Source organism: Macaca mulatta, chromosome 10 (assembly GCF_049350105.2).
Source record: "Macaca mulatta isolate MMU2019108-1 chromosome 10, T2T-MMU8v2.0, whole genome shotgun sequence".
Lineage (NCBI taxonomy): Eukaryota > Metazoa > Chordata > Mammalia > Primates > Cercopithecidae > Macaca > Macaca mulatta.
This window is the reverse complement of record NC_133415.1, coordinates 21,218,394-21,327,500: the sequence shown is the minus strand read 5'-3', so window position 1 is coordinate 21,327,500 and position 109,107 is coordinate 21,218,394. Positions and strand designations below refer to the sequence as shown.

The window sequence follows — 109,107 nt, the reverse complement described above, 5'->3', positions numbered from 1 at the left end:
GAGGCACGAGGATATCTTGAGTCCAGGAGTTCAAGACCAGCCTGGGCAACATAGCAAAACCCGGTCTCTAAAAAATAAAACATAAATAAAATAAATAAATAATAAAGTCACATAACGCAAGAGATAGGCAGGATGTGGAGAAACCAGAACCTCTGTCCACTGCTGGTGGGAATGTGGAATGGCACAGCCACTGTGTAACAGCCTGTGAGTTCCTCAAGCAATTAGACAGAGTTGCCACACGACCCAGCAACCTCACTCCTCCATATGCACCTGAGAAAGGAAAACGCAGGCACGCACAAAGACAGGAACACGAATGTTCACAGCAGCATTATTCATAACAGGCAAAGTGTGGAAACAACCCCCATGGAAAAACAAAATGTAGACTATCCATACAGTGGAATGCTATTCAGCCGTAACACGGAATGAAGTCCCACCCATGCTACAACATGCGTGAACTTTGCAAACACTATGCAGGTGAAAGAAGCCAGTCCCCACAGGCCACATGCTGTAATTCCATATAGACATTCTGTGTGTGGAATATCTAGGATAGGAAAATTCGTAGAAACAGAAACATCAGTGGTTGCTTGTGGTTGGGGGTGAGCTTGGGGGGTGATAGCCAAAGGGTATAGGTTCTTTCTTCTTTTCCTTCCTTCCTTCCTTCCTTCCTTTCTTTCTTTCTTTCTTTCTTTCTTTCTTTCTTTCTTTCTTTTTTTTTTTTTTTTTTTTTTTAGACGGAGTCTCGCTCTGTCGCCCAGGCTGGAGTGCAGTGGCCTGATCTCAGCTCACTGCAAGCTCCGCCTCCCGGGTTCACGCCATTCTCCTGCCTCAGCCTTCCGAGTAGCTGGGACTACAGGCTCCCGCCACCTCGCCCGGCTAGTTTTTTTTTTGTAGTTTTAGTAGAGACGGGGTTTCACCGTGTTCACCAGGATGGTCTCCATCTCCTGACCTCGTGATCCACCCGTCTCGGCCTCCCAAAGTGCTGGGATTACAGGCTTGAGCCACCGCGCCCGGCCTCTTTCTTTCTTTCTTCTCTCTTTCTTTCTTCCTTCCTTCCTCTCTTTCTTTCTTTCCCTCTCTTTCTTTCTTCCTTTCTTTCGTTCTTTCTTTCTTTTTCTTTCTTTCTTTCCTTCCTTCCTTCTTTCTTTTCTTTATCTCTCTCCTTCCTCCCTCCCTTCCTCCCTCCCTTCCTTCCTTCCTCTGCTTCTCTCTCTCTGTTTCTCTCTCTCTGTTTCTCTCTCTCTCTCTCTCTCTCTCTCTCTCTCTTCCTTCCAGGGCCTTATTTTGTCACCCAGGCTGAGTGCAGTGATGCAATCATAGCTCACTGCAGCCTCCAACTCCTAGCCTCAAGACATCCTCCCACCTCAGCCTCCTGAGTAGCTGGAGTCACAGGAACCCACCACCATGCCAGGCTAGTTTTTTTTTTTTTCCTTTTTGTAGAGATGGGGGTCTTGCTATGTTGCCCCGGCTGGTCTTGAACTCCTGGGCTAAAACAATCCTCTTTCTTAGCCTCCCAAAGTGTTGGGAGTACAGGCGTGAGCCACTGCACCTGGCCCAAACTCTCTTTTTGCAGTGGTAAGAATGTTCTAAAATTGATTGTGGTTGCACATATCAGTGAATGCACTAAAAACCACTGAATTCTGCACTTTTAAATGAGTGAATTTTACAATGTGTGAATTCTCTCTCAATAAAGCTGTTGAAAAAAGAAAAGGGTGAAGGTGCAGGCTTTGAGAAACTCACAGGTCGGGGAGGACAGAGAAGTAAACGATTCCTGTCATAATACAGCAGGCACAGGCAGGGTGCGGGGAGACGGCCTGGTGAGCGGGGCTGGCTGAGGACAGGTGTCTGAGTTCAGGAGTGAAAATAAGTTTTCCTCAAAAGGCCATGTTAGTACATTGCTATGGGAAGAGAGGGGGACACCTCTCAGCCTAGGGAGCTTGGGTGAAAGGAGAGGCAATCCCGGAAGGCTTCCTGGAGCAGGTGCCATTGGGCTGAGTCCTGAAAAATGAGTCAGGCAAGAAAGCAAGAGGCAGAAGAAGATGTCACAGGTGAAAAGGGTGGAAGCCTACTCAGGGAATGGGATGATGTCTTGAGGTTAGGAGTTGGAGGCTGCAGTAAGCTATGATTGTACCACTGCACTTAGCCTGGGTGACAGAATAAGGCCCTGGAAGGAAGAAAGAGAGAGAGAGACAGAGAGAGAGAGAGAGAGAGAGAGAGAGACAGAGAGAGAGAGAGAGAGAGAGAGAGACAGAGAGAGAGAGAGAGACAGAGACAGAGGGAGGGAGGGAAGGAAGGAAGGAAGGAAGGAAGGAAGGAAGGAAGGAAGGAAGGAAGGAAGGAAGGAAGGAAGGTAGGTGGAGGTGGAGGAGTGACAGGGAGGAGAATCCTGCCTGGTGTGGTGGGAAGGACAGTCCCCCCACATCTACCTCTACTCCCTGTGTTTCTTCAAGCAAGCCCTTGCCCCTCTGTGGGTCTGGGCTCTAACAAAAGCCCTTCCATCTCTGAGGCTAAGAGTCTCTGGGGCTCAGGTTGGAGTGAGGAGGGCAAATGGAGGGCGGACGGGGAACCAGGAGGAGGGGACGTCGTCGGGTGTCAGGGCCTGGAGACAGAGGGACAGAGGCCTCTATGGCCTTGGTGGTCATAGAGCTGGACCTGCTGTCCAGGGGCCACGCCCCCGCTGCCCCCAGGCCTCCCCAGGAAACACAAGTGCCTGGGGAAGAATCGAAACAGAAACACAGGTGTCTCTCCTTGGGCAGATTCCAAGAAAAAAAAGAAAGTGGCCTCTAGAGAAGAGAACTTGTGAGCTTTGAAGGGAGGAAGGAAACCCAAGCCGCGAGAGGAAGCGAGAGAGGAGGGTAGGTGTGAGAGAGAAGCAGGTGCCCTGGGCGTGGGCCACACCGGCCATGGCCCACGGCCATGCCACCCGTCAGGCTTGTGGAACCCAACCGCAGGCAGCTTCGAAGGGGCACAAGAAGTGTGTGTGGAGGAGGAGCAGGCCCTGGTGACGGTCCCCAATGGTGCCACCAGCCTCCTGTCTCCTTGGCCCTGATACTTTCTTGGCCTCCTCGAGTTGCCGTGGCCCTGGCACTAATGGGTCCTGAATTTGGAGTCACAGGGTCTCCTTTTGGCTTTTTGGAGGGTTCAGCCTTTTGGCCCCACCATGTGTGATTTGCAGTCTCTGAGGCTCAGTTAGCTCGTCTGTAAAATGGGGACTGCCAGTGCTGCTCTACCTCTGCTGTCAGGGAGCACAGGGTGTGCACTGGAGGAAGACAAAGCAACGTGCATGAAAACACCTGGCCACGCAGACCTAAGGGATGGCGGTATCGTGGGCATGATGATATTAACCTCTTGTATGGTGAGGATAGCAACCTCTTTGTGCAGTGTTTTCACCTTTCTGAAGCACCTTCTCATTACTTACCTCCTCTGAGCCTCACAGCACTGAGTGCAAAAGGCCGAGTGGGTGTCCTTACACCCATTTGACGGGAGATAAAACTGAGGCTTGGAGAAGCAGCATCACGGAGCAGGCAGGAGAACCATGGGGACGTTGGGCTCCTGGGGCCCGGGCATCACCATCCACCTCTTTGCTTTCCTCTGGCCCTGTTGGCTCCCAAGCTGGGGTAATTGGGGTCCTTGTGCTTTTCACACAGGTGGAGACCAGTCCGACACCCCAAGCCAAACTTCCTGGGTCACATGGAGGGTGTTCAGGCTGGAGCAGGAAAGATTCACAAACACACCATCAAATATTTGAAAGCCTTTTAGGTGGAAGCTGAATTAGGCTGGTTCTGGGTGGCCCCAAGGGTAGAACAAGGACAAATGCCCTAGGAGGTTATAGGAACACAGAGAAGGGATGCAGTTCATTATGGAAAGGAGCATTCTGAATACACTGAGCCAGTTACAGATAGAATGCATTGCCTACGGGGTGATGAGCTCCCCATCACTGGGGGCATTCAAGTGTAGGCCTGACAACCAGGTGGTAGAAGAGGTAGTACAGGGCGGAGCAGATTCTATGAGGGAGGTTACCCTAGCACCGGGCTCCTCAACCTCAGCACGATCCACACTCTTGGAGATGGGGGCTGCTCTTGGCATTGTAGGATATTCAGCCGCATCCCTGCTGTCTACAGCCAGATGCCAGCAGCATCCCCAACTGTGACAGCCAAAAATGTTTCCAGACATTGTCAAGCGTGCCCTGGGGCAGAATCGCCCCCAGTTAAGAAGTTTTGGCTTAGACGACCTTTAAGACCCCCTGAGATCCTAGGATTCTGTCATTCTACATAAGGAACCACAAGAGTCACTCATTTTTTGAGCCCGTGTGGCCTGTATGCTGCTAAGAGTCTTGGATGCATCATGCCCTTTAATGTAGTAACTGCCTGGGTTGGCACCTCTTCTTACGTAACCCTCTCCCACTCCTTGGCCGGGTTTACTCCAACTCCTTACATTCCGGATGGTGTCCCTCCCACCTGCTGCAGGCCCTCCCTGCATCCTTCTCCCATCCATCCCATTCACACCCCCTCTTTTATTATATTCCAGCACCCCTGTGCTCCCCTAAACAGCACCGTGTCTAGGGTCTCCATGTCTGCCTTCCCACTGGACACTGGGCTCCTGGAGGGCCCCTTGTCTCTTGTTCAACTCTGGATCCCCACACAGTAGGGATTCAACACGCATGTACTAAGGGACCAAGGCAGACACAGTGGCTCAGGGGCATCAGTGAACCGGCCCTGGTCAGCCGGGGCTGCCTGACTCTGCAGCCCTCGCGTCCCCTGAATGCACCCCTGGGAAGCAGCCCACTGTCCGCTCCTCCGTGCACGGGTCTCTAACCCAGAGGCCCACAGTGTCCACCGGAAGGACGAGGGGCAGGACGTGTGGGCAGGAGCCTCCCGTGTAGGAGGAAATGACCTGGATAATGAGGGTGACCACAGCCTCGTTCATCAAACCCCAGATACCCGAGCTGGTCTCTGTCTTCAAAGCCAGAAGGAGGACGCTTTAGGGGAAACAAGGGAAGTCCCACGGGGAAATGGTCAGGCAGAGGGCGTTCCTGTTAACTGAATATTCTGATTAAGTGGGAGCCATAGCATGGGCTGGCAGGAAGCCCACTGCCCTTTGTGGGGCTGTCTTTGTGGGGTTTCTTTAGTAGACTGAGGAAGATTTGAACTATGTTGGCGGTTTCCAAGCTTTTTGGGTGTTTTTATTTTGGTTTTAGCAGAAGAAGTCCTTGCTTCTTAAAGGAAAATCTTATGTAATATCACACATGTAAAACCCCATCCCAAGGCCGGGCGCGGTGGCTCACGCCTGTAATCCCAGCACTTTGGGAGGCCAAGGCAGGCAGATCACTTGAGTCCAAGAGTTTGAGACCAGCCATGGGCAGCATGGTGAGACCCCATCTCTACAAAAAAAGTAATACAAAAATTAGCGGGGGTGCAGTGGTGCATGGCTGTAGTCCCAGCTACTCCGGAGGCTGAGGTGGGAGGAGTGTTTGAGCCCAGGAGGCGGAGTTTGCAGTGAGCTGAGATTGTGGCACTGCACTCCAGCCTGGGTGAGAGAGCAATTCTCTGTCCCAAAGAACAACCAAAAAACCTCACCTCAAAGTGGCCCTGAGTCACCTCCCAGCCCCACAGAGCTCCTCAGAGCCCGGTTAGAAACTCCCAAGGTTTCTCTGAGGTCCTCCTGGCTGCTGTGATCTGTGATTCTGGAACTGACCGTACCTAATGGTGAGGAGCATCCCAGCTTTACAGGATGTCCTCAGGGCCCTGCAAGGCTGGGGGTGAGAGCTGTGACTCGGGCTATCCTCGAACATGCTGAGATGGAAAATTCTGGTCATCCGAGTATTCTGTTTATTTCTGTGGGTCCGCTGGTAAACAGGAATTTACAGTACCCAGAAAAGATAAACTTATGGAACTCATTACCCCAGAAAGGGTTACAGACCAGGGACATGAGCACACCCGGTCAGACCCTGCGGTGTTTGGATGACAGAGCCCTGAATGGAGACACCCCAGGTCTGGTCCCAGACTGACAGCAGTGGCCACAGCCTCAGGAAAGCCACTGTCGCAAGGCCAGAGCTCTGAAAAGACTCACAAGCATTTTCTCATCGTTTTGAGGTTTACCATGCATTCCTTTCCTTTTTTTACTGATTGAGGAACTGAGGCTCAGAGAGGTGGAGTCACTTGCAAGTGGCTGAAGCCGGAGTTCTCAGCTTCACTATCAGGGGCTCCCATGTCATCCACTGAGTAGCCAGGGCAAAGCTGGGCTTGCCCTTTTAACCTGGAAACTGGGGCTTTTCTATGGGAGCCCACCTTCCTGTGAACACACGTGGGTTGAGTGATTGCCCTCGAGTCAGGATTGAATTAGACTCTGATAATAGAAAGATGGGCCAGGCATGGTGGCTCAAGACTATAACCCCCAGCCCTTGGAAGGCCAAGGTGAGAGGATCGCTTGAGACTAGGAGTTTGAGACCAGCCCGGGCAACGGAGTGAGACCCTGTCTGTAAAATAATTCGCCAGGCATGTGGCACATGCTTGTAGTCCCAACTGCTGGGGAGGCTGAGATGGGAGGATTGCTTGAGCCCAGGAGTTTGAGATTACAATGAGCTATGATCATTGTACCACTGCACTCCAGCCTGGTCGACAGAGCGAGACTCTATCTCAAAAAACAGAAAGACAAATGAATAAAGACATAGCCCTTAGGACCAAGGGCCAAGAATTAACTCTACCAGGCAGCTGGAGAGGGGGCAAATGGAGATTTGCTGAGAAGGAAGTGTCTGGGCTGATCTGGAGGCTGAGTAGTCAAGTAACAGATGGAGGCAGCAGGGAACAGCATTTCCTCATAGGGAACAGCCTGAACTAAGGGGAAGGGGCATGAGGAAACATCCCAAAGGATTCCTCCAGCTAACTGCCAAGAGTACTGGTGGGTCATTACAGAATGATGAAGAAGGAAGGGCTGGTATCCCAGGATCAATATCCCAGAGAAGGAATAAGGGTTTGCCTTCTAGAGTTCGATTTCTAGGTTTCGGGAGACTTGAGGCTGGCCACGGGAAACGTTTCTGATATTTGTGAGAATCTCTGAATCAGTTCTTGTTGGAGCTGGCAGAGCCCTTTAGGGGTTGTATTAGTTTCCTGTGGTTGCCATAATAAATTACCACAAACTGGGTGGCTTGAAATAACAGACATTTATTCACTCACAGTTCTGGAGGCCAGAAGTCTGAAATCAAGGTGCCAGCAGGGCCGCACCCATCTCGAGGCTGCAGGGAAGAATCCTTGCCCGCTTCTTCTAGGTGGTTTCTGGAGGGTGGCTCCAGGTGCCCTGGAGCTTATTATGGCTGCCTCACTCCAGCCTCTGCCTCTGTCCTCACCTGGCCTTTTCCCCTGCGTGCCTCAAGCCTCTCTCTCCCTTTCTCTTGTAAGGACACTTGTCATTGTCTTATAAGGACACTTTTGTGGGTTGAGGACCCACATAGATATTCCAGAATGATCTCATCAAGAGATCCTTAACTTAGTTACATCTACAAAGACCCTTTTCCCAAATAAGGTCACATTCACGGGTTCCAGGAGGTAGACGTATCTTGGAGGCTGGGGAGGGGGTACCGTTGAACCTACATGGGGATCAGCCATTCAACAACCTTATTTTGCAGTTGAGGATGCTGAGGCTCAGGTGGACAAAGGCTCTTGCCCAAAGCTAGCCAGTCAGTGAGCAACACAGGGATCCTCAGGAGCCCCAAGATTCTTGTGCCAACACCACCATTGCCATCAGAGCACAATATGTGCATTGTTTCATGCAGGCCAGACATTGATCTGTGCCGAACCTCTCTCAACTCACAGTAAGCCTGTTCCTCAGAGGAGGAAGACAGGCACAGAGAGCTCTAGGAACTTGCCCAAGGTCACACAGTCAATCTGTGGGTCTATGGTATCCCCCTGGGAACCCCATGTGTCCAGAACAGCCTTGACACATAGGAGTCAGTATATGTTTGTGGGCACTAGCATGGCTCTGAGGCCTCGGGGGGAAGAACGGAAGTCTGTGGTCCTGCTGGAGAGGTGGATACTCACAAGATCACTTCACAGGCTGTCGGGGAGAGGCCAGCCTGGGAGTGCCTGGGGCCTTTTCCCAAGAAAGAGACCTGAGTTGAGTCACATCTAAGGAAGAATAAAACCAGTGAGGGAGAATGCCTGGGATGGGAAGGACTTCCCAGGAAAGCTGGAATGAACGCAGCATCTCCCAGGGACACAATCGGTTCATTTTTGCTGGAGCAGAAAGCAGGAAGCCAGGGGAAAATGAGGCTGAGGTTCAAACTTGGTCCTGAGGGTACTAGGGAGCCATGGTTGGTTTAAGCAGGAGTTACGTCAGCCACTTTGTGTTTTAGAAAGATTGCTCTGGCCCCACCCTTGACTTGTGTCCTGGGCCAGGCCTGGGGAGGCCAGGGGTGAGTAAGGCCTCTGCAGGGACCCCTCTGAGGGTGCCATGGGCCACGTACCCAGAGTTTAGCTCCAACCCCTTGCTTGGCAGGTGTGGGATGAAGCTGCAATTTGGGGCAGGAGGAACAGTGCCTGGTCAACTTCCCTTCTGTTCCAGAACCCCAAGTCACAGGGGAGACGTGGGGGGATGGAAGAGAAAGGTCTGCAGTCACAATCTAGCCAGCGCCTGCCTTGGTGTGGGCTAGGCAGGTGGCAGCCTGTGAGAAAGCTGCTGAAGATGTTAAAGGAGGCCGGGCGCAGTGGCTTATGCCTGTAATCCCAGCACTTTTAGAGGCCAAGGCGAGTGGATCACTTGAGGCCAGGAGTTCGAGACCAGCCTGGCCAACATGGTGAAATGCTGTCTCTGCTTAAAAAAAAATACAAAAAAATGGCCTGGCATGATGGTGCACGCCTGTAGTCCCAGCTACTCATGAGGCTGAGGCAAGAGAATCACTTGAATCTGGGAGGTGGAGGCTACAGTGAGCCAAGATAGCACCACTGCCCTCCAGTCTGGGAGACAGAGTGAGATTCTGTCTCATTTAAAAAAAAAAAAGAAAAAAAGAAAAGAAAAGAAAAAAGATGTTAAAGGAGGTGGTTGGGTCAGCATTTCCCATTGTCCATGGAAAGTGGTCCTGAAAGGGCCGCTGGGAAACAGTCCACAGACATGCTGCATACTCTGTCCCCACCTGACTGCCCTTAAGGCTCTGATAAGTCCTGCAACAAACACTTCTTCTCATTTTGTTTAACCCATTTCCCAAACTTTTTTGATGCAAAGTCAGGATTTTTCTTTGAATGCTGGTGTACTGCCTTGTGAATGGAGAGCAACACAACTCACTTTGGGCAATGCTAGTACAGACCAGGAGTGAGGAGGCTTGGGTAGGGATGTATGATCTTTGCGAGAGCACCCACCACTTCTCTGGGCCTCCATTTTCTCCTTGCTGCCTCCTATCCAGTAGTTATCTTATGTATTACAGTAACCACATAGCCTCTCTGTAGAAGGGATCTTGTGTTTCCACCCTAGGGTTCAGTACCTGGCACAGAGCCAGATACTGAATGAATACATGAATGAAAGTCTAAAATAAGAACTGCCCAGCCTGGGCAACATAGTGAGACCCCCATCTCTACAAATTAAAAAAAAAAATAGCTGTGTGGTAACCACCTGTGATCTCAGCTACTGGGGAGGCTAAGGCAGGAGGATTGCTTGAGCCTGGAAGATCAAGATTGCAGTGAGTTGTGACTGGGTGTGGTGGCTCACACCTGTAATCTCAGCCTTTTTGCGGGGGCGAGGTGGGCAAATCACTTGAGGTCAAGAGTTTGAGACCAGCCTGGCCAACATGATGAAACCTCGTCTCTACTAAAAATATAACATTAGCTGGGTGTGGTGACACATGCCTGTAATCCCAGCTACTTGGGAGGCTGAGGCAAGAGAACTGCTTGAACCTGGGAGGTGGAGGTTGCAGTGAGTCAAAATCGAGCCACTGCACTCCAGCCTGGGTGACAGGAGCGAGAATCCATCTCAAAAAAAAAAAAAAAAAAGAGAGAGAGAGAGACTGCAGTGAGCTGTGATGGCGCCACTGTACTCCAGCCTGGGCATCAGAGTGAAATCCTGCTCAAAAAAAACAAAACGAAACAAAACAAAACAAAAAAAACAGAACTGCCTCTCCAGTAGAGCTATTATGGAATTAAGTCAATGAATGCCAATGAGATGAGATGAGTTTTATGTTAGTAAACGCCAAAGCCCTATTCACCTGTAAGGGATGATTTTTTAAGTATGTGCTGTATTTCAAGGTGCCTTACTCCCCATGTTCCCCGGTGCCTAAAATTCCACCATTAGTCACTCGTTTGCCATAGGGCACTGAAGGCCCCAATTAAAATGTAAATGTGTGACCTAGTGGTGTTTCCATGGAGCCACTGGCACCCCTGACAGGGCCTCATGCCATCATTGTTGGCAATTTGTTCACCAGATTAGTCCAGCAGAAAATTGCTGTCGATGAAGAGACTCATCTACAGAGAACCAGAGAACTCCTATGCAGAAGAGAGAATGTGGAGCAGGAAATGATGCTGCCCGGCAGTCGGGGGGTTTTGGGGGGCATGCATTGACCGCTGTCACCCCACCACCCTCCACCACACAGGCCTGGGCCGTCACTTACCTCAAAGGGCACCCGGGTCAGGGGCTTGGAGGGGCCCGCCAAGGCCGTTCCCTAAGGCTGGGAGCGAGCCTCTGGCCCATTTTGCCAAGGGCAACTGGCCGTCCAGGGGGTCCGAGCTACACCCTGCAGGAAGTCCACACAGCACAGCCCTCCAGCTGGGGTCAGGTCCGCCTGGCCAGCTGTGGGTTCGGGACAGGATGCCCCTTCTGGGAACACAGGAAGGAAGGGAGGGCGCTGCTGACCATGGTCAGGGCTGGTCCTTTCCTCCCTGCCCCTTTCCTCACTCCTTACCTCCCATGGTCCCACCCTCTTCCCCACCAGGTGGCAGCCCCTCCGAGGACCAGACGGTGACATGGGAGGCACCTCTCCAAAGGGTCTTACTCTAAAGTGTTTGGGAGAAACGCAGTCTCTTGGCCAGAGCCAACCTGTTCCTGCCATAAGCAGCCCTGGAAGCCCCGAGGAGGCAGCAGCAGATGGGGAAACTGAGGCTCCTCCATCAAGTCTCTGCTCAAATGTCACTTTCCCGCCCACCCATCTAAATCAGCCCCTCCCCAGGCTCTGTGATAGCGTCCTCTTCCAGGGCATTCTGTCACCCGCTGATACCACCCTGTGTACATAAGGACTGAGACCTGCATCCAGCTGTCATCTAGAACATAGTAGGCGGTTCGTACATATTTGTGGAACAGGCCGGATGTGGTGGCCTGTAATCCCAGCACTTTGGGAGGCCGAGGTGAGCGGATCACGAGGTCAAGAAATCGAGACCATCCCAGCCAACATGGTGAAACCCTGTCTTTACTAAAAATACAAAAATTAGCTGGGTGTGGTGGCCGGCACCTGTAGTCCCAGCTACTTGGGAGTGAGAGGCAGGAGAATCACTTGAACCCAGGAGGCAGAGGTTGCAGTGAGCCAAGATCATGCCACTGCACTCCAAGCCTGGTGACAGAATGAGACTCCGTCTCAGAAAAAGAAAAAGAAAAATATATATATATATATAAATAAATATAATTTGTCGAACAAAAAAAGGAAGAAAGAAGTGGGGAAAAGGCTGGGTGTGGTGGCTTACACCTGTAACCCCAGCACTTTGGGAGGCCAAGGTGGGCAGATCACTGGAGGCCAGGAGTTTGAGACCAGCCTGGCCAACATGGTGAAACCCCATGTCTGCTAAAATACTAAAAATACAATAATAATAATAATAATAATCAGGCATGGTGGCAGGCACCTGTAATCCCAGCTACTTAGGAGGCTGAGGCACGAGAATCGCTTGAACCCAGGAGGCAGAGGTTGCCGAGAGCCAAGATCGCACGGCTGCACTTGGGCGAGAGAGCAAGATACCATCTCAAAAAGAAAAAAAAAAAAAAAGAACTGCGGAAAAGACTGTCGGAGTTGTTTGAAAGTCAGCAAAGGATTAGCTCAAGAACCCAGGCCCTGGAGGATTGCTTGAGCCCAGGAGGTCTAGGCTACAGTAAGCTGTGATGGTGCCACTGCACTTCAGCCTGGGCAACAGAGCAAGACCCAATCTCAAAAAAAAAGGAAAAAAAAGAAAGAACACAGACCCCTGGACCCCCAGGCCAAGTCACTTGCAGGCTGTGTTCCTAAGGTGACTCAGAGTGCCCACCTTCCTCTGCACACCTCTCCTCTACCCACAACCCAAAAGAGGGGACACTTACTCCATGAGACCCAGACACACACCCCACCACGCTCAGGCAATTATTTCCAGACATAGACCAGGGCTCAGCAACCTTTGTCTGTAAAGGCTCAGGTACTAACTATTTTAGCCTTCATGGACCATCAAGGTCTCTGTCATGACTACTTGATTCTATTATAATACACACAAAAAAATAACTGAGACAATATGTAAATGAATGGGCGTGGCTGTGTTCCAATAAAGCTTTGTTTACAAAAACAGGCAGCTGGATGGATTTAGCAAATCAAAATTCAGGACATCGAGTTAAATTTGAACTTTAGTGTCCTGTATTTTATCTGCAACCCGAGCCTGGTGGGTAGCGATGTGCAAATCCCTGGGCATAACTGGATTGGTGTGAACCTCGCAGTAATAGGAAAGAAAGCTGCCATTATGGAATGCTCTATAGTACAGGAACACTGGGCTGGGCGCCTTCCTTGTATTAGCCCATCTGTCTTCCCAGCAGCCCTGCGAGATGAGACACAGGGTCTGCACTTTGCATGTGAGGAAATGGGAACTCAGAGAAGAAAAGTCAGGAGTCCTGGTTCCCATAGCCGGTCAGGGACAGAACCAGGACCCACACCCAGGGCAGTCTGGCTCTAAAGCCTGCATCCTCTTACACCAGCCTCACTTCATGAAAACCAAGTCTCAGAGAGGTGAAGGGATATGTCCAGAGAGCACAGCAAGCAGGAGGCTGCCTGAGACCAGGAGGAAAGTCCTCCTAGCTTCCTACCCACTGAGCTATCCAGGGGCTGCCTAAAGCTTCTGTGTATGAACTTGCAGTTGTCATTGGCCTCTTGGGCTGTCACATGAGTGTGCATAAGTGTGTTTGCAAGCATATATGCATACAAACAGGGATCGGAGGCCAAGGAGCCCCACAGTCCGTTTCAAGGGAACTGGCTCTTGTTCTTGTCTTCTTCTTCTTTTTTTTTTTGAGACAGTCTCGCTGTGTCACCAAGCTGGAGTGCAGTGATGTGATCTCAGCTCACTGCAACCCCCGCCTCCCGGGTTCAAGCAATTCTCCTGTCTCAGCCTCCTGAGTAGCTGGGATTACAGGCGCGTGTCACCACACCCAGCTAATTTTTATATTTTTAGTAGAGATGGGATTTCATCATGTTGGCCAGGATGGTCTCTATCTCTTGGCCTTGTGATCAGCCCGCCTTGGCTCCCAAAGTGCTGGGATTACAGGTGTGAGCCACTATGCCCGGCTGTCTTCTTTATCACCATAATCGGAGAGCAGCTGAGATGCTGAGAGGTGGTAGGTTAATTGATGGATTCCTTTGACCAGAGCTTCTCAGCCTCCGCACAGCTGACATTTTGGGCAAAATGATTCTTGGCGGTGGAGGGGGCTGTCCTGTGCATTGAGGCATGTTTAGCCGCACCCCTGGCCTCCACTCTCTAGATGCCAGCAGCACCTCACCGGTTATGCAAGACAACCAAAACTGTCTCGGAGCATCGCAAAATGTCTGCTGGAAGCAAGATTGCCTCTGACCGAGAACTGGTGATTTTGACTCCCTGAGGTTTGAACATCCTTAAGGGCTCACCAGGGAACCTGCACTCATCCTCTGCTCTGGAGGCCATGAACCTCCCCAGGCCTTTAGCAAAGACATTCTGGGCACCCAAAATGGTACCAGGCATTATCGGGAAACCCTAAAAAGCAGAAGGAAGGGTTAGTCTCAGCCAAGCAGTGATAAAAATCTCTAGCACAGGATGAACACCAGCTGCTGCAGCCTGCTGTTCCGTAGACAGCAAACGATGCTCGAAGTCGGAGGTCCCCAAACCTGCCTGTGCACCGGGTCACCCCAGGAGCTTGTTCTTTTCATGGACCCAAGTGGACTGTGGAGGGTGGTCCTGGAATCTGTCTTTTCCATGTTTCTTTCTTCCCCCGCTCAGCTGTGTTTCCCCCCAGCAGGTGCTTGGGGCCAATTCCTGAAGACCCCTTGGAGGGAACCAAGCGGGGGCCCCAGAGTTGCCAGCAGGGGAGGTGGTTTGGAGAAAGGACTTGGGGTGCATGAATCCTGCCACGTGGGTGGCTGACTTCCTTGCGTCAGGCTGGTCTGGTGGAGACAATGACCTCACCTGCTTGGAAGAGCCCTTGGCGGCTGCTTGGATCTGGGGTCGGGGAGGGGTCCCGAGGGCCAGACAGAGAGGAGCTTGGGGGCTGAATACACCTCCCCCCTGCCTGGCTGAAGCCCAACATGGCTGCCTGTGGTCTGGCCCGGGAGCAAGGGACAGACCTCCCCCATGGCTGGCACCCGCTCAGCGGCCTCTTCCCAACCACGGTGGGGAAAGGGAGAGGGGCTGACGTGGGGCTGACCTCACGCCTGGCTCCCCCTCCTTCAGCGCCTCCCTTGGGGGTTCCCTGCTGCTGGGAAGCTGGACCTCCTGTGGGGGAAATGGGGGAGGGGAGGCAAGCAGAGAATGTGGCAGGCTGAACTGAGTGGGGGACTCTGGGGGCTGGGGTGGGGGAGACAGAAAGACCCCCACACATCTCTGTACTTTCTCTACAGCCTCCAAGAGATCTAGGATTCCCCTTACTCCATGCTGAAGGGCTTAGGAGAGTTTTAGAGATGATCAAGAATGGGCAGCCCTGGGGGCAGCGTAGGAGGAGGCAGACTGGTCACTGACATTCATTCACTGCCCAGTCTGCTTACCCAGCCTGGCGGGCATCATCACATCTGCTTCTTACAATGGCTATCATGTGACAGATGAGGAAACTGAGGCACAGAGAATTTCAGAAACTTGCCTAAGCTCCCACAGCTGGAAAAGATAAAGCCAGGATTCAAATCCAAGTGTGTCAGAGCCCTGGCCCTGTGCTGGGTACTGCACACCAGCTCTCGTCTGACGAAATGAACAATGTCCTGAGAATCACAGTGAAATGCAGATTCCAAACCAGCAGTGTGAAGTTGGGCCAAGATTCCATATTTTGGCAGGCATGGTGGCTCGTGCCTGTTACCCAGCACTTTGGGAAGTCAAGTTGGGAGGATCACTTGAGGCCAGGAATTTGAGAGCAGCCTGGGCAACATAGTGAGACCCCATCTCTACAAAAAATAAGTTAGCCAGGCTCAGTGGTGTGCACCTATAGTCCTAGGTACTAGGAAGGCTGAGGTGGGAAGATCACCTGAGCTCAGGAGTTCAAGGCTGCAGTGAGCTATAATTGTGTCACTGTACTCCAGCCTGGATGACAGAGCAAGGCCCAGTCTCTAAAATAACAGAAAACAAAAAATGTGCTGCATCTCTAAGCTCCCAGAGGTATAGACACAACTGTCCTGTGCTCCATTCATTTTACCTAGTGTAGCCTGGCACGGGCATTTAATAAATGGAAGCTGTTATTGCTATTACCTACATAAAGTATATATCATGTGTTCTGTGCATAGTAGGGGCCAATAAACAGTAGGTCCTTGTGAAACATGATCCTATAAAGGAAGAGTCTGGTGAATTCTAGAGCCCAGTAGAAACCTGCAATTAGCCGGGTAAAGTGGCTCACGCCTGTAATCCCAGCACTTTCGGAGGCCGGGGCAGGCGGATCACTTGAGGTCAAGAGTTTGAGACCAGCCTAGCCAACATGGCAAAACCCCCTCTTTACTAAAAATACAAAATTAGCCAGGGGTCATGGTGCATGCCTGTAGTCCCAGCTACTTGGGAGGCTGAGGGAGGAGAATCACTTGAACCCAGGAGGTAGAGGTTGCAGTGAGCCGAGATCACGCCATTGCACTCCAGCCTGGGCGACACAGTGAGACCCTGTCTCCAAAAAAAAAGAAAAGAAAAGAAAAACCTACAATTGGAGTTCAGATGGACTCAGGACAGTCAAACCTGAAAGAGGCAAAGAGCACTTGATGGATGAGGTGACATTTGAACAGGCCCTTGAAGGATCAGAATTTTCTACATAGCAAAGGAGAAAGGGCAGTCTAAACAAAGGTTCTGTGGCATTTAACAGACCTCCAAGCCACCACTATGGCCTAAGGGAAGTGGTGGTGAGGGAGGTGAGCCCAGAGGTTCCGTTGGACGGAACAAGCTACATGCTTTGTAAAATGGAAATGTCAGGCCCCTTGTTGAAAAACCATTAAGAATTCCTGCATGAGGGCCCTGGGCAGCTGCCCAGGCTGTGCACACGTGAAGTTAGCCTTGAAGCTGGGAACTAGGTCCACAAGGAGTTGGCCTTACCCAGTCAGCAGCTTGAGCAGGCATTTTAAAGGCTTTTGAAGTGAGGAGATGGTTCGGTCACACTGGAGGCAGGGGGATGGGTCTGAAGGCTGTTGCAGCAGCGCAGGCCAAGTCCAGGACACAGAGGAGGGAATAGCCCGAGCCACATGGAGGCTGATTTGGACACATTTGGTGCAGGTGGCATATAGGTCTTGGAAAGATATGGGTGCGTTTGTGTCCCAAGGCTGCCTAACACATTACCACAAACTGAGTGGCTTAAAACAATAGACGTTTATTCTCTCACTGTTCTGGAGGCCAGAAGTCAGAAATCAAAGGGTCAGTAGGGCCGTGCTCCCTCCAAGGCTCTGAGGGAGGAGCCTTCCCTGTCTCTTCCAGCTTTCGGTGGCCCTAAGCGTTCCTTGACTTGCTGCCGATCACTCCGATCTCAGCCTCTGTCTTCACATGACCTCCTCTTCTCTCCTTTCTGTGTCTCTTATGACACTTGTCTTGCATTTAGGGCTCACCCAGAAATCCAGGATGATCTCACTTCAAGATCCTTAACTGAATTACATCTGCAAAGATTCTTTTTCCAAATAAGGTCACATTCTGGGGATTAGGACTCAGCTATATCTTTTCTGGGGGGCTTATTCAACCCCCTACAGTGGGAGGTGCAGGTGAGGCTCCTGTCTGAGACAGGGCAGGGAAAGCAGGGAGGGGAGGAGGCTGAGAGTTCTGGACCCACAGGCCTCCGGTGCCTGGGCCTTGCCTATGGCACGCTTCTCATCTATCTGCAAAGAACGGTCCTTCAGGGAAATGGGAGTGTGCCAGCTGGCTCGCTGGGAGGTGGGGCCTGAGTGAGTGGGCCAGGAAAGAGCCCGCTGACAGGTAGGGCCCATCCCGGCTTTGATTCATTGACTGTCTGAGCAGGAGCTGGACCGATCCGCTAGGAATTACAAAAATGCTTCGCACATATTTTCCTCTCGCTGGTGGTTTTCTGCTCGGGTTAACCCCTGCTGGGCCCCTGATCCCATTGCTTGTCTGTGTCTGCGGCTATGGCTCTCTCTCTGCATCTCACCCACCCCCTAGCTCCAGACACTCTCTCTTCACATCCCCTCCCCTCTCCCCCAGTCATTGACTCTTGGCTGGAGTGGGCAGGGCTTGACCACGTCCTCATAATTGAAATTTTTGGCTTCCAAAGCAGGGTGGTGCTTCCCCAAGTCAAAGGGACAGATTCAAGCTGAGGCCTCTGCTAGGGCAGGAGGAAGCTTGAGAAATGTCCTGGATGCCAAAGCCAATGACCAGGAAAAGACTTTTGCCTGGGTCCCAGAGGACCCAAGTGGCCTTGTAATGAAGCAGACTTAAGGCAACTGATCCCCAATTTCCTGCCCCAGTCATGTTGCCTTCCTTCCTGCCCCTGCCTCATGGCATTCGCAGACTCTTCCCAGAGGGAGGAAGTCCTTCATCAATAAAAAGTGCTTTAAACTACTGGAGTCAAGGCAGAAGCTTCTGAGGCATACTCAGTCCCTGTTCCACCTTCAAAAGTCCACCCTTTGTCAGGCTAAAGCCCCAGTTTGTGCCTGTATCCTCCTGGCCCTTGTAGGACCCCTTTCATTGGACTGTGTCTTAGTCCATTTCAGTTGCTGTAACAGAATATCACAGACTGGATAATTTAAAGAAAAGAAGTTTATTTCACTCATGGTTCTGGAGTCTGGGAAGTGCAAAAACATGGCACCAGCATCTGGTGAGGAACTTTTTGCTGTGTCATGACGTGGCAGAAGACATCACATGGTGAGAGCTGGTGTGTACATTAGGTCAGGCCTTTCTTCCTCTTCTTCTAGCCACCAGTCCCCATGATGAGGGCCCCCCACTGACGATCTTACCTAATCCCAATTACCTCCCAAAGGATCCACCACCAATCAACACATGGATTTGGGGATTAGGTTTCCAACACATTAAATTTGCTGGACACATTCAAATCATAGCAAGCTTCATTGGATGTCGGGCACCAGCTTTGGCAAAGATGGCTGCAGAAACAGCCCTCCAAAAATCCACATGCCTGTGCAGAAGGCTGTGGCTGGAGGAGAGGGCATCACATCACCCCTGTCCCCCCAGGAGTCTCTAGGGAGAAATTCCCTTTCGAAACCAGTCCCAGGACAGGCTCTGCTTTCCCTGAGACTCCTCTTTTTTGATTATGAGAATCACATAACAAGATCACATTTCCATTTTTCTTTCGGCTGCCAGGAATCTCAGAGCCAACTTTGAAGCTCAGCCATGGCAATTATGTGGCCCCTTGTGATCTGGAACATTTATTTTCTTTCTTTCTGTGGTCTTAGTTTTCTCACTCTGTTTATATCCTTGCTCATCCTGATTCTCTATTTTATCAGCATTTTCATTAGGTACCTTCTGCTATAAGCTGCTTTACATGCTGTTTGGAATAAAGAGGACTGTAAATAGGGAAATAAATACATCGTGGTTCCATTATGATGTTAATATTTATTGTTGAAAATGTGATTGTTTAGCAAAATAAATGAATTCCCATCCTGCATTGTCTTTGACTTTCGAATAGAGGTTACCCGGGAGACTCTCTTTCTTCTGCTAGTAACCCTTGAGCTCCTGTAGATCTAATGCCTGGTGCACAGAGGGCCTTGCCAGTCTTGACCAGGTGAGTGGATGGTATTGACCATAAAGATGAGAAAACATCAACAGCATCTCTCACAAGCTGAGTGATGTCAGGGAACCCTCTGCCTCCCTGGGCCTCAGTTTCCTTATGTGAAATAGAGGGAGTCACCTAGCCACAGCCTCACTGAGTGGTTGGGAGGATCTCGTGATGGGTGAGAAGATGCTTTGTGAACTGTAAGATGTAGGGCCTCGTAGAGCCCATGGGCTTATGTATCCTGTGGGTAGCTGTTGGCAGTTGTGCTCTTGGGATTGGAGGAAGGGTGGTGCCATGTCCTGTTGAACTCCTGAGAGCCGGCTGGGCAAGAGGGCTGCCCCGCTGGCTCTACCACATGCCTGGGGTCAAGGGGCCTCTCTCTCAAAGCATCCTCTGGGCTCAAGTTACCATGAGGGGATCAGACAGCTACTAGGACATTTGTCTGCCAGGCTCGGCCCCTCCCCATCCACCTGGCCCCGACCTTGAACTCAGGGCTGTCAGAATCCTCCTTCCCACATTCACTGGGAGAGAGTGGCCCCTTCCCCTGCAACGAGGGCACCAGGTGTCTGAGACGCATTCTGCTTGGACCATCTCCACCCTTGAAGGAGCAGAATTCACGAGGCATTTCTATTTCCCTACTTGTAGTTCCTTCGGACAACCTTGCGAAGTAGATAAGATGGCATTCGTCACTGATGATTCTTGCAATTTTCAAGATAAGACAGCTGAGCTCACTAAAAGGGTCACAGGACTGCATCGGGGAGCACCAGGCCCAGGATCCCAGCTGGCCTCAGGGGCAGGGCCTTCCCAGCAAAGCAAACACCTCCCTTCTCCCACTTTTTCCCACAAAGTGATTGTTTTTGCCTCTCTTTTGGAGGGTGACCCAATAACCAATTAACAGTCCTTTGTTCTATTTGGCCAGGGCAGGGCCCTCTCCCAGGCTGAGAGAGGCAGGGAGTACCCCCAGGCCCTGGCCCCCGCAGCCAGCCACCCAGGGCATTGCTGTCATTCTCCACCTTTCTGTGCTTTGCCATTGGTTTTGTTTTCCTCTAGTTTCCTAGTAAAGGTTGCTTTTGAAAATCTTCAACCTTGTCTCCCTGAGCAGACGGGAGGGGTGTTTCCACCCCTGGGCGGCGGGGGAGGACGTTGCGGGGTGTGGCCCAGGGCCTGAGCCAGCCTCCCGGAGACTGGGCGGGAGACTTCAGGGGAAGACTCAGAAACAGCTGTGGGCCTGCTGGCCTCTCCCTCCCAAGCTGCTGCCTTCCCGGCCCTTGGCCATTTGCACTTGGCGTGGGGGACTCCTGAGGAATGAGAGATGAAAGCACAGGGTGGCCTTTCTCCGACTTTAATGTGCACACGAGTCTCCTGGGATCTTGTTGATGTGCACATTCTGATTCTGCAGGTCTGGGGTTGAGGCCAAGATTCCGCACTGCTAATCAGCTTCCAGGTGAGGTGAAGGTTGCGCCATGTTGTTGAATGCAGTCCCTTCACAGCACAGAGAGCAGAGGGGACCATAGCCCGAGCCCCCTGCTGCCTCCCAGAGCGAGGCTCTCCCCAGCGTGGCCTCACCACCCTCTATGTGCCTCATCCATCACATACATCCTCATTTGTCCCTCCCAGCCTGTGAGCTTTTAGAAGGTATTGCAACCCGGCACAGGAGCTGGCACTTATAAATATTCAAGCAAGTCGGTGACTCTCAGAAACATCGCCCAGACCCCCGAAATAAATCTCGGCTCGGGGGGAGCCCCAGACCCAAACCCCAGAGCAAAGAGCAGGGAGACATTTGGGGCCGCTCCAGAGTCTCAGTGTCTGTGGCTTCCCAGTTCTGACCTTGAATTCCCCCGGGGAAGGGATTGCAGAGGCCTGGGAAGAAGGTTGCAGTGGAAGGGGATTCGGTTCCCAAATGGGCAGCGGGAAGAGGGACAGAATCAGGGCGGGCAGAGTCCTCCTTGGTTCTGGCCCCAGTGTCCCGTGTGATTCTGAGTAGGACCACCTGTCTCCTCCCGCTCTGGGGCCATTCGAGTTGTCCTGTTATGTCCCTCTGAATGGTCAACGGGGTCATTCCTGGGCAACAGAGACTTTGGCAGCTGGTATCTTCCAGGTCCTTGAAGTCTCATGTAGGGGAAAAATCATGCGATCTGGAGGTGAAGGAGTGGCCCTAACTGGCCCTAAACACTTCGGGTGCCCCTGGGCACGTGGTTCATGGCTCTGAGCCTCGATTTCCTCCTCTGGTATGTGGGGACGGCAACTCCTGGGGATCCCATGAGATTAAGCGAGGAGTTGGGGGGAACGAGCTGAGATATCACACGGCACCCCCTTTACTTCTTCTTCTTCTTCTTTTTTTTTTTTTTTTTTTGAGACAGGGTCTTCCTCTGTCACCCAGGCTGCAGTGCGGTGGCGCAATCATGGCTCATTGCAGCCTCAACCTCCTGGGATCAAGGGATCCTCCCACCTCAGCACCCCGAGTAGCTGGGACCACAGACGCACACCACAGCATCTGGCTAATGTTTGTATATTTTGTAGACAGGGTTTCACCATGTTGGCCAGGCTGATCTCGAACTCCTGGGCTCAAACGATCCACCTGCCTCAGACCCCCAAAGTACTGGGATTACAGGAGTGACCCATTGCGGCCGGCACCCCCTTTACCTCGGAACAATCCATCTCTTTCCTTGGGGGCCCCCCATGATCTAGACACCACCCACCTTGTTCTGCCTTGGCCAAAATACCACCTAACTGCCCCCACCCATGCCGGGTGCCCCTCCCCCACCCTCGTCTGCCCTTCGCTGAGTCCCACTTGGCTGGTGCCCAGGACAGTGATAGTCCCAACCCTTCCAGCCCATCTCCCCACATCAGTACACTCCGGAGAGCTAACCAAGAGTAGATTCTTTATTCATTTATCTTTTTTTCTTAAAAAAAAAAGTATTCATTTGGTATAAAAAATAAATATTTTAAATATGACATTGAATAAATAAAAATAATCTGTCAGTATGAAACATCCCCACAGGGTACATTCATCAAGAGGAATTTGTCACCCAAGGCCAAGTGCTTTACAGTGGAAAGGAAGGAGGGAAACCTCTAAGGCCGCACGGTGGGCCCACGGAGCTAGCACGTGGGCGAGACTGAAGGCTGGATGCCGGGATTGGGGTGAGGAACTAGAGATGATTCTAAGGCAGGAACATCTGTACCATCTGCAGGGAAACGCTACCTCCCCGGGTGCCAGAGCTCCAACCCCACACACTATGTCTACTCTGGAGAGCCGTCAAGGCAGAGCTGGACTGGCTGGGTCAGGGTGGAAGTGCCGCAAGTCAGGGACAAGGAGGACGATGGGGACGATGGGGAGGAGAGACAAGTAAACTAGCAGTGCTTTTTAAAAAAATGTTTAAATAATAAATAAGGACCCAGAGCTGGAGACGTCTCTCTTGGTAAACTACAAAATGACTGTCCCTCTCTCTTCCTCTGGCCAGGCCCAGGTGTGATCCGCACCAGCAGATAAAAAGGGAAGAGGAACTCAGCTCCTGGTCCGGCAGAGCTGTTTCACGCAAAGGCTCCGTGATTCAGTGATGCTGTGCAGAGTGGACGCCGAGCTGCCAGATGGGATCTGGAGGGAGCACTGAGGATGGGTACCATGGGTCCGAGTCCAGGCTGGGCAGGAGAGTGACTCAGAGCCAGGGCCACCAGGGCCGCCAGGTGGTCTCGGCACAGAGCACCCAAGTCCACAGGGAGATGAGGTGATGGGTGAGTCAGCGGGGCGCACTGGGTGGAATCAGCAACTCTGGTTTCCAGGCAAATTTGTCTTTCTTGAAGTCCATCTTGGGGGAGTGCAGCCTGCCCCAAGCTAAGCCAGATGGAGCAGGAAGGGGAAGGCGGCCCCTGCATCCTAGACAAGGGTGAGTGTGGCCAAAATCTCAACAGCCACATCCTCATCTTGCCGTTGGGACGGACAGATGGACAACTCCCGGCCGCACCCTCCACCCCAACCCCAGGCCTCAGGACCTGCCTGCACGCTGCCCATGCGCCATCCAGGTAAAGTGCTTAGAGAGCGACAGGGAAAGGTGCAAAGTGAGTGAAAAGTACCATAATTAGTACCATCATCTTGTCAGAGGAACTTGGAGGCCGGCAGCGCACTCAGGGTTTGAGAAGAAGCCAGAACACTGCTCTGAGCAGCTGCCCCGGTTCGGCTGCCTCCCTCCCTCCCCTGCTCTCAGACTGGAGGGCGTTTCTCCACTCGCCTGGCCCCAGCACAAAGAAAGAGATCGGGTTCCCTGCCTGGGAGCCCAGACATGGGTGGGAGTGGGATGGGGGTGGGGCAGGAGGGCCCACAGCTTCCTGGTCTGAGTCCCAGGCGTCTGCAGCCTCCCTCTCCTCCTCTTGGGAGCAGTGGGCAGCTGATCCCCCCAGTCTCCCCCACCTTCCTGGGGTCTGGCCCAGCCAGGCCCCCCCACCCTCTATGGGTGTCCGGGCCACCGGAGGAGCTTCCCTGCTGCGTGGGAGCACGCTGGGTGCTGGGGCAGGATTGTTCCAGGGCACTATTTCAGAGGCAACATGGGGACACAGAAACAGGGACAGGGTGGGCCACAAGGACTGTCTTGCCCACTGCTCCAGGGGGCACAATTTCAACCAGGAGCAGTGCTCCTCGCAACACAACGCTGGGGCGCCCGAGAACAGTGTGAACCAGCCCCCTGGAACCAAGACAGAAAGGCACCCGGCCTCTCCACAAACTGGCCCCAGCCCCTGCAGCCTGGACCCTGAGACCCCAAAGCAAGTCACAGTAGGGGATGGGGGTGGAGCCAGGCCCCGCACTCCCACTCAGGCCTCCCCATTCTCTCAGATCCGACCCTTCTCTGAGCTTCACCTATAAGGCTTATTCCACTTGTAACATTGTCGACTTTCAGACCAGGCCCTGCTAAGCCCTGGCCCTGGCGCTTGTGTCGGGAACCATCATCATATTTTGCTGAGTAGGGACCAGGGAAAGGGGAATTAACTTTGCCACTGAAAGCACCAATAAGTTAATATAAATAGGATATCATAATAAATAGAAATCATTCCGGGTCAGACGCACAGCACGCTTGAAGCTCAGGGTTCCCTGAGACCCTGACCTCAAGTTCTGCTATCCCTTTGCCCTGGGGACCAGAGAAGGCCTCCGGTCCCCCTCAAGTACCTCTGTGTGACCTCACAAGGCCTCCCAGGGCCTCAGATGTGAGCTGCTACTCTGAGCTACCCTAGCCCCTCCTTACAGACTCTTACCCAGAGGAAGACCCTGGGTCCTTCAGAACCTCTGCACCTGACTTAGCAACCTGCCCCTGCCCTACCCACCTCCACAAACCCCTGTTGCAGGTTCAGCCACCAGACCCTGGCCATCCCAGGCTGTAAGGAAGATCACGAGGAAGAGAAGGAAGAACCCACCAAAGCTTTCGGGGCCTCTCCTCCTCCCAGCGTCTTACTTCCCAGGCCTGAAGGTGGCTTCTTTGCCTCCCCAAGAGCCTGAATGCCAAGTGACCTCCTTCTGGAAACTTCTGCCTGACTGTTCCTATGCCCAAGTTCTCTGATCATCCTCAAAAGAAGACAGCCTCCCATCCCAGAGGCCCCTCTCTATCTTCCACTCATCAAACTTCTAGGGGACAAGGAGTCCTTTGGGACCCCAGCCCCTCTGGCCCACCTGAGTCCCAACCTAAGGGGCAGCAAAGGCACAGATGGTGATCATTTACCAGGGGCTGGTCCACTCCCCGGGGCCCTGCTGTCTCGCTGTGGTCAGGGCTGTTGTAGATGACTGTGTAGTTTGCCCACTGCACAAAGTGAGCAAGAAGCCAAAGGGACAAGTGGAGGCAGAAGTCCAGCCCACGCTCCCCAGTCCACAATCTCCCAGAGGAAGGGGCACCTTCTTCTAGCTCCCTCCCTATGGAAGTTTCCACTCTGCTCAGCTTCATCACAGCCCAGCCCAGAGGGGAGTGGACTGGCCAGGCACCCTCGGGGTCTGCCAGCAGCCCCCATTTGGGTTTAGCCATGCCCTGGGCCCCAGCCACTCTAGGACAGGCCCCCACATCTGGACCTCACTCTTGAGATCCTTTGGTTCACAGCACGCTTCAAGACCTCTTGCTAGAAGGCCTGGGCCAACACGGCGATGGTCTCCTTATACTTCCCCAGGAGTTGACAGCCCAGCTTCTTCTTCTGGAAAACGTCCTTACCCGAGGTGTCAGGGCCATAGGTCACGTCCACATGGCCCACGTGGTACTTGCTGCACAGGCGGCACAGCACGTTGCTAAGGAGGCCTCGCAGGATGTCAGCAGTGGCGTTGAGCTTGCTATGGAGGCTGAGGGCACTGGGGTTGAGGATCTTCTGGTCCCGGGTGATGTTGCCCAGGGAGGTGCCGAGGTACACGACTATGCGGTACAGCTCCACCAGTTTGGCCTTCTCCGTGCCGTTGGCGTGGAAGGGCGGGAAGTCCGTCACGTTGGGGCCGCACAGCTTGTCCAGGTTGTTGGGGAACGGCTCCCCCTGGGCTGTGTACTGAGGGGCAGAGGGCAGGTGACGTGGGAGTCAGGGGTCTGTGTCCCAGCCCTGCCGCCAACCCTTTGGGCAAGCTCTTGAGTCTCAGTTTCCCCATCTAGCGCATGAGAACCCAACTCCTTGCCCTGTAAGCATCTAGAATAGTCATGAGAGCCAAAAGTAATTGTAGTGTGAGTGTCCTTGCTAAAGATCAAAGCCTAAGCCATGCACGCAGTCATCATCATCATCATCACCACCCTAAGGGGACAGAAGGGAAAACTCGGTGTCTAGCCCCAGCTGGGGCACCACACACAAGTACTTCCATCTCTGCACTCACGATGTTCCAGGGTGCCCCTCCACGCCCAGCACCCACAGCCCACTGCCTCTCAACCACATCTCCCTGGTGCCTCACACGCATTTCCCCTCCATCCCTCCCTCCCTGCAGCAGGACAATCACAAGACAAGAAGTGCCAGGCCCCCACCTTTGCACCCAGCTCTCCCCTTGCTCACTGGGCACCCTGAGGAAGCTTCTCTGGGAAGCGTGGGCAGGAAGTGGCAGGAGTCTGCGGGTGGTTTAATCAAGCCATTCTCTCCTTCCAGCCCCAAAAGGTCCCCTCAACCCAGATCAGGACACTCCCTAATGATATTTACAAGCCCCCTCCCTGCCATCTCCTGTCAGTATCTCAGGGGTAACTTACATAGAGAATAAAGAGGGCATTGGCACTGCCATTGAGCTGTGCCAGTTGGCTCCTGATCTGGTTCATGAGGTTGTTGTGACATGGGTGGCGTATGGCACAGGTGGCGTTGACAGGGGTGATGGGGAGGGGGCTCCCTGCCCCATGTTTCCAGTGCAGAACCAGCAGCAGGGGCACAACTCCTGGGGACAGGCAGGAAGAAGCCATGAGTAGAAAGGCAGGGAAGGGTGGCCTGGGGTCATGGCACACCGGATGGGGGTCTGGCAAGGGTCGCATGGGAGAGGACCCCTGGTTCCTCCTCACCACCTGCAGCTATCTTCCTGGGGCCTAGTCTTCACTCTGTCACTGCGTGTGTTTCTCTGCTGCCCTCTCTCTACCTTAACTCTCCCTGGTCCCTGGGATGACGGAAAGACGAGGGCAAGATGCAAGCCATTTCCACCAGAAGGGTGCAGGGTCCAGGAGGGACTCCCAGCCGTCCCACCCTTTCCCTCAGGAAGGCAAAGGCCCTGAGGCCCCCTGGCCCTCTGGCAGGAAGGCACCAGGCCCCAGGCCCAGCAGGTGCCAGAAAGGAGATCCCTGCTTCCCACCTCCCAGGATGGCCCAGGTTCCTCAGCAGCGCTTCCCACTCACTGGTCCATTGCAGCCCAAATCTCCCAAGCCAGGCACCCATGGGGACCACGGGGCATGGGGGAGTGGGGAGGAGTCCTCGGCTGATCCTCGTCTCCCTCCCAAACCTGCCACTTGATTCTGGCTCCCTGGCCAATTGCCCCCCATTCTGCCCCCGTCCCCATCATCTTCTATCTCTTCCTTCCCTAGTGTCCCCCATCTCACTCAAGTTCACCCCATTTCTGCCTGGCTGTCCCCACTCTCCATCCCCAAATCATCATTCAAAACTCTTTGTTCCCCCAGCTCTGGACAGCCCCTGACTCCATGCCTTCTCCCGATTCATCTGCTGTCCCTTGTCCCAGGGGTTCCCCTCCCCCCTAACACACACACCGGCTCAGGGAGGGAAAGGAAATGGTGCACCAGGAGAGAGAAAAGGCAAAAGGTCATAGGCAGTCGGGTGGGCGGGGAGGAAGGAAAGTGAAAGGTGACAGGAGAGCTGGGAGCTGTCCCGACACGTCCTGGCTTGCCCCTCCCCCAGGGGGGCCTGTTCTCCCCACTCCCCCAAGCCCCCTTAGACGCCTTTCCAGGGCTCCGCAGAAGGGCATCTGAAGGTGGTGGGGGCCGGGGTCAGCGGGTGAGTGAAGCTGGAGACCTCCCCCGGATCCCCCATGCTGGGACAGCGGGGACGAGGGCAGCCTCAAGTTCACTTCTCCTGGGTCCCCTGTTCGTCCCAGCATCCCCAGGCAGTGCTGAGGCCCCGGGGTGGCTGCGGGAGGGGGGCCACACCCCTATATCTCACCTAGCGCAGACCACACGCTTCCAGACACCAGCAGATGGAGGCGGCACCTGCTCCCGTCCCAGGCCGGAGTTTGCAAGCTGCTCGCCGCCCGCGCCCCTCCCTGGGAGCAGCCCGGGACCGCGGTTGGAAAGGAGAAAGCGGAAAGAAAGAAAGAAAAGAAAAAGAGAGAGGGAGAGTGAATCTGCGAAAAAGCGCAGAGGGAAGAGCAGCCAGCGAGAGTGTTGGGAGCGAGGAGGAGGAGGAGGAGAAGGCGAGGGGGAGGAAGAGGAGGAGGAAGGCTCGGCGCCCCCTCCCTCGCCGCCAACCTGCCGCGGGGCGTGCGGTGCTTGGGACCATGTGCCCGCGCTCGCTCCGGGCCGCCACCCCGCGCCTCCGGTGGCTGCGCGGGCGCCCCAAGCGTCCGTGTGTCTGCGGCGGGTGGGCGTCCGGTTCGCACTACCAAGCGCCCCAAGTTGCCGCCGCGCCCCGCAGCGGGGACGCGAAGCCGGCGCGGGGCGGGTGTATTTACCTGCCGCCAAGACCTTCATTATGGGCTGCACTTCAGAGGGCCTTGGAGGAAACCTCAGATGCCGGCAGTTTTCAGAGGTTCATGCTCAAATGGGGAATTTGCCTGATTTATATACTGGAGCCTGTGTTGTAAGACAGAAACAGCTATATTTAGCCGGGATCCCCAGTCCAGGAAGTTGTTTGAGGTGCATCATAGGAAATTATGAATGGAAGAAAGTGAGAGTGAAGGGGGGGGGGACAAGTGAGGGGGGAGGGTGGGGAGAACAGACTTTTTCCCTCTTCTAAGAATTTGATTGATAAAATTATAATGAAGCCTTCGACAAAACGCCCTGCGGTTTTCCTGCCTGGCTTGTCCCAGGAGTTGTCTGAAGATGGGCATCGCCAGGAGGGGGCCCCTGGCCGAGTCAGCAGGGGTCCCAGCAGTGGGCGCCCCAGACGGTCCTGACTCACCTGCGTTTGGGGACGTAGCGAGTCTGGACTAGCAGATGGAGACTGGCCTCTGTGCCCCCTGGTTGGGGGGCTTTAGGGGGGCAGTGGGAGGAGGAGGGCTGGGGCTTGGCTGAGAAGGAGGCTCCAGGAGGAGGGGCCGGAGCCGGCGTGGACTTTAGACGGTCATAAAGTGGAACTGAACATGGGCGCTAGAAGCCACCCCAGAGGTAGCCTCCTCCAATCTGCCCATTGCCACTGGGCTCCAAGGGGCTCCGAGGGGAACGCGTTGCCCAGGGCCCCAGAGGGTCAGGCCTCCAGACACCACCAGTGCACTCGCCCTGCTGACCACTGTACCTGTGAGGCTGGGGAAGGGGCTAGGAAGACATGGGGGTAGGGGTGGCTGTGACTCAGTTCTGTCGGGACACTCTGGGAAGGTGCTTCTGGGAAGGTGGTCCAGCATTTCCATTCTGAAGCGGGACCGAGAGAGGCTTGGCAAAATCGTACCCCAGTTTCCTCCTCAGGGTGCTGACTGATGGCTGGGGAAACAGAAGTGGCTGGTCCCTTCCAGACCTGCCTTGGAAGCCCCTTGGAGCTCAGCCTCAGAGAATGATGGAGGTCCCCAAAAAGTGCTTCTAGAGGCTCTTCTGAGGCCGGGCGATTCGTGAATGAGGAAGGGCAGGAAGGAGTAGTGGGGAGCAGGGCAAAATGAGCACAGGGACACCTCCAAGAAAGGCAACAGAAAAGTGAAAATAAATACACCCTATGAGACGCGGGAGCGCTGGCCAGACAGCATGCCATACATCTGGGGCCATGCCATCTCTAAAGCTGCCAGGGGACCCCCCAGTACCAGGAGAGGATTTAGTCCCCTGGGGCCCCTTCCCAGCCCTTCCGCCTGACCCTGACCTGAGATCAAGGTGTGCAAGTTGGTTTTCCAAGGCCAGGGAGCTCCTGCAGCCTTGCCCGGGTCCCCACCGCCCCCTCGCCCATCCTCCATGCCCCCAGCTCCTGCCTCTTGCCACATCCCGGACCTGCCCAGCCACGCGTTCCTCCTTCATCGTGCCAGGACGAGCCCTGGTGCCTGCTGCCATTCCCCACCACACACACACCCTGCTTTATCTAGGCTCTTGCCCCCCCATTCTCTCCCAGCAGGGCCTCAGATGTGAGGTGATAAAACTGCCTATCCCAGCTGGCACTTCCCGAACTGGCTCTCCTTCCTCCTTCCTGCCTCCCACCCCACACCTTGTCTCTTCTTTAAGGGACCATGGAGGGCCCCACTTGGCACTTACTGCTCCTATACACTTGCTCTGGGGTCAGCGTACACTACTAGGAGACCCACCTGCCCTGGCCTGGCTCAGGCAATCCCACATCCCAGGACACCCCAACTCAACCCTTCTTCTTACCCCTCCCCCAGCATCTCTTGCACAAGGACCTGACCACTCAGAGCACGTGAACTCTGGACCAGTCCCCAGTCCCATCTCACATCACCTAGACCCCTGTCACCTAACTCAGCCTGGCTTTCCTGACCTGGACCCCAAATCCACGTGACCAGGGGCTCACTGTGGCCTCCACCTATCAAACGCCCGTTGCCAGGCCTGAGTCTCTCGTTAGGCTCAAGAGTTCTCTTGCAGCCACCCCTACATCCACCACCATGCTGCCCAGTGTCTCCTCTGCATCCTTCCAAGCGGACCCCCAGGTCTTGCATGCCTTCTGGCAAGCCAGACCCCACATCAGCCCTATAATCCACCCCTGATCGCTGTTTAATCTCAGCCCCACCCCACAGGAAACAGGAAGTGAGGACAGGGTCTAGAAGACACTGACACTAGGGCCACTTAACCCCAGCCCTGACTGAGGCCCCTCCAGTGCCTCAGTTTCCCCTCCTCTCACGGTACCTGACTTGGTTTGTGCTCCCCAAGTGCTCTGGGCCCCTCGGTGCCCCAGGCCCAGCCTCCCCCTCCTGTCCATGTCCAGGCACCACCTGCTCTGGGCCTCTGGAGGGAAGGCCGGGCAGGGTCTCAGAGCCGCAAGTCCGTGTGCCGCCTGCAACGTGGCTGCGGCCCCCAGGAATCAGCCGCCCAGGCTACGCTCCAGGCCCACTTTGGTCTCTGGGAGTTTGTTTTCTTCCCTCCCTCTCTATGCTGTGTGTGTGTTCCCCGCCCCCAGCCAGCTCCCTCATGGAAGGCACCCTCCCTTCTTGGCTGCCGGCTCCCAGGGTCACGACCCCAGGCCCCACCCTGGAGTGGCAGCCCCAGCCTGGCCCCTTCCAGCTGTGACTTCATCCACAGCCTGTCCTGCTCCTGCAGATGGGGCTTGCTGGGGATATGACCGGTCTCAGGGTGAGCGGGACAGTCCCAGCCACATGGGATCCCCTGACATTGAGCAGGAGTTACCAGGCCAGAACCCAGGAGTGCTGTCTCCAGGTGGCTGTGCCATCCAACTCATCACGGCTCTCCAGGAAGTGAGTGCACCCTCTAGCACGTTCAGCTACCCAGCTGCTTGTTTTCTGCTGATTTTTACCTGCCATCCACAACTCTCTCCTGGAATGTCACAGCTGCTTATTTTTCAGATGGGGAAACCGAGGCTCAGAGAGGTGAAGATACTATGTGTGGCTCACACAAAGAATTAATAACAGAGCCGGGTCTGGAACCCGGGCTTCTGTCTTGCAGGCCACAGCAATCCCTGCAGCACCTCTTGCTCCCAGAGAGTGAAGGGCATGGCAGGTGTGCTCGGGCCACCTTCCTCCAGGAAGCCTCCCCTGCCTCCCACAGCCCCGACCAGCTCACACCAGCCTTGTCCTACCCACTCTTGTTTCAAGTGGGGGCGAGTCTTATTCCTCAACCCTTGAGAGCTCAATGGGGTCTGAGACTCCCTTGTACTCCTGACAGCACCTGGCTCAGGGTTATACCTTGACATGAATAGAGGTTAAGTATTTTTTGAGAAAGCATTTTACAGTTTCCAAAAACCGTCAGTGCCAAGTCTCTTGTGGAAAGGAGACAAAGAGGTCTGAGGGTTTGAAGAATGGACTCTGGCCTCATTCAGAACCAGGTTGGAGGTTTGGCTCTGCCAGTTATGAGCTGAGTGACTTTGGGGAAGGGACTGCCACCTCCTGGCCTCAGTTTCTTCAGCTATAAAATGGGAATAATGGTACCGCCATTGTGGGTTTGCTCTGAGGGCTCAGGGCTCAGCATGGTTCTGGGCACCCAGCAAGCTGCCTCTCTGCATATCACCACCCACTGTGCTGACCTCCCTGTGAAGCAAGGGGTCTTGTCCCCATTTGACAGATGGGGAATCTTGGGTCCATGCCAGGGTGCTGAGTGGGGAAGGCTGGGCAGGAGCAAGACCTCTCAAGCCTCTGCTGATGGTAAATCGAGGCAAGATACCCACGTAGCCTCCAGCTTCCAGGGTGTCCCAGAAAGATCAGACAGGTTGTGGAAGGGGGCTGGCAGGGCAGTGTGCTCAGTCCCCCAGAGCCCCCCTCCTGGCCCCTCACCACCCCCACCCCAAGCCTGATCTGAGGACAGCAGCTGACCTGGCCTTACCGCCCCCAGAAGCTGATTCACCCCCAGGCCCCAACTGAGAAGGAAGGAGACAAACTCAGCTCTGAGGGGCTTGAATCACCAGCCGCCCCCTGCAAAGTCCCAGGGTCGGGGGGGGTGCGGGGGTGGGGATCAGCCCCCTGCCTGTCTGTCTCTTTCCTGGACCCCGGGGCTCTCAGGAGAGAGGGCAGCATGGCAGTGGCATGGGCAGGGGTGGGACGGGAGGTCCCCTCACAGTCAGGCATTCTGTGTGGGCAGCCAGCAGCGGTTACTCACCAGGTAAGCAGCTCTCCGGGCACTGGGGAATTCCCCAAGACCGGTGACCCAGAAACAGCGCTCCGGGCACCCCCGGCTGCCCAGTCTGTCCTCCCTCCTTCCTTCCCCAACTCCTCTGGCCCTGGTACCTGGAAAATGAACAGAGTCCTCAGGTGGGCCTAGGAAGGAAGCCGGGGTCCAGAGGGTGGGTCCCAGGCCCAGGGCTGGTGAGGGGTGGCCAGAGGAGATGGGGAAACTCAGGAATGCCTGGCACAGCCCAGCCAATTGGGCATCCTGGCCAAAAAGGCAAGAGCACCACACTCTTCAATGCTTGAGGAGTGACAGTGTAATGCCACCAGCGGACCGTGCCTCTACTGTTCTCACCCCAGTGGTGTGGGTTCAAATCCCTCCTGCCCCAACCACCAGCTATGTGGCCCGGGGCAACGCGCTTCCTCTCTCACAGCCTCAGTTTTCCCTCTGCAAATGAGAATGCTGTTGTAACAGCCTTGTGGGGCCATCACCGGGATGTTTCCTGGGAAATGTGGACAAACACCTAACGTGTGGCAGCCATTCTAATAAGATCTGGCTATGGCCGAAGAAGGAGCTCAAACCCCAGACCGAGTCAGGGGCTTGGGTTAGGGCTGGGTCCCGTGGTCAGCGCAGTGGGGTCTGAGAGTCAGAGCAGGAGGTGGCTACTGGGTCCTCTCAGTTAATGGAGTCTGGTGTGGGTTTTAGGAGAGTGAGTAGCATCTCAGGGCCTCGGTGGGGGAAATAAGCAGTACTCCCCCCATCTCTGGGCCCTGGAGAGCCCAGCTGTCTTCTGGGGGCTCTTGAGGTCCAGATGCTGGGCCTATCGCCTGCCCCTTCTCACCCTTACTGGATCCAGTCTCTGGCAGCGACCAGCAGTATCCCCTCAGGGCCAACGAGAAGCCAGAAGCCACCCTGGCCTTCTGCCAACTGCTCCCATCATCACCCTGACATTTCCCGACCTACTGTGTCAGGAATCAACCCCCTGGAGATGAATCAGAGTGACTGCATTTTTTTTTCTTCATTTCTGATAGAAATTGCAAGGGAAGCAGCAGCCCCTGATCATTGGCAGGGCCAGCCAGAGGCCTGGCTGTGGCGTTGCGTGGGGCCGGTCCCCCCCAGGGCTCTGTAGAATGGGTTGCTGTCTACCTCAGCCATCAGCATTTCGTGAGCATGGCCTTTGAGACTCTGCAAGCACTTTTACCTCCCCCAGGCTCTCCCTGAATCTCGAACTAGCCTGAGACCATTGCAGGCAGATGTAGAGAGAGCTGTGTTTTCACACTGCGGGCCTCTGCCTCTTCGTGGGCCATGGATTCAATTAGAGGGTTGCCACCAACACTTTCAAAAAGGAAATGGAATAGCGAAATCACCTGGCATCGCCCAGAGCCAGGGCGAGGATCGCTCCATGAAACTTTTTTTCCGGTTGCCTGTGTGTGTCAGTATCTGCATCCTCATCTGGTTGCAAGGTGCAATGTATTTCTTACTGTGGGTGGCAGTCAAAAACATTTGCAAGCCGCTGGTATCGATGTTGAAAGCCAGGCCCAGAGGGGCTGAGGAGTGACTTGCCCAAGGTCACTCAGCAGTGTCTCACGGGGCTCCTGACTTCCCTTCCAGCTCTGGAATGGGCCAGAGGTGCCGCAGGGTAGGACGGGGCAGGGCTGAGCAGGTGCTCAACGGGGGGGACCTGGTGGCACCCTGTGCCGTGACAAAGGCCTCCCAGAGCCCAGCCGCTCACTGTCCACTCCCTTCCGCAGCCTCAGACCCCTGGGCTCTCTGCCCTGCCCCATCCCACCTGGGTGGAGCCCAGGACAGTCACAGGCCTTTCTTTCCTACTCCACCAGGGAGCCTTTCATCCTCACCGCAGGGTGCGGGAAGAGGAAGTGGCCACAGCCACCTTCCCAGGGCAGCCCGAGGCCAAGAGCCCCAGCCTGCAGTAGAGGGCGCACACTTGGGCTCCCTGTGGCCCTGGGACGTGGCTGAGTGTGTTTGTCTGTCTGTCCGAGTCTGAGTGGGCATTTGCCTGAGCATGCGTGTGTAGTGAGTGCCTCTGTGTCTGTGCATGCCTGTGTCTGGTACCGTGTGTGCGTGTGTGGTGTGTGCAAGTGTGTTCACGTGTGTAGATCTGCTTGTACCTTTTGCTTTGTGTGACTGAGAGCTAGATGGTGCACATCTCTGGCTGCTATTGTGAGTTCTCCGTGTGGTTGTGTGAGTGTGTCTGTGTGTGTGTTTGTGTGCACACGTGCCCATGGGCATGAAGCCAGTGCGACTGTGTGTCTGGCCTCGTGTCTGCCTGAGTTTGTGTGGGACTGTGGACCTGGGCACGAGGGCTAGGTGAGCAAGGAGGTCTAACCCTGGGCGTGCACGCGTGCATTTCTGAGCCTCCAGGCCTGCGTGTGCCCCGGCGTGTGTCTCCAACAATCGCTGCTCCTCGCCCTCCAACCCCCGCCCCTGGGAACCATGTGGCAGCCTCACGTCACAGGGGCCACCAGCAGCTGGCTTCCTCCCTACCCCGCCCCAGCCCCTCCTCCCCACACCGCCCTGGCCACCCTGACTCTTGGCACAGGGACAAAGCTGATGTCAGAGGAGAGCTGACAGCTTTCTTCTCCCGCTGGATTTTCCAAAAGAGAGACCACAGCGGCCCCTATTAAATAATTGCGGGGCTGGGGGGTAAAGGAGGGACGTGTCACTCAATGATTTCCTGGACTCGGAGGCCATAAACAGAACAGGAAGTGGCCCAAGGACCTATTCAGCCTGAAACTGGCCGTGCAGAGGTGTGGCCCTGGCCTTCTCTCCTTCCCCTCCCCCCGCCAAGCACACTGGGGCCACCCTGACCTGTCCCAGCGCCCAGGGGAGCCTGAGGGATTGTTCTGAGGATGGTGGGTGGGAGGGTGATGGGAGCCTCCGGTCTGGGGACGGTGATGACATGGAAAGAATAAAGTGGTCCCATCCCACTGGGTGGGGAGGATGGAGGGGCGAGACCTGGCTGAGGTTGGACTATCCTCTTCCCTGGGAAGAGAAGGAAGAGTGAGCTTCCTGGGGTGAGGGGAGGGATGGGGCCAGGTTGGGGAGCCGCTGGTGGGACCTGGGATTGGAGGGGCCAGACCTGCCTCTGTATCTTGCAACTGGGGCGTGATACCTGTCCCCCACCTCCTGCACCTTTGGGTCCCCCTAGACCTCCAGGACCCTCCCAGCCCGGAGTAGTGCCCTTCCTGGGGCACAGGCCCCCGAGGCTTTCATAAGCCTCTCTCCCACCCCCTCCCCACAAAACCAAGCATTACCAAGTGCTCACCAGAAGCCCCTATGGGCTCAAGTCCTGACCCCCATTCTCTGAGGGAGGCATTTTAATCCTCATTTGACAGACTTGGAAACTGAGGCTCACAGAGTGGAATGATTTGTGCCAGGTCACACAGTGTGTAACGGAGCCAGGTCTCCACCCCAGCCCCCTACCCCCAGCCTCCCTAAAACAGGACCCTGGAGGCGCAGGTGTGGTCTGAGCAGCCAGGCCCAGGGGGGTCCCCGCAGAGTCACTCCCTGGAGAGCCCCTCCTTCTGCCTGGACCAGGCCTCCCGGTGGCTGATAAGCCACAGGACTGCATGACACAATCCCGCTCTGATCTTCTGCCCAGCCGAGCCTCCGCCCCCACCCCACCCCTGGACCCTGTTTCCATCTCCTCCCTTTCTGGGTGGGACCAACGCCTGGGCCTGGTGTCATTCATGGTGGGCTGTCCAAAGAGCCAGATTCTCTGTGAACCTCTCGGCTGTCAAGGTCTCTCCTAAGTCCACCCTAGCCAGAGGGCTGGCAGCAGGGGACCCTTGCGGAGGGAGGACAGTGGCCTGTGCCTCCCCACCCTCAGGGGGCCCACGTGCCAGGTGGGGGTGGAGGACTTAGGGCCTGTCTTGGCCCCTACTGGCTTCAGCGTCCCCACTTGGTAAAGGAAAAGCTTGGAGAAGAGATGAGGCTGCGCTGTGGAGGGGAGGAGGCTAAGTGGGCTCTGGAATCAGCCAGACCCCAGGTCCAGGCCCACCTCGGCCACTTACAAACTGTGCAATCTTGGGCAGGTGGCCTGATTGCTCAGGCCTCAGTTCCAACGTCTACCAAATGGGGGAACAGTGTTGTCAACCTGTGAGGTCAGCGATATCCTCCACAAAGGCTGGCCAGCACGGAAGACATACCTTGGTTATTGATATTGCTATTATTTGAGACAGGGACTCATTCTGTTGCCCAGGCTGGAGTGCAGTAGTGCCACCATAGCTCACTGCAGCCTCAATCACACCTGCTCAAGCAATCCTCCTGCCTCGGCCTCCCAAAGTGCTGGGATTACAGGTGTGAGCCACTGCACCAGGCTGTGTTGTTGATATTATCTTAGCTATGGGGCCCAGAGAGGGGAAGTCACTTCTCCAAGGCCACACAGCAAATTAATGGCACATTCCCAATAGTATGTGGACTGGTGACCTCCCAGGGAGCTGGGAACCCTGGGTTTCAGTCCTGATTTGCTTGTGAGAATTCCAGAAGGAAGCTTCTCAGAGTCTCAGTGTCCCTTTCTAGATAAGTCCATGAGTCCCAAAGTGTCTAGAAAAGCTTCTCTGGGGCCGGGCGTGGTGGCTCATGCCTGTAATCCCAACACTTTGGGAAGCCGAGGTGGGCAGATCACCTGAGGTCAGGAGCTCAAGACCAGCCTGACCAACATGGAGAAACCCCGTCTCTACTAAAAATACAAAATTAGCTGGGCGTGGTGGCGCATGCCTGTAATGTCAGCTACTTGGGAGGCTGAGGCACGAGAATCACTTGAACCCAGGAGGCGGAGGTTGCAGTGAGCCGAGATCACACCATTGCACTCCAGCCTGGGCAACAAGAGCGAAACTCCGTCTCAAAAAAACAAAAAACAAAAAAACATGGGGGAACAAAAAGAAAGAAAGAAAAGAGAAAAACAAAAGGTTCTTTAAAGAGTAGCTTGTGGGGAGCAGTGGTGGGGGATATAGAGAGAGACCCAGGTCCCCAGGAAAGTTGGGCCCAGGGCTGGGGGAAGTCCAGGTCCAGGGCTCCCAGACCAGCATTTGACACCCAACCGCCTACCCGGCTCCAAACCACGGGCTGCAGCGCCCCCCACTGCCCAGCGGGCAGCAGGCCCCACGGCCACGGCCTCGCCAGCCCCAGGCCAGCCTGCAGCCGGGGCCTCCCCCAGAGCCAGGTGGGGTGGCATTTGGGGATTTGAGGGGGTGGGTGGAGATGCCTGAGGCTCAGAATGGAGGGTGGGCAGATACAGGCCAAGGCTGGAGAGGGAGGCACCGCTGAGGGGGTCGTGGAGGAGCCTATGCCGTGTCCAGCACCTCCTGGGGAAGCCCTGAGGACCGGCCACAAGGGGGTGCCAGGACCACGTGCCTCTGCCTGGCGGAGACTCTGGGAGGAGGAAGAGGAGGAGGGGGAGGAGAAATTCTCTCTCCTGGCCCTGCTGCCCCTTCCCATTCCCCTCAGACTTCCAGGACGTCCCCTCTCCCCAGCTCCCATTTACAGGTCCTCACGACAGTTCTTCCAAGTGGGAATTACAGTCGCCATTTTAGAGAGGAGACAATTAAGATCCACAGACGTAAAATAAACCAGGGACTCATGGGACAGAGCCCAGGCCCCCACCCGGCCCCAGCGTGCCAGGGAACCCCAGCATCCAGACCCAGGACTGGCCCACCCAGGAGATAGTTTCCCTATCCCCTCAGAAGCCTCTCCCCAGGCCTCGGGAACTGCTGACGGCAAAATTGGGGTCGAGCCCCTTCCCCTCTCATGTCAGGCTCCGTGCAAGGATTTTACCTATATTTTTCCTTTCTCACCACTGTGATCTCATAATTAGATCCATTTTACACAGTGAGTGAGGCACACAGCAGTCAAGTCCTGCACTGGCCCAAGGCCAAAGGCACGGGGGCCTTGAACTTGTCTGACCACATATGCTGGAGCCTGCTATACAGGAACCACCTCTCCATCAGAAGGAAACTGAGGTCTTCATGGGCTCGGCCCCCTGCACTGCTCTGGGGAAAAGAGAACTTGAGGGTCCCTTGGGAATCCAGCACTCAAAACCCCCAGATGACTGACCCCTCCAGGGTCCCAAACAGCCAGGATTCAAATCCAGGCCTCCTTCCAGCCACCGTGTCCAGAGCTCTCTCCTCTGCCCTTTAACACTTTGATGCTCTTTAAACCCTCACATGTCCACATGACACTTTCGCATCTGTTCTCTCCTGCTTAGCCTCGACATCCTCAGAGAGGTGTTCAGGGCGTATCTCACCATGCCCATTGCATAGAAGGGGAAACTGAGGCCTGGAGCATGTGTGAGCCACCAGATGCCCCCTGACCCACAAGGGAGTGAGCGATGTTTGCTTTGGTGGAGGATAAATTTGGAGGCTGGCCTCTACCCCCGGCCCTGCCCCAGGGAGAAGCCTACCGTGGTCTGTGCCTGCACACGCCGCTCTGGATCTGGAAGGTTTGCCAGGTCTTCAGTGGGACACCATCGTCTTCCGGGCCAGGCCCCCTCTGCTTCCCTCTCCTGCTAGATCTTCTCTGGAGTCGGCTCCTCACCCCGCCCCCAACTTGACTTCCCGTCCAGAGCTGGGTGGCCCTGACACTACCCCCACTTCCACACCCGCCCCCAGCTGAATGGCGGGGGGCAGCAGGTGCAGAGGGCCCCGGGTTCCCACCCAGTCTGTGCCTGACACAGGTGGGGGCAGGGTCTTGGAGTGGCCAAGGGGAGAAGCAGGGCTGGGATGTGGGAGGGGGCTTCCTGGTGCCCAATGCCCCTGCCCGGTGCTGCGTGGCGAGGCCGTTGGGGCCTGAGTCACAGCTGACGGGGCCGCGCCCAGCCTGCCTGAGTGACCCAGGCCGGCATAAGGCGATGACTGGGCAGCCCTCCGCATGACCGCAGGGGTCGGCCTTAGGTGTTTTGACTCAGACCTGCCACAGGCCGTGTGCAGCACAGCCAGCCTCCCCTTGTCCCTGTCCCCAGAAGAGTCACAGGGCTGCAGTTCCCCCAACGAGACACTGGGCCCCCTCCCAGGACACCACTCCCTGCCCTAGCACCTACCTCCGAACCTGGGGTGCCACCTGGCCCATCTATCCACCCTTGCCACAAGCTCCAGGGCCCCGCCTGCCCAACCCCCTCCCTCAGAGACCTTCGCCCCTCCCTGAGCCCAGCCCTCCTGAGACGTAGGGAGCTGTAGGGAGCCGTAGGGAGCCGGGCCAGCCTTGGGAGGGCCTCCCCACTCCAAAGGAGCATGGACTGTGACCCTTCCTCGGCACTGAAAAAGGGCTTTTGTGGGGATCCCATGTCCCAGCCCCTGGGTGGAGGGTGGGAGGCAGGCAGGGCAGGTGACAGGACAGGGACAAAGAGAAAAGAGCCGAGAAGAAAGAAAACCACTAAGGAGGGAAAGGGGAAATAAGAGAGAGCCTCAGCCACACTGGCTCAGGGACGGCCCTGCCATCAATGTCGTGTCTGTGCTGTCTCCCAGGGAATCTTTGTCACAGCTGGGAGGTAGGCCAAGTTGGCCCCATTGTACAGAGGGGAAACTGAGGCTCAGCCCGGGCAGGGTACCCAGCTAGGGGGCTGAGGTCTAACTCGTTTTGCATAACTCTAAAGTATTTTAAACTCATCCCTGGGAAGAAAAAAAATCACATGAAGTCCTGCAGCAAAGAGTCTAAGGCCACAGAGGCCCAAGGAAGGCCCGGGTTCGCATCCTGGCTCTGCTGTTTCTATGCTGAGAGTTCATTCTGTAGATTAACAAAATGTGCCAGGACCCCTCCCCGCCTTTTCCTGTAGTTTTGCTGTCCTAGGGAACTTTTAACTCATGTGTGTGACATGCAGCATTGACTGAGAGTCCCAGACCTCCGCTCTGAAAAACTTAAAAAAGAAAAAGAGAACCCAGCTTCGAGTGGATTCAGCGGCTGGACTGCACCAGGATCTCTTTATGTTCCTTAGCCTGGTGCCAGCGGACAGCTGCTCGTGACCCCTTTGTCCCTAATGTGAGTCAGTGCAGGGAGCACACACTTCATGGAGGACCCCGTCCCTCTAGGGAAAATGTGCCTAGCAGAGCGTTAGCTCTTGCGCACTGTGGCAACAAAGCAGTAGTTGACACCAGTAGACTGCTGCCTCTCATGGTGGATGGTCGTGGGGACCATCACACAGCAGTCCGTGCTGTGGAGTCGGCAGGGTGATTCGACAAGGCCCCGTTCTGCCTCTGTCTGATGGAAACTCCACAGTGGCACTCTGCAAGCCACCCACAGCACCGGGGCAGCCCCACAAGCCCCTCTGGGTGGGGGAATCACAGAGGTGGGGGCATCTGAGCTTGGCCTCAAGGGCAGGAAGATGTAAGAAATGGGGAGGGGGACCAGGAACAGAGGCTGATGCCTGTAATTCCAGCACTTTGGGAGACTGAGGTGGGAGGGTTGCTTGAGGCCAGGAGTTCGAGACCTGCCTGGGCAAAATAGCAAGATCCCATCTCTACAAAAAAACAAAACTTTAGCCAGGCATAGTGGTGCATGCCTGTAGTCCCAGCTACCTGGGAGGCTTAGGTGGGAGGATTGTTTGAGCCCGGGGGGTTGAGGCTGCAGTGAGCCACGATCGTGCCACTGCCCTCCAGCCTGGGCGAAGAGCGAAACCCTGTTTCTCCCAAGGAAAAAAAGAAGAGCTGAGGGGGAATAGGGAGCTCAGGCTGCATGCAGGGGTGGGAGCAGCTAAATGGACGGGGAGAGGAGTCGCCTGCAAGAGATGGGTATGGGAGAGACCACAGGACCGAGTGATGGAGGGGAGAGGAGGGGCCAAGGAAGACAAAGGCAATGGGCTGGGATTCTGGAACTTTAGTAGGGGAAAAGGAGAAGCAGAAAGCAAGTGTAGGGTTTGGGGGCAGAACGGTGATTTTGGCTTCAAGGCACTACTAAGCCAGGAGACAGACTATCCTGGTAGCTGAGTCTGTAGGATCTGGCCTTGGGAGGGATCAGACTGCAGGTGGTAGTTTGGGGTTACCTGCAACTATGACTCCTTGGGAGATGTTATGGGGTGACAAGTCCTCATAGATAGTGTACTTGAGACCCCTTCCCAGAATCAAGCTCCCCCATCTGTTTCCTGTGGGGTGGGTGTGCTCTAGTTCAAAGTCAGCCCCAGACACCTCTCCTGGGCGGTGAGAGGTGGGGGACGACCAGGGGTGGGGGCAGCCATGCTGGGCTTCCCAGCTCTTCCCCCACAGGCCAACCTCTGCCTTCCTGGAGGGCAACCCCAGCACCGGCCGCAGCGCCTGCTCCCCTTCCGCTCCAGGAACCCGAGTGTGCCTGGGTTTTGGTGTCTGCCACCTCCCACCCACATCTTCCCAGCAGCTGAGGTCGAGGAAACCCCCTTCCCCCAGCTGGAGCAGGGAGACACAAGTGAGGGCAGCCCCTCTGCTGTTGGCGGGGCCTGGAGCCAGGGCAGGCCAGGTGTGGGAGTGACACCTGTCTAGGACGGGCTCCCTGGTGTGCGCCTCAGTGCCTCCGCTTCCCCCCAGCAACACACTTGCCTCTGTCTTCTCCTTGGGGCTGGGAGGCGGAGCCCCACCTGCCCTGCTCTTCCTTGAGCACCTACTGTGTGCCAGGCACCATGCGGATGCAGGGACAGCGTCAAGCAAAGCAGACTCAGTCTCCGTCCTCCATGCTAATAGGAGACACAGTTGGGAATGTGAACACCAGAGTGCATGCTGCCGGAAGGGAGGGCGCAACCAGGTTCCCAGACCCAGACTCTGGACAGGCGAGAAAGAATTGCTAAGGATGCATCCTCCAGCTGAGATCTTACAAGGAAGGAGCTAACTTGACAAACAGGATGGGGAACAGCATTCCAGGCAGAGGGAACAGCGTAGGAAGAAACCCTGTGGTAGGAAGGAGCCCCAGGCACTTTGGGAGCCAAAAGATGGCCATTACGGTAGGACCCCTGAGGGCGAGGGGGAGCCCAGTGGGGGCTGTGGGAGGCCATTGCTAGGTACTTGGTAAATAGGCTGCAATATGTCAGGCAGCTGCCCAGGAAGACTGTTGGTTGGGGGTTAGGGGCCTCGAGTTCTAGCCTCAGCCCTGCACTACTTTGTTCTGTGACCTTAAGCAAGATGCTTCCCCTCTCTGGGCCTTTGGGTAAATCCTGATGCCCTCACTCGTGATACTCTGATCCCTGAATGCTCAGAGCCTTTGCCCTAGCTCTTCCCACCTCCCCATCTGCACGTCACTCAGACCACAGTGTGGACGTCACCTCTCCAGATGCCACTCTGGCCACTCGCAGCGCCTGGCTCTCCCGCTGCTGTTACATCACCCTGCTTTATTTTTGCTGAGCTCATCCTGCAATCTCAGATGCTCCTGTTGGTCCTTGTGCCTGTCTATTGTCTGTCTGCCCCTTGCCCTGGAGTTCTGTGCCTTCAGGAACTCACGAAATTGTCAGCCAAGTTATAGAGGAGGAGGGGTACCAGGAAGATGCTCCCACCCAGGAGTCCTACGGCCCTGAATTCAAACTGTGCCCATTCCCGGTTAATTTGGTCTAAGGATGTGGGCTGGCCACTCAGACTCTCTGAGCCTCAGTCTTCTCATCTGCAAAATGTATCATGTCTATTGCAGGGAGCTCTGCACTGGCTCTCCTCCACCCTAATGTCAAGTCCTCCTGTTCCCATCCCATCCCCAGCTCTTTTTGCCATTTCAGGAAGTAGGGGTAGCCATGGACCGATCCAAGTCAAGCTCACCTGCCTCTGGGAGCCCTTGCCTCAGCATGTTTTCGGTCTATACATGCTCGCCTGGGCATTTGGGAGGAGCCAGATGGAAACCCTAACCCCTTGGGCTCTTCGGGAAGCAGTTTTAAGCACAAACCAGGTCACTGGCCCTGTCTGAGGCAGGATCTGTTATTCTTTTGTTCATTCCACAGATGAGGAAACAAAGGCTCAGAGATGTTAAAGAATTTTCCCAAGGTCACCCAGATAGATGGAAAGGGGCTGAGACATGATTTCAAGCCCAGCCAAGTCTCTTCGTTCCTTTGCACACAGCCATTCCTCATGTCTGCTGCATGCTCACTCCACATCAGGCAGGATGCTGGTGGCAGGGGTGTAGCTGTGAACTCACTCTTTGATTCATTCCACAAATGCCTAGGGCACCTTTCATGTTCCAGGCACCGGATGTGCCCTTGTTCCCCCAGGGTGATCCAGGAACATACACACATATGAGAGGACACACTGGCACACACCTAAGCTTGCACATGCACAGACACGCATGCAGAGACACACCCAGATATCCATGTCTGCACGCACTCATAAATACAGATACAGACATGAACCTCCATTAGGACACTGACATCCAGGCTTCAAAATTAGGTAAGAGAAATATACATGCAACACACATTGGTATGTAACACACATCAGCATGCAACGTCCATCAGCATGCAGACCTCAACCACACACCCATGGGGGCCCGGAAGCAGCCCACACACTCAAGCCTTTCTTCCTCCCCTCTTGCTACCACATCTTGACACCCCTCATCCCCAATATGTCAAGGGAGCCCCATTCGGCCATAACCAATGCCTTGTCTGAGTTTGACACCCCACCCCACCCCACCACAGTCACAGCCCCCGGCGGCTGGGGCATGTGATTTCCCTTCCTGGGCAGAGCAAAGACCTCCAGCCCATCCCCAGAGCATGGATGCTTTTGGCCTTGCCCACCTAGGGTTCCTCCCCTCTCTAAAAGGCCACCCCAAATCCTCTCCCCAAAGACAACCGAGAGACACAGAGGCTTTAGAAACCAGGCAAGTTTTAAATATATGTTTGCACAATATTAACATTAAATATACATCATAAATAAGCCTTATAAATATAAAACTGATAAAAATTGATAAAAATCGATAAATTAGTCATGTTCCTCCAAGGAATTGGCCTCGCAGCTTCTGAGACCCCCTCTAGGAGGGCAATGGCTCCTGTGTGAGAAAATTCCAGGACTCACCACCAGGGGGAGCAGCCAGCAGCAAGGGCCCAAGACTGGGGCTTCCCGGCGCTGGGAGGTGGGTCTCCTTTTACGGAGACCTCCGTGTACACCACCCAGCACCATTTGCACCACATGTCCTCAATTGCAGATTTTAATATCCACCCTATGTCAGGGAATCCAAGCAACTGACAGGCAGTGGGGGCCTTGTACAGCCTCTAACTCCCTAGCTTCACAAAGAGAAAACAGGTCCAGAGAGGTAAAGTGACCTGCCCCAGGCCACATGGCGACTTCGGGGCTGGGCTGGGACCTGAGCTCTATTCCCTGGACCCCCAGATCAGGGCTCCTGGGACACCCTGCCGCTGTTACAGCTGCCTAAAGTGAGGTCACCCAGACATCCAGGTGTCTGGCTTGGGACGTGATGAGGCATAGGAGGCCAGCTCAGGCTGTGACCTCCCCTTCAGAACCACGGAAAGGAGGAAGTCTGGGGGCAACGGCCCTGCAAGTCATAAGAGGGAAGGACTGGCAGGCCTCGGGGAGCAAGGCAGGGGGGCAGTCAGCCTGGCCATGAGTCAGCCTGTGTCATCAGACCCCTGAATCAATGGAAAGTCGGCCCCGCGTGGCCTGCCCGGCCACCCCACTGGGCCTGGGGAACTTGGGGCTAGGTGGGGTTCAACAGCCGGACTCTGTCCCCCAGCCTGGAGGAGGTAGCAGGGTCTGCCCAGCTCCTACCTCTTAAAGTGCACTTCTCAGTGGCGAGTAGTAGAGGGGAACAGGTTTGGGGACCCGGGAGGTGTCATCCTGAGATGGTTCCTCTCATCCACAGAGCACCTGCCGCATCCTTCACCAGCAAGGGGTGCTCCTGAGGCTACCGGGGCAGCTGTCCCCTGGGCATGAGTCTATTGCCTTTCCTGGAGGGTCTCGTCCTGCGCACCCCCTTCCGCAGGGCCTGGTGGGGGCTGTGTCTCCGGCTCCGGTTCGGGCTCTCCCCCCACTTGCTGAAGACCCGCCCCACTGAGTGCATGAAGCGATGGTAGCCACGCAGGAAACTGCAGCCCTCCAGCTTGCGCTGAAAAACATCTGAGGTAGGGGTGGGGGTGGGCGGCTGAGGGGTCCCCCGGCCGGCCTTCGTGGGCTCAGTCATGTCTGAGTTGTCCAGCAGCTGGGCCATGCAGTAGACGTTGTTCCTGAGCCCGAGGACATTCGGCCTCGCCATCTGCAGCTTCTCTAAGTCCTCTATGTTCAGCCCAGACCTCTCCAAGTCCTGGGCCTTGGGGAGATGCTGCTCTAAGTCGGCCAGTCTGTGCAGGACGCGGCCCAGTGTGGCATTGAGCGTCTGTAGGAAGCCCCGCCTGCCCAGCCCCCTCAGGGTCTCCTCGCTGGGGAAGGCCCCAGGGCTCTCTCTGCAGTGCTCTCTCAGTTTAGGAATATCCAGGCCTTGGATACGTATCTGGGGGGAACAGGAGGATCACAGGGTAAATGCTGAGGACCTGGACCACACTCACAGACAAGTCAGCCTTGGAATGCTAGACCTCATGCACCCCTATCCAATCTCCCACTGGACGGATCCGGAAACTAAGACCTGAGAGGGAAGAGGACCCCAAGATCACTACAGGCAAGGTCGGAGGGATGTTGGGGACCTGGCTGGTGGGATGCCTGTGGAGAATGGGGAGCTTCAAGAGGGCTGGACTCTGTCTTGCTCACTGCTACATCCCAGTGCCTAGACCAGAGCCTGGCAGGTGTGCAGGAAACACACTGAGTAAGCAGATGAGGGCGGTGGTGGTGTCTGGAGTCCCGCCCCGGGACCACAGAGCTAGGGAAGCTGGAGGGCCAGCCTTAGCTCCTCAGGGTTAAGGCTGGAATAACACAGAGACTCAGTTCTCCTACCTGGCCATATGGAGTGAGGCTGGGCCTGTCCTCCCTGCTTCTCACTCCCTTCCTTACCCCACAGTTCTCTGAGACTCAGATGCCACAAGGGCCCAGGTGCTTACATAGGGGTCCAGGAGCCTGCTGGTGTCCTGCATGAGATCTGTCTGCTTCTGGAGCTGGCCAAGGAGCATGCGGTACTCTTTCGAGCAGCTGCCCATAGCCGCCATGCTTGCCATGCTTGGAAACAGGAGTGCAAGGATCAGACCTAAGGCAGAGAAGAGGGGTGTCACCCAACTTGGCAAGGAAAGCCACAGATGGGAGCCTCGGGGAGGGGGTTGAAGAGGGCCTTGAAAGGTGCCTCCTTCATCCCGGACTTTGTGTAGTTGAGGCCGGGGGCTGGGCACTGTGTGGCATGGTGTGTGCACAGGTGTGCCCACCAAGGCCACCATCATCTCCCCAGTAAGTCGCTGCCCAGGGCCTGACACAGCAAGCAGTGGGAGGGACTGAGACAGTGGCTGCGATTTACCAAGTAGGTCTTTGAGCAAAGGCTGCAGCGCCCGACTGGATCCAATCCTGCCTACTGCACCGTTCTAACCTCGGGAGCTGACTCTCTGCAAGGTGGGACTGGCTCCCTGCAAGACCATTGGGCTAAGGACCGGCCACCAGCCTAGGACCCTGCCTTGTCAGCTGCTCTGGCCATCCAGGTAGATGGGCCTGAGAGGGCTTCAGGGCAGGCAGCCCGGGAGTGGCTTGTGCCCTCAGCTCTGTCTAGAACCAGGAGAGGCCGCCTTTTCAACCAGAGGCACAGCCTGGAACAGATGTGGGAGACCTTCCAGTCCATGTTCCCACTTTCCTGACAGGTAAACCAAGTCTCAGGAGAAGGTCCTGCACAGGTCATAAAGGCCAGGGCTCTCCCCTGACCTCTCATGCCTCCCTCCTCTCTCCATAAGTGGTTCCTTCTGTCAGACCCACCAGGGATGCTGTGAGCCTGTCAGAGGTGTTGGGGGTGGATACAGTTACCGCTCTCCACCACCCCCAACAGGGCACCAGCAGCCACGTGGTCGGAAGGGGCCTGTGGCGCAATGGCCCGGAAGGCAGTGACACCATCGTTCCCGTCCTAAGAACCATCCGGCCCTTTGGGGAAGACTGGCTGCTGGGGAGGGCCGAGGGGCCGGGCACCCAGGCGTAGCGACCCCAGGGCACTTTCGCCGCCTCCCCAGGTATCTGCTGCTGGGCTCTGGCAGGGGCCTGTGCGTGTGGCAGCGCACGTGGGACTAGGGTGTCTGTGTGGCTGTGCATCTGGGTCTGTGTGCAGCATGAGGGAGATCTGCTCCCTTCACCGTGGGGACTGTGGTCTGCATGTGGGGGTTCCTGGGCTGGTGAGATGCAGGGCTGTAGATGACGTCATATGGCTCTGTGTGCATGTGGCCATGTGGGTGTGGCTGTGCGTGCTGTGTGATTGTGTGGGCTCTGGGGCCCCCAGGGCCGGCTGACTTTCTATTCATCCGGGGCAAGCTGGAGGCCCCAAAATCCCTCCACACCTCACACCACTTCCCTGCCCAGCTTCTGAGCCTCCCTCTCCTGCCCAGCCTCTTCACCCATCCTCTTCTCTCACTCCCTGGTTCCCAGAGTTGCCTCTACATCTCGACATCACCTCCCCCTGGAAGCCTTCCAGGGATGCCCCTTCCCTACCTGTGGAGATGCCAGGTTCTCAGTGGACCGCTCTCTCTGCCTGACCTTCTGGCTTTCTCCCCTTCTCAGCATCCTTCTGCCTGGCGCCCGGCCTCCCCAGGTCCCAGAGGGCAGAGGGTGCCTCTGCTCCCCACCGGCGCCTGTGGACAGACCCAGCAGGCGGGTTCTGGCGGGGAGGAAGGAAGTACTTACTGAGCAGCGTCCTCCGTGTGAGCGGTACCCCCATGCTGGGTGCCCGTGCTCCGGCCCGTGCCCGCTGGGGGTGACACCTCTCGGCTGGGAGCCCTGCAGGCTGGCAGCCACTTTATGCCCGCTGGGGCGATTGGCCAACACCTCATGAGGTGGGTGGGGATGGGGAGGGGGGAGGGCAGGCCTTCTGGGAACATGACCCCAAAAACCAAAATTTCCACAGGCGGCCAATGGGCGCTGGGCGCGGTGTATGCCCGCTCCTCCTCCTGTTTTCTTCGAATTCGTTCTTCGAGGTCAGCCCTACGCCCAAGGATGATGTAAACCGCAGCCTCAGCCTTCCTGGGGTGAACAGGGAGGAAGAGGGTCCATGCCATCTTCGGGGAACTGGGCCAGGGATGGGCAGGAGGGACTTCAAGTTGGGCCCCTGGAGGCCCCAGGCCAGTCTCGGCCCAGGAGCCATTGGCCTCGCAGGACATGGTGGTTGGGGGCTGAGGGGGGCGAGACGTCTTCCTTCTTGAGTGCCCTTCCTGCCCTCTCGCCGGGGCTGTTGAGACATCTGCGAGCGGAAACCACCGGGCTCTGGGCACAGAGCCAGACGCAGGCTGGCAGCCCCGAGATTGTGGTTCAGGCCCCAGGACCAGCATCCCCCAGCCCAGCTCCTGACCGTCTCCTTTGCCCCGTTGTGCACCCTCTGCCAGGCCCACTCCCCAAAGCCAGGCCCTGTCTCTGTAGACAGGCTCCACGGGGGAGAACTGGACACTTGGAGCAAGAGAAACAGGAGGCCAGCATTCAAGCCTGCTGAGGTGCTGCATGACCTGAGGCAAGTCACGTAACCTCTCTGGGCCTCAGAGACCCCCAACTATAAAATGAGGAGAAAAGTCTTTCCCAGCCCCCCTCACATGGTTGCTGCCATCATGGACATAAAAGGAAAAGACCTTTGAAGGAAAAAGCAAAGATGAAGGTCTGATTCCAAGTATTAGCTGTCAAGGGGGCGGGATGGGGGAAGGAGAAGATGGGGAAGCTGTGAGCTCAGAGGGGAAGCCGGGAGGGGGAGTTACCGCCTTGACGGTTGGGGACCAGGTTTCACTTTCTCTGAAAGATAGTGATCTTAGGCTGGTCCTCTGCGAAAGGGCCCTGGGAACAGCGCCTCTCTAGTCAAGTTGCGACTTTACTGTGGGGTAAACTGAGGCCCAGGTGAAGGCAGACAAGGAGGCCAAGAGGCCGGCCCAGGCCTATAGACCCTGCCTGGTGGTTTCAGTACATCTCCCAGGCCCAGAGGAGGGTCCTTGGCCTGCACCCTAAGGAACCCCGGGTGGGAGGAGGCCCTCAGGAGTCTGGGGAGTCATGGTGGGACCCCTGGAGGCTGCCAGGGAGGCCTGAGCTGCTCCAGCTGGAGGGAGCATGGGGTCTGGGGCACCTGAGCAAGGAGAGCCGGGGCAGCCAGAAAGGAGGAGGTTGGATGCACCCCTGTCCATGCCTGCTCCCGATGCCCAGTGTGACCGCCAAGGCTGTTGCCATCCATTCTCCCCATCACTCATTCATTCATTCGACAAGCCTTTATTTGGTTCCAGGCTGCACCAGCCACTCCCAGGTCTGAGGATGACGTAGTAGAGGCAAAAATAGGCGACCCCACTCCCAGGAGGCTGCTCTTCAGCCCCTACCCACTCCTGGGAACCCAGGCTGGGACTCACCACACCAGGCCTCATAACTCCCCCTCGCCACCCCCAGGGGCCAGTTCTGGATTCTCATCCTGAGAATGTCGCTTCCGCTAAAGTCCTCATCTCCATGCCCACCCCCACAATGCCGTTTCCTGGGGCCACGCCAAGAGGGGATCCTTCTGCATTTCACATCTCTGATCTCATCTTTTTTTCTCTTTTTTAAATGCAGGATCTTGCTCTGTCACCCAGGCTGGAGTGCAGTGGCGCTGTCGTAGCTCACTGTGGCCTCCAGTTCCTAAGCTGAAGCAAGGCTCCCTGCCTCGGTCTCCTGAGTAGCTGAGACCACAGGCATGCGTCACTGTGCCCAGCTAATTTTTTTATTTTTTTGTAGAGACGGGGTCTCGCTATGTTGCCCAGACTGATATAAACTCCTGGGTTTAAATGATCCTCCTGCCTTGGTCTCCCAAAGTGCTGGGATTACAAGTATGAGCCACAGCACCCAGCCACCAATCTCATCCTGCAACAGCCACGGGAGAGAGAGCTGCTGGGCAGAAACGCCTCAGCTCACTTCAGTGAGGAGCCCGAAGCTCTGAGAAGTTTAGGGACTGGCTCAAGGAAGGAGCGCCAGATCTGAGCAGAGGGCTCCAGGGCATTCTCAGCTACGGCTGAACGACCGCTATGCTTGGCGAGAAACAGCCACATGCCTTTATCTTATTCTATCCCCACTTTGGTCCTGGGAAGCCGTGCTGTCTCCTCATGGCACAGACAGAGGAGGTTGCTTTGTCTGAGGTCACCTACAAACTGTTAAGAGGAGAGGGGCATTTGACCAGGCATGGTGGCTCATGCCTGTAATCCCAGCACTTTGGGAGGCCAAGGCAGGTGGATCATTTGAGCCCAGGACTTCGAGACTGTGTCTTTACAGAAAATTTAAAAATAAATTATCGGCACATCGTGGTGCATACCTGAAGTCCCAGCTACTAGGGAGGTGGAGGCAGGAGGATCACTTGAGCTCCGAAGGTTGAGGCTGCAGTGAGCCATGATCATGCCACAGCACTCCAGCCTGGATGACAGAGCAAGGCCCTGTCAAAAAAAAAAAAAAAAAAAACCCCACCCAGAAAAGAAGGCGTTCAAATGAGGGCCCCACTCTTTGCACATAGCTTATGAGGGTGTCAGCCACAGGGCCAAGGGCCCAGGGTCACTGAAGGTAAGGAGAGCGTGTAGATTATATTGCGAGGGCTCCCATAACAAAGTACCACAGACTGGGGGCTTAAATAACAGAGATTTATTTTCTCACAGTTCTAGAGGCTGAAGTCTGAAATCAAGCGCTCGTTCCCAAGGCCTCTCTCCTTGACTTGTCCATGACTGCCTCTCCCTGTATCTATCTCCCCTTCGTCTTCCTTCTGCTTGTCCATGGCCTAATCACCTCTTTTTTTTTTTTTTTTTTGAGACAGAGTCTACGTCTGTCACCTAGGCTGGAGTGCAGTGGCGCAATCTCAGCTCACTATAACCTCTGCCTCCTGGGTTCAAGCGATTCTCCTGCCTCAGCCTCCTGAGTGGCTAGGATTATAGGAATGTGCCACCATGCCCGGCTAATTTTTGTATTTTTAGTAGAGACAGGGTTTCGCTATGTTGTCCAGGCTGATGTCGAACTCCTAACCTCAGGTGATCCACCTGCCTCGGCCTTCCAAAGTGCTGGGATTACAGAAGTGAGCCACCGCCCTTGGCCTTGCTTCTTCTTATGAGGACACCATTCAGATTGGATTAGGGCCCACTCAGTGACTTCATTTTAGCTTAATTATTCCTTTTTTCTTTTTTCCAAGACAAAGTCTTGCTCTGTTGCCCAGGCTTAAGCGTACAGTGGTGCTTTCATAGCTCACTGCAGCCTTGAACTCCTGGCCTTAAGCAATCCTCCTGCCTTAGCCTCCAGAATAACTGGGATTACAGGTATGTGCCACCACACCTGGCCAATTTTACCTTAATTACTTTTTTTTTTTTTTTTTTTTGAGATGGAGTTTCACTCTGTCACCCAAGCTGGAGTGCAGTGGCGTCAGCTCGGCTCACTGCAACCTCTGCCTCCCGGGTTCAAGCAATTCTCCTGCTTTAGCCTCCCAAGTAGCTGGGACTACAGGTGCCCACCACCATGCCTAGCTAATTTTTGTATTTTTTGGGAGAGACGGGGTTTCACCATGTAGGCCAGGCTGGTCTCGAACTCCTGGCCTCAAGTGATCTGTCCGCCGCGGCCTCCCAAAGTGCTGGGATTACAGGCGTGAGCTACCGCACCCGGCCCTTGATTACTTCTTTAAAGGCTCAACTTCCAAATACAGTCACGTTCTGACACACTATGGTTAGGACTTCAACACATGAGTTCGGGGGGACTTCAACACATGAGTTCGGGGGAGACAGCATTCGGTCCATGCAGCCTGCAAGAGGAGGGCATGACTGGAGGGCACAGAGGCTGGGGCCACCATCAGAGCATCCAGAGTGCAGTGATACACAGGAGGACAGGGAGTGACCTGGAGGTGAGGAGGCCTGGCTGCTGACCATCCCAGCCAAGCGTGAGGAAAGATGCGTCAGCGTTTCTGGTGAGGTCAGCAATCAATGACGTCCCTCTCACCAGCAGGAAAAGCTTGCAACATGGCCCGGCCAGTATAAATAGGCTCCCCGACCACAGGACCCGGGCTGTCCCCTCTTCCCGGGCCACGTCAGCCAGGCCCGCGTGATTTGGAGAGGAAGAGAGGACCAGCTTGGTTCCTCAGAACTGCTGCTTCCTCGCTTTCCGGCTCACCCTCCGGCTATGGGGGCCCTACCCCTTTAAATGCAAGGACAGAACCTGAGATGGCCTGGCAGGGCCAGGTCAAAACTGGAGGCTGGGGAGAGGTGCTCCAGTGGGGAGAGAAGGTGGCCCCCAATCTGCTGAGAGGGAGGTGGAGACCAACCCAAGTTCCATCTCAATCAGCCTGTGAGCCCAGTGTCGCTGGACCAGTCATATCCCCCTTCTGAGCCTCGGTTTCCTCTTTTTAAACAGCAATGACAGAACTGAACAACAATGAAAAAGACAAGCAATCCAATTTAAAAATGGGCAAAGGATTTTAATAGACATTTCTCAAAAAATAAAAATAAAAAGATATACAAATGGCCAACAAGCACGTGAAAAGATGCTCAACACCAGGGAAATGCAAATCAAAACCATGATGAGAAGCCATTTCACATCCACTAGGGTGGCTATAATCAAAGGTAGATGATCACAAGTCTATCAAGGAGATGGAGAAATGAGAACCCTGGGGCATTGCTGGTGGGACTCTACAATGAATGGTGCCGCCAAATTGGAAAACAGTTTGGCAGTTCCGCAAATGGTTAAACACAGAGGCCGGGTGCAGTGGCTCACGCCTGTGATTCCAGCACTTTGGGAGACTGAGGCGGGCAGATCACTCGAGGCCAGGAGTTTGAGACCAGCCTGGCCAACATGGTGAAATCCTGTCTCTACTACAAGTACAAAAAATTATGCAGGCACGGTAGCGGTCGCCTGCAGTCCCAGCTACTCGGGAGGCTGAAGCAGGAGAATTGCTTGAACCTGGGAGGCAGAGGTTGCAGTGAGCCAAGATTGGCTGCCACTGCACTCCAGTCTGGGTGACAGAGCGAGACGCTGTCTCAAAAAAAAAAAAAAATAGAGATATCATATAATCAGCAATTCCACTCCTAAATATGCACCCGAGAACTGAAAACAGGCCAGGCGCGGTGGCTCACACCTGTAATCCCAGCACTTTGGGAGGCCAAGATTGGAGGATCACTTGAGCCCAGGAGTTCAGGACCAGTTTGGGCAACAAAGTGAGACCCCATCTCTACGAAACATTTAAAAATTAGCTGAGCATGGTGGCATGTGCCTGTGTGGTCCCAGGTCTCAGGAGGCTGAGACCGAAAGATCACTTGAGCCTGGGAAGGTCAAGGCTGCAGTGAGCCATGTTCATACCACTGCACTCCAGCCTGAGTGACAGAGTGAGACTCTGTCTCAGGACAAAAAAAAAAAAAAGAGAGAGAGACTGAGCACGGTGGTTCACGCCTTTAATCCCAGCACTTTGGGAGGCCGAGGCAGGTGGATCACCTGAGGTCAGGAATTCAAGACCAGCCTGACCAACATGGTGAAACTCCATCTCTACTAAAGATACAAAAATTAGCTGGGCGTGGTGGCGCACACCTATAATCCCAGCTACTCAGGAGGCTGAGGCAGGAGAATTGATTGAATCTGGGAGGTGGAGGTTGCAGTGAGCCAAGATTGTGCCATTGCACTCTGGGCTGGGCAACAAGAGCGAAATGCTGAAAGAGAAAAGAGAGAGAGAGAGAGAGAGAGAAGCAGAGAGGGCAAGAAGAAGAGAGGGAGGGAGGGAGGAGGGAGGGAGGGAGGGAGGGAGGGAGGATGGAAGGAAGGAAGGAAGGAAAGAAGGAAGGAAGGAAGGAAGGAAGGAAGGAAGGAAGGAAGGAAGGAAGGAAGGAAGGAAGGAAGGAAGGAAACAAACGTACATCCACACAAAAACTTGCAAATGTTCACAGGAGCAATTATTCGGCATAGCCAAACAGCGGAAACAACCCAAATGTCTGTCAATAGAAAATGGTTAAACAAAATGCGTTCTATCCATACAAAGGAATATTAAGTCACAAAAAGGAAGGAGGCATTGCCACGTGCCACAACATGCATGAACCTTGAAACCATTATGCTGCTTGAAACAAGCCAGACACAAAAGGCCACATGTTGTATGATTCTGCTATGGGAAATGTCGGGAATAGGCACATGGAGAGACACGGAGAATACACCAGTGGCTGCCAGGGGCTGGGGCATCCAGGGCTGGGGAGAGACTGCTAATGGGCACGAGGTTTCTTTGGAGGTCATGAAGATATTCTGGAATTACATAGTGGCGATGGTTGCACAACCATGTGAATATACCCAAAACCCCCAAATCATACACTTTAAAATGATACATTTGATGGTAGGTGAGTTGCATCTGGATGTTTTAAAATGCAGTAGCAAATGCACCTTGTAGGACAGTCAGCAAAATGCAGTGAGGTGAGCACGTGAGCGCCTGGCACATTGGAGCAGGTGCTGGGTCACACTTACCCACCAGCCGCCGGGGCAGACGAAGGCGGGCATTTGCTTATGTCACACGGTGGCTTTGAGGGTGATTGGGAAAGGCGGTGTTACATAAACCCTAGGGTGAACAAGGAGCCACCAAGCACCCTCCCCAGAAGGTCATCGAGGTTACATTGGGATCGGGGGGGATCCCTTGGCTTGCAACATCCACGGAGTTCTTCTGGGACCTGGAGCGTCCACTCACAGGTGTAGGAGAAGGAACCCTGTTCTGTGCAGTAACCTCCAAATGTCTGCCTCACGGCAACTGAATCCATAGGTCCTCAGACAAGGCCCCACCACTGTCCACTCTGTGACCGGCCTGGTGCTCTCTTTGAGCCCGGGATCCTGTCCTGAGATGAGGGGACATGTGAGATGACCATAGAGTGCCCACAACCCTATAGAGCCAGGCAGAGCCCCTTAGCGGCTCTAAGCACTGAAATACTATGCTAACCAAAAACAACCCTCAGCATCAAACAAGGATAAGGAAGTCTAGTCTCACTTTTCTCTTGATGACAACATACCATGCCTATTTTGAAACGTCAGAGTCTGGCCAAAAATGTTTGGGTGAATGGGGTCATCATTATCGGGAACACTTCTGGAGCAACCTCTGTGTACTGGTCCCGGTCCTAAGCACTGAATCCTTGCAACCACTTTAGGAGACAAGTATCATTATTTTGTCCTGCAGATGGTGAAGCTGAGGCCTAGGAGGCAGACACCTGGGAGGGAGCAAAGGCACACTGGAACCCCGGCACCCCTCCTAGAGCCACAGGATCGACCCGCATGCCCAATGGGTTGTCCAGAACTGATGTTGCCAAGTGGCTTGAGGACAGCAAAAACAACAGCTTGGGAAAGGAGCCAGGAGAGGGAGGAGATTCCCTGTCACAGTGGGAGGCCAGCCTGGGCGCAGGACGGCACAGGCCTAGTTTAGAGAATGGCAGGTGTGGCTGGAAGTCTGACAGGGAGGGAGGAAGATGAGGAGTGAGGGGTGATGGCATCCCACTGGGCTTTGTTGCTCTTGTGGCCCCTAGGGAGGGGCTCATACAACACAGTCGGGTCCATTCCCTCTGCTTAAACAGTCCCTGTCTTCCCATTCCCATTCTGATAAGGCCAAAGTCATTACCACGGCCACCAGGTCCTGCCCACCTCTCAGCCTCACTAGTACCTTTCATTTGCCTGCCTCTTTCTCTGGCCTTCCTCAGTCCTTCCGGGAGCAGCTGTCACCTCAGGGCCTTTGCACATGCCGTTCCACTTCCTGAGCACCCTACCTGTGACCTGCCACCTAGACATCAACATCCAGTCCACACTGCACCTTTTCAGGGAATACCTCCCTGACCTTCCTCACCCCAGGCTGGTCCCCACCCACCTCCTGGGACCCTCCCAGAGTACCACGTATCCCTCCACACCATGCTCTTCAGAGGTGTACATTTTGACAACTATGAGGTTGTCTCTCCAGCCAGACTGGAAACTCTCAGGGGGTGTATACTGTGGTTGTGGCCCCTACCCCCATTGCTTCTCCAGAGCACAGCAAAGCCCCCAGAATGTAATAGGCTCTCCATACATTCTTTTTTTTTTTTTTTTTTTTTTTTGAGATGGGGTTTCACTCTTTTTGCCCAGGCTGGAGTGTAATGGCGTGATCTTGGCTCACCACAACCTCCACCTCCCAGGTTCAAGTGATTCTCCTGCCTCAGCCTCCCGAGTAGCTGGGATTACAGGCATGTGCCATTACCCTGGCTAATTTTGTATTTTTAGTAGAGACAGGGTTTCTCCATGTTGGTCAGGCTGGTCTTGAACTCCCAACCTCAAGTGATCCACCCGCCTCGGCCTCACAAAGTGCTGGGATTACAGGCGTGAGCCACCGTGGTCAGCAGTTCTCCATACATTCTTGGTGAACCGATGAATGTATAGCTATATAGCTGCAGCCATCTTTAGAAGCCTTGGGAAAGGTGAGCTGTGGCTCCCAGGCTGCCAGGACCCAGAGGTGTCCCTGTCCCACATCTGGTGAACCCAGAGCCAGGCCTCTGGAAGTGCAGGGCCATCTCGCTGTGGGCAGGAACAAGCCTCTCAGACCCTTTTCCATTCTCCCGGTTCCCTCTCCCAAAGAAATCAGAGCTCTATCAATCACAGTCCATCAGAGCATGTGATTCTGTTTCTGGGAAACTTCAATTTCAAAGATGCTGAGTTTCTCTTTTGTGATCATTTTGTTTAAAGGGAAATCAAAATCTGCTCTTTCACTCACTGCAGAGTTCAGCACTTTCCTGGAAAATTGACTAAAAAAGAAAAAGTCACTGGTACTGCTTTTAAAGAGTTCGCTTCAGAATTAATTCCACACGAGTGGCACCTGATGGTCTGAGAGACAGAGATTGGTCTTCGTGGAAAGGGGCAGTCCTACCTTTTGCAAAAACAGACAGATCACAGTGAGTTCTCAGTCTGTCATTTGACCTATATTTGAGTACCCACTGTGTGTGTTGGGCACAGGGTAGGAGTGGAGGATAAAGTAGAGAGAAGGAAAAGGCTTCTGATCAAATGAATCTGCACCGAATGTCTTTTTATAGCCAGGTTTTGAAGGGTGAGTAAACGCACACGCTCGCACATGTGCATACAAGGGCCAACACCCGGCACATGGAAGGGTCTGGAAGACCCATCGATGGACCACCCATTTCTCACTCCAGGCCACGGAAGGGAGCACCTGACTCACCCTCGCTTTTGTGGTGTAGCAATGCACCTGTGTCCTGAACAGGACCAATCAGAATCCTTCCCTGGGATGACGTCAGACTCAGGAAGCATACGTCTGTCACATGGCTGGGATATCACTAATCTGCCGCTATGGAAAACCACCTTCCCCAGCCTCCCAGGCGGAGGTGGGGGGTCCTGCAGAGCGGACAAGAATGTGGCCGGCGCAGCCAGGGAGGCCGGGGGGTCTCCCTGAGCCCTGATCCCTGTTGAAGCCAGGGACATACACGTGGTGTGTCCCAGCCACATGGGACAAGACACAGGTCCCCTCTTTGCTAGCTGCGCTGGTTTTCTGGCACTTGGAGCTGGGAGTCCTTCGTCCCACACAAGCATGAAGATAGAGGCAGGAGGCACGGAGGATAGGGAGGAAGGAAGTTGGTCGGACTCAGAACCTTCTCTTGGTGCCAGCTGCACGGGCACAGCAAGTATCGCAAAACCTCAGAGTCTTTGCCCAAGAAGGAGACAACTGCAGAAGATGGTGGGAAGAGGCCAGGGTCCCAGTAGGGCTGTCTACAAATGACAGCCCTGATCCCAAGGGGAAGTCTGGGACACAGAGCGGGGGCTCCCAGGGAGGCTGACCACCGCCTGGGGGAAGTGCCCTGGGACAGGCGCTGTGGAAGGTGGCTTTCCTCCCCGTCCTGTTCTCGGAGAGACACTAAGGAAACTCTGGGTGTTTATTCTGATACAGAAAAGAGAAACAAATCAGGTAGTTCTGAGGGAGAGAGAAGGCCATCAGCGCTTGCTCCATCCAAAGGCCTGCTGGTGGCCATTCAATGGGTGATAGAGGGTGACTGGCCAGGGCCAGGACACTCTGTCCACAGAACAAGCATATACAGAAGGAAGGCAGAATAATGTGTCGTTAAACACAAGTGCTGGGCGCCTCCACAGTCAAGGAGGCAGAGCCTAGTAACCGAGAGGCGAAAACAACCCAAATGTCCTTTAACAGATAATACAGCTGGGCACAGTGGCTCATGCCTGTTATCCCAGCACTTTGGGAGGCCAAGGCAGGTGGATCACTTGAGGTCAGGAGTTCAAAATCAGCCTGGCCAACATGGTTGGCCATCTGTAGAGAAACCCCATCTCTACTAAAAGTACAAAAATTAGCTGGGCGTGGTGGCAGGCGCCTGTAATCCCAGCTACTCAGGAGGCTAAGACAAGAGAATCTCTTGAACCCGGAGGTGGAGGTTGCAATGAGCCGAGATTGCGCCACTACACTCAAGCCTGGGCAACAAGAGTGAAACCCCGTCTCAAAAAAAAAGAGAAAAGAAACAAAATGTGGTCTACCCAAACCATGGACTATTATTCAGTCATAAAAAAGAGTGGAGCACTAGCACACCCTGCAACGTGGATGAACCCCAAAGACATACATACACACGTATACAAGCATACATATGCAGAACCAAAGAATCTAGATGCAAAAAGTCACCTATTACACAATTCCATTGCAAGAAATATCTACCATAGGCAAATCCATAGAGACAGAATGCAGACTGGTGGTCACTAGGGGCTGGGGGAGAGAGGAATGGGGAGTGGCTATTAATGAATATGGGGTTTCTTTTTGGATTCATGAAAATGTTTCAGAAATAGACAGTTGTACAACATTATGAATGTACTAAAGGTCTCCGAATTCATTTTTTTGTTTTTGTTTTTGTTTTGTTTTGTTTTGTTTTTTGAGACAAGGTCTGGCTCCTTTGCCCAGGGTGCAGTGCCATGGCATGATCTCAGCTCACTGCAACCTCCACCTCCTGGGCTCAAGTCACCTCAAGCCACCCTCTGCAGCTGGGACTACAGGCACATGCCAACACGCCCAGCTAGCTTTTAGTAGAGATGGGGTTTTGCCATGTTGCCCAGGCTGGTCTCAAACTCCTGAGCGCAAGTGATCCACCCACCTCAGCTTTCCAAAGTGCTGGGATTACAGGCTTGGCATCCAGGCCAATTAGTCATTTTTAAAATGGCTGGTTTTATATATTATGTGAAGCTCACTGCAATTAAAAAAAAAATTTTTTTTAAGGCAGAGTTGAAAAACACAACCACCCCAGGAAAGCCAAGGGGGCTGGAAGACAGTGAGTCAGACGGCAAGGGGGCAGGAGAAAGTCCAAGGGCCTCCCCTGGCTCTTCCTGTTTTATTGCCTATTGTGCACTTATCTGAGAGCTCTTATTCATAGACACAGAAAAGCCTCACTTAAGTTGCAAAGGCCGAGGCATGCTGGCTTAGGACATGGCCTGATGGCAGCTGGGAGGGCGGCTTTCCTCTTTGGGAGAGAACAAGCATGGGGAGGCGCCAACCGGAAAGCTGGTACAGGCTGGGAGGTCTCAAAGGCAGGTCTCGTGAGCAGGAGGCTGTGATCAGGGAGGGAGAGGACACACTAGGGTTGAGACTGAGGCAGAGAAGCTGCGGAGAGTCTAAGGCAGCAACAGAGGAGACGACACCCATGGCTGAATCCGGTCCCTGGAAAGCATGGGGTGCCGACTGGGGAGGAGCACTGGGCTGGAGAGCCGGGAGGGTGCGGGGGCTCTGTGTCGGGGTAGGCTGACTGAGCAGAGTCCAGGCTGAGCAGCTCTGGACACAGTGGGCAGAAAGGAGGGGCAGGCATGCTTCTGGCTACAGACAGAAGGAGACAGAGAGGGAGAGGAGGGAGCGGATAGGAGGGAAACTGGAGAGGCCAAGGCTGAGGGATCCAGGGCAGGAAGGTGGAAGGTAGAGGGTACTGGTGACTGCAGGGGAGCTGGGCCTTCTGAGAGCTGGGCACTGGAGCTAGCACTGGGGGAGGTGGCAGTGCAGCAGCAAATGTCCCCTGATCAGGGAGAGGCAGGGAGGCCTGAGGGCATGTGGGTTCAGGGTAGAGAAGCAGACAAGAGGGTACATACGGGCACATGTGTGAACACAAAAACGTGAAAGATGGCCAGGCGCTGTGGCTCATACCTGTAATCCTAGCACTTTGGGAGGCCGAGTGTGGATCACCTGAGGTCAGGAGTTCGAGACCAGCCTGACTAACATGGTGACTAACTTGACTAAAAATACAAAAATTAGCCAGGCATGGTGGCACGTGCCTGTAATCCCAGCTACTCGGGAGGCTGAGGCAGGAGAAGCGCTTGAGCCTGGGAGACAGAGGTTGCAGTGAGCTGAGATCGTGCTACTGCACTCCAGCCTGGGTGACAGAGTGAGACCCTGTCTCAAAAAACAAAACAAAAAAAAATGGAAGATGCCTCCATGTGCACATACTCTCACAAACATACAAAACCAGCCCTGACACATAGAAAAACAGGCTTGCAGACACACAGACCCCCCCACCAACACTCACATGTGTACACACATGCACAGATGCACAGACACATACAGCCGTATATATGCAGGCAGGCACACATGCAGAAAGGGAGCCAGTGTTCTTATGTAAGCAGATACATGTACAGCCACAGCCAGCCAGACCTCCAGTAGAGGTCTGAGTACACACCCACACCAGGACACACCGTCACTTCTACATGTGTGTAAACTGTCTCACATACATGCGCACCTTCCTGCCAAAACAGACTCATCTGTAGACACGTATACACAGAGGTCTGCACTCACTGCGAAGGCAATGCGGTCCACACACACCCAAGCGGCATGCACCCATGCAGTACACACACCCATGCAGCTTGCAGACACCCCTGCAGCACAGTCACCCAGGCAGCACACACACCCATGAAGCACACCCATCCACATGGCACCATGACCAACCCCCGGGAAGGCAGCTCTGAGTACCCCATAAGAGGCAGCCTGGCTCTGGAACCCCAGTACCAGGGCTTGCCTGAGAAAGTGAGATGCAAACCACGGCCATTGCCCAACATACCCACCCTGCCAGCCCTGGGTCAGGAAGGAGCCAGGGCCAGGCCTCGCGTGCCCGCCCACACATCTGTTGCCACCAGCAGCAGACAACTGGCCACCGACGCAGACAGCTGGGATTGCAAGGGATCTTGCAAAATCTCCTGTCCCTCAGGGTTCAGCTAAAGTGTCTCTTTGCCCAAGGAAACTCCCCAGGATCCTGTGGGGACTCCTAACCTTCTTTTGGAATTCTGGTTCCGCATTGCCCAGCTGTGTGACATTGGGCAAGGCACTTCACCTCTCTGTGCTTCATGTCCACCTGGGTAAAACAGGAATAACAAGAGCATGTGTTGAATATACAGTCATGCACCGCATAACATTTTTGTCAATGATGAACCACATATATGATGGTGGTCCTATAAGATTATAATAGAGTTCAAAGGTTCCTGTCGTCTAGTGATGTCTGGATGATCCGACCTTGTATAGACCTAGGCTAGTGTGTTAGTGTGTGCGTGCTGTTCATAGTTTTGGTGGGTTTTTGTTTTTATTTTTTGAGACAGGGTCTTGCTCTGTTGCCCAGGCTAGAGTGCAGTGGAACACACACAGTTCACTGCAGTCTTGACCTCCTGAGCTCAAGCAATCCTCTCACTCCAGCCTCCTGAGTAGCTGGGAGCATAGGTGTGTACCAGTATCCCAGCTAATTTTTAGTTTTTGTAGAGACGGGGTCTTGCCATGTTACCCACACTGGTCTCAAATTCCTGGGCTCAGGTAGTCCTGCTTTGGCCTCCCAAAGTGCTAGGATTATAGACATGACTCACTGTGCCCAGCTTGGTCTTAGTTTTTCAACAAAAATGTTTAAAAAGTTTTAAAAATTTTAATTTTAAAATAGAAAAAAGCTTATGCAGTAAGGATATAAAGAAATATTTTTGTATAGCTGTACAATGTGTTTTAAGCTGAGTGTTAATACAAGAGTTAAAAATTAAAAAAAATAAAAGTTTACAAAGTAAAACGTTACAGTAAGTGAAAGTTCATTTGTCATTGAAGAAAGAAAAATATTTTTAATAAATTTAGTGTAGCCTACGTATACAGTGTTTATCAAGTCTACAGTAATGTATGGTAATGTCCTAAGCCTTCACATTCACTCACCACTCACTCACTGACTCACTCCGAGCAACTTCTAGTCTTGCAAGCTTTATTCATGGTAAGTGTCCTATACCGGTATTTTTTATTTTGTTTTGTTTTGTTTCTGAGATGGAGTCTCCCTCTGTCCCCCAGGCGGGAATGCAGTGGGGTGATCTCAGCTCACTGCAACCTACGCCTTCCGGGTTCAAGCAATTGTCCTGCCTCAGCCTCCTGAGTAGCTAGGATTACAGGCGTGCACCACCAGGCCTGGCTAATTTTTGTATTTTTAGTAGAGATGGGGTTTCACCATGTTGGCCAGGCTGGTCACAAACTCCTGAACTCGTGATCTGCCCACCTCAGCCTCCCAAAGTGTTGGGATTACAGGCGTGAGCCACCACGCCCGGTGGGTGTACTGTTTTTATAATTAATTAATTTATTGAGAGACAGAGTCTTGCTCTGTCGCCCAGGCTGGAGTGCAGTGGCATGATCATAACTCACTGCAGCCTTCAACTCCTGGACTCAAGTGATCCTCCCTCCTCAGCCTCTTGAGTAGCTGCGTAGCTAGGACTACAGGCACATACCACCATGCCCAGCCTTTTTTTTTTTTTTTTTTTAGACAGAGTCTCTCATTCTGTCACTCAGGCTGGATTGCAGTGGTGTGATCTCGGCTCACTGCAACCTCCGCCTCCCAGATTCAAGTGATTCTCCTGCCTCAGTCTCCCTGGTAGCTGGGACTACAGGCACGTGCCACCACACCCAGCTACTTTTTTTTGGTAGGGAAGGGGTTTCACCATGTTGGCCAGGATGGTCTCAATCTCTTGACCTCGTGATCCACCCGCCTCAGCCTCCCAAACTGCTGGGATTACAGATGTGAGCCACATGCCCAGCTATTTTTAAATTATTATTATTATTGTATAGATGGGCTTTTGCCATGCTGTCCAGACTGGTCTCCACCTGGGTAAAACTCCTAGGCTCAAATGATTCTCCTGCCTCAACCTCCCAAAGTGCTGGGGTTACACGGTGAGCCACCACACCTGGTTATGCTTTTTTTATACCGCATTTTTACTGTGCCTTGTCTATGTTTAGGTACACAAGCACTTGCCATTGCATTACAACTGCCTACAGTATTCACTACAGAAACATGCTGTACAGGTTTGTAGCCCAGGTGTGTAGTAGGCTATCCCAGCTAGGTTTGTGTGAGTACACTCTATAATGTTCACACAACAACCAAATCACCCAATGATGCATTTCTCAGAACATATCGCCTCTCCTTAAGCAACATGTAGACTGTATGGATGTGAATTAACCAAGCACAACACCTGCCCTCCCGTACAGGCAAATGAGGGAAGCGGCTTCCCTGTGCTTGCTCAGTAAGCCAGCCACAGATGGCTCAGCGTCCCCTGCTACTCCTTTCTCCCCTTTCTCCTGCCTCCTGCTCAGGCCCTTCCCACTGGGCAGAATCCTGGGTCCCAGAGGAAGATGAAGAGCACATACAGTTTCATCTCACCTCTACAGAGGACCAAAGAGCCAGCTGTGGAACCATTTGGCAAGCACGGGACCCAGTGGCCCCGCCTGCCTGGGAGGGAGATGAGGACTTTAAATCCTGAATCTCTGCTCCAGTATTTCAGAGGAGGGGAATTTAGGAGTTCACTTCCTCTGTCTTGGCATGAAGATGAGAAAGGGTGGAAGTAAGCCGCTGACTCTGCCTGGCTGAGGTTTTCTCATCTCCCGTCCCCACCCACCCAGGCCCACATCCTCCCTGCAGATGCTGGGCACTAGGCTGGTAGTTGGAGGGCTAAGAGCCCCTTCCCTCTCCCTGAGGGACTGTGGGCAGGCCCCTCCCTGGGACCTGCTACCATCTTTATGAACACAGGCACTTCGGCTCCCCAGCCTGTGCTGATGTGGACAGGTGACCAAGAGCTCCCAGGGTGCAGGATGTGGGCTGCGTGCCAGAGAGTGCCGCCAACCTCTGTTATGAATGACCCACATGGAGCCCAACCCCAGACCCAGGCTGACCAGACCAGCTTTCTGTGCCCCAGGACTCTCTGGGGGCCTGGATGGGACGAGGTAGCTCTGTGCGTCTCCACCTTAACCTGACAGAGCTCAAGGTCAGTCTGTCTGACCTGACACACAGCATCAGCTGCGTGTAAGATTCAGGGTCACATTCCTGGAAGGCGCCCCCCACCTTCTCACCTGTGTGTCCCTGGGACACCTCCCAAGCTCTGTGCCCATGAGCCCAGCTTGCTCTCATGATCTCCCCAGCACTCCTAGGAAGATGGCCCTATCTGTAGCCTGCTGGAGGCGAAGAGCCGGCCCAGTGACCCCTAAGGACCCTATTATCTAGGAGCTAAAAATCCTCCACACAGACACACGGGTATGTGGCAGAGACACACGGGCACACTGACCTCAGGCCTGTGTGTGAGTCAGAGCAGCCTGCAGTGATGTGCCCGTGGCCCCTCACCCAGGCCAGCCGCCTGGACAACCCCAAGAACTAGCCGAGGCCAGGCTGGAACTTGGTATGAGGGACCCAAGAGAGGCCTGAGGCCCTTGGTGAGCCGGGGTGACAGGAACACCAAACCAGGCAATGACTCACAGGCAGACAGACAGATGGTGAGACCCCCAGGGCTGGATGAGGGGCTGGGAGCCCGCTAGCTATAGGTTAAGCAGCCCCAAGAATCCTGACTCTGAAGCCCCCACCTCAAGCCCAGACATCCCCCAAGCCAGGTCCCACACCAGACCCTCAAAAGAGAGGAACTGGGACTCTCACCCCCCCAACCCCAACCCCCCAACAAGAGACAAACTTGGCCTGGCACTTTGGGAGGCCAAGGCAGGCGGATGACTTGAGGTCAGGAGTTCAAGACCACCCTGGCCAATGTGGTGAAACCCTGTCTCTACTAAAAATACAAAAATTAGCCTGTAATCGTGGCGGACCACTGTAATCCCAGCTATTCAGGAGGTTGAGACAGGAGAATCTCTTGAACCCGGGAGGTGGAGGTTGCAGTGAGCTGAGATTGCGCCACTGCACTCCAGCCTGGGTGACAGAGCGAGACTCCATTTAAAAAACAAAACAAAACTCCAAAGAAATGCCCCCTTCCCCATGTTCCTGAAGGAGCTGTCTCCTAGGTCTCCATGCACACGGGGAAACTGAGGCTGGAGGGAAGGGCTGGCCCAGGCAGCCCCTGCTGCTCACTCACCAGGCTGTGCTGTGCTCTTGGCTCCTGTGATCTGCAGCCCGAGGCCCCAGACCCCTGGTCCCCAGGAGCAGCGTGGGCGCACTGCCAGAGGCCTGTCCCTGTTCTGGCTTTTCTGAGGAGCCACCACGACCTCTGAGTACACAGAAGTCACACCCTTCTTCCCTGCCTGAGCATGGGCGGGTCTGGGCTGAGGGTACCCGATAGTCTCCCTGGGGCATCTGTGGGGCCTCATCAGGCCGTGGCAGGATCCCAGCCTCACCAAGCAGGGTGGCGGCCCCCGAGGACAGAGCGGGCTCCAGGTGGCCTCCAGGTCCCTGTCCTGTCCTCCTGGCCCTGAACCTTAGGAGTGACTCCAGGAGAGCCCTGGTGGTAAGAACCGACTGATCTCTTAGCCAACGAGAGGGACAGCCAGAACTCAGGCAAGGCCCAGAAGAAAGCAGGCAGTGAGCTAGAAGAAAGCAGGCAGCGGGCTGGAAGAAAGAAAAGTGCTTTTGGGCCCTCCTTGGTGGGTTTCATAGCAGGCTGGCTATATCCACAGTGACAGGGAAAGCTGGGAGACTCCCCAGATAGGAGGGTCTGGGAGTCTCTGCCCAGGTTCAGAACCCTCTGGGCTATTTGGAAGCTATTCTGAAATCTGGGAACAGCCCAGATTTCAAAGGCAGGCATGGGAATGGGAATCATGTGACTTTGGCTAAGTCATGTCACCTCTCAAAGCTTTGGTTCCTCGTCTGGAAAATGGTGATAGTTTACTGAGCTGTGGTGAGAGTTGAATGAGGCGAAGCCAGGTGAGCCCGGCCCCCAGCCAGCTACACAGAGAGAGACCAAGACCTCAGATAGAGGGGACCATGAGGTGGAGCCATGGCTAAGACTCAGACCCAGAGGACCCCCAGGGACCGTAGCCCAACCCAGTCACTACAAAGTCCTTTATTAACAAGTCAATAAAAACAGAAGAGAGAGAGATTGTCAAAATGCTTTTCTCGGGGGCCCCAGAGGGGGAGGCACTGTCAGGACTCACCTGGCCAGGGAAGGCAACCCCACCAGAGGCAGAACAGAGGTCAGGGCCCTGTCTGGGGGACAGCTGGCCCAGGAAGGCTGAGGGGGGTGGCTCGGGCCTCAGGCAGGGACTGTGCAAACGCCGAGGCCGCGCAGGGAGTGATGGGTTGGGGGCTTAAGCCCCAAGCACCGTGTTCCCCTGTGTGGGCAGACACGCAGTCAGGCTAGCACCTGCCCACTCCACCTGCGAGTGCACACAGGTGTCTGCGTAAAAGCCGGTGCCCGCACGCAGCTTACATACAGAGAGCAGAACGAGGGTCCCCGGCAGAACAGGGGGCTCATTCCGGAGCTTAAGGAAATAGCTTTAGAGAAGTCTTTGGAAGCCTGGGTCGAGGGGAGAGCAGGGTGGCTGCTCTGTTCCCCATGGGACTCAGGAAGCCAGGCCTTCCTGCCGCCGCTGGAGGACCTCGATGACGCTGCCGATACCGTCCTCGGGCACCTGAGGGCAGGTGGGCAGGAGGGAAGGGTCAAGGCAGAAGCTGACCAAGGCCACCCCTGACTTCCTGGCCCAGCTGAGACTACCTTCGGCCGCCCACATTTCTGGGCCTCACTCTCCCCTCAGGAGCTCCCCCAGCCCCAGCCCATGGTGCTCACCAGGGCGTGGTCGAAGTTGAAGGTGCTGATGTAGTAGGCAGAGATGTCAGCGGCTGCCAGGGGACCCGCAATCTGCGCCACGATGCCACATTCATCTAAGGGTGGTGGAGGAGGGGCACATGTGGCACATGCCGGTTGCTCCCCAGACACTCCCCAACCCCCCAACACCAGGAACGGCCCTCACCAAAGCCCAGGGGCTGCCCGCCGATGCGCACCATCCTCCACAGCTCCCCTGAGGAGCTGGTCAGCAGCAGGTCACTGGGGAACCTGGGGAGGGAGATGGGTGATGGGCAGGGTACCCCCATCCACCCCTGCCTGACCATGAGCTCTGGGACAGGTACACCTGCTGACCTCAAAGTCTGATGCCCCACCTCCTCCCTGCCTGGACTGGCTGGGGCCTGGGGCCCACCCGGGGTCAGGGGTCACCTACTTTTTCTGTGTTTCAGCATCCATGACAATGGAGATATAACCCTCGATGAGGGAGAAGGCAAAGAACGTGATGGAGCTGGGTTCAGGACTGCTAGAGGCTGCCTCCTTGGGGGTGCTGAGGAGGGATGGGAGGTTTAGGGGTTCTGCCAGGCACCCAGCCTACTGCCCCTGCTGGAGGACCCCGATCAGCCTCCAGAACCCTGGGAAGGAGCTGGCATGGTGGCCTGGGCAGGCTCTGCTGTCTCTGCTACCCGCCCAAGGGTCCAGCCCTCTGGAAGGTGTGGGTGGGGATAGGGGAGGACAATGAACCCAGCCTGTGACAAAAACAAAGGACCCCACAGTTAGAGGGCCAGACCAGGGCACAGCTCAGAGGACACCACTGGAAAGAGATCCAGCTTTGGGGCAAGAACCTTCCCCGAACATCATTGAAGCACAAGTGAGTGTCATGGGCTGCCAGGAATCCCAAGAGAGGACAAGGGAGAGTTGCAAAACTGATGGATGGGTGGAAGGTGGGGGGACAGAGTGTAGGGAACAGTGGCGTGAGGACAAAGACGAAGTTCCAAGGTCCACCTGTGCGAGTAGAAGAGGACATCTATGAGGGTGGTGGCGATGGCTGGAAGCGTCTCAGGGTCCAGTGTGAGGACACAGAAGCGGTTCTGTGGGCTCTGGATGGGATGCACCGTGGGGCTGAGCCCTGCTGGAGGACAGCAGCAGGTGAAAAGGTGACCGTGGGCTGGGGCGCCCCCTGGTGGCCAGCCAGGGAGAGGCGTGGGCCAGGGGCGGGTCTTGTTATCCAGGAACTGGCCAGGGTCCTCCTGCCCCATTGCGGCCTACAAGGGAAGGGATCCAGTGGGAAGAGGAGGCCCTGCCCAAGTCCAGGTGTCAGAGGGCGGCCCTCACCATGCTGAGTGCGGGGAAAGCCATTGCTGGAATCATCCCTCGTCACAGGCACAGGCTCTCCGCCCACCTCGCGGTAAATGTCGAACTCCTGGGCCAGCGTGTGGATCACCACGGACAGGTCCTGCTCCCGCACCTGGGCCACAGCAGATGGCACATCACATGGGCTCCCAGGTACCTATATCCACCCTGCTCTGCATCAGCACCAGCAAGAAACTCACCAGGATGAAGTCCGTCTGGTAAGTGGACAGCATCAGCACAGACACGTGGTGCTCGGCCAGTGGCGCGATGACCGAGCGGGCGATCTTGGTAACCCCAGCAGCCTGCACTGCCGCACCGCTGTGAGACGACACGTTCAGCACCAGCCATGTGGCCTCAGCTACTTGCAGAAACTCAGATGGGGGCAGCTCTGTGGGCAGGGGACATGTCAGGTCAGGGTTTGCAAGGCTGGCCCCTGCCCCTCTCTGAGCCTCAGTTTCCCTCTCTGTGCCTTGGAGGGCTCCATCAAGGTAAGGGCAGGTCTGCAAGCTGGGGCTGTCTCCCCCCAGTTCTGCTCCTGAAGTCCCTATGTGTGCAAAGACTGAGAAAGGCTTCAAGTGCTGGCCTGGTGGCATTGAAACTTCCCACTTAAGATCAGAGGTTCAGATTCAGACAGACCTAGGTTCAAATCCCAGCTTTGTTAATTTGTCTTGTGACCTGGGGCAGATGATTTGAGTCTCAGTTTCCTCATCTGTAAAATGGGACGACAATATGTACCTCACTACCGTGTCTTCCGTGGGTTAGCAGAAGCTTTATACCACAGGGCACCACCAGGGGGCATTCGCAGATCAGGTTGGCTGGGGGACTGCCTTTTCCCCTTTTGCAGACCCAGACTTCCCTGAAGTAAAAACAGGGAAACTAAGGCCTGCATTGGAGCAGGGGGACAGGCCAAGCTCCAGCTAGCTCGCCTGAGACTCCAAGCCTGTGAGGATGGGCCGGGCCAGCAGCAGAAGGAGGAGCTAGGCGTCAGCTCCAGGGCCCAGGGAGGGCCCAGGCCGGCGTCCAGTCCTGAGCAGGGGCCAGGGCCTGGGTGGCTGCTATTCACCCCAGCACAGCCAGGAGGCCTCCAGGACCCTCCCCTGAGATGGCTGCCTACTCCTGCATTCCTTCCCTCGGACTCCTGGAGTTCCCAGACCAGCAGGGGAGGAGGTGACCCAAACCAGGGAGATAAGACCAGGAGGAAATCATACCCAGGGACTTCTAACAGCAGCACTTGCCTGGAATCATAACAGAGGCCCTCCTGCAGGCCTAAGACTGCTGAGTGCCCTTCAGCGGTTTTGAGTTTATAAAGCCCTCATGGGACCCTGTTTTTCAGAACCAGAACTATACCCATTTTACATAAGAGAAAACAGCTCAGAGAGGGGAAGTGATTTGCTCAAGGGCACACAGCCAAGGAGTGGTGGAGTAGGATTCGAACCCTGACATATCTGCTTTTAAGGCTTAAGGTCGTGGGATGGATCCCAGCAACTGGTGAGAACCCTACAGAAGGGGAGCGCGACAAGCCCCTCCCGTACTCCCGTTCCCCAGACCAGCCCCCACCTTTAAAGCCCTCCTCATCCACCATAAGTGTGTAATCCTCAGGGGTCTCCGTCAGGCTGAAGAACTTGCACCTGGTTGGGAGTGGGGAGCATCTTCAGTTTGGTGTGGAGAACTGGGGATTGCGAGTGGATGTCTCTCCATCTGCCCCAGACACCTCCGCGACCCCGGGCCAGCGCCTTCCTGCCCCCTCGGCCTTTAATTTCCAGGGCAATGGGATGTTAGGCCCATCTCCGGGGTTGGGGGCTACTTTCCGGCCTCCCGACCTCTCCAGGAGCCTTCCACCCCTCCACTCCTGGATGGAGGAGAGGTTCACACCCGCGGCGACAGCCTTAGGGGCGTCGGACCTTGGACCCCCTAGTCCAGCCCCTCTGACCTGAAGGGAGGTGTCCTGGAAGGAGCTCCCCGGAGTGATCAGGTAGGAATGCCCACATTTGACACCACTGAGTTAAGCATTGCGCATCCCAGGCTGTTTGCGCTTTGCCCCTCGGAGGGGGCCTCACGGGGCCGCATAGGCTGTGGTCCCCCAGGCCGGATGGCGGCCGGAGCGGGAGAGCCCTCCCCACCCGCTCCCGCCCGCCTGCCTGCCTGCCTTACGGCGATCCTAATCCTCCGACCCTGGCCCGGAGCGACAGCAGAGCCCCCAGACCCCATCTGCGCTCCCGAACCCGGGCGCGCACCGGCTGCGGTGGGGCAGGAAGAGCAGCTTGATGAGCGGGTGGGTGTAGAGCCAGAGACCCGGACGGGCGACGCTCAGCACCCGCACCCGGTGTTCTAGGATGTGCAGCTCCATCGCGGCTCGCGCGGACCCGACCCCACCGCGAACTAGACCCAGGCCGCGCGGGAGGCGGGGCGGCGGGGGTGGTGCCCGAGCCTTAAAGGAGCCGCTGCGCGGCCGAGTCCACGCCGTCCGCTACGCGGCTGACCCGCCCAGCCAGGCGCGGCGTCCAGCTCTTTGACGGCCACGCCCCGCGGGAAGAGAAGCCTATTGGGTGGTCACGCCTCCTCCTAATACCAGAACCGCTTTCCAGCACACCGAGACCGCCCCGAACGCCTCCGCTTTTTTTAGCACTGGCTCGGGGATAGACCCCACCCCGTCTGACTCCTCCAGGTCCCGCCCATGACGCGCCCCCTCCCTGGGCTCCGCCCTTCCCGCGGAACGCCAGCTGCGCAGCGGGTGGGAGCATCCAGGAGGCTAGGGGACGTTTCTGTCCTTCTGGCACACACGTGGGTTTTATGATTGAGGTCCTTAAGACAGAAGGACCACGAAACGAACTGGAGCTCGACTGGGACCAGAACGCTGCCCCAAACCCCTGGAGCGATGAGAGGCATAGGTCGGCTTTGCAGCGCCGCCGGGCACCTTTCCCTCTCCTGCCTGTGGTGGCTGCAGGGGGCAGGGCCGCCAGCACAAGATTGCGATTGATACCTACCCTTCCCCGCTTGCGAGGGGGCTGACAAGTTGAAACCTGGCCTGGTAGCCCCACTTGTTCCTCTCATCCAACTTTCAAAATAGAAGGCACCCCGCCAGGGACACACAGAGATAGAATTCTAGCCACCTCTGCCTGAGCGACATACTTTGGGTTAGGGGGCTGGAGGTGGCCAAGGCCTAAGACTTGAGGTCCCTCGATACAAACAAAACCCAAAAGTGCTTGAGCCAGTGATGCCCAGTGCTCAAACTTTGGTGGGGGAGGCCCATGCACCTGAGGTTCAGTGAGTACTCAGACCTCAAGCCTGAAACTTGAGCCCCAAAGCCTGCAGCCATTAACTGGCCTGTGCACATCTAAACTTGCTTCAGGTTCAAGGAGGCCCCCAGCACTGGCAGACACCCCAGATCTTATCAGGCCCCCACAGGTCTAAGAAGACCCCAAGGCTGAGCAGGCATCAGCATGTCCATGTTGGCTCCATGCAGGGCCGATAATGCTCCAGGGGACCCTTGTCTGCCGGGAGCACCCTGAGGCCTCAGATGTAAGGCTTTGAACCAAGTAGATTAAAGCAGGCCTCAGGCCTGATTGGGACCCAGCAGGCCTGAGCAGGCCCTCTGCCTGCTCTGGAGCCCCCACCACAGGCAGATGGAAGCCAAGCTAAGCCTCCTCCCTGGACTCTCGGGCTTGACACATTCCTGTGGGACACTGTGTAGCCACCACATCCTGGCCTATCCCCTGGAGGACTAGGGGAAGGAGGAGCCTCTCAAAGGCTGAGCCCATCTCATCAATGGCAGGTGCAGATAGAGTGGGAAACCACAGGGCTGAGGGGAAGGAGGCAGGAAGTGGGGTGGCCTACCCTGATAGTCTCTTGAGACCCTTCACCTCCCTAGGCCTCAGTATCCCCAGCTGCACCAGGACAGGATGTTCCAGGCCCAGGCGAAGCCTGAAAGCTCCCAGGGAGGCTCTGCTCCTCCCTCTCCTGCCCCCTCCCGTTCTGGCCTGGCCTGGCCCGGCTTGGTCATCTGCCAGGAACAGCGCTATTGTTTGACTGGAAAAGCTGCTTCCTCAGCAGAAGGGGGGCCTCTCCCAGGGACACCCTGTCCTTGCCCTCACCAGTCATTAGGTTGTGACCGCAGTGCCTGCCTGGGCCCTCAAGGGCAGAGTCAGGTCTCCTGCAGCCCTGGTCAGTAGAGGAAGCTGAGTGAGGGGCTCTTGGTGCAAATCTGGCTGAGGCTGGGTGGTTCCTTTCCCGCTCAGCTCATGTTTCCTCATCTGTAAAATGGGGCTAATCAAGCCTACTTGACCAGTTCAGCCTGGCACTTGGCAAGTGTTCAGTAAATTGAAGGTGGCATTTTATCAAAGACCCACACTTCGCCCCTCTCCCTGAGGGCTGAGCCTGTAAGGACATTTATGGTGCTCCACCCTGGGCCCCATCCCTGACCCCAGCCCAGAATGAGCTCTCAGAAACTTACTGGAGCCTGAGGTAGCATCCAGGCCAGGCCTTGAAGGAGGAAGACCCTGAAACCTCCTCCTTAGGAGTCCCTGCCCCCTTGGTGGTGGGTGAGGATGAGGCCTAGGGAGCACGCCCTACTCTGCCCAGCACTGAGCTCCAGCCCTAGTGTCCCTTATCTGTGGCAGAAGGTAGACATAAGGCAGTGGGGATCGGGTGAGTGAAAATGGGGGTTAAGAATGGGGGCTGGCCAGGGACTTGGCATGTGCTCTGGTAAAGGTACCTCTCAGAGAGACTCTGGTGCTGGGCTGGAGCCCAGGAGGAGGGGCTCTGTAGGGCAGAGAAGAGATGCTGAGCACCAAGGTGACCAAGGTGGTATACGAGCTGTCTACACAAGGCTGTTTATTTCTGTACAAAACCATGTTTCTATTTTACACAAAGAACACCCCACCCTTTCCCCTCACACCAGCACCCTAACCCTGGGGAGCATCCCCCCAGGAGGAGGGGGCTGAAGGAGGCCCCACCCCCAGGCCCTAGCTTCTGCCTGCCCTGGCTGGGCCAGCCCGAGTGCCACTGTAAAGAAAATAAATAAGGAGGCTCAGGCAGAATCTGTGTTGGACCAGCCAGACTCCAGCCCAGTGGCCAGGCGGCTTGGCCCTCAGAGGGTGGGCAGGCCGTGGAATGTCAGTTCATGAACCGTGTAGGTATGTGGAGACCCCGCCCTGGAGGCCTGAGCTGCCAGGGTTACAAATAGGTGTCCTCACTCTCTTGGGATGTCAGGCTCTCCTGGGAGCAGTGGTGGGCTGAGACCTGGGGAGCCGAATCCTGAGGGGCTGAGTCCTGGGGGCCTGAGTCCTTCGGGGGCACATGCTGTGGGGGACATGCATCTCCTGCAGCGGCCACCACCATGGCTTGATTTGGAGCTGGGGGCTTCTCCAGCTGCCCTCTCGCCTTCGTCTGCTTCCGCTGCTCCTTCTGGGCCTGCTTGGGTGGCTTGGGCTTGGCTTTGGAGCCAGGGAGGGGGACATCTGGGGGCAGGCGGATGGACGGTGAAGGTTGTAGGGCAGGCCGGGGACCGGGTTCTGCGTCCAAGATGGCCTTGGCACCATGCAGCCTGGGCGGGGAGCAGCACTGCAGCTCACCCCGGGTCTCCTGCCAGCGCCGCAGCTGGATGAGGTGTTCGCGCTCAATCTGGCGCTCCGTCACAGGCAACTCCACCACCTGCCGGGGCAGTGACACAGGCAAGTGGGCGCCAAGAAGAAGGACCTTCCCCTTCTGCCTCCCAGCCTGGGCCCCCAGTCTTTCTCAGCATCCCCCAGCCCTGGCCACTAAACACTGACCTCAGGAAGGATGAGGGTCTAGTCCCAAGCTGCAGTCACAAGCCCCAGTGCTGAGTGCTAGGTGAGCTGGACACTTGAGACTCACCGCCTCAGAGGAGAAAGCTGCCCACAGCTTCACGAGTCCACCTGCCTGACTATGGGGCTGAAGGGGTAAGACCCAGACAGACAAAAACCTGCTCTCTGCCAACCTGTCCTCCACCACTGCCCAGGGCAGCCTGGCTGCTTAGGCTCAAATTCCAGCTCCACCTGGGTGGGTGACTTTAAGGGGAGTTGCTTAGTGATTCTGCCTCTGTAAGCCTCCATTTCCTCATGTGTAAAAGCTGGCCACGCATGTTCCATCTAATTGCCCCTGAGAGACAAGTATCCATAAAGAAAGAAGAAAGGGAAATAAGAGCTAAGGCTGTGAATGGGGTACCAGGGAGGAAGAGGGGGCCGTGGGTCAGCACTCTTTATTCCCAAGCGGCTCGGATCCAGAAGGCCCTGCAGAGCCAGGCCTCTCTGTGTCCCATGCTCCTCACCAGACAGGAGGATGAGGTCCGCCTCCGCCTAGCAATGGTCCTGGCATAGGTGACCTACCCTCAGGGGCTGAGGGTTAGAGGGACCCCCTTCAAAGGACCCCCACCTGTCTTCTTCCCTCCCCGTGGTAAGGGGCAGGCGCGGGCTGTACCTCCTGGACCAGGAAGGCCTCCTGCATGATCTTGGGGCTGAGGCTCCGCAGTCGCTCGATGGTCTCATACTGGCCCTGGCAGGCTTTGACCTTCTCGGGGGAGCCCAGCGCGTGCTTCAGCAGCACCAGCCCTACCCGGAAGATGATCTTAACTCCTGCATGGGGGATGGGCAGTTAAGTACAAGGAGCCTTTTGGGGGTTTCTCTGCAAAGAGAGGCTGCTGGGAACAGGAGTGCTCCCCCCAAGCCCAGCCCAGTACCTTCGCAGAAGAACATGTCCCAGACGCGTAGCACAGAGCTCCAGGGCAAGGTTCGGGAGAAGGCGCACATGAACCACTCTGTCATATAGAGGAGCGGGTCGATCTTCTGACGGCTGAGGTGCTTGTGGGCCACCGGCGACACCTTCTGCAACAGCGAGAAGAGGATCTCCCCGTCCAGCTGGATCGCTTCCTGGGGAGACATCGAGGCCGTGGGACCATGAAGGTGGGCTGCAGGAGCCAGGGCAGGGACTACACCCCAGCACCCAGCACCCAGCAGGCTCAGGCAAGTTCCGCCTGCAGGGTGTCTGCCTTTGCCAGGTGCTAGGATACAATGATGAGCAAACCAGAGCCAGCTGGTCCCCCGGAGGAGCTTATCCCAAGAAGGGCACATGAGCAAAAGAGGCTGGGGAGGGGAGGGGCTGAGTGCCTCTAACAAGGCTGGGGCAGGACTGCTCTCGAGCATGTGCTGGAGGGCCTCGTCTGTCTGGGTCAAGAAAGCTCCCTGAGGGCTAAAAGCTGAAGCAAAAGAGAAGTTTTTAGGGGACAGCACGGGGATGAGAGCTTCCAGGCAGATTTTACCCTAGGCCAAGGCCAAGGCCAAGGGAGGGAGGAATTTGGTGCCCTGGAAGAACTTCAATCCTGCCAAGTGGCCAGCCAGAGCAGCTAGAAGCTGAGATGAAAGTCAGTGTAGAAGGGATAACATCGCAGTCCAAGAGACTTAACCCTGGCAGGCCTTGGGACTTCAGCCTGAAGGCAACAGAAGGCCGGGCAGTTTTTAACCTGGGCAGGAGTTACTATGAGAGAAGGGCCTGGAGGGGCCACAGAGGGTGTCCAGCCTGGGGCAGGTCCCAGGCCAGGCGACCACTCACCAGTTTCTCGCTGTAGTAGCCGGGCAGGTACTTCTCACAGATCTGTACCAGGCACCAGAAGGCTTGCTGTGGGTGAGAGAGACGTGAGGCCTTGCCATTGGGGGTTCCCCACCCACCCCTCGGCCTGCCCAGGGCCTGGTGGTACCTCAGCAGGCATGTGCATGAGCAAGACGGCGGCAATGGGAGCCTGGGCCTGGCAGTAGCCCTCCTCGGGCCGGTACAGCGTGTAGGCCTTCAGCACACGGAATAGGTCCTGCTGGCTGTGGAGAGGCCAGGCAGAGCAGTGATGACCGGGGTGACTCTGCTACCCACAGCCTTTACCTGTGCCCCACTGGACCAGCCTGCCTCAGAATCTGCATCTCCCTTGAGAGGGGAGGTGATCTGCTTGTGGTCACCAAGGGATCAGTCTCCTACTGGAGCACATGGACTCTCATATGCCCAGAGGAAGGAGGTGGGGAAGGTCTCCCCCATGACAGGGGAGGGCAGAGGCTCAAAGAGAAAACAGGGAGCAGGGCCAGGGCAGGATGTAAGGCTGTGTCAGGGCTGGAAGTAGGGGCCCCTCACTCAGCAGCTATGGCCTCTTGGCCAGGCCAGCTTTGTCCCTGCGTCTGTCTTGGTCCCCTTGCCTGCTCCGTCTCTCCCCTGCATACCTTCCACTCACCCAACTCTCTCTATCCCTCTTTCTCCCCAACAAAACCTGTTTCCCGAAGAGGGCCAGGCCAGGCAAGCTCTAACACTCTGGAGTCAATGAGGAAAGCCCCCCCTAGAGGTAAGAGGAGATGCTGAGAACACACATCAGACTCAAACCAAAAAAAGGGAAATGCTAAGAGTGGAGTTGGGGGCACCCAGCTTCTGAGGCCCTGAACTCACTGTACCTCCTCAGACCCCTTAGAGACAGGGCCTAGAGCCACCTCCCACCTCACAAGGCCCAGCCTGCTCACCCGTGGCCCCCCCGGGACACAAACATCTCATGGAATGGGAACTGCCGGTGCAGGTCACGCTCAATCACGTCCAGCCACTTGGGGTCCCCAGGGGACATGTCCAGCTCCTAGAAGCAAGGGCACATATTAGGGGCTGGGGAGGATGGAAGTGGGCATTGCTGCCAGGACATGGCTGCCCAGGGATTAGGGGAGGGAGGCCTCCACCAGGGGCAGTGCCCACCCAAGCCCATCACAGACTGGGCCTTCCCGAGGACAGGAAGAGAAGCTCAGGTAAGGACGCCTGGGCAGGGACAAAGGGGCAAGGAGGGAGGAGCCCTGGAAACCTTAAACCTGGCTCTAGGAAGACCGATGCGGGCAAGAGTGTCCACTCCAGCTGTGGCTAGAAGGACCTCTAGACATTTCATTCAGGAGTCAGTTAGATACATTATGTCACATCCTTAAGACAGAAGGCTGCTTCTCTGAGCAATAGCTACCAGCTGTTCCCACTTCTCTGAGCCAGGTGCTAAGCTGGGCACAGGGTACCTGTGGACCTCACTGATCCTTCTCCTCAGCCTCCAAAGATAGGACCTATCATTACACCCTGTTCGCAGATGAGAAAACTGAGTGTCAAGGCCTCATGGCTAGAAAAATGGTGGAGCTGGGACTGGAAGCCAGGTCTGACTGAGAGCCATCCATCCCAGCTCCTCAGCTACGTGCCTCCCTGTGCAGGTGGCGTCACCTATCCAGGAAGTGAAGTGTGTGTGAGATCTGCACAGAGCTCTTTTTGGAAGGACATGACATCTGTCAAACCTTAACCTCAGATACTTCTCTGGGTGCCGAGGTTTCAACAAAGTTTTACTCTTTTCTTTGAACCTCTGTGAACATTTCAGTATGTGCACCTTTACAAAACAACAAAACCATTACAAAAAGGAAAATCTTTTCTTGGTCATTTGAAATGTTCTCTACCTTGATTTGCATGTTGGTTACATGAATGTGTATTATTTATCAAAACTCACTGAACTGCATGCACATTCAAGACCTATGCATTTTACTGTATGTAAATTCATACCTTAATTTTTAAGAAAGAATGAAAAAATAAATAAGGAGGAAGCCCAGAGGGCTGAGCAGGGAAGCAGAGTATTCACCAGAGGAACCAGAATGTCCTCAAAGGCGTGGCCCAGGCACTTTCATGGGGGTTTAAGTACAAGTTGCCTGCAGGGCAGGGGCAGCATCAGGGAAGGCCCTCAGGAGGGAGGCCAGGTCCTCGGCAAACATACCCAGTGGGCACAGACCCAGGCCCTGCCCTGAAGAGCAGGTGACTTCATACAAGCCCCTTTCCCTCTCTGGCCCTCAGTGGGAGTGTCCTAGCACTAAGCTCAAGAACCTAGGGTGCCAGGAACTTGACTAGAGAGTAAGGACTGAGAGGAGCGGCTGACAGAGTGTTCAGGGCTGGAGGGAGAGGGAGGGGCTGGGACCTCCACAGAGCCCTAGAGCAGCCACATAGCAGAGAGGTGGATGCGTGCCTCTGGAGCCGCAAACACACTTGTGATGGGGGTCTGTGCTGTGCACCTCTAGGTACTGTCTGAGCGCAGTGCAGGTTTGCTTTTGTCAGAAAGGGGAAGAGGGCCCCACAAATTCTCCTAGCAGTTCCCATGAGGTAGAAACCCGAAAACCCCAAAAGTCAGTTCCTAGGATGTGTTCATCTGGTACCTCAGCAGCCTAAGGCACTTGGCCACACATGGTTGGTGAGAAAGGAAAAGGGGGTAGCTGCAGATAGAAAGGGCATCGGCAGACAAGCAGGTACCACAGTCACGGGGCCTGTAGCCTCCACTAGCCTGAGGGGTACTGGCGCCATCAGAAGGTGAAGCCAGAGAAGAAAACCAGGTAAAAAAGGACAGGGAGGTCCTGCCTGCCCAAGGAAGGAGGAAGAAATAGCACACGCAGGAGAAGAAGGAGCCACCAGGGCCTGCAGAGCCTGCCCTGAATGCTGAGGTTGGGAGGGCCACCTGGACTGGGTATTGAATGGAGGGCCCTGTGGGGAGAGAGCACAGAAACAGGTGTATGCTGCCATCACAGACTGCCACTGTGCCCTGCCTCGGCATAGGACCCACAGCAACCAGGGGAAGCTCCTCATGCTTCCTCTGGGCCACCACAGGCAAAGTCCTTCCAGGTGTGCTCACCAACCATTCTTCCAGCCCCCAGGACTGTGCAGGAACCCACCACCCAGCTTCGGTGCATCAAGAAGGCCTTCTCTGCAAATCCACCTCCTCACACGAGCAACCTTCCAGACCCCCTGGGGGTGGCTGATTCTTCTCCGGAAGCACAGCTCTGCACGCACATGCACACAGCTCTGCATTCTGCTGCACACACGCTCACACTTGCTGAACCACACAGCCAGGAGGCTGGCCAGGCTGCCCACGCTCTTGGCTCTCATGCCTGGCTCTGGCAGCCTGACATTAACCATGGACTTGGACTGGGGCTCCCACCCCTGAGCCTCCCGCTTTGCCCAGGATGCATCCCCTAGAAATGGGAGAGATGTAGCCACTAGGAGGAAGACTCTGGAGTCGAGAGGCTGCTCCAGTGGGACCTGGTATTGGTACTCTGGGGAATAATCCAATCAGCCAGATTCAGACCTATCCCAGCCAGACACTCGACCAGCTTCCCTGCCCCTGCAAGTCCACGTGTTGCCAGCAAAAAGCTCTCACCCTCTCTAGGTCAACAGCAGGAACTCTAGGCTACCTTGCCCTGCTCCTGCCCAGTCATCTCAAGGAAAAGATTCGGCAGGACAGGAGTGTTCACTGAAGAAACATGAGATATGTCAACAAAGAGCTGGTGGTGGGCAGCTCTTCTCTGTCTCACTGTCTGCCTGTCACCAGTCCCAAGGGCCTGTGAGAAACCCTGATGCCTGGGGCCACATCTGGCAGGTAAGCCAGGGCAACCCCAGGGAATCCAACTGCTTCCCCATAATTCCCTAGGGGAGCAGGCTGGAGGAGCTGCCCAGCTCTGAATGGGGAGATATTTTACTCTGGCCCGCCATGGGGCAGGGAGCAGCAGGAGGGATATCGGGACAGGCGAGGGATGACAACAGAGGACACCCTCTCTGGCCACTGAGTGGCATCTGACCCCTTGAGATACTTGGGCAGTTCCCTTCAGCCCCCTTGGGTTTGGCTCTGCTACATCCAGGGCTGATGACCCCAAAAGACACACAGGTGGGTTGTGCTGGCCAGGCTTGGACAAGGCAGGAGAAAGTAGAGGATGGGAGGCCAGGAGGCATCGAAGGACCTGTGGTCCTGCTGGTCAAGCCCCCAAAGGCCCAGAGCACAGGGCCCAAGGCAGTCAGGGAAATGGTCTGAGTGTCCCCTCCTGATCACCAGGAGCAGGGATGTAGCCTACTGAGCCCAGGAAAGCAAAACCTAAGTGGTCATCAAGAGAAAGAGCTGGAATAGGGGGTAGCAAATCTGGCCATTCCACTGAGGGCTGCTCAGGGCTGGAGCCTCAGTTGTACAGAGCCTCCAGGAGACACAGGTACCCAGGACTGGGCCAGTCTGGCCTGCTGGGGCCTGGCCAGTTTGGCACATGACTGGAGGTTTTGTGGACTGCTCATCCTGTGAGGTTCAGGTGAGCACATGGAGGATCGCTGCCATGGGGAGGACGCCCAGAGATGCGGAAGGGAGGGCAGGACAAAGGAAGGGAAACTTACATCAAACTTTCCAGGGTTCTGCTGTAACTTCACTTTGCCTCCTGACAGGTACTGCCAAGCACGGCCCCGCAGAGAAGGCGGGATGCCCTTTTGGCACCGCAGACGAATCTGAAAATCAAAAGGACAGCTGAGCCCATGCAGCCACCCAGGCAGCTCCCCCAGCCCAGACCCTTTGCCAGTGCGTGGTGGGCCCTCAGTGCACACAGCAGCAAGAGTAGAAACGGGGAGAAAAGAGGACTTTCACCAGGCAAGGTGGCTCACGCCTGTAATCCCAGCACTTTGGGAGGCCGAGGCGGGCGGATCACCTGAGGTCAGGAGTTCGAGACCAGCCTGGCCAACATGGTAAAACCCCGTCTCTACTAAAAATACAAAAATTAGCTGGGCATGGTGGTGGGCGCCTGTAATCCTAGCTACTTGGAAGGCTAAGGCAGAGAATCGCTTGAACCCAGGAGGCAGAGTTGTAGTGAGCCAAGATCACGCCATTGCACTCCAGCCAGGTGACAAAAGCAAAACTCCGTCTCAAAAAAAAAGAAGACTTTCCTACTGTTGCTACCATGCAGATCCTAAGGTGTGGGGAGAGGAGGTGACTGCAGTTAGATATGCTAACACCAGGTGATGGCAGAGTCCCACATCCCTGGTGACAACACGGGCATTCCTGAGGTCTACCATGGAATTCTAGACCCTCATAACTATCTTCTGAATCAAAATGGAACCCTACAGGCGGGCACGCTGGCTCACGCCTGTAATCCCAGCACTCTGGGGAGGCCGAGGAGGGCAGATCACTTAAGGTCAGGAGTTCGAGACCAGCCTGGCCAACATGGTGAAACCCTGTCTCTACTAAAAATACAAAAAATTAGCCAGGCATGGTGGTTGGCACCTGTAATCCCAGCTACTTGGGAGGCTGAGGCATGAGAATTGCTTGAATCCAGGAGGTGGAGGTTGCAGTGAGCTGAGATCGTGCCACCGCACTCCAGCCTGGGCGATAGAGCGAGACTCTGTCTCAGAAAAGAAAAAGAAAAAGGAACCATTACAAGTTGGGTGAACCCCATGGTCTGTCGCCTGGGAGGGCATTGCACTGTGTGCGGCTCAGCTGCAGCCCCAGGGAAGGTAGCTCATGAGATGAACCAGAATGTGCCCAGAGGTGTTGCCCAGGCACTTTCATGCAGGTATGTTGGTTTCAGCAGCCATGTGGTAGGATACCGCCAGCCTAGAGGGGAGAAATCTCAGCAGAACTCAGAAGGAAGATGGGAGCTGCTCAAATGGCTCCCTCTTTGTATTGGTCAAGAATCCCCTCTCTCCTCTCATTGACCCTGAGCTCCCAAGATCACTGGCCTGGGCCATAGGCAGCTGGCCTGAGTGTGAGTCCTGATCTCAGCTGTTGCTAAAATGGCCCAGGTCTTCCCTGCCACTCGCAGAATGGGAGAAGTGAGGGAGGAATTATTTGAGGCAGCTCATGACCCAGAGCTAGTGCTCAATTCCGGCTAGTTGTTTTTATCAGGCAAAGTTTTCCACGGGCAAAACTCAATCTGAAAACTATCAAAAGTATCATGTCTTTTACAAATGGGGAATTGAGGGTAGGGGAAAATTCGTGGGGGAAATTTCATCACACAAGCAGAGTGGGGGTAAATGTGTCATACGGTCAGAAACCCTACTACCTCCTAGCTGCACCGCACAGGCTGGAGGGATCCAGCCCCGTGTACTTTCTACATCACCAGTGGGCTCCTCCTGGGCTTGGGACCAGAATGATGCTCTGAAGGCGGTTGCCCTGACCTGTCGAGGTGGGTGAGGACAAAGGCTGGGGCATCACTCCTGTGAAATGCTGTCGTGGGGGAGGGGTGAGATGGCCAATGATACTCCCTCAACCCCTGCACTAAGCAGCCTGACCTGGGGATGAGCACTCAGGGCATGAGAAGAACATCTGGATCTGGGTTTGAATCTAGCACTGACCTTCAGCCAACCACTTCTCAACTGTAAGATCTGAATGCTAATACCTCCTACTGTGCAGAGTTGCCAAAGGAGTCCATTCGAGAGGGAAAATGTGCTTAGTGTGGGGTCTGACACACTGTCTGTGTTCAGTAAGTAATGGCTTCCTCTCTGCCCCTCCATCCCAGGTGGATGCTTGACACAGCTCAGGACCTCAGCTCACGCCTAACTTCCCCTCACCTAGAAACCCCCTTCAACAGTCCCCCTGGAAGCTCTCAGAAGAGGGAGCACAGAAGCCCTGGCCTTCCTGGTGCCCAGTGCAAACAAGAGAAAACTTTCCAAGGGTCAGAGAGAGTCAAGAACCAGGAAGGAGCCAGGCAGACAGGCTGAGGGTGGTGGGGGAAGAGTAGCGGTGGTGGGGGAAGAGTAGCGGTGGCTGGTCATAGGTGCCAAGTGAGAGCTTCTGGGACTGCCTAGAAAGAAGGCAGAGGCAGGGGGCTGAAGGGAACTGCCCAAGACTCAAGGAACAGTTTCCTGCAGCTGTGGGACAAGGGTCTCCTTAAGGAAGCCAACTTGGGCAGGCTTTGGCAAAAGGATGTGCTTTAGCCCAAAGCCACAGGCCCTTCAGGCTCTCCCACAGAGCCAAGCTCAGCAAGAGGCAGCCCCACATCATCACAGCCCCCATCATACTTGGCCTCCTCCAGGAGAGCCCTGGAACACTTCGCGGGGAGCAAAGAGCTGGGAGTACAGCCAGCCTTTCCCACTCTGGCCTCCTCAGCGTAAAGGTGCTGGAGGGGGTCATCCCTACCCTGCCTGCCTTAGGGAGGATGGTAGGGACCAATAAGGATAAAGCATGAGAAAGTATTCCCAGAAACCACAGGATTACCATTCTCTGAGGCCAGGCCTTGGGAAAGGAGGTCTCCGATGAAAGCTGAGTGAGGCCACACCCTTGCCTGCTGAACTCTGTGAGGGCAGGGCCACTGCTTAAGCCTACCCCAGGGCAGGGCCCTGCGGGACGACAGCATTCCAGCCCCTGCCCTGCCTCCCTGCAGGACCAGAATTCTGTCCTAGACATGGCTGGGAGTCGCGGAAAGGAAGGCACCCTCCCAGCAGGACTATGTATGAGTCCAGGAGAAGTGTTGGGTCTGAGCCCACTTCCTGAAACAGGTATTACCCTTCCTGTGCCATGACTTCCTGACCAGAGGGAGAACTCAAGCCTCCACAGGCAGGCTGGAAGAGCCCCCAGGGCAGGGCCCGGTGTGGCCACAGCTGAGGTGGCAGGACGGGCACCCAGTGGATGGTTCTGGACTGGAGAAAAGCAGTGGGTTAGGCCTCTGGGCACGGTGGATTGAAGCACTTCCTGTGGAGGCCTCAGCTGGGCAGGGGCAGGGGCAGGTCTCGGGCTCTAACCACAATGCCAGGAAAGAAAAGGGGAAGTGCCCGCTGCTACTTTGCTGAGAGGTGCTCCCCAAAGCTCCCCTCTGGAATCCCTATTTTCAAGAACGCAGAAGGTCCCTGCCAACTACCAGTCACCACAACAGATTGCTGGAGAGCAAGCTACAGCTCAGAGTAAGAGCCAGAGGAACCATGAGGCAGGGAAACAGAGCCAGAGTCAGGCAGGAAGCAGCTGAGGAATAACTGTCTTAACATTGTTTTTTTAAAAAAGAGATAGGCTGGGTGCGGTGGCTCATGCCTGTAATTCCAGCATTTTGGGAGGCCGACGCAGATGGATTGCTTGAGCTCAGGAGTTCCAGACCGGCCTGGGCAACATGGTGAAACCCCATCTCTACAAAAATTACAAAAATTCCCCAGGTGTGGTAACATGCGCCTGTGGTCCCAGCTACTCGGGAGGCTGAGGTGGGAGGATCACTTAACTCCAGGAATTTGAGGCTGCAGTGAGCCAAGATCATGCTGCTGTACTCCAGCCTGGGTGACAGAGTGAGACCCTGTTTTAGATAGATGATAGATAGATAGATAGATAGATAGATAGATAGATAGATAGACAGACAGACAGACAGACAGAGAACAACAAGCAAGAGCCCAGGTCTGGGTGAGCCTTCCTTCTCATAGCACAGGGCTTCACCGTCTATGACACCGTCTACGAAGCACTTACCACCACTTCGTGGGGAACAACAACAGGATTATCACTCCCACTTGGCCAAAGAAACTGAGGTTGAGAGGGTGAGGTGACTTGCCCAGAAGTTCTATAGTTAGCCACAGGTGTGAAGAGAGGAAAGGAGTGGGGCTGGGCCCAAGTCTATATACCTGATGGTCGGTCCCGAGCTTTCTGTGAGGCCTTGCAGCCAGCTGTGCCAGCCTGGACCAGACCAGAGTGTCAGCTGATGAGAGCGGGCAATAGGGTTCATTCTGTGCATTGGGAACTTGTACAGAGAGACCCTAGCTGTAAGGCTCGGAACAGGCCTCCTCTAGGCCAGGTACTAACACCACCATGCCGAGGGCAGCCAAGGACATCAACACACACACTTAAAAGTGGTGGGCAAGAACATTCCCACAGGGCAATCGAGCTAGTGTCTAAAGATAGCCTAACTTGAAAAGGACTACTGGGTGATTTCATTTTTGTAAGACTATTGTTAAACTGTGAGGTTACTTTCTTCTTTCTTTGGCCAGGAGTCAAGAGGGAGGTCATCAAATTAATCTAGAGGGTAAAGAAGGCCTCGTACTGTGGTAGTTAAGAGGGAAGGTGCTAAAGGTACACTGCTTGGGTTCAAATTTTGATGACCAGGCCATCAGTAAAGTGGGGATACTACTATTACTAACCTCACACTAGGATGCTATAAGGAATTATCCCAAGCACAAAGCAAACGTTCCATACATGCTAGTTACTGGCAGTATTGTAAAGTCCTCCTTGATAGCTGGTAAGCAGCACTGAAGTCCTTCTCCTGGGAAGGCTATAGGAAAGCTGTGTTACAGCTGTTGGCTAAGAATGGCTTTGAGGTTTAGCTCCAGGACAATGTTCTGCATGAATCTGAAGTCACTGTGTGAGGGCCCAACCTTCCCCCTGCCTTCAAGCCAGCTTCTGTCTTGCACTGGCAGTTGGAGGACACCTAAGGCATCTGGCAGTTAGAGAAGCCCCTACTTTCCTAAGCTGATGAAGTTCCTCCCTCTTCCTCCTCCTCCCCAAGCTGCCAACTCCCAGCCCGAGACCTGAGGCCAGGCCCCTCACCTTTTTGTGCTTCTTGGCCATCCATTTGTCCCAGTTGTTGAGCATGTCCAGCCACTTGGACTCCCTCTGCCTCAGCACCTCCAGGGGGACTTCCTCCAGCCTGTGGAGCAGAGGGCAGGGCCTGTGAGAGGTGCCAAGGGAAGCAAAGGCCCTGACTTCGTTCCCAGCTGCCAGCCTGGTCAGACCTCCATTCTTCCTGCCTACCATCCCTGCTGTTCCCCTCAGGACTGCTACCTCGGACCACCGTCCTATTGCAGATGAGAGGGAACACGCCACCTCCCCACCCACTGCCTCAAGGCATAAGCTAGAGACACAGCAGGTGGTTCAAGTGCCTACTCCCCTAATGTGGCCAGGGGCCACAGTGCCTCTCTGAGGCAGAGGCTGAGTGAGTGTCTGCATCTGTGCACCAAAGCAAAGCATTCCTGTCCTGGGTCTGCCTTAGTCAATAAGCCTCTTCGGAGGGCCGGTATACAAGGTGCAGAGTTGAACACAAAAACTAGTCAAACGAGTACAGAAATAACATGCTCACCTCTTTACTTCAGCCAAACTCATTACTCAGAGTTTCCCCATTTATGCCCTGGCCCTTTCCCACCTCTCAGCCTTTACTCATGCCAGTCCCTTTGAAGGAATGTTTCCCAAATTGTCTCCACCCATCGAAATCCTACACACACTTCAAAGCCCCATCAAATACCACTTCTTATATTTGTAGATCTTCTGACCGGGCAGCTAGCACAACTGTGTTGCACTGTTCTAGGGCGAGGGTCTCCGGGCGGGTTGTGGGGATGCCGTCCCATGATTAAAACAAAGTCCTGACCCTCATGGAGCTGATGTTCTGGTGGGCACTGAATGTGGGGGAAACACCTCAGCACCAAGGTGCTTTTTTGTGCTTTCTTAACAGAAGATATTAATGACAGACGAGGAAACAGGCTCAGAGAGGTAAGATACCCAGGAAAGGTATCTTGCTCCGCGTCCAACAGCAAATCAGTGGAAAAACCCAGACTCAAATCCAAGTCAGGTCCCAGCCAAGAGCCAGCATACAGTGCTGCCTGACCTCTCAGAAAGGAGCACAGGGTCAGAGGCAGCTCAGAGGAGGTTCTCAGGAACAGGACACGGTGGGGCTGGGGCTTGGCCCAGGCCTGAGTCTCTGATCCTCTCTCTGCCGGAAGGAAATAAGCTACTGTGACTTTTACTGGTTGGAAGAGCAGAGGGAGGGGCCCTGGCAGAGCTGAGGCCTCTAAGACACAAAAGGGAAGGTCTTCTTCAGTGCATTTTATCTGGGGAACTGCCCAGGCCTGAGAGCAGCCTTGGAACTGAATGTCTGAGGAAGGACTACAGCCTAGGCAAAGGAGGCCCCCTCAAAGCACTGAAACAAGGCACCCCCCACCTTGAACTGCTGCCCCTCTCACCACCTAGAGGCAGAACTAGGACATGAGTTACTCCTTTCCATGCTTTTCCTGATAAGAGCAAAGCAGGGACCACGCCTTTACAAAGGGTCAGGTAATTTACAAAGGGATGTGTATCTCCGGGCAACTCCCAAACATCCCAGGAGCAGAAACTAAGGGCCCACACCTCCCAGGCCATGGTACCTTCCACCACCTATAATGCACTGCTTATGCAACAAGTCAGGGGAACAGCCTTCTAGTTAACCAGTCAGAAGGGTGCCCAAACTGAGTCAACAGGAAGTTCTGGCAGTTATGGATGTAGATAATGGCTGATCCAATATCCCCACTGCACAGACGAAGAAAATGAGGCTTACAGAGGGCAAGGTTTTCACTTGAGATTACCAGTTTCCAAAGAACTCATAGGTGATTAAATATGTCTATTTGATACCTCAACCCTCAGTCTGGCTTTATTGATAAAATCTAACTGCAGGGACTCAGAGACGCCCATTCTCCCAACTGCAGATACACAGAGGAACATGTTAAATTCGGAGTTCTTTTAACTGATGCCAGATTAACAGCTCTGGCAGTTTCAAACCCCCAATGTCAAACCTCAAACCGGAATTTCAAAAGAGTACAAAACAAACTACCATATTTCCTGGATTCTAAGACACCACTGATTTTAAGCTACACCATTGATTTGGTAAGATCTCAGAAACAAACAAAAAAGCCACTACTACTTTAAATGTGCATGTCAATTGAAAGATCTATTTTGATCTTTTAAATCCTAAATTGGGAAAATTTTGAGGCAATATGGCCATCTGAATGGCCTTTCCTTTAACAACAGAGGAGTTTAATCTACCTGGAGATGGTGAGAAGGAAGACACTGGAGGTCTGGCTGTACCTGGCACTCAGCGTACCACATGCTCTCTAACGGCAGGTAGGTATCTCTAGGCACAGGATGTGCTCCTGAAACACTGCAGGCTATATATATATATATATATATAATTATTATTATTATTTTTAATCAGAAGGTTCACATATCCTTCAGTTAACTCAGTCAGGATCTTAGAAAGCATCTGATCCAACTGCTGTCTGATATAGAAATCCTTTCTACAATAGGCAAGTCCCCTTCCTTCTCTGAGCCTCAGTTTCCCTATATGCTTGTACAGCCTATCTTATGAATTGGACCCTCTAAGGATGCCCAGAGAGGAGCTGTGAGATGAAGCTGGGGCCAGAGGGGTCCCTGAAAACAGTGGAGAGGGCAGGAACCAATTGCTAGTGAGAGAGAAGCTGGCCCGGTATAAGGGACCAAATGGCCCATGGGGGATGTCGCAAACCTGGCGGCCTCACTCATCCTCCAGAAAACCCCTCCTTCCTTAAGGTAGCCTAAGGGAGTCTCTGAAGCCAAAAGAGACAAGTGAGACCAGTTTCTTGTGGCTCAGTCACTGCTGGAACTCCTCCAGGGGTGGGCCTTCCTTACCTCCAGGTGAAGTCACCCTATTGTTAAACAATTTCCACTGCTAAAGCTTTCTTCCCCACATTATGCCAAAATTGTCCTAGTAACTTCTACCTGTAATCTCAACACCCCTTTTGAGGCCACACAATTCTAGACCCCTCCCATACCAGGCGCACACATTTTTATCCCTCATCATCCACTCACCCCTACCTGAATGCCTTTTCTTCTCCCTTCTCCAAGTGACAGTAACCCTTCAGAGCCCAATATTACATTAAAAACCACAACTACAACAATAATAATATCAGCAACAGTAGTTACCATTTGTAGATTATTTACTACTTATAATTTTCTTCTCAATGCTTCACATACCTTTATCACATGTACCTTTTGTAATAATCCTACTATAACATCATTCTCCCCTTTTTATTTTATTTTTTTGAGACAGAGTTTTGCTCTTGTTGCCCAGGCTGGAGTGCAATGGCGCGATCTTGGCTCACTGCAACCTCCGCCTTCCGGGTTCAAATGATTCCCGTGCCTCAGCCTCCCAAGTAGCCGGGATTACAGGCGCCCGTCACCACACTCGGCTAATGTTTTGCATTTTTAGTGGAGACAGGCTTTCATTATGTTGGCCAGGCTGGTCTTGAACTCCTGACCTCAGGCAATCCACCAGCCTTGGCCTCCCAAAGTGTTGGGATTACAGGCGTGAGCCACTGTGCCCGGCCCATTCTCCTCATTTTAAAGTAGAATTCGAGGCTTAGTAAGGTTAAGAGTGTTCCTTAAGACCATATAGCGGCCGGGCGCGGTGGCTCAAGCCTGTAATCCCAGCACTTTGGGAGGCCGAGACGGGCGGATCACGAGGTCAGGAGATCAAGACCATCCTGGCTAACACAATGAAACCCCATCTCTACTAAAAATACAAAAAAAAAATTAGCCGGGCGAGGTGGCGGGCGCCTGTAGTCCCAGCTACTCGGGAGGCTGAGGCAGGAGAATGGCGTAAACCCGGGAGGCGGAGCTTGCAGTGAGCCGAGATCGCGCCACTGCACTCCAGCCTGGGCGACAGAGCGAGACTCCGTCTAAAAAAAAAAAAAAAAAAAAAAAAAGACCATAGACCATATAGCTATAAGTGGCAGAGCTGGGACTCAAACCCAGGCCTGACTGACTCTACAGCTCATGCTCTTGACCCTTGTACTACACTTCTCTGCCTCCACAGGCCAAACCCTCAGCCTCCACACAGCCTGCATGCCTGCCTGCCTGCGCAGATCCCGTAAAATGTCCTCCAACCTGAAGATCTTCATCCTGGCTCAGAACACCATGTCTCACACTTTTTAAACTGCGACCCACACAAACACACATACACACACACAACCAGGACACATTTTAGGAAACGAGTTGCCCTTACATATACTAATGCACTCTGATATTTCCAGATTGATTTTATATTATTCTATTCTATTGTTTTAAATGCTGGTCACAAGCTCCTAAAACTGATTTCAGCACCAACTGATAAATGAGTCAAGTCATTAAGTGTGAAATACGCACTTCATTACCACTTGCTCATATTACTCAGCACTGTCCCTCCCCAAATGGACCAGGTCTTAAACTTCTTCTGTGACTCCCACCACACCCCGCCCCCACAGGTGTTCAACAGCTGCCTGCCTGGCTTTCTCCATGACATTATTACCCTCATCTGCACTGCATCAGGGCTACAAGTTACTTCTGTCTTAGAAATTGTACGTGTCCCTCTAATAGCTCAGTGAAGTGGGGCCCTCACAGATTAATTACCATTTCCATTTGGCCCATGACAGACTTGGCCTGATCAGAGAGGTTGTATGACTTGGACAAAGTCACAAAGCTAATAAGTAAGTGGCTGACCCAGGGCTTCCCCTCTGTCACAGTGGCCAATATGCTACTTCTAGCTCCCCGGGGAAGGCTGTGGGGAAATCAGGCCCTTCTCCAGATGCTTCTGTGTGGCTCCATTTCTGGCCCCCAAGCCACTGGAGACAGTCTAACCCCCTCCTGCAGTGTTCTGACTGCCCCACTGAGTGGCCTGCCCGTACCTAGCAATGCTCAGAGACACCAATACACTGGATGGGATGGTTTGCCAGCACAACCTCAGGTGCAGATGGTAAGCCTGCCTGGGCAATCTGGCTTTTTTTGTTGTTGTTGAGACGGCGTCTCACTCTATCGCCCAGGCTGGAGTGCAGTGGCACGATCCTGACTCACTGCAACCTCCGCCTCCTGGGTTTAAGCGATTCTCTTGCCTCAGCATCCCAAGTAGCTGGGGCACCACCACACCCAGCTAATTTCTGTATAGATGTAGAGATGAGGTTTCACTACGTTGGCCAGGATGGTCTCAATCTCTTGACCATGTGATCCGCCCGCCTCAGCTTCCCAAAGTGCTGGGATGACAGGCGTGAGCCACTGCACCTGGCCAGGGCAATCTGCCATTTGCTTGCAGCCCCAGCTTCTGAGGAGGAAAGGCTTAGAGGAGACAAAGGTGGCACCTAATCACAGATCTTGTCAGCCTCCTGGACTGGAACAGGCTTAGCCATGCTGTGCCATGTCATGGTCCAAGGCAGCAGTGACACTCTGCTGACCCCATTCTCTGTAGGTTCCCAGTTTCCTAGCGTTCTCCCAAAACCCAGAGGCTTGAGGCTTCCAAAAGTTCAGAAGGACAAGACTGCTTCCCAGGCTACTGAGACCAAGGGTTGGGGTTCTCTCTTCCCTTGTCCTTCTAGACATCTGCTTTCTGCCCAAGCACATCTCAGCACGTCTGGCTAGGCAGGTTCAGCAAGGGCAGTGCCCATGCCCATCACCTCCTTATCCTAGCCTGTCGTGGGAGATAAACCTGGATACCAAGGAACCCGTCTACACCCTCCTCCAAACCTCACTCCCTGAACCAGCTCAAAGAGAAATACACCCTAAGCAGAAAGTCTGAGGTCACAGACCACAGGACTGATCCTCCTCTCACCCATCAGGGAAATCAGGTGGGGTGTAGGGTAGAAGAAATGGAGTGGGGACTTGAAGTCAACTGAGCTAGTACTCCAGTTCCTCTGTCTACTAACTGGGAGACCATGTGCAAAACATGTGACCTCCTAAGCCTCAACTTCATCTTTAAGTGGGGTCATAAAGCACACCTCATCTTTTATAGGGCTGCAATGAGGAAGAAATGTGTACAAGGGCCCAGCCTGGTAGGTGGCCAGCAAATGGCAGCTGTTAGGTGACTGGTATTTGCAGCTTAACTAGCACTTTCACATCTCCTTCCTCATCTGACTGGTCCCCATACACAGGCCTTTGAGGAAGGCAGGGCGTGATTACCACCATTTTACTCATGAAGCAATTAAGGCTCTGAGAGATTACTTAATTTGCTCAATGGTAAACAAACTCTAACTCCTGGCCGCTGATCCCAGCTCTACAGCTTTACAGCTGTGTGAAACAGGGCTGGCTGCTCTGCTCTCTGAGCTTCCAGTTCCTCATCTGTAACCCAGGAGGAATGCCACCTCCTCGGAGAGCATTGGTAAACATGATGTGAGGCAGTAAGAGCTGACACATTTCATGCGCTGGCCGTGTACTAGCTCTGCCAAGCACTATACAGGCACACAATCCCCCAAGGAAATAGCTTTAATTATCTCCATTTAATAGACAAGAACACTAAGATTCAGCACAGTGGAGTAATATGCCCAAGGTTACATAGCCTGGAAGTAGAGGCTGCCATCCGAGCACTAAACTCTCCAAGACATATAAAGTCCCCCGCTCACACCACGGCTTCAATCCCTGTCACATTCTCTTCCCTCTTCTTATCACCCTCTGTGCCGAGAAAGGCAGGAGTGAATAATGTGAAAATAACCCCTCACGCTTGGGTCTCCAGGATGGAGAGGAGGCAGCTGGAGGAAGTCCCACCAAACTGTGGAAAACTGGGAAGTGGATGTGCAGGGGAGCAGGGCCATCACCAATCCAGAGGGCTTCCCTCTCCACCCAGAGCCTGAAAGTGAAGTGAGGACAAGCAAAAGGCTGACCTGTTTTGCATACTAGGCAACAACCTCTGGAGTTCACTACCCTAAGAGGTGGTAATGAACGAAGGTATAAATGGCTTTTAGACCAGTTGCATAAGAAGTGATGATGGGAAACCAAAGTGCAGGAGAGGGTAGGCTGGTGGTGTGCAAATGGCTGTCAGGACTGGGAAACCTATGAGATCATGCAGTGAGGCCATCCCCTCCCTAGAAGGTAAGCAGTCTGCCTGAGGCCACGCACACTGTGAGTTGGTAGGAAAAACAAAGACGGTCTGCAGCAGCCTGGCACTCCCTTCTGGGGCCCGGCCACCCCTGCCTGGGAGCCGGCTGGCAGTGTCCAGGCTCCCTGTCTGAGTGAGAGAATCTGGCTTGCTTCACTCTCCCTCCTTCCCAATGCAGGCTAATTCTGGGGCTGCCTGTCTTCCCCATGAGGAATTCCCTGGCTCTGCTCCTTCCAGTGCTGGGTCAGTGCACAATGGTAAACAGGTTCTCTCCACCCTTTACTGGCCTTGGTGCCCTGGACCTCTGCCCAGCTCTCCACTCCGCTCAACTCCACCCTACTCAGTGTGAGAAATGGTTCCTTTAGGCACCAGCCTTGCTGGCTCCCAAAAAGAAAAACCAAGGAACCCACTCTCCTCTGATGCACTCATAGGGAAGGGCACAGACCACAGAAGAAACCCCAAAGCAGCTCTCCCTGACGACTGCAGAAAGGTGTTAGACAGGGTCTCACTCTGTCGCCCAAAATGGAGTGCAGTGGCATGATCTCAGCTCACTGCAGCCTCCGCCTTCTGGGCTTAAGCGATCTTCCCACCTCAGCCTCTTGAGTAGCTGGGACCATAGGCTCATGCTACCATGCCCCACTACGTTTTGTATTTTGTGTAGAGACAAGGTTTCGCCATGTTGCCCAGGCTAGTCTCAAACTCCTGGGCTCAAGTGATCTGCCTGCATCAGCCTCCCAAAGTGCTGGGATTACAGGCATTAGTCACTGCGTGCCGCCCAAGACTATTCTCAACAGAAGACATCCCTTCTCCAAATCCCAGCTCCCACCAGGCAGAGTGCTGCTTGAAATTCCCTTGCTGGTGACTGGGTCCTTGGATCACAATCTCACTGCAGGCACCCAGGGGCCACCCTGACTCATCCTTACCAAACTGCTAGATCTCATTGATAGATCTTGCCAAAATTAGTCTTGACTCACTGTTTATATAAGACCTCTCCTCTACCCAGACTCGTCCATGGCTCCCTACTGCCCTCATTATCCAACAGAAACCTCAGGACCTATAGCTGGGCATTATGGCACATGCCCTGCAGTCCCAGCTGCTCGGGAGACTGAAGTGGGAGGATCACTTGAGCTCAGGAGTTTGAAGCTGCAGTGAACCATTACTGTGCCACTGCACCCTAGACCGGGCCACTGGCTCACAGGGCAAGACCTTTTCTCAAAACAAACAAACAAAAAAACAAATAACAACAATAACAACACCAGAAAAAACAAAGAAACTTCAGGCCCTGGCTCTCAAGGCCCTCCTGTTCCCCTGCACATCCCTTTCTCCCCTAGTCCCATCTCTAGAGGCCCCTACCCTGAGCCATCTTCCTTCAACCTCCATTCAATTTTGGTGCCATCATCTTGGGAAGCCTCATTCCAAACTCCTTCTCATCTCTACAAAGCCTCTCCTAACTACTCCAGGGACAGAACACAATCAGCCCCTCATTATATTCCATGCACACCTTTCTAGAACCTGTGTTCCAGGCTCTGAATCTACAAAGATGAATAAAATGTGGTCTCTGCCCTTGAGGAGGTCAATCTGACAGCGACAAATGGGTAGGTAAATAACTAGCACACAGAGAAGAAATGCCATCACAGGAGCATGTAGAGGGGGCTAGGAGACTGCAAAAGGACCCCAGGGTGAGGATGGGCTGTTTAGAGAAAGCTTTAAAGGGGTGTTGACTTTTGAATTGGAGTTTGAAGGATGACAGCAAGTAGCTAGGCTGAGAAAGGGGAAAGGACACACCAGGCAAAATAGTATGTTCAAATGCAAGTTAATAGAAAAGGGAATGACTTGTTCGGGGAATGTGAGCAGTCCAGTGGGACAGGTGGAGCTTCTCCACCTGAAGGCTGCTCTGCAGAAGCAGCATTTCATGAGAAGGTGCATTCCTGGAGGGCAGGGGCTCTCTTGGCCTCATTCTCTGCAGTGTGTCCCAGGCCTGATACCTAGCTGGTGCTCAACAAATATGTGTGTGTGTGTTGTTGTTGTTTTGAGACGGAGTCTTGCTCTGTTGCCCAGGCTGGAGTGCAGTGGCGCAATCTCAGCTCACTGCAACCTCCGCCTCCCGGGTTCAAGCTTTTCTCCTGCCTCAGCCTTCTGAGTAGCTGAGACTACAGGCATGTGCCACCACACCCAGCTAATTTTTGTTTATTTATTTATTTATTTATTTATTTATTTATTTATTTATTTATTTATTTTAGTAGAGACGGGGTTTCACCATGTTGGCCAGGATGGTCTCAATCTCCTGACCTCATGATCCACCCACCTCGGCCTCCCAAAGTGTGGGGATTACAGGCGTATAAGCCACCTCGCCTGGCCAACAAATGTGTGTATTGACTGATTCATGAGCTTGGTGACCTCAGACACTCTGAATTTCATTACGTGTTGTCAGCAGTAACGAGGGAATATGCTCCTCTACCTTGAGATCAGGTGGGTAAAGCATAGTAAGAACTTGGTAAAGAGCATTCCCTCTCTAGCCTGGTACCAGCTCTAGATCCTCCTCAAAGCCCAGCACAGGGTTGAGCACAGATCTGCTTGATGATGGCATTTTATAACATTACAATTCTAATATTCAATTAACTTAACTGAATTCTGTTATAACACTTACCAGTCGCTTGCTATGCACCAGACACTGTGTTCAGCACTTAACTACTTTATTTCATTTAATCCTGACAAGCCCATGAGATAAGTCCTCTAATTATCAACTCCCTTTTGTGAATAAGGAAACTCAGGTTCTTCAGAAAGACAATAACTGGCCAAAGTCCAAGTCAAGCAGGGGATGGCACTGGAAAGTGAATCCAGGCCCTGCTCATCTCTCCCTCTGTCACTCAACTCCACCACCAAGTGCTGTCCAGTAGGCTGGGGATACATAGCCTTGCTCCTGAGGAGCTTGGAGCTCAGTGGACTCAGAGACACAAGCTGTGTGATGCTTGGCAGGTCACTTTGCCTCTCTGGGACTTGGTTTCTGCTTCTGTAAAATGGGGACTACGATGATAAATGCTCTCACAGAATTAAACGAGGTGATGTAGGTGAAAGCCTCATCCATCATACAGGCTCCTCTATGAAATGGCATTACAGTGACTATCCTGGGAGGATGGAGGGGTCACTCAGAAGCAGAACAGGAAGCTCAGGATGAAAGTCTGCATGGTGCCAGGCACAGTAGCTCATGCCTATAATCCCAACATTTTGGGAGGCAGAGGCCAGAGGATTGCTTGAGGCCAGGAGTTTGGAGTTTGAGACCAGCCTGGGCAAGAGAGTGAGACCTTGTCTCTACGAAATTCTTTTAAAAATTAGCCAGGCATAGTGGTGCATGGCTGTAGCCATAACTACTCAGGAGGCTGAGGTGGAAGATTGTTTGAGCCCAAGAGTTCAAGGCTGCAGTGAGCCATAATCGTGCCACTGCACTCCAGCCTGGGCGACAGAGGAAGACCCCGACTCAAAAAAAAAAAAAAAAAAAACAACCAACAACCACAAAAATCCCACAAAGAAACCACAGAGGAGGGTAGTGGTAATTATTAAGCAAACCTGGACTCCTTCCCCAAGCGACTGCTACCACCCAGGAGGACAGAGGCCCTGGGCAGCACTCTGGTTGCAAGCCTTGAGTTGAATCTTTTGGGAGGCCCACCTTTGCTCTTACTTCTGCTTATCTTTACAGACCAAGGAAAGGGAAGGTCAGGCCCTCAGATCAGAGCCCTGCTCCAGATGACTCAGCGAGGAACTCATGGGGGGATTCCCAACCTGCCCTGGCAGGCCAGGAAGCTCCAGACCACAGGCTGAGTGGGACTGGCTCCTGCCTAACCCTCACAGTCATGGGTAGGTTGGAAGAGCATGTGAGGGAAGCCAGATCTTCAACCCAAAGCTGCATTGCTCTCTTACCATTATGCTAAATGCCTGAGGTGAAATCTCACAGGGTAATTTACACTTGAATTGTGAGAGCCACCATGTTCCACAGAGCCCTTTGTGACAGACACTGTGCTGAGTGCTTTACTGACAACATCTCCCTTAATCCTAACAATACTCCCGCTCCCAATGCCACCGCCACACCCAGCTAATTTTTTTGTATTTTTAGTAGAGAGATGGTTTTGCTATGATGCCCAGGCTGGTCTTGAACTCCTGGACTGAAGTGATCTGCCCACCTCGGCCTCCCAGAGTACTGGGATTATAGGCGTGAGCTGCAGTGCCGGCCTACGTTCTCCTTTTTTGTGAAGCCAAGACAGATGAAAGGGAAAACAGCAGCATTCTCCAAAAGTGGCTGGCCAGGGAAGATCGCTTCCGGACTCAGTGTCCCAAGACCCAAAGCACTGAGGAGGGACAGGAGTTCTCCAAACTTATGCTCCTTCATCGGGCCACTCATGACCCAGCTGCTCCTGCCTTGTCTTGGGGTACATATGAGGAGCTGTGTGTGGAGTCCTGGGACAGGAATTGTGTCATCCTTCATGACAACTTAGCAACAAAAACAACCTGAGAAGCCTGGTAGGAGAAGTGCAGACACTTGGGGCTGGGCTGAAGTCCTAAGCTGGGAGAGGAAGGGAAGGAGGAGAGGCCACACAGTGGTCACCAACTTTGGTAAGATGGGAAATTGGGAAAGAGGAGTGCTAGGTGCCAGGCCCAGTTCCATCACTTGTTCACCTATGGTTTCCTTATCAGGAAATAGGATAAAATAATAGCCTACCAATTTCCCATTGCTCCCATAAGGGTCACTGAGAGGCAGTGGAAATGAAAGCACTTTGCAGACTAAAGAGCTAGATAAATCAAAGCATCCCTTGATTTGATTACATCCCCAAAGAGCTGAGGGACACCGATCCCGCACACAAAGAGAAGTCCAGCCTGGTATGGTAGTTCATGCCTCTAATCCCAGCACTTTGGAAGGCAGAGGCAGGAAGATCACTTAAAGCCAGGAGTTCAAGACCAACCCAGGCAAAAAAGTAAGACCCTGTCTCAATCAATCAATAAGAGAGGTCCTCTCCCAAGAGGAACAGAGCATGCTAGGAGCACTGGCTTCTGTGGCATGTGCCATGGTGACCCCCCCTGAACTTCCGTGGTACCGCATACAGAACTTCTCAAAGCACTATTTTTTTTTTTTTTTTTTTTTTTGAGATAGAGTCTCCGTTGCCCAGGCTGGAGTGCAGTGGTGCAATGGCTCACTGCAGCCTTGATTTCCCAGGTTCAAGTGATTCTCCTACCTCAGCCTCCTAAGTAGCTGGGACAACAGGTGCACACCACTACGCCCACCTATTTTTTAAATTAGCGGATATAGAGATGGGATCTCCCTATGTTACTCAGGCTTCAAAGCACTTTTCATATACTCCACGGTCAGTCTCAGGATGTCAGATGTAGCTGTCTTCAACACCATCCCACCAAAATTGCCTTAGTTGGCTGGCACAGTGGCTCATGCCTATAATGTAAGCACTTTGGGAGGCTGAGGAGGGAGGATCGCTTGTGCCCAGGAGTTTGAAACCAGCCTGGGCAACATAGTGAGATTCTGTCTCTACAAAAAGTAAAAAAAACTAGCCAGGCATGGTGGCTTGAGCCTGTAATCCCAGCTGCTCAGGAGACTGAGGTGGGAAGATAACTTGTGCCTGGGAGGTTGAGGCTGCAGTGAGCTATGATTGCACCACTGCATTCCAGCCTGGGTGACAGAGCCAGATCCTGTCTCCTAAAAACAAACACACATACACACACACCTACAAACTGCGTTATTTTTATGTGGGGGAAACTGAGGTTAAAAAAGTTAAGCAACTTTTGCTGGGCATGGTGGCTCATGCCTGTAATCCCAGCACTTTGGGAAGCCAAGGTGGGTGGATCACCTGAGGTCAGGAGTTTGAGACCAGCCTGGCCAACATGGCAAAACCCCCATCTCTAGTAAAATGCAAAAATTAGCCGGGCATGGTGGCGGGCACCTAAAATCCTAGCTACTCGGGAGGCTGAGGCATGAGAATTGCTTGAACCCGGGAGGTGGAGGTTGCAGTGAGCCGAGATCAATTGTGCCATTTCACTCCAGCCTGGGCAAAAGAGCGAAACTCCATCTCAAACAAAACAAAACAAAAAAAACAAGATTAAGCAACTTTCTCAAGGTCACACAGCTAGTTAGCGGCTCAGTAAGGCACAGGGCTAAGGTCTCCAGATCTCTGTTCAGCAGTGTTTGTTTACACTATGTTCCTAATCCAATTATCTAATTTGATCCCCACAATCCTTTGTATACAACCACACCTGGTAACTTCTTTCTCTTTTTGAAATTTTTTTTTAGAAATGGGGTCTCGCTCTGTCACCCAGGCTGGAGTGCAGTGGCACAATCATAGCTCACTGCAGCCTCAAACTCCCAGGCTCAGCCTCAGCCTCCGTAGTAGCTGGGACTACTGGCACGCGCCCAGCTAATTTATTTTTTAGAGACGGGGTCTCACTATGTTGCCCAAGCTGGTTGAAACTACTTGTTTAATGTCTGATTTCCCTGTGAGGGCAGGATCAGGTCTATATCCTGAGCCTAGCACAGGGCTGCACATATAGTAAGTGCTGGGTGAAGAAAACTGAAAGCATTAGCCCCATGGTTGGGTGAGGGATGTGCCTAAGTCACATATTACAAAGGTCAGTGGTGGAGCCATCACTGACACTCTTGACCCCTGTGCCTGGTTCAGAGCCCTTTCTCAGGGCTCTAGCCTAAAATCCACATTTCCAGCCAGAATCTCGCATCTCTGAGATGCCACTGGTGGTGCCCCTCGTAAGTGCTGAGGAGTTTGCCTTCTCATAGGTTTTGTCCCAGCCAAGGCACCACCTCTAAGAACAGAATAAAGGTGCTAGGTGAGGTCAAACAAGCCTCCAGTTGCCATCTGCCTCCCCTTGATCAGTGTATGCTGTGTCCAAAGGCCCAAACCCTCCCCAGTTGCCATACCACCCTAAGGTAGGTTTTCCATGTCCTCAGGTGCCACTCCTCTCTTCTGGTTCTCCTTGCATCCTTCCTTGCCATCCAACATGTCTGCCAGGCAGAGACGAGGAAGCTCAACACTGCTTAACCTACTCCTTCCCCAACCAGGTCAGCCAACCCACTCTCCTGCTGGAAGGAGATAAAGAACCCCTTGATGTGCCCTGAGCAAGCCAGCCATACCAGGCACCTTGGGGAGCCCAGAGCTGTGACACAGCACAGTCACTAGCAGCCCACTGCCCACTTCAGAGGAAGGCCACAACTGGACTTGCTTCCTTGTAGCCAGAGGGCTCTAGAATGGACTCTGTAAGAGGCCAAAGCCACTTCAGCTAGTCCAGAGTCTTCCTACCTCTCCATGAGCCCACATGGCAGTCATGAACCAAGCCCTAATGATTTGCCAGCCTCTTTATCCTCACTGCTCCAGACCTCTTCAAGGTCTCACCTTTTAGGCCATTCTTGATTTTCCCAACAGGTCTCACTGCCTGCAGTCCAGCTCCTCTTTAGGTCACCTTCCATGCCAGACCTGAACTAACTTTTATGCAACAGAGGAGGCCTCAGCCTGACATTCAAGGCTAGACTCGGACCACCCAACCCATTTCCTTAACCTACCCTTGCTTCGTATCATCCTACTGCCTCCCGTTCTTCTTGTCGTCTCTGCCATTGGCTCAAACAACTGCTTTTGGGAGGGACATTGCACATGGGTCCCCTCTCATCCAAAGGACAGCCCTGCCTTGCCTCTTCTGAAACCTGGATCAAATGCTACTACTTTCTAGGCTCCTGTAGGTGGGGCTGGCTGCTTTTTCCTCTATACTCCCAGGAGAACTGCATGCCTTGATGACAGCCTTCATCATTCAACACTGGAAAGATTTGTCTGTGGTTCTATTTTTCAGCAAGTCTGTGAGTGCCTTGAGGGCAATAAAACACAGACATCTTGTTCAGCTCTGTATCTCTTGCCCAAATCACAGGGTCTGACAGAGTAGATGCTCAATAAATGTGTGGTAAATAAGCTCACTGCTAAGATGGATAAGCAGGCAAAAGTAAGCCTTGGTTTGCTCTCCCAGGCTGCTGGGTCTGCTGAGTCTTTCTCTACCTGAGGAGGCATTGAGTGCTAAGCTATGGCAGCCTCTGAAGACCCGGACAGGGCACAGAATGCAGTAGGGTAGGGTAGGAGGAGGAGAGATGGGAAAGGGAAGGATGAGAGAGAGAAAGCCAAAGTTGGCATGAAATCCTAGGTGGGGGCTTCTAAGCAGGTTAAGTATCAGGAGCATTGACTTGCCAGTGGGGTGGCCAGTACAGTTTTCTCCCTGCCAGAGAGGGTCTCTGGGCCCAGGATTGCGGCAATAGATTTACCAGGGGCAGACTAATCAGTTAAAGGAGGCCTCTTACCCCTCAAGTGTACTGTCTGCGGGATGAAGTGATCAGCTAGGATAATGGATGGATGATGGCAGGGCTCTGCTCTGGTTGGCAGTGCATCCTGAGCCTGGAGGCTCAGTTACCTTGACTGAGGAGGAGAAAGGGGAAGAGAACGTGCAGTGCTATGCAGCTAGAGGAGCACTGGGTGAGAGTCGGAGGACCTGGGATCCCTCTCTGATCTGGCTCCACAGTACACTGACAGCAAGAGTTCTCCAACCTTCAGATTCCTCACGGGTACAAGCAACATAATCCCTGCCTCATCTACAAAGTAACACTTCTTCCAAAAGGCACAGACTAGATATCAAAGTCAAATGGCCATTATGCAGCATGTTGGGGTCAGACCAATGCAATCCGGACTCTGGCCTATGGGAGAACTAGGCCAGGCCTGATCTGGCCATGCTTCCAGGACCTCTCCCAAGGATTTTCCTCGCTGTGCGTTTCTCCTGCTTGATGGCCATGACCTTTCATTGTACTGACACCTGCTTTGCCTGCCAGACTGGGAGGGAGAGGCAGCTAGATTCCTGCTAACTTCTGCCCTGGGTGTGAGGGCCTTAGGGACTGGTAAGCACCTGGCACCCTGCCCACTGCCACCTTAGCAAGGCATAGTCACTACTGGATTCAGTGTCAAGAAACAGGTTCTAGTCCCAGTTCTGCCATTTACCAGCTGGCAAACCTTAGGCACTTTCTCCTCGGCCTTCAGTATGCTCATTCACAGAATGGGGATAACCACCCCTCTCAGGGGAAGTGAGGATTCACCACAGGTTAGGGTTCATTCCTGCCCACAGGGGCTGGGCCTCACTGACACTCAACATTATAGCCAAAGATGGAAGTAGAAAATGAAAACATAGAACCACAAGCCGCTCCAGTCTTTAAGAGGCAGAAGAACTGAGCACCTACCCTGTGCCAGACTTTTTCAAACATTAGTTCATTTAAACCTCAAAACGATCCTCCAAAGTCAGTGTTATCATAACCATTTTGCAGGTAAGAAACTGAGGCTCAGAGAAGTGAAGCAACATGTCCAAGATCACATAGCCAGCCAGACTCTGGAGCTTGTGTGAGGAGGGAGCATACAGCACCTTCTCTCGCCCACCTCGGTATAAAGAGATTGAGTGGCTGGGCCAGAGCCAGGACTCACTGCCCCTTGGGAGGTCCTGTTTCAGGCCCAGATGCTGGTAGGACAAAACATCAAGTAGGTGCTACCGTCTTATCTCTTTCCCACAGCTTAGAGTTTCCCAGTAGGCGGACACACAGGCACCTTCCCAGCATAGCAGCTGGTGTGCCAGCTCCCTCCTTTACCAAGTCAGGTCTTGTCTGAGGCCCTAACACTCACAGCGCCACCAAACCGGATTTTCCTTTGAGGCTAAGAAGGGAAAAATGAGAGAAAATGAGAGGCCTGCAGTCTAGAGTCACAGCCCAGGGCCCCATATATATAAATGCCTCCTTCCAGATGGGCCACCCAAGGACCACCTCATTGCCAGCTCCATGCTCTCCTGGGATCTGTAACAGCTCAAGAAAAGTAGATGCTCTGAGTTTACAAATTAGAGAATAAGGCAAGGAGTCAGGATCTGGCCTGCCAGAAGGGCCCTGACCCTACTCCAATAGAAACTGGCACACAATAAACTATGAGGATGCCAATTAAGCCAGTTCTATGATTTCCAAAGTTGGCTAGTAATGAAAGGCCCAGGGAATGGTAACTGAAGAAGGCAATACTGCTGTTCCAGATGTTTCTCCCTGGGTCCAGCTCAGATCCCTTGCTCCCATAACAGGAAGCCAACACCCATGGGATCCCAGAGAACATAGCTCCTCACCTCATCTGGCCTGCAGACTGAGTGGACTGAGGCTGGGTGGGAAGCTCTCAGCCTCAGGAGGCCAGACCTGACAATCATGTAGGAAAACGAGAAGGTCAGGGACCACCTCTCTCAGGTCACCTCCCTCGGGCCAGCAGACCTGGTATACAACTTGTATCCTTCTTTCCCTTCCTGACCACTTCCTCTATGCTACAGAAGGGCCACCAAACAAGTCTGTTCTTCCTGCCCCAAAGTGACAGGAGGGATATCATCACTCCTCCCACCCTTTCCTGCTGAAAACATGTCTTTTGCCTCATCTGGTCCCTCCTGGACTTTCTTTTTTTGAGACAGGGTCTCACTCTCTCACCTACACTGGAGCGCAGCAGCATGATCTCAATTCACTGCAACCTCCACCTCCCGGGCTCAAGCGATTCTCCTGTCTCAGCCTCCTGAGCAGCTGGGATTATGGGTGCGCGCCACTACCGCCTGGCTAATTTTTGTATTTTTAGTAGAGATGGGGTTTCGCCATGTTGGCCAGGTTGGTCTCAAACTCCTGACCTCAAATGATCTGCCTGCCTTGGCCTCCCTAAGTGCTGGGATTACGGCCATGAACCACTGCGCTTGGCCCTTCCTGGGCTTCAATGCCCAACTCGGTCTCCAGACAAGCCAGAAGAACTAATGCTGTGGGCACTCTGCTCTATGCCTATGCCACCCACAGGATCATTTACTGGCTAGCTGCTTTCTTGCCTGTGGCTACTACTCAAAAGCAGACAGGGACTATCTCAGTCTCACTAAAGTTTCCCTGCAGAGTAGGCTCAAAAGACAGATAAGGTGAAGAAATGGAAAGGCCTAGGACTGGGAATCGGGAATTCCAGGTTTCTCACAGGCCTCCAGTTTATCTATCTGTATGCTAATGGCCATCTCTAAGGCTCTAAGGTCACTTTCAGCATTTTTTTTTTTTTAGGCAAGGTCTCCCAGGCTGGAGTGTAGTGGCATGATTTCAGCTCACTGCAACCTCCATCTTCTGGGCTCAAGCAGTCCTCCTACCTCAGCCTCCCGAGTGGCTAGAACTATAGGTGCATGCCACAAAACCCAGCTAATTTTTGTATTTTTTGTGGAGATAGGGTTTCACCATGCTGGCCAGGCTGGTCTTGAACTCCAGGCAGGCTCAGGCAATCTGCCCGCCTCAGCCTCCCGAAGTGCTGGAATTACAGGCATGAGGCACAGTGCTCAGCCTTTTTTTTTTTTTTTTTTTTTTTTTTTTGAGACAGGGTCATGTTCTGTCTCAAAAAAGAGCTGGGTGGAACACAGTGGCGCAATCTTGGCTTACTGCAACCTCTGCCTCTACTGCAACCTCCGCCTCCTGGGCTCAAGAGATCCTCCCATCTCTCAGCCTCCCAGGTAGCTGGGATTACAGGTGCCCACCACAATGCCCACCTAACTTTTTGTACTTTCTTGTAGAGACGGAGTTTCACCGTGTTGCCCAGGCTGGTCTCAAATTCCTGAGCTCAAGCGATTCACCTGCCTCAGCCTCCCAAAGTGCTGGGATTATAGGTGTGAGCCACCATGCCCCGCCACTTTCAGCTTCCTAACTTGAAATGTCTCCCAGTAAATAAGTATTAATTACTCCACTGCAGACTAAGGAGAAAAAGGTGAATGAGCCTCTTCCTAGTCCTGAAGCTAATCAGTCTAATGAACTGGTAATGACAACATACTCTTATCCTTCTGGGCTACTTCTATTAGCCTCATATACTGCTGAGAGAGTCGAAAGTGCTGAGCTAAGCCAGGGAAGGTAAGAGAAGGCAGGTGACTGCTAAGACACTTCTGTTCTACCTGTCTGACACCTGATGTCCTGCAGGGACCAAAGGCCATATTTATGGATGGTGAAGGCAGTGGAAACTGTACTGACCTGGGAGTCAGAAACCCTAAATCCAAGTCCTAGTTCTGCACTAATATGCTATGATCTTAAGCAAGTTATTCTTCTCTCTGAAGAGAGAGAGAAGGTCTGAGCTGGTCAATCTATTAAGATCCCTTGCAGGCCAGGCACAGTGGCTCACGCCTGTAAACCCAGCACTTTGGGAGGCCAAGGCGGGCGGATCGCCTGAGGTCAGGAGTTCGAGACCAGCCTGACCAACACGGTGAAACTCCATCTCTACTAAAAATATGAAACATTAGCCAGGCGTGGTGATGGGTGCCTGTAATCCCAGCTACTCAGGAGGCTGAGACAGGAGAATCACTTGAACCCGGGAGGCAGAGGATGCAGTGAGTCAAGATCGTGCCATTGCACTCCAGCCTGGGCAACACAGTGAAACTCCATCTCCAAAAAAAAAAAAAAAAAAAAATATATATATATATATATATATATATATATATCTCTTACAGTGCAGTCTATGGTTTTTTGATATACTCATACCATGTAGCTAATAGTCACTTGAGTAAGGTAGCCTGTGACCTGCTTTCTTACCCCCAGGGCCTGGCAACTTCCACAACCAAAATGTCTTGAGACAACCTTTGGCCCAGGGTAACTGAAATGGACTTCTAATCTGGAGTCAGAGTCCCCACCATCACCACAGTACCCATGAGTGCTAACGTTTCACTTCTCTAGCATAGAACATGGACTCCTAGCCTTCAACCACAAGACTGGGTTTAGGGCAGTCACCCTGAAACTTCCCATAACTTCCCCTTTATGGCCTTGGGCAGGGACTTACTCTTGGCTTTTTTGAAACCACAATATAAACTAAGTAGGGAACATCGAAGCTTTCAGATACCAGAGATTTTGGGTTGACCGACAGGCTCCACAAAGTGAGGGAGGGAGAGAGAACTGGACCTGGGATCTGACCTCAGTCCCAGCCCTACAGACAGCAGCAATGTAGAGGGTGTCTGCAGAGCCACATCCCGGGTTTGTGGTTGTGGGGTAAGAAAGACAGATGTCTGGCTGCCTGGTTGGGGACTACAGCCAAAGGGAGGTGCTTCCACTGGGGCCTCACTCTGCCCACAAATACCAGAGATATGCCCTCATTTTTCTCTTCATTTCTCAGACCCTTAGAAGGAAAGAAAGAAAACTAACATTTTCTGGGCCACTACTTGTGCCAACTGCTGTGCTAAGCACCTTCACATATCTGATCTCATTTAACCCCCAAGAGTAATGTTGAGAAGTGGGTGTTACTGTTGCCCTTTACAGTGAGTAAACAGGCTCAGGGATTCAGGATCTTGCCCAAGGTCACAAAGCTAGCAAGTGTAATTCCTTTTCCTAATATATCTCATTGCTCTGCACCCCAAGATGTGGTTGATTGCCTGATAAGCATGCAGTAGGAATTCTCATGCCCTAGCATTCTCCCACAAATCTGAGCTCTTCCTTCCAAGGTCCCATAAATGCAACTGGGAACTCCTTTCCCAGATCTCAAGACCACACCCCTCCCTGGGCCCTAATCCCAGGTGACTGCTCTTCAATTCAAAACACTCCAGGTCCCCACTAAGTTCTCACAAGTGAATCCCTGGGGAACTGTGACAACGCATCAGTCACGGGGAGGGTTCAGAATGAGGGGTGCTCTCTCTGGGTCCTGGACTAAGCTTAGCCTGCTGTGAGCCAGTAGGGAGGTATTGGAGGAGACAGATCCAGAGGGTGAGAGGGAACTCCCTTAGGGGAGGGGCCTGGATTTCTCCAAGGAAGAAGGAGGCCTGGTGAATAAGAGGCTTTAGGGCTGGGGAAAATCCCGGAAGTGACAGGGGTTCTTAGACAGTCAAAGGGCTTCCATAAGTCATGAGAGAGTCTGGGGTGACCTTGGACAATCTCAATTGGTCAGAGATGGGGAGAAAGGATATTCTCTGGAGTAGGGTCATGGCAGGGCCTCAGGAGCTCCTACTGGTGATTGGGATGGAAAGCACACATCAGGAGGGAGCCTTGTCATTTCTGTGCACAACACTGGTCTCACATGACAGGACAGCTGGGATGGGAGTGGGGTATGGAGTCCATCTTTTCTAAGGGGACCGCCCGCCTGTGCACATGATCTCTGAGGCCTGGGCTCAGGGGATTCTGTGGGGCACCGTGCGGCCCAGCTTGGAGGCAAGGTGCTAGCCCACTGCCCCACATTTCTCTGTCTGCTAGCTGGGTGTCTGGGTGCTCTCGGGATAGGACATCAGGGGGTGCTATATGAGCAGGGACCCTGCTGTCTCCCTGCCCGCCCCTGTCCCATGCCCAAGATCTGCCTTTGGGAGGAGGCACATGTTTCCAGGACACACACAGAGCCCATCTACTGCCTCCTGTGGCTGCTGGAGCTGACGGTCTGTCCTAGTGGTGGTGCTCCCTGTCGCCCTGTAGGTGCTGGGAAGGGGGAGTACCTGCCCACCTGTTGCCGGTGCCAGTGGAGGAAGCTGTGTATGAGGGGGTAGGGGGCCATTTTCTAACCCTTCCATGAGGAGAAGGGACTGTCTGTCCTAGGATGCGGCTGAGGGGAGGGAGGCGACCAATGTCAGTCCATCCAAAGGTATGTGTGCCTCGAGGAAAGGGTCAGTCTGTCCTGGGAAGGGGTGGGGGCAGGGCAGTCAGTCCTGAAGTCGGTCTGAGGTCTCTCGGTGTGGGGGCAGTGTGGGGGGCGGGGAGACAAGGGCATCTGTGGGTTTGTGGGAGGGGGAGGGATGGAGAATACGTGTCTATGGAGGGGGGCGCCAGCCATCTGGGAGCCTGTCGGGGTGGCAGAGACAATCATCCCTAAGGCCTTGGAGGCAGGGGTGGCTTTGGGGCAGTGTCTGTCATTCTGTTCCACTGCTGGGAGGAGGGCACAGTCGGTCCTTCCTGGGGGCGGGTCAGTCTGTCTGGAGGGTGGAGGTGGCAGGTGGAGGTGTGGGCCCGTCCGCCCCCTGGGTCGGAAGTAGGACTGCAAAGGGGGCGGGTCTGGGAAGGCAGGGATGGTGGGGGTGGGGCAGGAGAGGGAAGGGGGATTGGTGGTCCCTGCTTGGGAGGGGGACGTGTCGGCAAGTCCCGAGGGCGCCTCCGTCTGTGTCGAGGCCCCCCGCGTGGGTACCGCGCTCAGTCCCGACCCCCGGCGCTACTCACGCGCCCTCGGCGCCCTGTGAGCCCACGATGAAGCCGAACTTGTCGATGCGGCGCTCGGCGAAGCCGTTGGCCTCCGAGTCGGATCCGAGAGAGCTGAGTTCGTCTGTGGTTGCGGCGTCGGGGCCCTGGGCCAGGCTCTCCCGGGTTCCCGACAGGCTTTCCCCGGCCGCGGGCGCGCGCGGCCCATTCTCTCCGTTGCTCTTCGCCATCCCGGCCGCGCCCGCCGCCTGAGCCCCAGCGGCCACCTCAGCCGCCCGGCTGCCGCCGACGCCCCGCCCACGCGCGGCGCCTATTGGCCGCCGCAAGGGAGGGGGCGGGGCTACAGGCCCACCCGGGAGCTCTCCCCCCACGCCCAATGGGCGCCGCAGACCCCGGGCCCCGCCCACCTTCCCCGGCGGGCGCCAGCAAGCCCGACGTGAGGGGGCGGGGCAGCCGTCACCGCAGCCCTCCCCGCCCTCCTCTGGGCTGCCAATCACAAGAACTCACCTGGACGAGCTCGGGCTTTTCCGGGTTGGCCCCAAGCGGGGCCTGTCACCTACTGCAGAGCGCGAGCCAGAGGCCCAGGGCTTCCTCCATGTTCCTCATCTGCCTCCTGAGCCCCGCTCCTTGCGAGACCCCAAGGACGTGATAGGGATTGTTTCCCCCATTCATATATGAGGAACTCTGAGGAGGCCCAAGTGAGTTCAGGGACGCAGAGCGGCTTAAAGGCCCAGCCTGAGCGAGAAGTTTGGCAGTCCCATCGCACTCACTGCTTCTGGGGTTTTAAGTTATCTCGTGAGACCTAATTATTAATAATCACCAGCGTTTACTGAGCCACGCACGCCCAAAGCTCTACCTAC

At 54.4% G+C, this 109,107-nt stretch overlaps 4 protein-coding genes, 3 long non-coding RNA genes and 1 pseudogene across 28 annotated transcripts in view; 3 read left to right on the top strand and 5 right to left on the bottom strand.

The window, feature by feature from the left end:
- LOC144331825 (uncharacterized) overlaps window positions 1-10,743 on the bottom strand; it is a 19,202-nt gene extending 8,459 nt beyond the window's left edge. Inside the window, exons 1-3 of the long non-coding RNA XR_013399351.1 lie at window positions 10,586-10,743; window positions 3,416-3,703; window positions 1-67 (exon numbers count right to left, since the gene is read on the bottom strand). The exon at window positions 1-67 is cut by the window's left edge and continues 93 nt beyond it. This is a non-coding gene — a long non-coding RNA (uncharacterized LOC144331825). The remainder of the gene's footprint in view (window positions 68-3,415; window positions 3,704-10,585) is intronic.
- A 9,924-nt stretch (window positions 10,744-20,667) lies between these two features.
- Window positions 20,668-22,016, top strand: LOC114670377 (uncharacterized). Its single transcript, XR_003719922.2, has 3 exons — window positions 20,668-20,748; window positions 21,161-21,290; window positions 21,423-22,016. It is a non-coding gene; the product is annotated as an uncharacterized LOC114670377 (long non-coding RNA).
- LIF (LIF interleukin 6 family cytokine) lies at window positions 21,932-28,269 on the bottom strand. Its single transcript, XM_077950082.1, has 3 exons — window positions 28,151-28,269; window positions 26,241-26,419; window positions 21,932-25,563 (listed from the first exon to the last, which is right to left on the bottom strand). Exons 1-3 carry the CDS (start codon window positions 28,167-28,169, stop codon window positions 25,153-25,155), a joined length of 609 nt encoding a protein of 202 aa, XP_077806208.1. The 5' UTR covers window positions 28,170-28,269; the 3' UTR covers window positions 21,932-25,152.
- Window positions 27,644-28,469, top strand: LOC144331824 (uncharacterized; annotated as a pseudogene).
- Window positions 28,470-44,144: 15,675 nt separating this feature from the next.
- Window positions 44,145-61,710, bottom strand: OSM (oncostatin M). 5 transcript variants are annotated; one of them, XM_077948959.1, is made up of 7 exons: window positions 61,629-61,710; window positions 60,637-60,758; window positions 50,703-50,820; window positions 48,283-48,421; window positions 47,894-48,033; window positions 46,324-46,466; window positions 44,148-45,782 (listed from the first exon to the last, which is right to left on the bottom strand). In XM_077948959.1, exons 6-7 carry the CDS (start codon window positions 46,435-46,437, stop codon window positions 45,201-45,203), a joined length of 696 nt encoding a protein of 231 aa, XP_077805085.1. In that variant the 5' UTR covers window positions 46,438-46,466; window positions 47,894-48,033; window positions 48,283-48,421; window positions 50,703-50,820; window positions 60,637-60,758; window positions 61,629-61,710; the 3' UTR covers window positions 44,148-45,200.
- LOC144331823 (uncharacterized) lies at window positions 51,167-52,863 on the top strand. The gene is made up of 2 exons (XR_013399349.1): window positions 51,167-51,446; window positions 51,869-52,863. It is a non-coding gene; the product is annotated as an uncharacterized LOC144331823 (long non-coding RNA).
- Window positions 61,711-66,615: 4,905 nt separating the features above from the next.
- Window positions 66,616-71,056, bottom strand: CASTOR1 (cytosolic arginine sensor for mTORC1 subunit 1). 14 transcript variants are annotated; one of them, XR_013399343.1, is made up of 10 exons: window positions 70,936-71,056; window positions 70,259-70,329; window positions 68,902-69,089; window positions 68,684-68,816; window positions 68,354-68,480; window positions 67,785-67,898; window positions 67,539-67,621; window positions 67,355-67,449; window positions 67,002-67,199; window positions 66,616-66,899 (listed from the first exon to the last, which is right to left on the bottom strand). XR_013399343.1 is itself a non-coding variant. In XM_077950078.1 (9 exons), exons 2-9 carry the CDS (start codon window positions 70,281-70,283, stop codon window positions 67,131-67,133), a joined length of 834 nt encoding a protein of 277 aa, XP_077806204.1. In that variant the 5' UTR covers window positions 70,284-70,412; window positions 70,697-71,056; the 3' UTR covers window positions 66,616-67,130. The 14 variants fall into 14 exon arrangements, 10 of the variants coding, with proteins under 10 accessions (XP_077806204.1, XP_077806205.1, XP_077806202.1 ...); XR_013399344.1 differs by having other exon boundaries at window positions 68,354-68,477; XR_013399346.1 differs by lacking the exon at window positions 67,785-67,898.
- A 2,451-nt stretch (window positions 71,057-73,507) lies between these two features.
- On the bottom strand, window positions 73,508-108,674 carry TBC1D10A (TBC1 domain family member 10A). Of its 5 annotated transcripts, none has more exons than XM_015150138.3 (9): window positions 108,269-108,674; window positions 85,992-86,091; window positions 80,885-80,992; window positions 77,206-77,312; window positions 76,410-76,524; window positions 76,265-76,330; window positions 75,396-75,585; window positions 75,137-75,291; window positions 73,508-74,350 (listed from the first exon to the last, which is right to left on the bottom strand). In XM_015150138.3, the coding sequence occupies exons 1-9, from the start codon at window positions 108,475-108,477 to the stop codon at window positions 73,874-73,876; spliced, it is 1,527 nt and encodes a 508-aa protein (XP_015005624.1). In that variant the 5' UTR covers window positions 108,478-108,674; the 3' UTR covers window positions 73,508-73,873. The 5 variants fall into 5 exon arrangements, with proteins under 5 accessions (XP_015005624.1, XP_077806190.1, XP_077806191.1 ...); XM_077950064.1 differs by having other exon boundaries at window positions 85,992-86,112; window positions 108,269-108,542; XM_077950065.1 differs by having other exon boundaries at window positions 85,992-86,112; window positions 108,237-108,490.
- Window positions 108,675-109,107: the final 433 nt, after the last annotated feature.

Coding starts and splice junctions, on each gene's coding strand:
- LIF (XM_077950082.1), bottom strand. Junction 25,564..26,240: donor ATGCCCTCTTTATTCTCTAT/GTAAGTTACCCC, acceptor TCTGCCCCTCAG/TACACAGCCCAGGGGGAGCC.
- OSM (XM_077948959.1), bottom strand. CDS start 46,437: ATGGCAAGCATGGCGGCTATGGGCAGCTGCTCGAAAGAGTACCGCATG. Junction 45,783..46,323: donor GCAGGCTCCTGGACCCCTAT/GTAAGCACCTGG, acceptor TGTTCCCCCCAG/ATACGTATCCAAGGCCTGGA.
- CASTOR1 (XM_015150133.3), bottom strand. CDS start 71,048: ATGGAGCTGCACATCCTAGAACACCGGGTGCGGGTGCTGAGCGTCGCC. Junction 68,817..68,901: donor ACCAGACGGACTTCATCCTG/GTGAGTTTCTTG, acceptor GCTGTGGCCCAG/GTGCGGGAGCAGGACCTGTC. Junction 68,481..68,683: donor CTTTCCCCGCACTCAGCATG/GTGAGGGCCGCC, acceptor GCTGTCCTCCAG/CAGGGCTCAGCCCCACGGTG.
- TBC1D10A (XM_077950064.1), bottom strand. CDS start 108,477: ATGGCGAAGAGCAACGGAGAGAATGGGCCGCGCGCGCCCGCGGCCGGG. Junction 80,993..85,991: donor TGGCCAAGAAGCACAAAAAG/GTGAGGGGCCTG, acceptor TTTGATTTTCAG/ATTCGTCTGCGGTGCCAAAA. Junction 75,292..75,395: donor GGACATGTTCTTCTGCGAAG/GTACTGGGCTGG, acceptor TCCCCCATGCAG/GAGTTAAGATCATCTTCCGG.